Source organism: Filicampus tigris, chromosome 16 (assembly GCF_054856515.1).
Source record: "Filicampus tigris isolate MCC_2025a chromosome 16, RoL_Ftig_1.0, whole genome shotgun sequence".
NCBI lineage: Eukaryota > Metazoa > Chordata > Actinopteri > Syngnathiformes > Syngnathidae > Filicampus > Filicampus tigris.
This window is the reverse complement of record NC_141232.1, coordinates 9,859,618-9,996,949: the sequence shown is the minus strand read 5'-3', so window position 1 is coordinate 9,996,949 and position 137,332 is coordinate 9,859,618. Positions and strand designations below refer to the sequence as shown.

The window sequence follows — 137,332 nt, the reverse complement described above, 5'->3', positions numbered from 1 at the left end:
ATTTCTATGAGCGCGCTCGCCCCGCAGGGCGTCATGGTGCAGTTCCACAACACTGCAAACTACAACAACAAGAATAAACCAAAAAAAAAAATAGCTCGAGAGATAATGAGTGCGTGGATACACGGTGACTTGGTAGTGGGAGGGGAAACCACACTTGATTGTCCATTTACTTTTTGAGCAGCTTGTTAAAAGCTCATTTGACCGCCAGCAACAGCTCCAGTCTCCCACCACCTCTAGCCCTCTGTCTTCCCTTGGCTCTCCTTCTTACGTGATCAACAATAGTCTATTCTGCGATGGACACACACCCAAAGCCAAGGCCACGATGCAAGGGGAAAATGTTGGGTGGTGGCCAACCGGGAGGGACATTGGCTCTCCATTCTGGTCTGGGAACCGAAATCCTGCCTCCACAATGAGGGCAGGGGCGGTGATACGCTATCTGTTTGGCCATCCTACCAATGTCCACAAGATTGGGAAAACCCTGATATCTCATAAAAGCTCATCTTATAGATACATACAATTATAAATATAAATTAGCATGCAAAAATGCAAACTTTTTTTTTTTTTTCAAGAATATGTTCAATGCAAGCCCAGTAGTTGAAACAGGGCATTCTGATGAATATTGGGTTTGTGGAATAAGTGTTAATCCACTCGTTTTTAGCCATCTCTGGGTGGCGGCCATTTTGTCCTCTGTCGACTGAAAACGACATCACAACTGCTCACAACGACCAATCACGGCTCAGATTGAGAAAACAGGTCAGCCGTGATTGGTCGTTGTGAGCAGTTGTGATGTCATTTTCAGTCAACAGAAGACAAAATGGCCGCCCCCAGAAATGGCTAAAGACAAGTGCATTTTGCTGCTTAACTTATGTTCCACAAACGCAAAATTAATCAGAATGCTGTGTTTCAACTCGTGGGCCTGCTGAGAACATATTCTTGGAAAAAATATGTTTGAGTTGACTTCCGCTTTAAGATAAAATAAAGCATAGCACTTGGGCTACCACAATTCTCTCTACTGAGTCTGAAGTAAAGCTCAAAGCTAAAGCTGTTGTCCTTTTCTTCTGTTGTTCTTTTAGGAATTTTGGTAAGCTAATTTAGTTTTCTTTGCTTTGCTTCTGATTGTTGTGAGCTGTTGCGTTTGTAAATGCTTTGCTTGTGTGAAGCGAATCGAAGCCTAACCTCCCCCAGATCGTGCCGTACCATTCGAATCGGATGGACTTTTCATTGGAGTGTGATGTTGATTCGTCGCTAATCACTCTTTTGTTTTTTGCTAGATTTTTCTGGGGGACGATATCAGGAGTGACTAATCGACGTGGACTCAACTTTCATCACACTATCCATCCATCCATTTTCTGTCCCGCACATCCTCACTAGAGCTGTGGTCGAGCCTATCCTATATCCTATGGGCAAACTAGCAAAAAAAAAAAAAAAAAAAAAAAGATTTTCCAGGGTTGGAGCAGAAAGTCTGGAAGTGCAGCGATTAAGTTCTACGCTTACTTACATCACTCCAACTGTATAGGGAGCCCGCAAGCAAAAAAAAGAGCCCGTTTACTTCTTACGGCAGCTTTAAAATGCCTGGTTATTGGAGCACCAAAAGGCCCCACTTTCTCATGCATCCTAACACACACGCATTTACATGACTACAATACAGGCTCTTATCACCAAAGTCTAAAAGGTCGACCTATAGCCGTTAGTCACTATCGTGACAATCTGTTGGCCGTGAGTGCCACAGAGGGAGCCCCACACTTGCACACACACACGTGTGCGCCTCTAAAAAGGCCAGACTCGCTTCACTGTCTGATAACATAACATACTGTAATATCTGCCGGGCCCTATCTGCAGCAGTCAGCCTAATTATATGATTATCCCTTGTCTGATTGCGCCTTAGCGGCCTAGACGAGGGCGGGCCTTTGTGTGGCTGGATGGAATGCGGTGCGCTTGGCATTTTTCAGCAAAAGGGCATCTTTATCGAAAGCCGCCGCCACGAGGACTGTAGGGTGAGATCACGGCTGCTGGTGCCCACTCTTCTTCTTTTCTCTCCTCTACGCTTCGTCCATCGTCACCCTAGGACTTGCTTAATATGTCAGCTGCTTCTATAGGCCTCTCTATCTAATGCTTTCACTTCTGGACAATTCAATCTCTATTCTGCAAGCCGGCCCCTCCTCCCCCACAACTCAACCTCCTAATCGTGCTCCCAAACTCTGACACCCCCCCCCCCCCATCCTCTCTAAGCCTTCGAAATTTGGCAGAGGCAGCTTTCTTGCAGATAAAATGGTCTTTCCAGGTGGAATGTGCAGGATTTGGCTCTGTGATGATAAGACACGACAGGTTGCAGTGTAAGGGTGAAGCGGATTGGTTAAGGGGGCCTGCAACGGTATTGGATAGCGGACTTGGAAGCGAGTCCTCCATCGCTTGATAGGACCGTTGCTTTTGTTTCTGGTCAAGGGAGTTGCGCCCGAGCAGGTGTTAGGAGAGATTAGAGTACAAGCACAGAAGCCAAGTCCACTACTTGCTCCTTGCTGAATCCAAGTCAAAAGCAACAAGGCGGGCGTCACATAAAACATGTTCCCCGCCATTACAATAAAGGACCCAGACCTTTTGCTGACATTTACATCAAGGGCCTCCAAGACTTCGCACATCGCTACTGGCGATTTTATGAGTTTTCTTTACTTTATTGAGGCCTTTTATTCTCCGTAATGAAAACAGCGGGGTTGGGGGTGTTCTGGCACCAGCGGACTCCCTCTGAATTCCTGTGTATGAGTTGCTGTATAATTTCAGAACATTTTGTCATTTTAACAGCCCCTAGGCAAGATAGAAAACTCTTTAACTCTTCTTCTTTTTTTCTTTACTATCGTCACCATTTGAGGTGAACTCCCGGTTGCTAAAATTGGGTTTTGAATGATATGTCAGCTACTGTACAAAGTTGCATTTCAGAGTCTGTTTCTTATGCAAAGGTGCAAAATAAAACAAATGCACTGGAATCAGATGCAGTGAACAAGCTAGTCTTAAGTGTAAGTAGAACATCAGCAGCCAGACTGCTGCAGAATACTGGCAACTGATGGCTCTTGAGAAATTCCCATAGAATTCCAGGCTGTGCCCGCACGTCAAAGCCCCCCTCTAGTCCTCACGCAGCACGGAGTATGTGAAAGAATGCTGTCAGGAAGGAGTGGTACACTGGGGGCCAAGTATTCTCTTTATAAACTGGGCCTCCGCATAAGCCCCGAGTGAATTTAAAAATGCAACAATAAAATAAGTATAAATACAAAATTAATACATCATTTGGTTACAGTGTCAAAATAAACAGAGAGTTTGATTAAATAATTACTGTGGGAGCTCGTTCCTCCCCACCCTCCCCCCACTTAAACAGGCCTAACAAATGTTACAAAATATGGTCTTCACTCAAAGTACTTTCACATTTTCTCAACACAGAACCCCTGCTGGTCAGCACTGAAATTGCCCGCACAGCATTGTTCTAGCTACTATTATTGTATTATTTTAGGAAAACCTCTGGGAAAATCAATTACCAGTTTGAGCTGTATTTCTATTATGTAGATTATGTACGTAGTTGTTCTCATTACGTTAGTCGGAAACATTTTTCCTCTGCTGTTCCCCTTCATCTATTGTCCAGCCAGCTGACAGATGGAGGGGAGGAAGACCAAGGGTAGACATTTCCTGGTATTCTTTGACTATGCACTAATCATGACATTATTTCATACTCCACAGAAAATGCATCATAAGGATAGAATTAAAGGGCTTGGTTTGGGGTATCAAATAGGTCGAATTATTAGTTTGTTAACTAATTGTACTATTACAGATGTTGTACTACACTGTATACATAATGAAATTAAAGTGCTACTTTATAGGGGAGAAACTTGCCAAGAGACTAATGGTTAAATGGTGCCACCATGTGTTCATTTGTGTTACTGCACCATGCAGTTCCTTCTGTGTGTTCATTCGGGTTTACCGAGGCACCAATCAAAATTAATAATAGCTCAGCATCTTGTAAATACATGCTCTAATAAATGAAAGAACCGTGGCTCTGTTTCTTAAAATATCACATACAACAACAAAGCATAATATTCATTCTTTTACTTTAATGGCATTTTAACTTTAAGAAGTCATGAAAATAATCCCTGATTTATCATGTTAAAACATCCACCCACTATCCGAACCGCTTATCCTCACGAGGGAACTATTGAAGACAAATGATTCATGGTCATCTGAGCTTAAGATCAGAGTCATGATCTTACTTAAAGTTATGTTGTCTTCACCATGACGTCACTTCGGAAATGTGTTGACATGTTAGAGCTCAAGGTCAATCTTGACGTCCATTTTGGAGTTGTACGGCTCCAGTAGAGGGCGCACCTCTTCTGACAGGAATCTGGCAACCTGGAGGAAGACAACGGTAAATAAAAACAAGTCATTGCAGAGACTTGACAACACCAGGAGGATGCTCTATCACATAATGAAAGTTTTAGTTTACCTGCTGGGGAGCACGACCAATAAAGGTCTTGGGGTCTAGTATGGCATCCAGTTGCCCCAAAATGGGAGCAAAGTAAGGGTCAGCCTGCACTCTAGACAGCAGGTCATTATCGCCGCCCTCCTGTTTGACCACAGCTGCTGCCTCCTGAGACAGCACGCGGATCTTCTCATGGCAGTCCTGAGAGGACAGTAAACATAATTCTTATTGACAACTGATGGATGGGGAACCATGTTTCCATACACGCTATGGGAATTATCACTGATGAGCATGATAGCATAGTGCCGGCGTACCTGTCTGTTGCCTCCGGCCTTCACCATGGCCATAATGATGTTCTCAGTTGCCATGAAGGGCAGCTCATGGCGGATGTGTCTTTCAATGACTTTGGGATAGACCACCAGGCCCTCTGTGATGTTCTGCAGAGTGCTGAGGATGATGTCAGCAGTGAGGAAGGACTCCGGCAGGGAGATCCTCCTATATGACAAAGAGTAAGTGAACGATCATTACAATCATCCAAAACCGACTGCTGCATAAATTAGTCAGGGGTCAAATGCTTTGTTACTGTATTTAAGTCGTTTTTCAGGTAGCTGTACTGTACATGAGTATTCATTTTTCCTGTTTAATCCCAATATTTTAAAGCGGTAAAATATGTCAAATGCATGTAATTTATTTTAAAAATTAAAAATAATTCTCAATGTTATATTGTATCATTTAGAATTAAACTATAACTAAAATATAATTTATTAAAATAAAAATGTTACATTTAACATTTTTATTTTCATAAATTTAGTAATGATTTATTTTACTACAATGTATCTGTTATTATTATAATTTTTTTTTATTATTATTGACAATTACTCAGTTAACACGAGAAATGAATACAAATACATAGAAAAAATTTAAGAAAATGTTAATGCCACATATATTACAAGACTCTGAGTAGTGTAGATGCTAAATGGGCCAGATTAAAGAATGGAGCACGTAATATGTTGCCCGCAGTCCATACTTTGCTCATCCTTGATCTAAATAGAATCTCAATCTCATGTGAGGCTGACCTGTTGGCACTATCATCCAGCGTGCGCTCCAGCCACTGCACTGAGGCCGTCTGCAACGGGTCAGCCATCAGCGCCACCAAATGCCGGGCCAGGCTACAGCAACGCTCAGCACGCATTGGGTTCCTCTTGTACGGCATAGCACTCGAACCTGCGTGGGGGAGAGAAGTGGCAATGTCGTCATGCTGTAGGTGCTAGTTTTGCAACCTCTGTTTCAGGCTATGAAACAAATCTCTTTGACTTTCTGGGCCAAATACACACATTTGATTGTTTGTTGTTAACATACGAGTGAGTGACTGTACCAATCTGTTCTTTCTCAAAAGGTTCCTCAATCTCTTTCAGGTTGGCTAGTAGGCGGATGTCCGTGCAAATCTGTGGAAAAATACACCACATCTGACATTGGCAAACACATTTACTGTGGGGAAGAAAAAACAAAAAAAGACACGATATCAGGAAACACCACTAGAGGGAGGCATTTCTCTAAGGGTGTACTACATTACCTTATGAACGGTTGCTCCTAAACTGGCAAGGCTGGATAGAGAGTCTATGTCCACTTTACGGCTATATGTCTGCCCAGTCACCAGGTAGGCTCTATGTAGAGCAGGAAGCAGGTGATTAACAGCCTCAACATCTCAACTCCACAAATGCTTGCCTCTCTGTGTTGCTATATTACTATTGTCATTAATCTTGTTATTAATGTGGTTGTAGTTTGGGGTGGAAGCACACATTCAGGTGTGCAGCTATAATATTATATTTTGCCATTCTCATACGGCTAAATTCCAAAATATTGAAATGGCTCTTAGTACCATAGATTAGGAGTGAATGGTGCACTTCACTCCCTTGCCTCTAGAGGGCACACAATTTAGTTTTTGGTGGGTGGGTGTGTGATGCAAGATTTTTTTTTCTTTTTACCTTTGTAAGGCACAACAATATGGCATTTATTTTTCCAAAATACTGACATTGAATAATAACATTCAGGCATACGAAGGAGGTATGTATCTATGAATGTTTGCAATTTGGTGACGATCAAAATTATAAATGTCGACAGCCAGTCAATTGTCCAAATGTACATAATGAAGTACATACACACAACTTACCTTTTAAATGCAGCCATCTCTGTCACCAACCTGTCCAGCTCTTCCACCTAATAGAAAATAAATCATCCAACATTCTACACATGACCACAATGTGTTCAATATGCTTGTGTAGGTAATTTCAATGCAAATGTTTTACCTTGTCGTGGTCTCCCTGAAAGAGCTGCAGGAAACTGGCCTGAGTGCCAGTGGTCCCCTTGACCCCGCGGAAACGTAGGTCATCGCGGGCTCGCTGCAAATTCCGCATGTCCATGGCCAAGTCCTGCAGCCACAGGCATGCTCGCTTTCCGACCGTGGTCAACTGGGCCGGCCTGCAGGTGGGAAAGGCTGCGGTGAGGTGGGGAAGAAGACTGTGTATGCAGTGAAGAAAAACAAAGAACAGACTTACTGGTAATGCGTGAAGCCGAGCGTGGGGAGGTCGGAGTACTTCTCGGCAAAGTTTGACAGTCGGTCAATGACTCTTGCCAACTGTCAAAATAAGAAAAACAATCCCACACATGAATTCAATGTGACAATATGAAAGAATAAAAAAACGTTTGCGGTGTTCTGCTTCAAAACATCTGAGAGCCACAATTTCTAAATGACAAATTGTGCTGATTTAATTGGATGGATGGGTGCACATTTGTGGCAATACAGCTGAGCCTCACCTTGGGTAAGAGGATGTCGAATCCATCACGCAGCATAATCAGATCCTGAGGAGGAAGAGCAAAACATGTTGAGGAGCATGTGGTGGAACGCATGCTGGGGGTCACTTTTATGAACACATGGCGCTCTCTGAAATCATATTACTAAGAAAGTTATTAAGATATTTTCTTTGCTCACATTCACAACCATGGACAATTTAGAGTCGGGGTGTCAAGCTGAGGGAACGTGGGGAAAAGGCTCACAAATGTGGGGCAGTCATGCGAAGTATGATACACCACAGTGCCCGTTCTAGAGCACAGCATCAACAAATTATCATTTTTAAATATATGCGTGCAATTTTTGAGGGATTTGAGCTTGGTGGTCATTACGGTGTTGTCTCCCACGTAGCAGGATGTTGCTCCCAGGTGGATGATAGGCGCGGCGGTGGGGCAGCAGTGAGCGAAGGTGTGCACGTGAGCCATCACATCGTGCCTGAGTTTACGCTCCTCCTCCGCTGCCATGCTGAAGTCGATGTCCGCTGCGTGGCTCTCCATCTCCACAATCTGCTCGTCCGTGATGGGCAGACCCAAAGCCTGAGAAGGAGAGCAACGGAGGCGAGAGAAACGAAGATGATATTTAATAGAATGGCATTTTTAAGTCATTCATAAATTTGTAATAATCTCATCAATCATGATATTAGAACAGGGACATTACCATCAATGAGGTCATATGTCATCGCTACTTCTAATGCATGGGAGTCTTTGAGGATTTAGTCAAACTGCGTTTATGTATATTTTATACCCTGCCATTTGTTATATTTTTAAATGGTTGTTTTTCAAGGGCTTGTTCAATATAGGGGCAAGCCCGGATTTAAGAGTTGCATGCCTTCAGAAACAACTATGGTAATGCTCTGCTTTCACACATTCTATGCTCTGTTTTTTTTCCTCAATAAGAATCAGCAGGTTGGAGTTACGCATGCGAACTGCCATGTTCATTTTTTATTGTGAAGGGTGCTCTGAGCCTTGGCTGTTCTGTTCTGACTTTATGGTCTGCCATTTAGCTGCTTTTCATGTATAATTTGTTCTGGGGATAAAGATTTCTTTATGGGGGGTGCTGGAGTACTTTATATCAATAATTGCTCATTTAATTTCCAGATCTCTGATCAAGGAAATGTCTTTGAATGTCAACCCCTATTTTATGTGCGTGCTGAATGGCAGCAAGCAATGTGGTTCCAATTACCAGTTGTTTCAGCATTTGTTAACAACTGTTTAAAATGTGGAAAAGACTATCTCTGCTATTGATCTGATTATCTGTTGTGTCTTTCCACATTGTAGAGAGGCATGTGACGTCTTTGTGACATGACGTAATATCCTGATTAGATTGGCAGCATTTTTGTTAAATTACAGCAGCCATGTGATGGATAGAACTATAAAATAGATTAACCGGGGAAATGGACACCACCCCTAAAACCATTTGCTACTTCAAGCCCTGGCTTGTTAAAGGTCAGTATGTTTCTGGGTTCTCATGGAGCACACAAATTACATTAATCACAAATAGGTCAACAAAGTTTAGCTCTGTTGAAGCGCCATTCATTTGAGCAATAGCAAGCTGCTGTCTCCTGTTACCAACACATTCTCTGCACACCATTTTTACACACGGACCACAGAGCAGACAGCCCAAGCTGTGTTAACTCAAAAAGAAAGTCTGAACGTGCAAGTATGGACTGTAATTAGCTCTGATAAGTGTCTATACAGTAACAGGTCATGTGAGGGGATGCATGTGAGCCTGGGCCTGCCACTTGTTAACATCAGGTCTTCAATATGATCAATGTAGTCACGCTGTTTTAGGCTTATAATTGCATTACAGTACTTTTATTGCAGCCAACATGCATTCAAGAATGAAGAAACTTGTTCAAAACATCTCTGTGGTACTCACTAACTTCATAACTATTAAATGTATGACTAAAACGATTTTTTGAAAGAAAGAAAACAAATATCAGCAACTTCAGTGATTGTTGACCCCGAAATGTGAGGCTCGCGTAGGCAATAATTTCAATCGAAAATGTCAACTGAAATGGTCCACTTTAGAAAATATTTGCACAGCTAAGCTTTTGACAATATCACGTGAGAATGCTTTCCATTGGAGCATCAATTAAACGGTGCCAGTGTCCATATAGAGTAGTAGACTTTCCATATTGCTGAGCAAATTCTACAATTATTTTACAAATGTACTTTGCAAGAGTATCAACATGCTCATATGTAAAACTATATCTTTGTGAGATGCAATTAAAGAATAGCAGACAATATGTGAATTTACACTGGTACATTTGATTAAATCGATTGCATTTAACGTATGCTGTTGTATAAAAATTACATACTCTCTAAGTGAACCAATACAATGTTGTATATAAAACGAGAGTGCAGTAGTGTGTAGCTGTCAGCAGAAGCATATGGTGTGGGGCTCCTGGAAACTATTTTTAGAGCAAAGAACTTGATCTGCCTTCGTGAAGGACGATATATTAACACAAATATAGTAGATGCATTATACATAGTTACAGCAACGGTAGGTTGTCATTGTCCAGCGACAAAATGCCAAACCTTTTCAGCCTTAGCAAGGTAGATCCACAGCTTTCTCCAGGTTGTGAACTTCTTCCTATCACTGAAGTTGTACGCCATTTCCTTGCTGGCATATCTTGACACCAGCGGGGAACGATACTTCATGAATTCGTCAGCTCCGGCCATGATTCTCAACTGGAGTTATGCTCCCTCAAGATGTTTAACAGACTCCTTTTCACGAGCACAAATGCTAAGTAAGTAGACTAGCCGTAGCCTCTTTCTCAATTTGCATGCGGTGTTACGACACTGTGAGCCGCTGTACGGCGCGTGTTTTGTGACAATTGTAGCGACATACGGCAGAGGGGTGTGGTTGACTTAAATAAACTTACGTACTCACAATATTAATAAACAAAAGATGATAATGTGCAAATATCCTGTTTTTTCTTTATGTATGTTTAGATTCTCAGTCATCAATGTGATCTGCAAAGCTAGAATCGAAGCAGATGGACTCTTCTTGTTTGTTGAGTTTGTAGTTGTTTTATTTTCTCTTTTGCCGAAAAGATAAAAAAATGACTTATGCTGTTAGGCTAACGATAGGATAAATGATGGAAGAATTAAGTACGTGAACGCTATCTTGTGTCACAGGGTCAGCCCACGTACGTTTTAAACTGTAAATCGATTATTTAGGCATTTCACTGGGGTTTTAACTTCTCTTCATTGTAAATAGCTTAGAATCCTGATTCATCCATCAGAAATAATGCACGCTAAGGCATACTGCTTTCAATGTCGATAATTGTGTGCGCGTGTGTGTTATGTAACATGGCTCTTGTGCATGCATTTTACATGACCGTTAGAATTTATTCATGCGGTGTACGTCATCTGCGTCTGCGAGCGTCATGTAAACAGTTCCGTTTGTGCTTGATGCTGCAGCTGCAGGATACATTCAGCTGTAAATAAGGTGTTCTCGCTACTTGCAATTCTTGCACCACCCCCCCCCCCCCCCACTCCCTTCCCCTCTCCCTCTCTGTCTATCCGTCTTTCTATCTGTCCTCCTAACCGCAGTCTGCATCCGTTGCCCACAGATGCTGCTGCTGATGCTGCTGAGCAACAGCGTTCTCTTTTGCTTTAAATGTGATGAGACATTCTGTAATTGCTGCTACAAAGATGGACTACACGGGTACTCAGTCGTTGCTCAGTCTACTCAAATAGATAAATGAGACAAAGTGTTTGCTGACACAGCAGAGAAGTGGGATAAGAAATAGAAGAAATGACGGAAAAGATAGGGGCGAAGGGTTAAAAGATTGCCCAAAAAAAAGTGTGTGGAGGGGGTAGTTTGAATGGCAGAGGAGAGGCAGGGGTAGGCAGAGGAGGAAGACCACAGAGGGCTACGCTGCAGTAGAATGAGGGTCAGAGAGGAAGAGCACTTGAGCTGCCAGCTTTCTGCACCCTGCTTAGGATCCAACGCCACACAGTCCTCTCTCTGAAGAGGCTACGAGAGGAATCCACGGTGGAGGCAAGAAGGAGACGGAGGAGGGCGGCTGAGGAGGAGGAAGCCAGAGGTTCTACACACAAGATGGCTGCTGTGTCCTCTGCCTCTGACACTGGTAAGTGTATTTTCATCCTTTGTCGCACTCCTCCAGCTTAGATCCTCTCATTAGGTCAATTGAATTTAGGTTGGAAATTCTTGACGCTGTCATCATCACTCCTGAGAAACTGTTGCTTTAGTTTAGTCTTCATGTGTTCAGCAGCGCACAAGGAGCACGTCAGCAGCACTTAGGAGTCGGATGGCTCACTAAGCCTCGCTCTCCTCCCCGTATCACCCCCTTTATATCACCCCTGCAAAGCCATTTGCCTTTGGAATGTGTATAATTTTCAGGGTTGACATTTTATCACAACGTGTATCTTTCTTTTGTAACTTTTTATTTGGAAAATCATGTTTGTGCATATGACATGCTTCAATGGAAGGTGTCCAAGGTTCCTCCTCTCTGACCCATATTTCGTTTTGGATGTTAGGGGACAAAAAGGTGGCATGCTGAGAGGGGCGATAGGGAGGGAATGGCAAGAACTAAATTAGCCAATAAAGAAGAAGAGTTCCGAAGCGGCAAAGGAGCTCAGATAATGGAGACACATGGAGCGGAAAAGTGTTTTTGCCAAACTACTTGGGAGCAATACTTATGAAAGGAACATAACAAGAATAGAATTCCTTCAACTTTTAACACCAGCATGTGTCACCTACAAATATTTGTCTCGCCATCATGACCAGCATTAAAATACAGTAGTAGTGGGCCTAAATAATCATCAGAAATGAGGCTGAGGTTTTCTTCCTCGAAGTATATTCAATATTATCGTAAACGACTGTAACATTATGCATATTACACTTAAATATTCTTTCTATTGAAATCTATATAATATGAGCAGTCAATAAAAATTTTACCAAAATAAATGTTAAAAATCAAACAGTTCTTAATGATTTTCTATGTATTGAATTAAAAGTTAAATACAACTGAACTGTTCAAGGCGTGCTTCTTTTGCATACACCTACCTAGTGGGAGTATTCAATGCTTTGAGAATCTCTGCTCAAGGGCCCAATTTCTGTGCTCAACTACTTCTTACTGATGTCCCATAGTTTCAGCAGGGGACGCCAGGGGTCGTCACCCCCCTGAACGCCGGCTGCTGATCCTTGGGGGTCCAAAATCTGGTAAGACCTCCTCAGCCAACACCATCCTGGGAGAAGAGGTTTTTGACGCTGGTGCGGAGACTACTCACAGCAACGTGGGTCAGACGGAGATCTTCGGCCGTCGAGTCACGGTGGTTGATACGCCCCCATGGGTCATCCCCAGCGACGCAGAGGACGACACCGAAGCAGACGATAATGGAAACACTGCTGCAGAGTCGGAAAGCCTGCCGAGACCCCCGCCTAGCCTGGATAGTGAGGGGCCCTGCATGGGGGCCATCCTGTGCCCTCCTGGACCTCACGCGATCCTGCTGGTGGTGTCTGTCACGCAGCCTTTCACCGACACTGAGAGGAGAGCCGCGGAGGAGCAGCTGGGGGCTCTCGGGGGTGGTACGTGGAGATACTCCATGGTGCTCTTCACTGGAGTGGACAAGTTACAGAAGGGCGTCTTCATTGAGGAGCACATCGCAAATACAGGAGAGGCCCTGCAGTGGCTTGTGGAAAGATGTGGAAGCAGGTACACTGTGTGCTTTTTTTTTTTTTGCCATTCACCAGTGTGTCCCAGTCTTTACTTGGCTGGGCCAGACCCTGTAGGTCTACACGAATATACTGGAGCACTTTACACTAGGCTATCGATGGTTTCAACTTTGTTGTAACGGTTTACAAATTCAGCATAACTGTGACCCAATGCATTAAAGCGGAAGTCGACCCCCCCCAAAAAAAAATCTTTGCAATAATATGTTCTATGCACCTTCACTAGTCCAAGCATGGCATTCTGATTAATACTGTGTTAGAAGAATATGACTTAAGCAGCAAAATTCACCAATTTTTAGCTATCTCAGGGCCCGGCCATTTTGTCACTTTATGTCAACTGAAATTGACAACACAGTTGCTCGGGGCTCAGGTAACGACCAGCACAGCTCACCTGTTTTCTGAAGCTGAGGCATTCTTTTTTTTCTTGCCACAATCAGCTGAGTAATGAATAGGCTTTCATACCTTGCGAATAAAAGGTTCTGAAAACAATGAAAGTGTTGCACTTGAGTCACGGTAGATTTCCATGGGAGCTGAAAAAAAGATACAAATCCTGAGAAGGCAGGAAATCATTTACTTTTCAGATATCCAAGTTAAATTCATCCAAACTGGGAGCGAAACAGTAAATACAATTTCAAGCAAATGTGCCTTTTGCTCGAGCTCCATCATCCTTGTTCTTCCTGCAGGTACCATGCTTTTGATAACAGCTGGAAAGACACAGAGGACAATACACAGGTACCTGAGCTGATGGAAAAGGTGGAGGAAATGATTACTGACAATCAAGGTTTGTTGACATCTCGTGCAACATTTTTTTTTTTTTTTTTTGCTGCCTTCTGCGACATACTGCATGCGATTGCTGAATGTCTGCTGTGTGCTTTTGTGCAGGCTGGTATTTTGAGGTGAACGAGCTGATTTTGCTGGAGGAGGAGCAGGCGAGGAGAGCTTTGGAGGAGGAGAGGATGAGGATGGAGGAGCATGCTAGACAGAGAGAGCAGATGATTGGAGGTCCCCCCAGAGGTATGAGGGAACTGTTTGCATGTGTTTAATGTGTGTAAGGGAGAAATATGAGTGCACGTGGATTCCAATTCTGCCACTGGAGAGAACAAGTGTTAGTAGGGGGAAACGTAATGAGCAAATTCTACGCCATGGTGTAGGTGTGGACCCATGTTGCTTATTGTTTTTTTATTGTTTCCCCTCCTTTTTGTCTTGCTTTTGTTGATGTGTTGGCAGAGCTGAGGTTGCTGTTGTTAGGCTGGAAGGGTGTTGGAAAGAGCTCCGTGGGGAACGCCATCCTGGGCCGTCGGTTCTTTGAGTCCGGCCAGGAGACGGACCTCTGTCTCCGGAGGCAAGCTCTTGTGTCCGGTCGGCGGGTGACCATAGTCGACACCCCGGGCTGGGACTGGTTCTCCGTGCGGCGTACGCCGAAGCGCATCCGCCAGGAGTCCCAGCGTGGCGCCGCCCTCCTGCGACCTGGACCTCACACGCTGCTGCTGGTTCTCCCCGTCGTCTCCTCCCTCACCGCCAGGAAGAGGAGAACCCTCCTGGCCCACATTGAGACTCTTTTTGGCGACACCGCCTGCCTCCACACTATGGTACTGTTCAGCTGTGGGGACTGGCTGGGCCGAACACCCATTGAGGAGCACATACTCAGAGGGGGCCGGGAGCTCCAAAGACTGCTTGAGTACTGTGGAAACTATTACCATGTCTTGGACAGTAAGACCCCTGGCAAGGACAGGAGCGTCTCAAACCTCCTGGATAAGATCGAGGAGATGATCAGGGAGAACGGGGACAAGGCCTTCCTCCCTGTGCAGACCGAATGGTGTAAGTCTTTTTATTTTAACTTCGCGTCGACACTTACTTGACAATCCATAGGTACGCCTGCGTCATCTAATCACATGCAATACAAGAACTGCATCAAGAACGTTTTTTACAGGGATGATAATATTCAGTTTTGATTAACGTCGTGAGAGGTATTGATCCGATTGCAGTGCTGTAGAACTGCATTGCATCATAATGGAGTCTAATTTTCCACTCCATGATTCAATATGGTGGTGTCATCCACCATGAGTATCTACTGCCCCACATCGCACCCCTTGACCAAAAATATAGAATGAGCATCCAAGTTACTTTGGGCGCTCAATGCAGCAGACACCAAAATGAAAACATTTACGAGGAGCGTGGAGAAGACTGGCTCCTGATGTCGCTTATTGGGCCACTCCCCTTAAAGGCACACAACACACGTGTCGCTTTTGGTTCAATTACTCTTTTATCAAATCAATTTATGTCTTTATATTTTATTATGTTTATCATGTTTTTATATTCAATGCCTTTTTTTGGTGTGGCTGCTACGGATTAATGGCATTTAAATTCATTTCATTGCGGGAATTTGATTTGATATACAGTACTCAAGAATCGATGGAGTTATGATCAATACGAAGTCAAGGGACTACTGTACCTCTCCCAATCCTGTGCACGAGTGAGTCAAAAGCATTCCAAATGTTTCAGTGTGATGTCGTTGTACACCACTACAAATTACAACTACGACTAATAACCTATGAATAACGGATTGTCATTTGTAAAGACGAGACAGTTTGATGCAGCTCTTGTTTTAGTTCGCTGTCCATGAAAAGCTTATGACACTATGGTGCATTAGACTGTGTGCTGCTGTTGCCTTGTCATCAACATCGCCTAATTGAATTGTGTTGCATTTGACAGTGAGCGAGGAGAGCTCTTACTCATCCGACAACACCGAGCCCGAGGACGACTGTCGAGGGTGCCAGCTGCAGTGATTAAAGTGAAAGCTAAGCGCTCCCGCGTGCGTTCACTGTTCTCGTGAGTGTCCAAAAGGACCGAAGCTAACCTCATATGTACCTTTAGCTTCATCTAGATCGCCATTCTAGATGTTCTAGGAAATCAGAGGGGTTGACAGTGAGTTAGCTCTTTGAGAAAATCACTGACGGATGTTGGATGACGATCACTTTTGAGCACTCTTGCGGAGGAAATGTTCCATGAATATATTTCCAGGATGAGGTGCCGCAGCAAAGTCCTTTCTGTAACCCTACAGTATGTTCCATCCACACACCGTTAAGATTTAAAGTTGAAGAGTTGAGTTGAGTGAGTCTAATCCATTTCAATCACGAAGGGATTTAGTCCAAGATGACATTATCTGGAGAAGGCAGCTTGTTGTCTTTCATGTCTGCTAAAAGACTAACTGGAGGAATGTTTCCTTCTGTTACTGCACCTTTCGTTTTGAAAAGAGCGTCAACCCTCCTGTTCTTTGATTCCACCGAATCAAAGACTTGGTAGGGAAACGCTTCTACAAGAAACGAACCCATTGAACACCGAATCCAAACGCAGTTAGTGTGCCAGATGATGATAGATGAGAAATCTGCCGGGAGCGGGTGCACCCGCCAATGTTTGCTCACTCACTCCAGTACGCCTTTGCACATGAAAACGGATCGTTTTATGAGAACTGAGTGCTAATAAAATTGTAAAAATGCTTCCTTCATTAATATTTGATTTGTTTCTGCTCGGCGAGTCAGGGTTGAAGCGGTCTCTTTCTCCCTCTGGTAAAATCTGGCGCGTTCTCAGAAAAAGCTGGGTAATGCTGATTGAAATGCTGCAGGCATGGGTCACATCAAATCAAAAAGCGCCGGTTTGCAGCAACTACAGGGGAGTCTGTGCGCTTTGGTCTTAGTTATTTACTTTGATTATTTTGTGCTAGTAGATCATGATAGTCCATTAATCCAATTGAGTCATAAATATAGTCTTGTCTGTAGTGATTTCCATGGTCAAGAGGGACACAAACACTCCGGGAGCGGTTGTATAGGAAGCAACGCGCGGAGGTGCCCAGGCCGGCTGGCTCTGCTTCGTCGTTTGCGTGCGCTAATGTGTCCAGTGTGTTTGTTGACAAGCTCAACTCCGCTCTCCGTGCCTCAGCATCAAAGCGTGATAGTGGGAGGACAGCCTTGCTCCAGGGCCGTTTCCTATAGAATATGTCAAGCTTTCGCATGCTACAGAAACCACGTAACCTCATGAATCACTGGAGCTCAAAATAGGGCTACCAAGTAACTTTTTCTACGTCTAGAATAAATCTGCTATCTAAACATACAAACTATATAGCCATCTGAGGCATGTTAGAACACTGCATGCAGATAAATGAGTTCCTTGAGATTTTATGGCAATTCTCATTTCCTTCCTTCCACCTTTGAAGCCTGCTTGATAATACCCGCGAGGATATCTGGTCTGACTTCACGCCCCCGTACTTTTTACAGCTGCAAGCAGGAATAAGAAACACAAGAACATTTGCTTTAGTGACAATGTGCTTCATCTAATTATATGTAGCCTACCGCAGCACTGACAAAGCATGACTTAACAGTTTGATATGTGGATGTTTCAGTCGTTTGTTTGAATCAGGAGCGTTCCCCTGTGGCTTTATTGTATATGCAGTGTAATATTTACAGTGTAAAGTATGTTCTAATGTCGCTTTTAAGTGAAGCATTTTGCACTATGTCATTTTTGCCACTCCACTGTAGCTCAAAGTGATGTTACTACTCGCTGTGTCGTTACCCGTAATGGTGATGATCACATCATCAGCACTTTGTTCATTGTCATACAATAAAAGATACTGATATATTGTAGCGTATGCCTGGCTTTCATTTTACTGTGTGCTCTTGTTTTTAATGCAGATGAATAGGAATGCTATCAAACATTTGTGTAATGTCTCAAATAAAATTACCAAACAGAACAATGTACAGTACTCCATGTGACACACATTCATACATTTTCGTGTACACTATACTGTATACCAATTTATGTTTGGATAATAGAAGTGATTTTAGGATTTTCCCTGTACAAATGAACAAGTACATTATTATGATTGTGTTATTGAATAATACTGTAGCCTGTATCAGTCTGCGAATTACAGAAGTTCACATATAACGTGACGACCAAACCTAATGATATGATTGATTGAAGCCAAACTATCCATAAAGAAATTTAAAATCTTTATGGTTGGTGTCTACGGACATGAGGTAAACATATGTATTTGTTTATTTAAACAAATAAGATATATGTAACCACGAAAGAATTTTTGGTGACTCTGTGGTGACATCTTGAGTTTAAAAAAAGACACTGTAGATATTTAAAGTAAGCACGGGTGTTGTCATGGTCACCTGCGACGTTCACTGCAGGAAGGAGGAAGTGCTTTGCATGTTTTCATTTTGCCTATTGCAGAAATTCTTTGCACATATTCCGGATTAGGGGGATTCACTAAATTGTCCTGTAAACAATTGAGCATTTCACTTTAAGCACATGAATCAATCATGTCTATTATTCCCCCTAATTTTATAAAACTAACTTAATCTATCTAAAGTTATGTGATCTTGTCACATTACTATTTATAGCATTTTTAGCCTTTGCTACTGATCCTGGTCAATGTAACATTTTCCAATTATATATTTCAAGCATTTTGAAACAGCTTTAATTTGGGTGTGATGTGTTTCATGACTTCCTTCCTATTCATTCCTTCCCACTGGTTTGCAATAGAAAAACTCTTCCTTTGAAGGATGACCTTCATCCAACATCCCATGTTTAGAATGTAAAGCTAGTTGGTTTCTAGTTTAAGGATGAGAGCCATTCATTCGGTTCGGCACCACCTTAGTTTGGCATTACTCCAAATGTAGATCAGCTTTGCGGAGGTCAGCACCAGAATCAGCTTTTTCTTTCCTTGCTCAGGGCGAAAACCATGCTGTCTGCCTAGACCACAACAAGCATTTTTTTTTTTAAACCTGCACATGCTCAAGTGATTTAGAATTAAAGGCACATTACATTTACATTTGGTGAAAAGCATTTTGATAGTATGAGGCCAGGACTTGAGTTGGCTGTTGCAGCACACTCCAAGGAACATGCACTATTTTATGTTTTTCTACAGCAGACATCTGGTCACTCACTGTGCTTACCAAAATGTTGGCCAAATCCATTAACTTCCAAGGGTACCTTTTCAACCCAACCATTTTTCTTATTATGCACCATTTCATAATGACATGCCCCAAAAAAAAGAATCACAAAGTCACCAATTTTTGTCTTTATTTCATTTCATAATACAGATGGTTTTAGTACTGTAATACATTTAAAACCGCTTAAAAAGGCCCAACTAAAATGACAAAGGCCCAGAGGTGAGAAACATGCGAGACATGGAACATTTTGTTTAAAACAATACCAGAAGCAAATTGAATACTATTTGAAAGGAGATACTCAGCATATGCTATACTTAGAATCCAGGATATAATGTGTGCATATCATACAATTTAGAGGTTAGTTCTGCAACAGACAAAAACAGTGAGCACATCTGCTCAAACGCCTTCTTACACATCGTATCAGTGCTCAATGTCCACTTTTCAACCTTGCCAGGCGGACTTCCTCCATGAGCTCTTTGAGGTACTCAATCTCTCTCGCCATAGATTCAGCCTTCTCTTTCAGCTCTACATTCTTCCTTTCCAGCATCGAGTGCTCGGTCGACAGGGCATCGTTCTCTGCCCTTTTTTTCTGCCGGTAGCGAGTGGCTGCCGTCTTATTCTGCTCCATCTTCTTTAATTTTCTGTTCTTTGGCGCCTTCAAAGTTTCTCTTGCATCTGAACCTGGGAATGACTTTACTTTGACTGTGGGCAACGGAGGCATATATTTTGGTTTGGGGTCAGGGTATGGTCGGGCTCTGGAGGACCTTGTTGGAGGCGAGGCTGGGGGAGAGGAATGATTAACGTTGGACTGAGTGGATACAGCGGAGGGCGCACTCCCATTATCTTTAGGAGCCAGCACAAGGACAATTCGAGTTGGTGAGAGCACAAACCTTTGGACCTGAGGTACCACGGTCGCTACCACGGGCTTCACCTCATCCATGGGAACATCCACTTCACTACCTAGGTCCAGGGTGTACGCAGGGGAGGAGGGGGAGTCAACATATGGGGAGGGAGAACTTTGGGAGTCGGCAGATGTTGGTTCCGATTTGATTTCTAACTCCTCTTGGGGTTCTGGGATGGATGGGTCAGGGGAGGGAACACTGCATGCATCATTGTGGGATGCTGGTTCTGCTGAGGAGATAACTGGATCAGAACTAACTGAGGGCAAGTGAGAAATATCTGGTGAAGGAGGAGCAAGACTTGACAGAGTGGGGATTGGGAGTGAGTCGAGCTCAAGGGAGGCCAGGAAGTCATCTGGATCACTGGGAGACTCTTCAGTAGGAGTGCAGGCGCCTATCAGAGAGTCCAGGTCAAAGTCACTCAGATCCACCCTTTCAGCCATCCAATCCAGGTCACCAAACACATCTGAGGGTAAAATGGGCACCATTAGAAATGATGTTAGTCACTGTGAGTTAAATTACAAATTATAATGCGGTTACCTTTGCTGTCAGTTGAGACCATCTCAGTATCTCTCAACTGCCCGGATTGGGCCAACCAGGGGAACGGAGGAAGATCAGATGAAATCCCAGTTTTCCCCTGGAGGACAGCTGGCGGTGAACGAGGGGGAGTATAAAAGGGAGGAGGGGAGGAAGAAGACGACAGAAATGAAGAGTTGAACGGTGACACTGGTGATGCGACTCCATCTACTGAGGTTCGTCCTCCTTTGTGATGGTCCTCTTGGTCAGGGTGAAATGCAACTGAGCCCACGGCGTCAGCCATGGGAGAGGAAGGCTCCCATAGAAGGGCCTCCATGTCTTCCGGGCCAAACAGTGAGCTTGTCATCATCATGGTCATAGTGGCTGTTGTTGGTCACAAAAGGGGTACGTGACAACGATCTGGGGGTGCCAAATTCTTTGTTGCTGTCGTGTGCAGCAGTGCTGAGGTTTTCCACGTGGGACCTAGAAAAAGAGGAATACATTTGGTTACTATTACCTTGACAGACAAGTTTTGGTTATAACTCATTGCATGCGTACCAATTAAGGCTATAATGCCAGTCAAGAGTGTTAAAGTTATTTTTGTGCAAAGTGTGGTGAAAAGCAAAAAAAAACAGGAGAAGTAGGAATTAAGAAAAGCCTTCAGCTTTATTAATATTTATTCATGTATACACAACTGTGTGACTTCACAGAATAAAATGTTGAGCTGGACATTTGCAGTTAGAGCATCTTGTGTATAAATTGTGACAACACTGCCCCCATCACTGCAGCGAAAACGCTGCAAGTCACGTGTTTACAATTCTCGTGACTGTGACATCATTCGTCTCTTAAAAGGTCAAAGAGTTCCCCTCCCCCAGCCACACGAAGCCGCCATTTTAACACGAGGTAGTGAGCTTCTTCGACAACCACATAGGCACATCAAAGAAAATAAAAATAAGGTATATTATGTCCAAATGTTTTCACAACTTAACTATGGTTAATGATGGGGGGCGAATTATAGGTGTATCGAGACGGGGGAAAAAAAGAGAATTTAAAAAAACAACAAATCAAAACATTGCTCCCCAATGCCACGAGTTACGTCAGACACGGTTAGTCCTTCGTTATAACATTCATTTTGTCTGCGATTAGGAACATTTCAGAAGGACGTGTACTTGAAATGTACTAGGGTGTGTTCTACCACGACGCTGCGGATAATGGCGGCCACGCGAGGCCCAACACACGTTAACGAGGAAGTACCGATTTTTAAATGAATACTTACGACATTTTCGCTGAATTAGAAGTAATTCAGTGCACTGGTTGGATGCACTGTTTTGTTGGCTGCTGCTGGGTCGCTGCACAATTTCACACTGCCATTTCGGCAAAAATTGACCGATGTCCAGGAATGATGAACTGCTTCTTGTTGCTGTGTGGAAGGTAAAATGGCGCTCGGTGTACGGCTGCAATTTTAAAGCACTTCCACAGTGTCCTTCCGCATAACGCGTGTTAGCGATCACTCCGCCAAGGACTATATTCCGCTCTGTCAACGTATTTCCGGTTCCTTAACGTAATATAAATAAAGCTAACCACCACTTTTCTTTGTCTGATGAATACATTTATTCATAACTTATCTGTGAGCGACAAAGGAATACTGGAAAATGCAGTAGCCAGTGCAGTTTTAAAAAAAAGAAGCACAAATACGCTGTTAATATTAACTGTACAAATGCCAGAATACTACACATTGATTTTTCCATTTTAGATTTCGAGCCAAGAAATTGGCTTAAAAATTATTATTAAAAATCAAAAAGGGTAAATATTGCTTTTAACATTAACTGCACAAATGATAAAATTACAACATTTGATTGTATTTTTTTCTGGATAGTATTCAGACAGTTGAGCGCCTGTAGATTTGGAGCCATACTAAAAATTTCCACAATTAAAAACAAACAAACAAACAAACAAATAAATGAATAAATAAATAAACCAATAAATGTTTGTGTTTTAAATGCTATCCGATAAATTTGTTTTGCATTATTATTGAAATAATTAAAAATGACAACAATCTAGAATTTATTGTATTTTTCAATGACACATTTCCACAGCTTACACAAAAACAAATCAAATGAGGGAAATTTTACAAATGGGGGCATCCTAAAGTGATTGTAGTGTTTTTGTTTGTTTGTTGTTCTTATGCTACATCGATTTCCACACAAAATTCAGATAGTCAAGCTCCTCCTGAAGATTTCGAGCCAGCAGTTGAACTCTCCCTGAGAGTCTGCTCTTCATGGACTTCTTTAGCCTTTTCTGTCCATCCTTTTCCTTAAAATACTGATCCATTTCTGCAGCAAAGACATGTAGCAGCCTGTCAGAAGACATTCTACTTGTGTACACAGAGTTTCTACCATTGTTGATGTTATTTATTAAAGACTGCAATTTATGAGCAACTGTCAATGCGTCAGGCAGAGCTCCAACCTGCTGTAACCTCACAAGATTGTGCCTTTGCACCTCTTTTACCTCACAGAGGATAAAATTCAGACACTGTTCTATATCAGCAACATCCAACATGTAATTACAGACAAGTTTCTCAATCATGTTTATGTCTCCAATCTTCTTGTTGGGCTTAGAAGCACGGGCACCCATTCCTCCTGCTACTCCCACCATACCAACACCAACAGCTGTAATGGCCAGCGAGGCACCCATGGTTACGGGTGCCAAAGCGATCCCAACCACTGCGGCCACTCCTCCCACTGCACCTGTGGTGCCTCCAGCAATGCCCATAGTTTTGACCATCTTCTTCTCTTTGTCCAGAAGCATCGATATGGAATTTAAGTCTAAAATGTAGCTTTGCAGACGGTGACTGCGCCGTGTCATGAGCACGTGGAAGAGACAAAGGGCCTGCTTCGTATTCAAAGCTCTCTGATTGAAGACCCTGTAAAGTGAAAAAAAAACAAATGTTATGAAACTTGGACGCACAACAGTGAAGTGTCATTAACAAGCTTGCCAAATTTGAATGAATAAAAAAATCCCCAAGTACATGAAATCAGGTATCAAAATTGTGAAAAAGTGAGAGCTATCAGGCAATCAAGAGTCCTATAATATTTAATGTATCATTTCATTATTATTAGTAGTATTATTGTTATTACTATTATTATTATTATTAAAATTAGTTAATTAAAATGTATTTGATGTTTTATTTGTATTCAGGTAGTAAAAAATTAACTATTAGTGAAATAAACTACTTAGATTGATAAAAAAATATTATTATATACATATTATCTTAACGTCCCTGATAGTGTAGTGGTACACACGCCTGAGTTGTGTGCGGGCAGCGTGGGATCGATTCCCGCTCAGTGACAGTGTCTATGTGTGCCCTGCGACTGGCTGGTGACCCGTTCGGGGTGTAGTCTGCCTTCGCCCATTGACGGCTGGGATAGGCTCCAGCAACTCCCCGCGACCCTATATAGGATAAGCGGTTTGGAAGATGACATATTATCTTATAAATATTATATAATATAGAAATATTATAATCATTATTTTATGATTTATAAATTGGAAATTTTCACTTGCTTTTACTTTACTTTTTATTTTACCTCATCTAAAAATGACTAAGTCGATCTGTCTCTTTTTAAAATCAAATATGGCCATTGAGCACAAAAAGTTTCCTCACCCCTGATAAGTATATTTTTCCAGGGTTGATCAAATAAATTCCTCTGTGGTTACCTTATTTCCTCCTCTTTACTGAGTTCATGCAAAGATGGCGTCATGTGTGTAGTCTCTGTCAAAAATCCAGCACAATCTAAGATCAGATCCACTATCGTTTGACACATTTCTTTTGTCGTACATAAAAAACAAAGATACAAGTGTGTTTAAGTGATTCTCATATGGATACTGGAACCATTTCTTGATTTATCAGGAATACAGTAACCCCCAAATTATTCATCGTCTGGTGTGTGGATGTGTTTTAGCTGAAAATGTCACACAAAAGTTTGGGCCCTGCTGTATGTATTCCTAGGAATTAGAATATATACATGAGCCTACTTGAAACTGTTCGCAGCCATTCAACCAGCTCCTGGATCTCCTGTGAAAGAAAAAAAAATCGCTAACTGTACATTTTCTCTTATAGCTGCTGTTTTACAGGGTGTCATTGAGTGTGGAAGATTTCTGTGTTTTCTTATTTTAAAATCAATGGGGCACCAACTCATCTACACGCACTGTCTTTCTCACTGTGACATCGTTTCCTGGCAAAATTTCCAGGTATAGAGCCTCTTCTATTTCCATATACATGGGCTCATCTGGCGACATTTGAGTTGGGAGGGGTATGATCTGTTGATGACAAAAGAAAATGATGTGTGCTATATTAAAATCAGGGAATAACATGTCTTACGATTATAGTATTATAGCACTGATAACTCTGTCGTAAATTGTACTACTTTGTAAATAACAATATTTTAATAACAATTTGATAAGGGTTAGTTCCGTGCTGTGGTAGTTGTTTTAGAAATCATTTGGTGGAATAAGCTGTATTAAAAGTATATTGCTATCTATGCCTTGGGAGTCTACAGTGTAATATGCAATAAATAATTATTCATCATGTTATTAAAGTGCATACCTGCAGGACACATTTTAAATATGTGCATCAATAAAACAAACTTAATAGACCAACTACTATCAACTTATGAGGTATGTCAGAAAAGTAACAAAAGATATCATTTAGTATTCTCCTTCAGTGTATGCCAGACGATCAACCAACATTTTACAAAGAGATCCTGTGATGTTTGCTTCTTTCGGTGCAAGGGAAGAAGTGAGTGTTGTGGCGTGACAAGTCGAAAAGAACGATGACGTGCTGAGGCGACCGCCCCACTCCCAACTTTTAAAAGAAAATAATTCCTATGGCATTCAGGGCTACACATGGTACTGTATGTTTAACTGGCATTAGGATTATAATAGAGTCTTTGGAAAAAAAATCTCCCCAGACTCCAGAAATTGGAGAATCAATCCTTGGCCTCGTCACAGGACTAGAAACAATTTGTTTTGCTATTTTCCCCACACATCTTCCTCAGTATTATTGCGCATTCCTCAATGACGTTCAAGTCTGGCCTTCCTGAGGATGAGAGGATCACATTAGACCCATCCTCCTTAACTACAAGCAGCATCTCATTATCTGTCTTGAATAGAGAAAGCTGGCTGGGAAATGACGTTGACCTTGATCTTCAGGTTGAACGGTTTCAGGTGGCTGAAATTCGACAATACAGCAATCTGGCGATAGGGCATTTGTTCTGTCGGTGTAAACGGAACAAAAGCTGTGACGCATGTGGGGGGCGTTTTCACTCACCTTATCTTGTTTGGGTAGGGATGACTGGCACTTCTCAGCTGTGTGCTGAGCTGAGCTTTGCCTGGTATTGACGTTGGGTAGAGAGGGTCGAGGTGGAGGTGGCCGAGGAGGTGGTTCTCTATCATAGATACCTGCAGACTGGAGCAAATAATAAAGCTTTTTGAGATAATGTGATGATGACAAATGAAGGAAAAATGTATTTGATACCTTTGTAGGAGCCTTTGTAATGGAAGCTTCATTTACTACCATTTTGGGATTAATGGCATCCACATAAATGCCCGTTGGTGGCTCTGGAGGTGGACGAACAGGACGAAACCTCTTGTAGTCGGCATAGTTGTTCTTTGGGGAAGTCGAAGATGAACAAAATCAACTAGACAATGATACATACTGAACAATTGCACAACAGCATCAAGAGCTCAGAAATCAATATTTCTTATTATTTATTGCTGGTTTTTGGAGAAGGTACAAGCCACATTTAGAACTCTGACAGAGCATCCTGGCAACAAGCAACTCATAGAATAAACTGAAGCTAATGTCCAATTCACAAATAACAGTAACAAAAAATACTTTAATAAAAAAAAAAACAATACTACTACTGTGATTTCTTGTGTTTGTTTCATTTTACGACTGTTACAGTATTAGTTCATTACCACTGGTACTGCAGCATGTGGAATGACTGCGGACATCATCTTTGTTGATTAGTGCGTGGACAGGGTGTGTTACAGCACGCGGACTCTATCTTGCGCTGCAAAGGTTAACAAATGACAAAACATAACATATTAAAATGAAATGACCCTTGTTACTTTTCATTGCTATCAATGTATGTGTCATTACCATTACAATGTATTTTTATTTGGACTTTTAACATATTGTTCCTATCTGTATGAAGTACTGTCCTACACTGTAATGTGGCCTATTATACAATCTGTGATCTGATCTGACTCTGTAAGTACATTTGAATGCAGGGACTTGTACCTGTCATCATTTGTCGCCAACTGTTGCATGACAGAATCATTTTGAAGGAATTCAATAGAATTACGAAACAAGGAATTTCTTTTTTTTTTTACAGATATGTAGCCTCCAGATGTCACACCCAGGTACTGTACTTCCCCTTTTGTCACTGAATGAAAACGTTTATTTTTCATTTAGCTGACATTTGTATTCAGCAAATGATTACACTTTTAAAGATTCTAAGGTGGGCCAACTTAGAATTTGATTTCGATTCTTTAGATTTACGCCTGATTACTTTTTTGAGAATCTTGCTGTTTTGCAAGCGTTTTCTAGCACCAGGAACGGTGCTTACTGCAAGTGTTCTGTCATGGGAAAATGGCAGCAGCAGTCTCTCCTCAATCTTATCAATCACAACAAAACATGATGGTTTCATGCTATTTTTACAATGCTGCAAAACCAGTATTGGTCATATCATAGAGTCTCATTCTGTAGTTACACATTCTCATGAGTTTGAGTGGCAGCACTAAGAAACAGGATTATGGTACTATATACATACATACATATGTTGTGAAAGCGCTGGATAAATAAAGAGGATTATGGTAATACATACATACATACATATGTTGTGGAAGCGCTGGATAAATAAGGATGAGTACGGTTGACAGTGTTGTTTAAAGCATGGAAAAGCTTTCTTTTACAAGAATTGTTTTTTCCCACAGCATTTTGCAATTTTTCTTTGTTATTCTGTTTACATGTAATAAGGCTTTCATTCACACAACAAAAGACAAAAAACAGCAATTTAAATAGATGTATTCTTAATTGAATCCATGCCCTCGAAAACATTTGCTCTGCAATAAAATTGCAAGTTTATGCTTACCGTTCCCTTTTTCAGTCCATGATGTAGTCACATTTTGTCCTTGATTATGGATTCAGCATCAATAGTCATCAAATTCACTCTGTGCTCTGTTTGCCTTTCCAATACTGTCTGGAGTCATTAAGTCTGCATACTTCATATCTCAGCGTCACAGGTGGGCGGATACAGACAAAAAAAATCTTGAACTCATCCAAACACACACGCACATGTGCTTGCCCACGCACACACAGACACACACACATACAGACCCCTTGATTTAGTGACCCTGATACATATATATATATATATATATATATATATATATAGATATATATATATATATATATATATCTATATATATATATATAGATAGATAGATAGATAGATAGATAGATAGATAGATAGATAGATATAATATCTATATATGTGTGTATATATGTGTATGTGGGTGTGGTTGTGTGTGTGTGTATATATAACATCATTTTAAAGTGCTTGATAAATAAAACTGAGTTGAGTTAAATTGAGTTGAGTTGAGTTGAGTTGAGTTGCGTTTTTTTTAATCTTGAACTGAACTTGGTGGCCAGGAAGCATTAGCATGTGTGTTTTATCATATTGTTAGTGTTTTATAACAGCCACAGCAATAGTTAATAGTTGGTTTGTGCAAACGTGAAGCCCCAATCCATGCCATAGCTGCCAAGTTGGAGTTAAAAAGAAAAAAGGTTGTCCTCCTCACTTTTCCACCTTTCCATGTGTGAAGTGTGGAGTTCTCATAGTTCTCAGTTTTGGCAAATGTTTACAGCAATTACAGTATTATATATAATTCTCTAAATTGGCAAATTCACTTTATTTGTAAATGCTCCTCCATTGGCAGAAAGTACATGATTGACCTGTACCTATTTTTCGTATCATTATCGTCCAACAAGGGCCGTGCATACATTTAATGTGACTCATGGGTCCCGTCTTTAATACCTAAACAACAAAGCAATTGACAGCAATCAACAACCTAGGCCCATGCATACATACCACATTTCTATTTTGTATGCCTGCATAAATTTAATATTTAACCTTGAGTCAACTGTCGTTTCCGAATGCAGTTTCATGCGTGCCTTATCACTCCTAAATCACGGTACCACTCGTGACCAGTCTTTGTATCAGTGTAATACTGAATGATTGACATCTGCCTCGACCAATAGAAACAACTTTTATATTAATTTCCTCCAATGTGAGCCTCTTGTCGAAGATAACCTAGTAAACTCGGACTATGCAGAAGCCTCTTCTTTCAACACATTCGTCAGTTGGTTCGTTCTAAAGAATTTAAACTTGCGGAAAACACAAAAAATATACTTTTCTTCCGGGACAGAAATGACACGCCTGGAGATTTTCTACTTTGTCGGGGCGTTGCTTGTGACAGACTGCATCGCAATTATAAGGTAATTAAATACAATAGCATGATGAGGTAGACGTTTTGCTCTGCGGATATTACAAGAATATAATAATAATTAGAGAGTGAACGCTTCTGCAGTGTTATCATCATTAAGTGTTCCACAATGAAGCGAGTTATTTTTATTTTTTGTTTCGTTTTACCAAATGAACCCGGAAGAACGAAGCCGTACAGTCCGTCCACAGTTGTTTGTTGTTGTTTTCAGAGTTCCCCTTTATAAGACCAGAAGCCTTCGCCGTATCATTGGCGATAATGGGATGTCTCTGGATCAAATTCGGGCTTTGACGAAGTCGAGCGGATCTCCGGACAGCGCTCCCTCCCCAGAATTACCCGTGGAGAGGCTGACTAACTTCATGGATGTGAGTACCACTAGCCTACTCCACATAGTGTCATGTCAATGTCATCAACTTGCACGTTTGCAAGTAGAAAAATGTCGCCACACCTGTTTCACTTGAAGCCTGACATAATGCGACAATGCCCCACCCTATTTGTATCTAGAAATAAAACGTCCAAAAACTGTATTATATAGTTTAACTATTGGGATAATGTGAGGACAGTATTGCTTGACTAATGTTAAAAGCAAATGTGAAAAATGTTGGGTGCAACAAAAGACCTACCAGCAAATATGATTCTGGTTGCTTTTAGGCTGGCAAAAGCGGGTCACAACTCATTCTTGGAGCTGTCAACTTCCAACAATTTTCTTACATGGGGCATTGGGTGGGGAATATCTTGCTTCTCTGAACTTGTTCCCGTTAATGTTCCGTGGTTCACGTTCCTCCGTGTTACTGCCTTTGGCATTTTTTTCCTCCGCTACATGACCCCGAGATCTCAGTAGCAGTTGATTTGTATCTGTTTTATGGAGTAAAAGTAAGGCTGTCAGAAAAATAAATACTCAAGAACATGAAAAAGCTACTCAGTTACAGTAACGATTACAAGGACCTTTCTATCTTAAAGGTCACACATGCCAAATTTCTAACATCTGTTGTTAAAAGTTGCATGTACTCAAGATTAACTTTCTTCTGATGTCACGTTGTGTCTTGAGGCCCAATACTTTGGGACAGTCAGTATCGGCTCCCCACCTCAGGACTTCACGGTGCTGTTCGATACTGGATCCTCCAACCTCTGGGTGCCCTCCATTCACTGCTCATTCTTCAATGTCGCCTGCTGTGAGTATCTTAGGCTGGATTTACACTGCAGGTCCGACCACCCGATTCCAATTTAATGCCTGAGATCAGATTTGTCACGGTACACATTCACTGAAAGGCCAATGCACATAAATAATATAAAGTGTCAACACCAGGCAGTGACAACATATAATTAAAAAATATACCTTAATGAAACGCATATTTAAACATTACATATGTTTGTTTTTATAGGCCTTTTTTATTATCTTGTTTTTTTTCCTCTTTACCATACGTGACTCATATTCAAATTGTGTTATTTGAACAATGTTCTGTTATTACAATCTAACTTGTTAGTGTGCAGCATTAAGCAACAATGACGTTTAACTAATGCCAACAACATTTTTCAAGAGACAGATGTCAACAAAAACTTTCAAGAGGCAGAAGACATTTTTGAGATTTTCTCACCCAACACTTCAATCTCAAGTGACAAAATTTAGACATGTGCACTCTGCAGGTATTGTTTGTCTTTATGTTGCCTGTGATTGGCAATGTACCCCGTCCGCCTCTCGCCCAAAGCCAGCGGAGAGAGGCTCCATCCCACCTGTGACCCTCGCGACAATCTGTATTACACAATTGGGATGGATGCAAAGCAAAGGCAGTGATTCAGTTGATTACATTTCAAATGATAAGCAGCTACACACATTTTTGCCTGCGGCTTTAATTTCCATGAAAATGTTTTCCTTGAACCTTTTGACCCACCGCCTCTCACCAGGGCTTCATCATCGCTACAACTCAAAGAAGTCGAGTACGTACGTTCAGAATGGTACTGGCTTTTCCATCAGATATGGCAGAGGCAGCTTGTCCGGTTTTATCAGTGGAGACACAGTCACTGTGAGTTCTTAACCATTATGCACTGTAACTCCATCCCTTGACTACATTCCACAATTGTGTCGGCCACGCGATCAGACAAAGGTCTTTTCTTTGCGTTTTCTCCGCTTTACAGATAGCAGGTTTGTCAGTGCCTGGACAACAGTTTGGTGAAGCAGTGAAGCAGCCTGGCATCACATTTTCCGTGGCCCGCTTTGACGGGGTCCTGGGAATGGCCTACCCGTCCATATCAGTTGCCAACGTCACCCCGGTGTTTGATACTGCCATAGCGGCCAAGCTGCTGCCACAAAACGTCTTCTCCTTTTACATAAGCAGGTTGTAACGATGGCGATCAAGATAAATGACGTGTTGATACGGTTGTGTAACTCTGGCTTTTGCTTGACAGAGACCCGGCAGCAGCAGTGGGAGGAGAGCTGATGCTGGGCGGGTCTGATCCGCAGCACTACACTGGGGACCTGCACTATGTCGACGTCACGCGCAAGGCCTACTGGCAGATTGAGATGAATGAGTGAGAACAAACCTCGTGTGGAGTCATTATTACAGGGACGGTTTTGTATTTTCTGTTTCGTCTGTTTGCTCAGAGTTGATGTGGGCAACCAGCTGACTCTTTGCAAAGCGGGATGCCAGGCTATTGTTGACACAGGGACATCCCTGATGGTTGGCCCCGTGGAGGAAATCAGAGCGCTGCACAAAGCCATCGGCGCGCTGCCCCTGCTGATGGGAGAGGTGCAGTTCTCCGAAGTCGCATTTTATCCTCAATGTTATTCTTTTGACACATTATGTCCCCTTCTTTCTTCTTCCTTAGTACTTAATTGACTGTAAGAAGATTGACACCCTCCCTCTGATCTCCTTTAACATTGGAGGGAAGATGTTTAACCTGACTGGAGAGGATTATGTTATGAAGGTATGATTTTGTGTCCAGTTGCTGCTCAGCTAAATAGTCAATTAGCTTTGTCCCGTGACCCCTCCAATACTGTTCATTTTGACGCAGGAGTCTCAGATGGGGACTTCCATCTGTCTGTCAGGCTTCATGGCCACGGACATTCCGCCCCCTGCTGGGCCACTTTGGATCCTGGGAGATGTTTTCATCAGGAAGTACTATACTGTGTTTGACAGAAATGCTGATCGGGTGGGGTTTGCACCAGCCAAGTAGTACACTCAAGGATTAAAAAAAAAAGATACATAATTATATTGATTGCACTTGACTTTCAAGTTCACACCATGTTTTGTTACTGTAGCACTGTTTCGATTAGTGCCTGTCTATGTGCACTGAAATTTCCAGTATGTGTTACTTCTGGTTCTTATGTTGAGGCTAACGTGTAACTGAATTAGTGGGAAACAAGCCAATAAAGTATTCTTTAACTGACCAAAGAACAACTGTATGTTTGAAATAGGAATGTAAATCTTAAGATTCTATTAAAGCACAGAGAGAGTTGCAAAATTATGTTGATAGGGTTCTTGGAGGGTAAGTTCCCTTTGTGATTTTTTTTTATATCAGTTTAAAGTGAGTCTACATTTCCTTAAAAGAAAGACATCAAGACAATAAAACATATTTTTTAAATGCATTTGTCGCATTTATTTATGTCCAAAGTGATGCACTGCTCAGATCCAGAGCTGTCCTAAAAATAAAATAAAGCCGGGGATTAAAGCACAGCATGCAAGATAGCAGCACATGGCGAGCGTGAACCCCACAAGGAAGAGGTAGAAATCTACTTTGGGTTTTGACTTTAATGAACAAAACATGGCACAGTCACTCTCCCTCGTTTTTTTTTTTTTTTAAAGCATAAACTAGGTTTACAAAGGAAGACTTAATAACATGCACAGAAAGACCTATTAAGATTGTCAGTAAATCCAACGCAAAGCACTTAATGATACATACAGGTACTTGAGTCATTGCCAGTAATTCTTTGGGTTACAAATGAAATGTACAATACAAAAATATGTATCTACTTATTCCATAATTGAATATATTTTGAACTGAATGCTATGTAACTGAACGCCTCCATAAAAGTGCTCTACACATCATCGGTCCTTCATCCTAAGGCAAAAATCAGTGTCATGCACTTGGGACAAGTTTTATAGACAAATACTTGTACCACCCCCACTTAGTTGTCTGGTTGTTGCTGTGACTCAGACCCTGTGACCAGGGATAAACTTAAGTTAATTAGGGTTTAACTTTGAACGTGTGCACCACAGAAGAGCAAGTGAGGCGTGCTCAAGACACACCAACCATTTGCACTTGTGCTGATTGGAGCAAGTGTCCAATTCTGCAGGACAACAGCCGAAGAGCTGACTTTTAGCCCAAAGAAAAAGACGTACAGTACAACAAACTTAAAAGACGGCATGTGTGTGGCTTCCGAAGAACACCATGCTTGAGATTTGATTAGCAAAATTAAAACAGATGACACCAACACTTCTTTGAGTGAGTCCTCACATGAAGAAACTCAGTCCCGAAGTTACGCATTATCCAAGGTAGATTGTAAAAAGATATGCACCAATCAGCGGCTGTGGAAGTGGAGAAGAAAGGTCCTCTTCATGAGTGTCAAACAAAGAGCAGCTCTGTACACACACAGGCGGTCACAAGGGAATATTTTCTGCTCATGACCAAGTCGTTGAGTGACGTCAAACGATGTGCTGCTGCGTTTTATCCCGATTTAATGAGAACGCAGCCAATCAGTGGTTGAGCTCTTGTCATTTTCAGATGCATATTGCCTTCGTCTGACACACTCGCTGGTGGGCAGCACATGACTGTTTCCACACGAATTCAGCAAAATGTTACGCATTCGTCTTCAAACAGGCCACCGTACTAATAAAGTATTCTTTGCGAACCAATTCGTCCACATTTAAAGCCGACGGAATCAAAACTAGCTTTTCTCTGAGGAACCTTGAGTCTTTTGGCAAATCAATTTATCAGCATTTTATTTGCTTTTGTGTACAGACATTAAACATTACATTCTATGTTTTTGACAATGTCATAGATCCGTAATCTCCATAGTCATGGTTATCATAAAATGCATGAGACTTGTCATTTAACCTAAAACTGTCCAATCAGTTTAAAAGCGCTATGATCTGATGCAGAGTAATATATTCTGTATTATGAAATGAAAGTTTCACCTTTTCAAGACGATGCATGAAACATACACCAAATTACAATGGCAACAGTACGAGACTCCGTCGCATTTTGGCCTTTACATGGGCATCTGAAATTAAAAGTATATTTGGATTAATGCACAAGAGTCGATCGATCTCGAGACCAAGTGAATTTCATTGGGCGATTTTCTCGGATGTCGGTATCGGGTGTCGTATTTCTTCTGAAAAAGGATGTCTGCAGGTCAACATTGCCTGACTTACTGAGCTACTTACTGAGTGGCTACCGCATACGTTTTGATCTTTTAGGAGGGATGCGGGAGCTGCGTCTCTCCGGTCACCAGAAGTGATTCGGGTTCCGATAGCGCAGAGTAGAGCGTGTAGCCCATCTCATCCACTTCCTGCTCAGTCAGTTCACAGAATAAGTTCACTTTTGAGTTGAGGGCGCAGGGCAGTCGCCCCGCCTCCAGGTAACCCACTAGCGCCTTTAGCAGCTGTAGGAAGTTGTCGGCCAGTGTCTCGTGGGTCCAGTTGGCTTGCTTTTCACTGAGCAGCAAGATGGCGTTGCTGAGCTGGCTGGCATTGAGCCGGTTGAGGGCAGGATTCAGCTTGCACACAGCCTTCGCCACTTTGAGGCAGGCGCATCGGTAGCCTCCGTCTTCTTGATCCAAGGCCCTGAGCCGTGCCGTTTCAGCCACTCGGAAGCTCTGCCGCCACAGGTTCTCGTGGCGCTCCGCGGCAAGCCGATGCGGTTTGGCGATAAGAGAAGTCCCGTCCTCCATCACAAGTAACGGCAAAAAGTCCACAGAAAGCTTTCGGTCCGTCTCGTACTGCACCTCCAAGGTCAGTGTTTCTGAGGGCACCACAGGACGAATCACATAGTCCAGGACGCTGCCTATGGCAGGCCAGTTGATAGTACCCACCAGCTTGTCAAACACCTCAAGGACTGATTTAGGGGAGAGGTAACCTCCCACCATGCAACGGTCCCAGTAGCTGCTGTTCCGCGGGAAATATTCTAAATTCTCTCTGCGGACCAGCCAGAAACCTGGAACGTTCATGATCGTGTCCTCTCCTGGTATGGACGACCACAAGTTCTTCTCCAGAATTAGAGGCACCATCAGCTGGGCGTGGTCTGCCGTCACCACCTTGGCGATGGATGAGTTGCGTTTGAATCACAGAGTGGCTCGGGCTCGTGAAAAAGGAAAAAAAGAAAAGAGGCGTTTCACCTCACCTGCAAGTCATCATAGAGGCTGCCGCTCAGGTACATCTCTCGGAGCGGCATGTCGGGAAGTTTGGCGTGGAGGAACACTCGGAGCTCGGCACAGATGTCCAACGCCGCCCTCCGGGCCACAGCCTGCTCCTCGGCGGGAATGTCCACGTTGTTCTGGTAGAAATCCCACAGACGCTCTTGCAGGGAGAGGCGCATCCGCGCACGGAGAAGGTCGGACTGAGTCGGGCCGCTCCCTTTCACTGCAGCTTGACCCACAGCCCTCCGCAGATAGTCTGGGGAGCAACAGAGAGGGCAGGTGGATTATAAAATCAAAAGAAGTGTGTGTGTGTGTGTGTGTGTGCTTTCATTTGAATAGCTGTATTCTACAATGTAACATATCTGAAACAAAAATGATCTCATCAGACAAATTCTAATCTATCTCCTATGTGGCTGACTGCAGCATAAACACCCACTGTGAACAAATGGCAAGAATCCTCCAAAATGGATGTCTGTTGCCAAATACAGAAATAGAAGCAACAAAATGGTTGGAAAAAAAGGCAATGGTTTGGAGCAATTTCATACAAAGTCAACAAGCTCGTCGTACACACCTGATTCAAAGGAATTTGAGGCGGTGGGCAGGGACTGAAGTGACCTGCTAATGGTGGCCTTCATGTCGTGGTTCAGAACCCGCGGTGATGAACCCACCCAGGCTGGCTCTTCCCAGCTTTGTTTGCCTTTCTGCTCCATTTTTGTGGGGCTGGTTGGAGCACTGATGGCACGGTCGTACATCTGAGCGACAAAGACAACACTTTGGAGAAATGTGCCAGTGGGGAAAATAAAGAAATATAATGACATCTTGCATACTCTTTTGACAGCAAGCGTTGCGATGCCAAGCATAGCTGCGCCGCCGACCCCCAAAACGAGTTTAGCGTTGGAAAGCATGAAGTCGATGGCTGTGCCGATGCCATTGTCATCCTTCTTCCCTTTACGGTCTCCATTCACGCCGGCCATCCTGCAACTGAAATAAGGAATACATATTTTCTAACAACTTAACTTGATGTTGTATAAGTGGGTACACACAAATGAACCTTCTAACAAAGCTACATTTCAGATTAAAAAAGATCTATCGAAGCATATTCCCAATTTATATGTCTTGATCATCAGGTGCTTCTACCCAATCGGTTGAGGCAACTAGTCACCCCGCACTCAGTCTTGGTCCTGCCTAATCATTCTAAGACTATGGCTGTAAACTGTCTGTACAGCAATAAAACTGAGTTTAATTTTATAGGTACATAGAATATTAGAAAACCCACCTGGGAGAGATACTTCCAGATGACCACTTCCCCCCCCCAAAATTCCCCTACATAAGCCCACCCAATCGGCTACTGAGGAAGAACTGGCCCCTCTTCAGAGCCTCCTCCTTGTCTTCGGGTGCCGTCAGGGTTTGGCAGCGCCGAAACTCACGAGCCACAGCGCGGCGATAGTAGTTGCGGTCAGTATACTGAAGGTGACGCCCTGCACGGAGCAGCGCCCGGTACAGCTCCAGCACAGCACTGCTAGACCAGCCGCCCATGAGGGACCACACTTAAAGAGGGGGGACACCCTGGCACCTTGGCAAATGGGGAAAAAAATGATCAAGTTTTAAAATGACAGTGATACATCATTTTCATCCACGAAATTCTCACTTAATGTACGAGGGAAAGCGCAAAGGTATTACAAGAATGTAAATAGCTGATACCAACAAGTGCACTATTAATTACAGTCACAATACTGTGCAAAAGTGTAAGGCCTCCAATAGCAGTTCATTATTACAATATGATAAATATGACAGCTGTAATCCTGTGGGAAAAGGCTTGGGTCAGGGTCACCATTTGTTTTGACCCTTTTTCACAACATCCATTCATATATTTTCTGTACCGGTTGTCAACCATTGATGATCTGGATATATGGGTGCATTCTGATTTTTTTTTAACCATGCGAGTCAATATGGTGCCAATGAAATGGTCAAACCTGCAAAATCATATTGGCACTCCCTGTCTTTTCTAAAACAGCAAATGTAACAGTGGCCTTAGACTTTTGCACAGTACTGTAGATGTTAGTAATAATTGTATTGACCAGGGACCCAATTTTACTTAGAATATTTACAGTTCTACAGCTCAGCACTTTTGCACAATATATCCAAAGCAATACTTTTCAATATGCGACCACATCGAAAGACCGAATAACCAAGAACATTGGTACACCATTAGGTATTAACAAGGTGTCTGACACGAGTTGCAAATCTCAATGCAGGTTTCCTGTACCAAGAGGCTGAAGCTAACGTTAGCAAGCACGCACACCTTGCATCAACGTGACTGCCTATCAGAGTACCAATATCTGTCTTGAAACGACAGCAACAGCGGCCATGTAAATGAAAGCTGCAGAGGTTAATTTGGCAAGAGAAAATGGCTGACAGGAATGAAAGTCACTTTTCTGACTTGCCTGTTAGCATATCACACCCACTGACGTTAGCCTAGCGCTGACCTACACGTAAAATACGCACGAGACACCGCGAATTACAGACTAACAAATGTAACACACATGAAACAAACACGATGCGCTTACGTTTTAAAATTAGACCGAGGACTTTCAAAAATAAATCAAGAGACCGGAGAGGGTCACGACACTAAAGTCACAACCGGAAACAAATACGTGACTGACATTCTACTTCCGGGTGAGTTATTTCGTCAGATAAAGTGGTTCACATACCTGCGGCCGTCCTGACAAAGTATTTTATTGTAGTATACTGAAGTTATTTCTTTTCAAACCCCCACTATTAATTTCAATCATAGGCAAAAAAAACACACACAAAAAAAAAAAACATGTTCTATCACAATAACGTATTTTTTTATGTAATCAAAAATTTAGAAATCGCTAATTATATTACATGGGTCGCGGCTCACCTTACAAGAGGCTGACATGTTTTGCCGCCATCTTACTGCTGCGGACACCTGAAGGAGACAAACTTTTACGAACAAATTTAACTAGAGCAATGACTACAGCATGTGTAACATATGCAATGCACTTACTTCATCACTTGCGGGCTTATTAGAAGTCGTTTGTGATGACATTTTGCTTGCACCATTGCTGAAGAAATTTGTGGTAGGCTTGCAAAGTCTGGTCTCTCTGAGGCACCGTAGTGCTTCAAAATGCACACGCTTCAAAGTTAGATTGTTGTATTCTATTAGTCACCACTAGATGGCAGGTGTATTTTACACACAGTACCTTTAAAAACAGTAGAATAGTAGGCCTAAGTGTAGAATAGTAGGCCTAAGTGTTCATCAAAGACAGAAGATTTATTCATGGCTTTGAGTTGCTGTGATGTATTAATCTACATCATAGCCATTCTCTAGTTCAACTAAGTGACACCCAGCATTCACACTCAATCTTTTGGGGAATTTTTTGTAGTTTATTTCACATATGTCATTGATGTGGTTGTGAGGAGGAGTCTGAGAATAGTTCATGATGTAAAACAATAGTATGTGTTGGAGGAGGGTGGACAGCATCATGAATAAGTGGTTAGCACATCTGCCTCACAGTCGAGAAGCTCTGGGTTTGAATCTTTGACCTTCCCGTGTGGAGTTTTAATGGTTGTGCCTGTGATTGACTCGTGACCCAAATTGAGCGGGAATAAGCTCCAGCACAAGCGCAACTGTGAGGATCAGCATTTTAGAAAATGGTTGGGTATGTGTGTAGCTGTGTGTGGTGCATGCATACCAAACATACCATAACATGATACAATTCACAAACATAAAAGACAAGGAAGATAGATTTATTGATTTCCTTTATAAACGCAACAGTGAAAATATTTGTCTTTTAAGTTGCATGTACAAATATTTCAAAGATGATGCTACTATGATCGGCGGCTCCTGAGAAAAGTTTTTTTGGGGTCCCCCCGACCTGCTTGTGAGTAATCAATGGAGGATTTTTTTTTTTTAGGTGGGGAAGATGAGTTGCAGGGGTATACAGCTACCATTAAAACTTTGCTTAAATGAAAAAAAGAAAAGAAAAACAATTGAACAAGACAAACCTTCCATGTATATTATTTGTTACAACGCATTCGGTGATTTAATACTTTTGTCAACTTTGCAAAATTTTTACTACTAGAAGAGGCAAATTTCACTTGCACGGTTCTTGAAAATTCATGCACAAGATGAGAATAATAAACTGATGAAAATACAGGAGCCAAAATAAAGGATTAAGAGGCTCTTGTGGCCATAGAAAAGCCATAGAAACAGAAAGTAACATTTGAAAATAAATATCACCCAAATCGAAATGTCAATATTTTGTCTTATCGAGGCTTGCTATGGTTTACCGTTGATGCTGTCTGCGTATTTGTCTTTAATCAGGTACGCATGGCCAAAGTAGCCTACTGATGATCATGGCATATACTTATTTCCTTTGAGTCTTGGAATAATCTGTACATCTCTTACATCATCATGCTGAAGCAGCCAACACAAGTAGCGCTCTGTCCCCATGCCCCACCCACTGGTAAGAAGTGGCTTCACCTCGCGCATGTCAATGTACCACTTATAGGACTGCTGTGGAACTGCATGTTGTCTGAGGGCCTCCCGCACCAAGGAAGGGGTGGAATGACGTTCACCAAGACCCAAAGTCTCTCCCAAGCCCAGCAAAAGGTCCGCAGCCTTGGCTTTGGCCCGGCCGCTGCCCTCCACATAGGCTTGGTAGAAGGGAACTGATAGATGGTCCATTTCAGTCAGCCAAACAATGCCACCATATTTTTCTATTAACAGCCGCTCTCCTTTGCGTGTGAGCTTTCTGCCAAACTGTGGTTGACCTTCTTGTACCCACTCCAAGCAGTCAGCAGAAGGCATCATTGGAATGGCCTGGTCGAGAGAGACTCGCGGTAGTCGGGTTTTCCCGTCCAATTTACTCAGCATGGACGTGATATGTGCGAGGGTCCCAGCAGTGTTGAGGATTATGTCTGAGTGTCTCTTCAGCATGGACTTGGTGAGATGAGACAAATATCCCTCTGCTATTGAAATGGCACGGTCCATGTCACCCAGCAGTTCACACTCCACATGGTAGAATTGGTTCAAGTGTGTGGCGTCAGGATCTTCTCCTCGAAAGCTGGGAGATATGTAGTAGGTGCCCCGCAGGTTATCCTGGAAACGGAGGAAATACTCGAGCACAAATTGCATAGAGTCTGCTAGGTGGATGTCTTGGCCTAAGAGGTGAACAGAAACCGGCTCTGAATCAGACCCCAGACCCATTGGGGAGGAGATGGTGTCCGTAGTGAGAGGTGTCAGGGCATAGGAGTACTGACAGGAATTGTTGAAATATTCCACTGTGCTGTGGAAAAGTGTGTTCTGTATCTGGAACAGGTTACGATACCACTGGCTGGTGATAGCGACTATGGAGTGGGACTGAGGGTCTTCCCATGATCGTGGAGGCCGGCACTGAGTGATTTTGGAGGAGAGCGTTTTGAGGTCATCTGGGTCAGCAGCCGGACCGTCAAGCGAGCAGACATATCCAGGGTATTTTAGGAAGAACTCTTCTTGCGGTCTGGCAATTTTAAGGCCTTCTGGGGAAGGTAGCGTTGGGATGAGCTTGGTATGAGCATAATCAATCTGAAAACCCTCAAAGATCAGCGCAACAAATTGAGCTCCCATTGTCGCTTCCAGCAGTTGGGCGACTTTATAAGTTGCCAAGATCAGAGCTTTGTAGTCAGTTTCCTCTAGTTTGAAGATGTCACTGGGCAGTGGTTTGCGTGGCACCACAACAGTTATTCCGGGAGTGTTTGGGTAGGGTGTCAGAAAGGCGACATGTTGATCATCTTCCCATACTCTCCACTGTTGCTCCTCTCCCCGTACAATCCGACTGAACAGGTTATTATCAGAGCAATCTCCCAAAAATTCAAAGCTAGCAGGTGCATTTGTTGTTGGTAATCCATTCCTAATCTGGGTTTGAACCTTGTTCAGTGCTTCATCATCCCAACGTGGGCCTTCTATCGAGGTACAGTATCCAGGGTTGTAGGAGTGTACTTCCTTTTGGGTGGCAAGATGGGGCTGCCACTTTGTCTCTAAGCCGTGAAGTGGTAGCAGTCTGATTTGTGCTGGTTGATTGGGGTTGGGATGGGAAACCAAGGCACAACGTTGCACTCCAAGTTTGCCACATAGAATTTTTGATACAGATTTCGCTTCTTGTAGCAGAGACACGAAATCGGGTTCAGCCAAATGGAAGATGCTCTGGGCCCCACTAAGAGTTTTTCTGGTCAAAATAGTTGACCCAGGGGTCCACGGGTTGGGATTCAGGTATGCAACCAGCTCATCTGTTTCCCAGATCACATTAGAGGCATTCTTTAGGGGTCGAAGCACCTCGACTCTTGATATTCCACCTATCATTGAGGCCACAAACATGACACCGGCGTTTGTTTCAATAACAGAATCCCCTTTAGAGTCGACCGCAATGACTCCTGCACATGCGTCTTTCAGGTTTTCTGTCATCACCTCTCTACAAGCCTGTCTGAGACTATAGCCTTTGTGGTGGTAGAGGCTGGCGATTTTTTGTGCAACGGTGTGTCTTAAAAACACATCTCCATCTCCAGAGCAGCTAATAGCTAACGTGTTATCGGCATATATTCCTGCCCCAACGACTGCTGTGTCACCAACTCGCCCTTTCAGCTTCCCCACTAACCCCCCTGTTGATGATGCAGCGGCCAAGCCATGCTGACAATCCAAGGCCACAGCTCCAACTGTTTGAGGATGATTGTTTTTTGAAGGATTTACACCAGTGAGCTTCGCAACTAACTGTCTATGACGGAGATCAGTGTTGAAATAGTCCGGCTTGACAGGTTTTGCCTCCTCTTCCGACATCTGCAGAAGTTCCTCAGCGCCATTTCCCACGATAAGGGAATGTAAGCTTTTTTCCATGACGCATCGAGCTGCTTTTATTGGGTTCTTTACGCGTTGTACACAGGCAACAGCTCCAGACCTCATTCGATTGCCGTCGACTATGGTGGCCTCCAACTCATGTTTGCCTTCTCTGTTGAATACTGAGCCTTTGCCGGCGTTGAAGAGAAAGCAATCTTCCAGAGCTTCGACTGACCTTTGAACTGCATCCAGACTCTGCCCACCACGTTGAAGCACTTGCGATCCAAGGTTTAAAGCTGTTTGCAGAGCAAACTCAATGATATTCATCACTTGCATGTCCAGCATCATTCCCTCTCCAGCACCGCCGTGGATTATCAGACTGTAGTCCGATCTCACATCTGTGGTCGAATCAACTGTTGTTTGATTGCTGCCACTACTCGTTGGAAAGTGATTCATCCCACCGTTCATATCCATTGTTGGATTTTGATTGAGTAGACACTCCAGAGCTCCCATTTGACATGCAATTGCATATTTGAGCGCTAGAAGCATCACTAACCTCAAGTTTACCTTCAGGTTTTCCTGAAGCTTTTCCAGTACCAAAGCAAAGCTACCTTTCCCATTAAGCACAATTCGAACCTTGTCCTTTTTTCCAAGGTAGGTTACAGCAAGCTGATCTTGGGCATAGACGTTTCCCACTCCACACTCTAATTCCTCCATCAGGTCGGAACCGGTGAGGTACACAGATGGACACCCAAAGGGGGCCAGAAAAGTTTTCAAAGGATTACCATTTGGTAAAGCTTGGCGGAGGATAGATATATGGGGACCTACGCCATATCCACTTTTGGTGTTTTTTATGAGAGTCTTGTGTTCCAAATATGCAACATGGAACACATTTAAAAGGTCATTTGTGTCGCCTCGGCGAACGCTTGATGCCAGGACATCTACTAACTTACGAGACTTTGTGCTGACTGAGTAGGTGGGATCACAACGGCCATGCTTGTAGTGTCGCATATGGGTAGGCGTAACAACCATGTGAGTGGCGGCAGATCCCCCCAGAGTCTGCATCAGGGAAAGTTGTAAAGAGAAGTTGATCCAAGCATCATAGAGGCCCCTTATGCCTCTTAGAGTTGAAAACACATCAGGGTAAGAAGACACATCAAAGGTGAGAACGGGATTTGGGGATTTTGAATCAGGGCATGTCTTGGTGCTATGCGTGCCGTGTAAAGTAAATGTTAAGGATGTTGGGTATGAAGGATTCATGTCATCCACTGTGGCGGACCCGTTCACTTTACCCGCATCAGTGTGGATTAGGCTTAAATCAACTGTCTCTGACAATTTGTAGACATGCTCAGTTACAAGGCTAGCCACCATCCCATCCACTGCAGAGTGCTCAAACACCAGCCCGGCTGTGCAATCCTTGAACACCACTAGATTCACCATCTGTCGAAAAGAGACATCATGTCAGTTTACTTTGTTTGTACGCCAATAACTAGCAGCCCAGCCAGTATGACCTCATTGACCTATAATGGCGTCTGCTATCAAATGTTACCTATACTTTGAGATCAGGGGATGCAGAATTTTTCATATTCATTCTTGCCTTCAACCAGTGCAATTAGTGATACCATGATTGAAAAATCTGTCTGCAAGACTGCAGTGGAAGATGAAAGAAAAAGTGGAGAAAACGGCCATGTCCTACCTTGTCATAGTATCTTAGAGAGGGAGCATCTCCTTCTCCTCCCAGCCTCACTGCGTTGAGGATATGCGCCAATTCAGAAGGTGCACTGCAGTCCTCCAGATTTAATGTCAGCACAGCGCTCTCCATTAGCTTCAGCGATGCTGCAGCAGCTCCTCCTTTCTCCATGATCGCTTCCCTGATGGCGGCCCAGGACTTCCGCTCCAAAGCAGAGAGTCTACAAATGGCCAAGGGGTCGTTCTGATTTCCATTGTTGGGCTGCTCCACCACCTTAGCCAGTTGGTTGTAAATATCAGTGAAGGATCGAGCAGATAACGGCCCACTAGCGCTGGAACGCTGCATTATGTCAACCGGAAATACTCCTCCAACACAGGTGATAATGGCATGAAGGCTTTCCGGGTAGACCTAGGGAGAGAAAAATATAGGATGATTTAGGGATGCAAAATTTTCCATTTCTGACATATTCTGATTTTCCCGTACCTTAATTTCGTCTTGACTCTTGCCAGGAATTCGGGTGGCAGCAAAAATCTCCGATTGCTGGGTTTGTTCCAAGGGCAAGCCACCGTCCATCGTGTTTGGCTCGCTATACAGCTTTGCTGCTGCCCAAAGCAGAGCAGCTGCTCTCGTTAGCTGGTTGCATCCCTTCATTTTGGATGGTAAAAGAACAAGCGGAAGCGCTGTGGCGGTTGACAGGGGGTCCGCACAGGATAACAGACTTTTCTTGAATTTCTCCGTCACCCAATTCTCTTGGCCTGCAATACTGGAGGCAAATTTTTGCTGGGCCTCTTCGAGGAGTGGCCTCTGCTTCTCGAGGGTGCTTTTGAAGTCAGCATAACCATCAGGATTTAAAATGAGCTGTAGGACACGGGAAACTTCCTGCAAGGTCACATCCATCTCTGGAACTGGGTAATTGAGAAGAGCCATCCTGTTGAAATTTAGAACGTTGGGGAGAGAAGTGTACCTCTTTATTTGTGACACTAAGTATGAAATACATTGACAAAATTATTATTATTTTAATGAATAATGTGAGCGTGAGAAGTTTTTTGACCCATAGATTAGGCAATTATTTCCCAGCATTTATTGAACCCAGGCTCCCATTTTACATTAGAAAGATTTCAAAGCACACCACCAAATTTAGTCACAAAAAGTATGATTACTGAAAAAAAATAATGCTTTCATGGAAACATACTTTTGTGTGGGTAAAGATTCAATTTAATTCATCAGCAATGATGTGTGTGGATTTCTGGAAAAGTATTTTCCATTGGAGAGAGCTGATGCACGATATTAATTATGTTAGCAGTCCGGTTTCTATTTACTGGGATTCTATTTTTTTTCCCCTTTTGGGTTCTTACTCAAAAACAACCCAACAACAACAATTTATTTCAAATTTGCATAAAAATAAAAGTACAGCACAATACAGTAACTTGTGGGGAAAAAACTGCAAAATTAAGACCATCAAAAAGTAAAGAGAAAAAAAAGAGAGCAAAACAGAATTATAAATAATCAATACAAAATAGGTAATAACTTACCTGCTGACACATGTTCAAAAAAGGAGTAGGAGGAAGTATAAACGTATCTATTCCTACCCATGTATATTTATTTTATTAGTAGTATCTCCCAGTCTTTAGCAATATTCCAATTTATCTATAGATAAAATAAAACACTATACACAATATTTCAATTTAACTTAAATGTCGTGTAAAAATACCACATTAAAACTACCATTATACTGTATATGTATCCAAAATATTTATCAATTTATCACTTACCCATCAATATAATAGTTCCCATGTTCATTTTACTAAATAATACACCTTAAACTCTTATCTTCCGCATAACAGTGAACTATTAATATTCATATACATAGTATTTGTACTTAGTAATATAAATCTTATCTATAACATCAAAATTACAGTAATATGTGCAATCATGTTACAGCTAATTCTGTATCCTGTGCTTAACCCAATTCCCCCTTTCCCTATACTTTCCAAAATATGTTTAAATATTTATTTATGAAATGATTGATGCTTGAACATTGTTTAAGTTCTCTTTTTAGACTGTTCCATTTTTCACCCCACAAACAGAGACACAAAACTTTCCATTGTTGTTCTTGAGTATTTTGTCTTTAAATTTAATGTAAACCCCTGAAATGATCCCTCTTGTTCAAAAAAGCATATTCTGTACATTACCTGCAAGTAAATTATGTCTATCTTTATAAATTAATTGTGCAATTTTAAATTCGACAAGATCAGCAGATTTTAAGACATAAGATTGGACAAAACAACGGGTTTGTATCCAACATTATGGATTATTCTCACTGGACCTTTTTGCAATATGTACAATGGTTGTTCTGCAGTTTTGTAAGTATTTCCAGATAAATTATTATCAATTAATTATTAATTCTGAGATAATTATTTCCCATATTTGCTGTATTTTCTCACCAGAAACTAAAATGTTAGTTTTGCAACATTATTAATTGTACACTACTGTTTATAGGAAAATAATTGAAAAAATATATATAATTTAAATTTATTATAAAAATATATAATTATAATATATATATATATATTATTCTTTATCTTAGGGACTTTCAAATTGCATCCTAGAAAATATATTAGTCATGAAAACATTTTAAAAGGCAATCACACTGTCTGAGGACTAACGGCTAAGCTTCTGTATGAAAAAAAAAAAACACCATTACATTTATTTAAATTAGGTATTCTCTTCACATTGCAATTATAGCACAAATAAAAAGACAGGTACAGAACAATTAACCCAACATGAAGATCTGCTTACCTCAATGTTGAAATTTCTCTTAGGTCAGGTCAGTCGGAAAGAAAGACAGTCAATGGGAGAAAACTTGGGTTGTCTCTAATGGAAATGCTGTGACACTTATTAAGCAATTTAAATTCTTGTGCCCGCCACCCCCAGCTCTCATGGCTCTCATTTTTTTTACTTTTCTTCATTTCTTATTGCCTTCTTTTTTCCCACTTTATGAGTTTCAGTGACGATACATCGATAATTCACATTAATTACGCACAAAAAACAAGAGCATTTAAAACCAATGAGGGTATGTTGTTCAGTACTTAGCGTCTTTGGGGAACATTACATGACAATCAGATAAGCTTGGAATTGTAAACTACTGCATGATATCGTACATTAAGATTTTCAATTGGAATTGATCAGAATCACTGTCAAACAACAACATGGCTTTTTTTTTTTTTTTTTAGTTCATTTAAAGTTTTTTTTTTTTTTTTAGTGTGGATGAATACATTCTTGTAAATATAATAATTTTGCTCATTTCATATATTTGGTAACTGACAAGCATATGATTAGTATGTCTGCCTCACAGACAAGAGTTTAAGAGTTTGAATCTTGGCCCAGGACTGTGTGACGTTTACATGCATTTTCTTCAGATACTAAGGTTTCCTACCACTTTCCAATAACATAACTTGTGAGCCTGTGAGGTAAACTGAAGGCTCTAATTTGCCCATATAGGCAAGGCAGCTTTGTAGAACATTTCTTACACAAGGCAACTCAATGTGCTTCATACAAGCAAAGACACAACACCTAAAAGCATTTACAAGCAGAACAGTTAATGACGTTACAACCAAAGAAAACAAGAAAACAAAAGTATCTTAACAAAATTACTAAAATAACTTACAATGACAACATATAAACACATTAACAGAAAACTTTTAAAACATTTAACACGTTTTAAAAGTAAAGTATTTATTTTTAGAAACTGTGTTACTAAAATTACTTAAAAAAAAAAAAAAAAAAGAAATTACCCCAAAAAATTTTTAGAGTGAGTTTGAATGGTTGTTTGCTTTAAAAAAAAAGTTTACACATCCATGTTCAAATTCCAGGTTATTTTTATATAAAAAGGATGAGACCATGATAAATTATTTCAAAACTTTTTCCACCATTAATGTGAACTCTAACCTGTGCAAGTCAACTGAAAAAAGGGGAAGTATATATATTGTACGCAACTAAGCTACAGCAATGTGGTTGCACAAATGGTTGTACAATCACTAAAACAGACTTTAAGCGGTTGAAAAATATTTCCAGACTGATGTTCTGATCTTCTTGTTGTGGTCAAAACCCAAGCTGCAGTGTTCTAAATGAGCTGCAGCTATTTGATGCTCTTTTGAGGGAGTCCAGTAAGAGGACGGTTATAATAATAACATCTACTGGAGATAAAAACATTCATGAATAAATTTCTCCTGGTCTGCTTGGAGTATGCAACCCTTCAGTCCGGATATGTTTTTCAGCTGGTAAAAGGCTGTTTTAGTGAGTGATTTGATATGATTTCTGAAAATCGGGGCTGAGTCTATCAGTACTCTAACATTTCGTAGTTTTTAAAAACAGTGACTCCAGTTATTTTCTAACAGCAATCCTCTTTTCCTTATTGCCGAAAACAAGTACCTCCGCTTTGTTTTGGTTAAGCTAAAGGGAATTTTGGTTCATCCACTTGTTAATTTTCTTTAGACGCTGACACAGTACGTTAAATGAACTGCTGTCATTTGGGGGCAATGATAAATATAGCTGTGTGTCATCTGCATAGCCATTAGTTAGAGCCAACATTGGCATACCGAAGCATGTGGCCCAAAGGTAACTTATACAGAATGAACAAAAGGGGTGCAAGGACTGACCCTTGAGGTACCCCACATTTGTTTGTTTGTTTACTGAACATATAAACAAGTGACGGAAATACTGTAGTAGAAAGTAAAAAGATTTAAAAGAATAAAAAATATATATACTGTAAACGATTATCATAGAGCAGAATTTACATGTTCAATAGGGTGTAGGAAGAAGTAAAACATTTATCTAGTCCTACCCCTTGTTCTTTGAATATTTTCACTTGTTTCATATTAATACAATATCTTATTTATATAGTATATCCCAAAGAAAGAAAACAATAACTTGACATATAAACCTACATATTTACAGAATTGCACTTACACACGAGCATACATATGCCAACAGTATGCAGTACATGAAAACACACACTCTAGTACATTTATAGATCATTATACCCTCATACTCACACATACAATTTTCATTGCACTCAAAATAATACATTCCAAAAGTTTCAATATTTCTCCAACTATACATGTCATGGCCATTCAATTAGATTGAAAACTTCTAATTGTCATAACGTAACGCCGTTCCTCCAAGTAAAACCTGATCCATTTTAGGACTGTCCCATTTAATCCCATTTTAGGACTGTCCCATTTAAATGTTGTCAGTGTATGTGTTTTTAGTCGTTCTAATACGCGACTTTTGTTCTCTTTGCCTTTGTGTTGCGCTTTTGGTTGTGTGAAGCACATTGAGTTGCTTTGTGCATGAAATGTGCTATATAAATAAAGTTGCAAAAATAGAGTGTTTTTCTATAAAATTTTACATATCTCTGTTCAAATTCCAGGTTATTTTTATATAAAAAGGATGAGACCATGATAAATTATTTCAAAACTTTTTCCACCATTAATGTGAACTCTAACCTGTGCAAGTCAACTGAAAAAAGGGGAAGTATATATATTGTACGCAACTAAGCTACAGCAATGTGGTTGCACAAATGGTTGTACAATCACTAAAACAGACTTTAAGCGGTTGAAAAATATTTCCAGACTGATGTTCTGATCTTCTTGTTGTGGTCAGAACCCAAGCTGCAGTGTTCTGAATGAGCTGCAGCTATTTGATGCTCTTTTGAGGGAGTCCAGTAAGAGGACGGTTATAATAACGTCTACTGGAGATAAAAACATTCATGAATACATTTCTCCTGGTCTGCTTGGAGTATGCAACCCTTCAGTCCGGATATGTTTTTCAGCTGGTAAAAGGCTGTTTTAGTGAGTGATTTGATATGATTTCTGAAAATCGGGGCTGAGTCTATCAGTACTCTAACATTTCGTAGTTTTTAAAAACAGTGACTCCAGTAATTTTCTAACAGCAATCCTCTTTTCCTTATTGCCGAAAACAAGTACCTCCGCTTTGTTTTGGTTAAGCTAAAGGGAATTTTGGTTCATCCACTTGTTAATTTTCTTTAGACGCTGACACAGTACGTTAAATGAACTGCTGTCATTTGGGGGCAATGATAAATATAGCTGTGTGTCATCTGCATAGCCATTAGTTAGAGCCAACATTGGCATACCGAAGCATGTGGCCCAAAGGTAACTTATACAGAATGAACAAAAGGGGTCCAAGGACTGACCCTTGAGGTACCCCACATTTGTTTGTTTGTTTACTGAACATATAAACAAGTGACGGAAATACTGTAGTAGAAAGTAAAAAGATTTAAAAGAATAAAAAATATATATACTGTAAACGATTATCATAGAGCAGAATTTACATGTTCAATAGGGTGTAGGAAGAAGTAAAACATTTATCTAGTCCTACCCCTTGTTCTTTGAATATTTTCACTTGTTTCATATTAATACAATATCTTATTTATATAGTATATCCCAAAGAAAGAAAACAATAACTCGACATATAAACCTACATATTTATAGAATTGCACTTACACACGAGCATACATATGCCAACCGTATACAGTACATGAAAACACACACTCTAGTACATTTATAGATCATTATACCCTCATACTCACACATACAATTTTCATTGTACTCAAAATAATACATTCCAAAAGTTTCAATATTTCTGCAACTATACATGTCATGGCCATTCAATTAGATTGAAAACTTCTAATTGTCATAACGTAACGCCGTTCCTCCAAGTAAAACCTGATCCATTTTAGGACTGTCCCATTTAATCCCATTTTAGGACTGTCCCATTTAAATGTTGTCAGTGTATGTGTTTTTAGTCGTTCTAATACGCGACTTTTGTTCTCTTTGCCTTTGTGTTGCGCTTTTGGTTGTGTGAAGCACATTGAGTTGCTTTGTGCATGAAAGGTGCTATATAAATAAAGTTGCAAAAATAGAGTGTTTTTCTATAAAATTTTACATATCTCTGTTCAAATTCCAGGTTATTTTTCAGACAAAAAAAAAAGATGAGACCATGATAAATCATTTCAAAACGTTTTCCACCATTAGTGTGAAGTATAACCAGTACAAATCAACTGAAAACGGGGAAGTGGAAATACTCTATGTGCAACTGAGTTACAGCAATATGGTTGCACATATGGTTGTAGAATCACTAAAACATCCGTTTACCATCTGAACAATTTCTCCAGACTGAAGGGCTGCAAGCAGCAGGTCTTCTGACTGACCTCTGACTTCAAAAGAGCATCAATCAGCTGCAGCTCGGTTTCTGACCAGAACAAAGAGATGAGCACATATTACTCTAATTCTAAAGACTTTACACTGGCTCCAAGTCAGCTATAAGAATGCATTTGGTTTGGCTCCTGAATACATGAGAAATGCCAATTAATTATAAGTAATGACAAACTTTAGACTTGGGTCAAGTGGCGGCACGGTGGTCGACTGGTATGTCGCATGTTTTCCCCGTGCCTGCGTGGGTTTTCTCCGGATACTCCGGTTTCCTCCCATGTTCCAAAAACATGCATGGTTGGTTGATTGATCACTCTAAATTGCCCATAGGTGTGATTGTGAGTATGGATGTTTGTTTGTCTCTGTGTGCCCTGCGATTGGCTGGCAATCAATTCAGGCTACTGCCCAAGACTGCTGGGTTAGGCTCCAGCACGCCCGCGACCCTTGTGAGGATAAGCGGTATAGATAATGGATGGGTGGACTTGGGTCAATTAGTGCAGCCCATGGACGTGAAGTCAGCCCGAAGTATAAATGCTTCCCTATTAACTATGATTGTTATTTAGCCTTATTTTAAAATAATTTCAGTTTAAAAGAATAAAAAAATTAAGTTAGGAAGTTGCTGGAAGATATCTTGCTGAAGATATCATCTATCAATGATGATAATGAAACTTGGTTTACAAAGTGTAAATGGCAATTGATTTTACTGCCTACTCCTCTCCGCCGCCCTCTACTGTTGGCCGTGTGAAATTACCACATTTCCACACCATCATGGCGGCACGGGCTCGCGCTGTGGTCTCAGCCCAGTGGCTAGCGGACGCAATCCGAAACGGCCTCGTAGGCTCCAAGATTCGGGTTCTAGATTCGTCATGGTACCTCCCGTTAACCAAACGGGACCCGAAAGCGGAGTTCGCGGAGAAGCACATCCCAGGCTCTTCTTACTTCGACATAGACGAGTGCAGTGACCAAAGTTCACCGTACGACCACATGTTGCCCACGAGCAGCCACTTTTCACGCTACGTGGGCGAGCTGGGCATCGGCAACGACACGCATGTGGTGGTGTACGACACGAACGGCTTCGGCTCGTACAGCGCCCCCCGCGTCTGGTGGATGTTCCGACTATTCGGTCACAACTCGGTGTCGGTGCTGGACGGGGGCATGAAGAACTGGTTGGCCGAAGGGCGTCCGGTGACGTCGGAACATGTGAAGCCGGAGCGCAAAGACTTCAAGGTGGCCACGAACCCTGCGTGGGTGAAGACTTATGAGGACGTGCTGGAGAACATCAGCACCAAGAAGATACAGGTGGTGGACGCAAGGTCTGCGGGCAGGTACAGGGGGATCGAACCGGAGCCTAGAGAGGGTGAGCAGGCTTTCGCAACGCCCCAGTTTATGACGTATGAACGTGTACGTAAGTCGGATCGCGGCGTAGTCTATCACTTGAGTACTCAAACGTTTTGAGTCCAGATATACTGGAGATATTTCTCGGCCCCCCTTATTATTATCATTAGTCAAATTAGATACCACAAGCACTTCAAAATCCCACAGGAATATCATTTTTAACATAAGTATTAATTAAGTATTAATTAAGTTTAATAGAAACCAGCTTCGCAAAAACACTCTAATACACTCATAATACACTCTAATCATTAATGTATACCTTATAAACATATATATAAATTCCATCTTAATGGGCACATGAAAGGATTTACATGGATGGAATACAAAAGTGAAAAACGCTCTGTCAGCCATGCAGAAATTGAGTTAGCAAATAAACATAAATTTCGGTTGCAACACACTAAAAATGCACTCTACGTATTAAACTAAATCTTACACACATACATACAAGAATTGCATCAAAACGGGAATGGATGGCTACAGTTCTCTTAGAAAAACATTTTAATCCCCGATGGTAAAACAGTCACAAGAGGGCGCCTTGGTACCTATTATTAGTACTGGCCCATCTCTAGTCAGTAAAACCTTTTCAGTATGACATCACCCATAACTAAAGAAATCTATGGTTTTAGCACTTGAACCTTTCATGTTTCATGAAACAGTGACATGTAAAAATGTGGCCTGCACTGAATGAATTTATCTAGATTGTGTGTACCTGGCCTAGCCAAGTTACCACTGCATACTGCATAGTGGGACCGCAGTGAGGTGAACTTAAATATAGGAGGTGAATGCTGTATAATCTTTGCTCCACATTTTTCATTTAACAGGTACCCTACCAGGCCACTTCGCCGGTGCGATCAACATGCCGTTCACGTCCTTCCTGGAAGCCTCTGGAAAGTATCTGGCCAATGAGGACCTGTCCAGACTGTTCAAGGAAGCCGGGGTGAAATTGGACCAGCCGCTGTGGGCCACCTGCGGTTCTGGCGTGACGGCGTGCCTGGTCGTTCTGGCAGCCCACCTCCTCGGTCACCCAGGGGTGTGCGTTTACGACGGCTCCTGGGCTGAGTGGTTTAAAAGAGCATCTCCTGAAAACGTCATCTCTGAGGGAGAGGGAAAGAAGATGTGAGGCAGCCGTCTTGGTAACAGAGGAGGAAATAGGTTTGTCACAAGTGAATTAAACGATTGCTAAAACATTTGCACATTTTCAAGTAGTTAACATGAGTGCTTTGGAGCAGTATAGGAGTTAATGTATGCAACGGTTAACAGGTTACTCAAGCAGAATAGCAGTTGAACATTACAACAGTACTGACATATGTAACAAAGCACAGTACCACTCTATGCAAATGATTTCTTTCAGACATTACAAGAAATCCTAACAGTGTATAAAGCAATGTGCTCATGTTTTTTTTTTTCAAGTGACATTTTTATGCTGGTTGTGTTTGTGGTTTAAAAACAAATCACACTTTTTGATTGTCTTTTGAAAATCATGCATGAAATGCATTTTTCTTTCATTTTTTCACATGATTCCATTCAAACTTTGCCATGCTCATGGGTCATCTCATTCACCAGAAAAGTAAATATTCATCTTTTCGGGCGGGGAGACGGACAGTGTGCAGGACCCTGAATTGAAGACAGATTAGATCACAATGTTATTAAAGACAATTTGAAATGCCATGTGTTCTTGTTTCTGCTGTGTTGATCAAAAACTGTTGAGTGTCAACAAAACAGCTGTGCAAATTTGTGAGGAGAAAATAACTATTTGAACATATCCAAAGTTCTTATTCACATATTGCAAAACAACTGTAATGCTGATGTTGGGTTTTTATGTCTCCCAGACAAATGGTTATTCTGCTTTAAATTACTTTGATCTTTTTGTAAACGTGGCCACGTTTCTGCTTCTCCAGCATCCTCGAACATCTGGTGCATTTTTTTTCGAATTCAGTCATCTGTAAGCCATTTATTTTTAAGGGAAACACAAGATGAACTTGTACTTATTATCTGGAAGTGTTTTCATTGTGTATGTGCTCAATGAATGTATAAGCCTTATATGCTGGCTAATTTTCCGCATGAAATTGTGATGATTAAACTTCGTTCAGAAAGTGTAACGAGTGTTTTGTTTTTACTGACCAACTCCTCGCCGACGCCCACTAGTGCTCACGGTGTGAACCATTGACACCAATTTAGCACTTTTGTTGCTAGATTTATCAACTTTTTAGACAACCCTCTTCCATAAATAAAAATGCGATGATGTACATTCGCGATTTCTATCAATCTCTTGAAATTCTTGCAGTGCAATGTGCAATACATTTTTAACCGAATATCACAGGCAGGTTTTTGTATTTTGCTACATTTAAGCGCAGTGTTAATGTTCAACCTGCACATAATGTTACTTGGCTTAGAATAATGAATTTACTTGTTTTTAATTTAATTTCAATTGTTCATTGGCAAATTCCCCCATTGCGGGACAAGTCTATTTTGATTAATAAAACCACTTAAAAAAATAAACTAAAAACGATTTTATTGTGGGCGGCACGGTGGTCGACTGGTTAGCACGTCCGCCTCACAGTTCAGAGGTCGTGGGTTCGATCCCGGCTCCGGCCTCCCTGTGTGGAGTTTGCATGTTCTCCCCGTGCCTGCGTGGGTTTCCTCCGGGTACTCCGGTTTCCTCCCACATTCCAAAAACATGCATGGTAAGTTGATTGGACTGTCTAAATTGCCCCTAGGTGTGATTGTGAGTGCGAATGTCTGTCTCTGTGTGCCCTGCGATTGGCTGGCAACCAATTCAGGGTGTCCCCCGCCTACTGCCCAAAGACAGCTGGGATAGGCTCCAGCACGCCCCGCGACCCTTGTGAGGAGAAGCGGTATGGATAATGAATGAATGAACGATTTTATTGTTGGTCATTATTATATTGGATACTTGGAGGGCTAACTATTTTTTTGTGCTTTCTGGCAAATGTTTGAGAACCATGAGCATATTTTATTGCGGAATGACGTAATGGCAACGCGGTTGAGCAACTTTTAGCAACAAATGGACCCGCCTTGCAAAACACCCACTGGACCCGAAATCAGTTGACTAAGTCATATATCCACATAACCTACACCGGAATGGCGGCACAGGCTGTGGTCTCAGCCCAGTGGCTTTCGAACGCAATCCGAAACGGCCTCGTGGGCTCCAAAATTCGGGTCCTGGACTCGTCATGGTACCTGCCGGTAACCAAACGGGACCCGAAAGCGGAGTTCGCGGAAAGGCACATCCCGGGCTCTTTGTTCTTCGACATCATCGAATGCAGTGACCAGAGCTCACCTTACTGCCACACGCTCCCCACGAGCGCCCACTTTTCACGCTACGTGGGCGAGCTGGGCATCGGCAACGACACGCATGTGGTGGTGTACGACGCGCACGAGTTCGGCTTGTACACCGCTCCCCGAGTCTGGTGGTTGTTCCGACAGTTCGGCCACAGATCGGTGTCGGTGCTGGACGGAGGCATGAAGAACTGGTTGGCCGAAGGGCGTCCTGTCACGTCGGAACATGTGAAGCCGGAGCGCAAAGACTTCAAGGTGACCACAAATTCTGCGTGGGTGAAGACTTATGAGGACGTGCTGGAGAACATCAGCACCAAGAAGATCCAAGTGGTGGACACTAGGCCTGCGGGCAGGTACAGGGGGATCGAACCGGAGCCAATAGAGGGTAAGTGGGCTTTCGCAACGTAGACTACAACTATTTCAAATAGTTTGTTTAGCAGACTAAGCACTAAGCTACCATTTTACCAATCATTAAAACGTAAGGAAAGTTGGTAAAGTATTGTTGTTGCACAGTGGAGGGAAGTAACAAAGTACAAATACTTAATACTGTACTCAAGTATACTTTTCAAGTAACCGCACTTTTACTTGAGTACTACATTTGAATATATGTATGTACATTATTAGATATAATCTTTTTTTAAATCATGAATTCATTGCCTCTGTAAAGTACTGTGAATTTACCCTGTGAATAAATAGTGCAATACAAATACAAATTGCCTGATTAATTAATTATTTTGTTCTTTTGGAACAGGCACGCTACCTGGTCACTTCCCCGGTGCAGTCAACTTGCCATTTACTTCCTTCCTGGAGTCCTCTGGAAAGTTTCTGGCCAACGAGGACCTGTCCAGACGATTCAGGGAAGCCGAGCTCAGATTGGACAAGCCATTGTGGGCCACCTGCTCCTGTGGCGTGACAGCGTGCTTTGCTGTTCTGGTTGCTCAGTTGCTCGGACACCCGGGCGTGTGCGTTTATGACGGCTCCTGGTCTGAGTGGTTTAAAAGAGCATCTCCTGAAAACATCATCTCAGAGGGAGAGGGAAGGAAAATATGAGGCAGCCGACTAGGTCAGATGAGGCTGGAGTCAGTGTGAATCAAAAAGAGATACAGTATGTGTGTTACAGTGTTACGAGTGAATTAAGAATTTGTACATTGACATTGCATTAGTGCTTTGTAGCAGTTTATGGTATAATCAATGCACAATTAAGTTGTTACTCAAATAGCGTTAATATGTGAACATTGTAACAGTTTGCAGAAACATGCAATGGGCCATAGTACCGGTACGCGCATATCATGTATTTCAGACTACAGTACAATTAAGTACAATAAATGTTTACGGTGTTAATCAATCTTTGATGTTTTGAAGCACATTGAGTTACCCTGTGTATAAAATGTGCCATATAAAGTTGCCTTGCCTTTCTTTGTATAAATCATGCAGGAAATGTATTCTGGTTTTAGTTTTCTTGTCGGATTCCATTTAAACTGTCATGCTCATTTGTCGTTGTCATTGTTCATTAACCAGTTCAGAAAAGTAAACATTGAGTTTGTGACGAGAGAGAGGGATGCATATCCAACGGATGGTGACCTCTTGATTGATTGTTTGAAAAACGTGAACCAGGGAGAATAAACGTGAATCAACAAAACTTTTTGTGTGCAGTAAAGCTTTTTTTTTTTTCAATTTTATATAATTGCCAAAATAAATAACAACCTTCGCACTTAAGTACATTTCAATCTGTGCTTTAGTTTTTAACTTAAAGAAGTTGAATCAGTACTTTTACTGTTACCAGTCTGTTTTTTAGTCAAGTTCCAGCATTTTTCCTCAAGTAGAGACTGTGAGTAGTTTTTCCACCTCTGACTTTAAATTATTGCAGTTTTATGAGCCCATACCTGACTCAAATAATAGACTTTGCTTTGCAAGTCACAGGTCGAGCCAAGTTGTCCACACGGGGGTTAACAAAAGAATCTCACCCTGGCCCCAGAGTGTTTACAAAAATACAATTTTATTGAACATCTGTGTCGTCTCTAACGCAGACACGAGCTGTCTTATCACACTTTCGCAGATCCACGCAATCTACATTTTGTCCACACATGACCTCAGTCAGAGAGCATTTACAGGGATGATGCAACACTTTTGAAGAAGCAAGATATTCCCCACCCATGGCCTTAATTAAGAGAATTGCTTTATGTTGTCACTGCCAGAATCAACCAATTGCAAATGTATAAAAGAGAGTGAACTCAAACTTTTATGTGCAAATTAGAGTTTTCTTTTGTTCCTTTTGGGCCAAGTTATCACAAGTTATCACAGCAATGCATGTGCTCCCTACAGAAAATGAGGATATCCCATCTGTCCGCATCTATCCTCACTACATTTGACATAAGCATCATGGAGAGCATTCTGACCAAGAATGTGAGGAAAGTGGTGAGGACAGCAGAGAAGATCACAGGGGCTTCTTTTTCCTCCATTTAGAGCAGGGGTCACCAACTCCGGTCCTCGAGGGACCTCAATCTCTCCCTGCTGTAACACACCTGATTCAAATGATCAGCTCATCAGCAAGCTCTTGAGAAGCCTGATAACGATCCTGATCATTTTAACAGGTGTGTTACAGCAGGGAGAGATTGAAAACCTGCAGGACAGGTGTCCTCGAGGACCGGAGTTGGTGACCCCTGATTTAGAGCTTTGCACAAAAAACATTAGCAATGACCTCCCACACCCAGACCATGGACTAGTTTACTTGCTGGCCTGTAAAAAAAAAAGTTCTGCGGCATTCAGTGTAGGACCACCAGGTTCTGTAACAGATGCATTACTGCTGTATATTGCACATTATACTGCTCAGGACTGTAGGTCTCAAATGATTGGTTAGATATTTTCAATTCCTGTTGTGTATATAGGCCTACCTATGTGCTTTTAAAAATATAGATTTTGTGTATTCTAAATATTATGCTGAGCCAAATGCAAAAACCTTTCATTTTGTATGCACTTCTGTATAGCATGTGAGCACTTTTGCCACCTCCACTCCACACATTACTGTATGTGAGATAAATATTGAAACCCGGAACTGAACAATGTCTAACGCTACACACTATATTCTGGTCGACAGTGTAGAAGACATAAATAAAATAAAACATAAATAAGTACGTCTACATCACTGATAAACTTTGTGCAAAACAAAGGAGAAATTCTATGTATGTATGTACGAATTTGGATGAATATGGATGAATCATGAAGGTATGTAAGAGTTATTCCGAAGACAAATCCTTCAACAGTTATGTTCTGTGCCACAACAAAGATGGCTGTCGGACTTCACATACGTCCCTGGGCTGTCCATAAAACTGCCTGAAGGTCCTCCCGAAATAAACAAATTGGGGTCCTTTTTAGCTGTATGCTAGTCGCCGAGACGGGCTTACGAAATATGTGTTTTTCGCGCATTTGAAGAAGACGGTGATAAAATAACACCGACATCCTCGTTTTAGATTGCTAGAGGAATGTTGAAAAAAGTGCCGTTGTATTGGTTTGGTCATTTACGTCCCTAGTGGCCCATTATTTGTGTTTTCCAACGACGAAGGGTGTGTTTTCTTCGATCGCGCTAGTGCCGCTAAAACGCAACACAGTTTACTTAATTTTGATATTCATCCGAAAAATAGCTGGTGGGTTTCGTTTGAAGGTAGACTTCATTTTACATTTAAACTGGTAAGGATACATTTTTTGGGTCTATTTAGTCGAGTGATTATAGCATGGGATATAGCGGTTAAATTAACCATGCCTAATCTTTTAAATAACGTGTTAGACGATTCGCGGCTACGTGTGTTATTGTCATTTTTGTAAACACCTCCCTAGGCTGTATTTGGTGTACTTTTCCATTATATTAATTAAGTTGTTTTAAATGTTCCCATAGGGAGGGGTTAATGAGCATCAATGTCAGGCATTGCGCTTAGCAGATTGTCCCAGGAGCGCAAAGCCTGGAGAAAAGACCACCCGTTTGTAAGTAATGCCTTAATTATTCCTAAAATCACTGCTACTTTTCTCTCAGAACTCACTCAAATGGTTTTGCTTCTCGCAGGGTTTTGTTGCTGTCCCGACAAAGAATCCAGATGGAACCATGAATCTGATGAATTGGGAATGTGCCATTCCTGGAAAGAAAGGCGTAAGTTTTCAAGCACTGTATGAAATTTAAATTTCGCCACAACGTAGATCTATTCTGTGTGCAAAATACAAATTTGGAGCTAACCAGTAGGTGTGGCTATGGGGCTAAAACTACACGATGGAGTTTAAACTAGGGATGAGATACAGTGGATATAAAAAGTCCACACACTTGTCCAAATGCCTTATTTTTTTTCTTGCGAGGACCAAAAACATAGAAATAAAAAGAGTCCAAGATAATTTCAACACCTGTACAACTCAACTGGGGAAAACACATCTCTGAAAGATTAAGTTAAAATAAACAATACCACAGAAGCATTGTTATACACTGGAGTTTTACCAATTTCGGTTATTGAAATAAATCTCTGTGTTTTGGACTGAATTAGTTATGAATTCCTTGATTGTTAGACCTTGTGGGAGGGAGGACTGTATAAGCTCCGGATGCTCTTCAAGGATGACTATCCCTCCTCGCCACCCAAATGTGAGTCCCACTGACACCACACGTGTTGTAAACTTAAGATGCCTCATGACAAACTCCACAGCACAATGTTGCAAATATCTCAAGTATATCTGTCAAGCTTACATCTGTAAAAGTTTGATGAAATTTATGAACTTTAAGATTTCCTTTATCTCTTTTTCCACCACCCTTCAGGCAAATTTGAGCCACCAATATTCCATCCAAATGTCTACCCATCTGGCACTGTTTGTTTGTCCATCCTGGAGGAGGACAAAGATTGGAGGCCCGCCATCACCATCAAACAGGTATTCAGTTTTAGTACATGCTTCAGTTCATGTTTTGCATGCCATTGTATGTGTTGTGTACACTGTTTTAATTGAATAACTAGCAAAATAAATGTTTTTTGAAAGCAAGTTAGTTCTTGCATTGCTCTCTTCAGATTACACAAGGCTGTGGTAATGGTGTAAATGTATCAAAAGTTCTGAACTGTCCCTTTAATGGCACTCTGTGTTTTCAGATCTTGTTGGGAATCCAGGAGCTGCTGAATGAGCCCAACATTCAAGACCCAGCACAAGCAGAGGCTTACACAATTTACTGGTATACATCCACGGAGTGGTGAACTAATGGCTTTTATTTTGGAGTTTCAGTGTAATTCAATTCAAATTCAGACTTTTTCAGCCCCATGCTTATGTGTTGCCACAGAAGATGAATATACAGTTATGCCCACAATTATTCATACTCTGGCCAAATTTTGAGTTGTGTCAAAGGTCTGCAACAAGACATTATTAATAATAAGTGAAAAATATATTGTATGCCATCATATTGTTTTTTACATTTTGAAAACCATATGTATCCCTGATAATTTTAAGAAATCTAATCATTCTAACGGTAATGGTTGTTGGTAACTTCTAATATAATCAAGATCATAGCAAAACATTTAGAACATTGTATTTGGCTGTTTTGAGAATAATTGGTAGTTGTGAACATTTTTTGCAATGTTAAAAACTATGAGATGGTAAATATTTTTTTTCTCCCAAGACAACATCTTGAGTATTTTGCTGGTTTATTGTATAATTTCTAGAAAAAGACCTATTCCCCCCCCCCCAAAAAAAAAATCATATTTTAAGGCCTAACTGTGTCGTATAAATGAATGAGATGGGAAAGGGTGCCAGTCAGAATAAATCTTATGTCACTCATATAACATAGCAACAAATGCTGAATGCCCTAAAATAACCTACCTAATAATTATTAGGGATTAAAATGCAATATTGTGTTTTTCCATTTCAGTCAGAACCGAATGGATTACGAGAAGCGGGTCAGGGCCCAGGCCAAGAAGTTCGCACCGACATAAATCTGGCAGGACAGTCTGACTTGATAGAACCCGAAGGACCACTCCAACAAGGATCAACTTTTCTGTACTATTACGCCAATTTTATAGGTGGCATGTCAAAGATAACTCCAGCACTTGAATATTGGTTGTAAACTAAACAGTTGTTCGTAAGAAGGAAGCAGGCCTCCGTCCAACCACAATGAGGAGGGAAGCAATAGAAAAACCAGGTCAATTCTTTGCTTTATTCTACCAGTGTCAATTTCTCCGCAAATTATCTCGACGCACGTTTGGGAACAAGCAAAAAGGCCCATGAGTTTTTGCCAAGGGATAAGTGAGCGTGTGTATATACTATAAATAAAGAAAATTGTGAAAGTTATGTTTTATATTGTTTTAGCCAGTTGACATTTGTGCGTGGTATTATAATAAAGAACACAATAAATTGTGTATTGTGAAATAAAGTTGAATAAAAGAACAAAAGTTACCTGTGGTGTTTTTCTCAGTGTGTGAGAAGTAAATAAGCATAATTAATAAATATTGGCCGGGGATTGGACTTGAGCCCTTTTCTATTTATTGCTGTACAGCAGGGGTGTCCAAACTCGGTCCTCAAGGGCCGTTGTCCCGCCTGTTTTCCATCTATCCCAGCTGCAATGCACCTGTTTCAATTATGATCGTTACCAAGCTTCTTCAGAGCTTGCTGATGACCTGATCATTTAAATCAGGTGTGCTGCAGCAAGGAGAGCTGGAAAACGGGCAGGAAAGCAGCCCTTGAGGACCGGAGCTGGACACCCCTGCTGTACAGGATGTGATTAGTGAAGAGTACAGGTATGTGTGCCCATTGGTGGCTGATAGTGAGGAAGAGTGCCAACACAAGTGGTTGTCCTGACAACACGCTATGGAGTCAAAGGGCCTGAAGGTCAACAAATCCAAGACGAAAGTTATGGTCAGTAGTAGAAATGCAAACGCAACTGACAACAAGGGTAATAACTGCAATCTAAAACAAGTGAATGTGTTTAAACTACCTGGGAGTAACAATAAATGAGGAAGGAGTCCCGTCAGATATCTGTGGAGCCCCAGTTAAGCACCTCCACTATTTTATTTGATATTCTAAAGTATATAATTTTCTCAGCCACCCTATGTATCCGTCATGCACCCCAATAGCCCCAGAAAAGAAAAAAAAAATCATGGAGCCATGTCTGTTTTAGAGGCAACATGCTTCTGCATATGTGTGTACAGTATTTATATCTATGAATGCATATACTGTATATGTATCAATATATTACTATGCATTTTTATCTTTGAATAATTACATAACATTTGTGTATCTTAAGTGTATTCGGCATAAGGATCAGTAAGAAAATTATTTTTTTGAAATTATGTTGTTTTCTGTCCAAAGGTGAAACCTGATGTAATGTTCTCACTTCTCAGGTGTCAAGTGTGTGACATTCATAGGAAATATAACACCTTTTTCTTCGCTTCGCCTCTCGTGTGGTTCAGCATGACCACAATGGACTGCGGACTGAAGAAAGGGTAAATAGAAGTAAAATATTTTGTGTGGGTTATGGTACCTGAATGGATATTTTTTACATTGTGTTGATTGTGTATTATAGTGAATGAAGTCACGAGGCACCCACTTGGTTGGGGTCATGAAAATAAACAAAACAGCCCGAGCCTTGTGAGCCGACATCATTATAATAATAAGCATGTGAAAATACGGAACATAAAGGCTTTATTATGTCTTTAAATCTCACTTTTAAGTAGGATTGTTCTCAACATTGTTGTCTCCTTTCATGTCTCTGGCAATAAAATGCTGCGCTGCTTCGACTCGTCGCCAGTGGAGTGGACGGAGAGAAACATTTTGAACCTCAAACCCAGAAACTCGAGTTGTTGACAGAAATTGGAAAAGGGGAGGGAGGACTTCAAAATGAAGTCTCCTTTCCAGTGTGGTGGACAAAATGCATTGAAGTCTTGTTTTTGCAAGGCGTGAAGTGTGAAAGTTTGCTGTGTGGCAATATGTCAACAAGAGGATGGTTATTTTGAAATGAGGTTATTTGTTGTTAGTATAGCATCTGTAAATGGGAAATCTCCCCAAAACACTCTAAATTAAAAATCAAAAACAACAAACTCGTTTCTTTGAATTTACAAGCCATATGAACCACAAGCCTGTGCAAACTAAAGTGTAATGCCGTAACTATTTAAGTTTCTTGTAGTTTTTGGTGTGATGTGTATGGGCGGCCGTGTGGAGGTTTTAGCGTAACCACTGAAACTTGTTCATTGTTACAACCCGCTACTCCTCTTGTCAAGACAGAAAATGTGACGCCGATTCAGCTTCTATGAAGAGTGTTGAGTTTGATCTCTAGCGCACTGTCACCATGAGGCAAAATGAGTACAAATGACAATGGATTTCCCCTGATTTGCCTCTTCATCTGGTTCAAACAGTGACACCTCCTTTGAGATTCACCATTAGCACCAGACTTGGCTAAAAATTCACGACATGAAATAAAACCACCACATATTCCATGTTTTATTTTGACTTCATGGTCACTGTGAGTGCCAGTCAGAGAATTCGGGTATGTGTCCGCGGGGCTGTACTTTGCCCAGGTCTGTCATAGACTAGAAGTACCGTGCCCTCTCTTGTAATTGTCTGAGCACCACTTGTGGTCTCGTGTTTGCTCACATTAGTGCTTAAGACGCCTCGGTCGACTTCGAAAGTTTCGTATGGCCTCATGCGGCGCTCTTCCACCTCCACCTCCTCTAACCCTCGCCTGCTCTCCGCTTACCTCACTCGGCTCGCTGACACCCGAGTGACTGCAGCAAGCAGGGCGGCGGGGGTGTCAGGGGCGCAGCAGACCTCTGGCCTACTGCGGTTGTAAGCAATGAGCTGCAATAGTTTGTATGCATAGGTACATTGCGGTTTTTAAGGCTGCAGGTTGTCACACAACAACCTTTTGTTGAACTTCACGACGGACACAAAACATTCCCGTGAAAATGTCCTCGCCGTTATGCCGCTGACGATTCTATATACTGTATTTTTTTCTTTTATGACGATTGTTAGACTGTAGAAATATGGTTGGTTGCACACTGTTACAGAGGAATCTCATGATCAGTGTTTATTGTTGTGGTCGTTGTTTTACAGGCCTGCGCAACTGCACGGCATCATGCTGAGAGCAGTTTCTCGTGTTGCGAAAGAAGATAGCCTAAATATTAGAGGCTATACTTTTCTAACGTCAAACGTGCTGAGAAACTGATTTGATATTAGGAATAATACCTGTTGGTGCAAACCTCAATTTCAATGAAGTTGGGACCTTGTGTAAAATGTACATAAAACAGAATGCAATGATTCACAAATCCTTTTCAACCTATATTTAATTGAATACATGATATTTCATGTTCAAACAGATGAACATTGTTTTTATTTTTTTGTAAACATTCTCCCATGTTGAATTTGATACCTGCAATATGTTCCAAAAAAGCTAGGGCAGGGGAAACAAAAGACTGGGAAAAGTTGAGGAATGCTGACAAAACACCAGTTTGGTTGATTGGAAGCAGGTGAGTGTCACAATTGGGTATGAAAGAAGCAAGGATGAGGAGAGGCTCATGACTTTTTTTTTTTTTTTTTTTCAAACAACTACATGAGCAAATTGTGCAACAACAAGTTAATCACTTTGAACATTAAGTATCTGGTCTTTGTAGTGTATTCAATTGAATATAGGTTGGAAGAGATTTTAAAATCTATTCTGTCTTTATTTATGCTTTACACAATGCCTCAACTTCATTGAAATAGTTGTCGGATGAACAATCAAAAAATAAATTAAAAAAAACCTGAAGCAGAAGAATCGAGAATTACTGGATGCACCAGTAGCTAATGTCAATCAAAATCATCATCACTAATTACCAGACAGACAAACAGCTCTCAGGTGGCTGGATTGCACAACTGATAATATTGAGGCATTTCTTTGTCCTGTTCTTCAATTAATCCCATTTACCAAATAAAAATAAAACATATTATAGTAACATATAATGATAGTTGATCATTATTTGAGGATTTTCAGATGAAATCTCAATTCTAATGAACTAGTACTGGAAGCTGTGTAAAGACTTCAGAACTGGAGCTTTATTTTATATAAGATAAGAAGAAAATACTTGTCATCCAGCTCCAAACATTGAAACAGTGTCTCTTGACTGCAATCATCTGGTGTGAAACGCCTACGTTTTTGTATTTTGAACACCACTATGGAAAATAACGAACAGAAGAGGTCGAAGCAATGATCCCTGGGGGATCCCATTAGTCCTTCATGTTCATAAATTCCAATTGCGACTCGTGACCCCTCGAGCATAACAAGCACTGTTGACTCTCCTGAGATGTTTGATGACCTTTTGAGCAAGAAGACATTCTCCAACTGTCTTTTCCTGCACGTCTGCCACCAAAGTGTTGAAGTGGCGGCCTCGGTGCGCCTGCAGTGGTTGCAGAGTCTTTGATGCTTCTTAAATAGCCGTGTGCTTCTAAATATGGTCCGTATTCACTTTCTTGGCTTTTGGATCTCTTCACTTGAGTTTCATTGATTCGAACCACTTCAGAGGACACCGTGAACGTCTCTCTTGACATTGCGATTGAAACAGGATGTGGTGTTCACTGTCTTTCCAGTATAGCTCACATCTTAACGATCGTAGTAAGTTGCGTTTGGGGGTGAGGGGTTCGTAAGGTGGTGGTGAGCGGAGGGAGGTGCTGCGCGTGACATTTGTGCTCACCTTCCCATCCCACCCATGCCCATCACTCTTTCATTACCACTCAGTGAGTCACAGGGCTTCCTGTAAAGGCCCAGACAGAAGCTGCGGTTGATGATTGGAAAATGTCAGCGGCCAGCCGAAAAGAGTTCAAGCAATAATGAGGCCGAAGAATGAGTGACAGTAAGAGAGAGAGAAGAAAATGAGAGCACGCGGAAGGGAAGAAGGACAGTGAGAGAAGACGCTGAAGACGAGAGTCCAGCAGAAGGGACGAGAATGTGACTCCTACCGGGGATGTATTGCTAAATTGTCTTTGCTAAGCCAAGAAAATCAGGTACAGTATCCGCCTTTTATTTATAGGATGTTACGTTTTATTTTTCATCTTATATCCCCCTGGATTCTTCACGACCAGATTTCTTTCTTTTCAACTGGATTGATATCATCGTATTTATGATTTATCAAATGAGGAAAATTACAAATGGGAGAAGCAATATATTCTCCATCCATGGCCTTATTTAAGAGAATTATTTGAAGTTGTCGGCTCCAAGAATGATTCGTAGCGAAGGCGTCGTGTCTTGTACTATCCTAAAGACCATCAGGTAATGAGTACTGTTTCAGTTGTTATCATTCGCTCACTTTTTTTTTTTTTTTCATCATTTCACATTAGCAAAGATACAGGAACAGTTGTGATCGCATAAAACATTTTTTTCCTCTTAGTATAAGCATCAAGTAAATTAATAAAAGACTTAAACTATTTTGTGATCACATCATTTTTGCCAAGGTATCAAAAAACAAAAAAAATCAGTTTTACTTTTGGACCAAAGTACATTTCAGAATTTGTACCGGGACTTTTTTTTTTTTTTTTGCTTAAGTTTAAAGAGTGTGTGTTTTTTTTAGCCATCTTTAGAAATTACTGTTCACACGTACTTTTGTTTTCTCTGCATGCGATCATTTATTTCATACACTTATGACGAAAAAAACTATAACGCAGCAACCGAATCTGGAAAAGTCTCTGTTCTAAAACTGCTACTGCAGTTAAATAAGACAGGTCTTATTTATTTCAAGATCATGCTTTTTATTCTTTTTCATTCCAAGTAGGACAACACTTCAATTAAACAAGTTTAGAGCAACACAATTATAATATGGTAGCTTAGGTTTCAATTTAACTTGTAATAAAGGGAATCGTGTCACCAGAGTTTACATTTTGTGAAATTATGCGACCAGTTTGGACAAGAGTTTGTACAGTTATTAGCTATACAAGTATTAGCTTGATATAGCTTCGGACCTTGTCTGTGGTCCACAGAGTTATTATGATCTAGGGAGCAAATAATGCTATCAATTTCCAGTGCTTTGATCAAAAGTCACTATTTTCCCCCTCCCACTTCTCAAACTTTCCATGTTGTGATACTAATCTAAAACTAATCTCTATCCACCCATATGTTCATAGAATGACTATGCTGAAGATGGGGGCAGTACACCCCTGTTTTGTCACGGCAATTCTGTTTTCTCTTCATTCTCTGGACTGTGAGGCAAATGTGCAAGGTGCGACTCATTTTGTTTGTTTATTCTGTGAACTTTCATGATGATTGGATACAAGTTACAGTAATAACATACACTGTTGAATGACACCGGTTGACAGGGTATAAAACCTTGTATGTATTTCTCTGTTGTAGGTATGACATTAGTAATAATTGTTAATAATAATAATTTGTCACTTCAAATTGTATTTGATTTTACATTACTGAATGTACTTTGGCTCTGTAAGGTTGAAATGCATTACATGACATTTTTACTTTTGGGCATTTTATAAATGAGTTTAATGTGGTAATCAAGATTGAAGATGTTCATTTGCATGAGCACAGCAAAGACACATTTGGAAAAAAAAAAAACAAGTACAAATGAGCACAGAGCTAAATGGATTAAATGTTCATTTGAGTTTGATTAAAAGTGGATTATGCTCCAAGCGCCCCATCCTTCATTTCCTTGCAAGACAAAAATCTTCTAATCATTTTTGGAATTTCAGGGCTCACCTGCGTGAATGACTTCATCAACAATGTCACGTGTACACTCAACAGTCCCTCAGTGGAAGATTGCATGATCTATGGCTACAAGAAAATACGAATCAGGAAGGATGGAGTGACATGTGCAATTCTAATCAGGTAAAAACAGATCGCTACAATATTTATGTAATACATAATAATGGCGATTTGTATTCTTTATCGATTTAGTCAGAGCTGCAAGGTCAAACAACACCGCAACACACTTCTAGGGTGCAGTTTTGTCTTTGAAAATACAGTAAGTGTTTATAGGAATATATTGTAAAGAAAGAAAGCCATAATAATCATCTACAGAGAACACTTGTCATTGCACGGGCTTCGTAATTTTGATCCTCAATTGGTTATTCCAGAGTTTCACCCCTTTTGAGGTGATGCCCAACATCAGCATGAAATGTAACGGAGAGCTGGTGGAATACCTCAAAGACTATAAACCCCAAAATCACAGTGAGTAGATTTTATTTTGTCATCTTTACATGTATCATCTATTATTGGCACGGAAAGTCAAACGTTGTGTGTGCGTGTGTGTGTGCAGTCAAAATGCACCCCCCGGGCCTCCCTAATGTCACCCTCACTGACAATGACACCGTGATAGATTGGGATCCAGGTAGCCCCCGCTCTGTGTTCCTCGACGCGTTTGACTACGAAGTTCAGATCCGAAAAAGTGACCCAATGACGAAGGCAAGTGTGCACACATTGTATTTACGTTTTGACATTCTCATTAGGGGCTGACCAATGGCCCTCAGTGGTGTAGTTCCGTGGTCCCACCAGCATGACCAACATTACAAGACAATAGTATAGTAGGCCTGAGTGTTCATCAACAAGAGGTTTTCTTCCTGATAATCTAATATTTTTGTAAGCCACTTTAACATTCTTTATGTGGCTCACCATTAGGTTCACACGTCTCACACCAACAAACCACAATTAAAAATCGATGCTGGGCAGCTGAAAGGCAAGCACCAAGTTCGTGTAAAAGTCAAGCCAGCGGATAGTGAAGGTAGCCAGTGGAGTGAGTGGAGTCCAACTGCATTCTTGCTGGGGCCAGAATCAGAAAATCAAGGTAAGGAAAAGAGGAGCCTAACAGCAGCTTGCTGATATTTTAACAGCAGCTTGCTGATATTTTAACAGCAACGTCGTCATTAGTTCTTCTGTGCAAATTTGTATACACCGGTTATCATTTATTGTAGCAATATGCCTTCGTCTTCTCTAAGGGATGATGTACAGCATTTGATTGGTGGAGCTGAGTGAACCTTAAATTTGTAGTTTAGAAAAGACTGCACTTGTAGTTACCGGTACGATAATTATTTGACTTGTACAGTACATGCATTGTAATTCTCTAACGTTTTATTTCAGAATGGAGTCAGTTTCAAGCCTTTATAATATTGGTTTTGATCATCTTGGTGGTCATGATAATCATGATTCTGGTGTTTTACAAAGCTAGCATCAGTATGAGGTGAGTAAAATTTGGAGTAAGATTTGTGTGTGCTCACTCACATGTTTATAGTTTTAAATGACTTTATTTTGCATTTTAATTCTGAAAACTTCGATACGTGTGATGGTGGCGGTGAAGTTGTACACCACGGCAAACAACCACAATGATAAACATTGTTCGATGAATATCTTTCTGAAGGTCGAAATTGATTTTTTTTAATGCAGCTCTTGTATTTAATCCCTTCAGATTGTGCGGGTGTGCCTAATAAAGTGGCCTGCCTAATAGCTCTTGTACTATTTCAGATTCCCCAAAATGAAGCCAGTTCCAAATCCTTCAAAATACTTCCAACCTCTCCACGGCGGAAATCTAAAGGTAAATAATGTATATTATGATGTGTATACAAGTAGAACACACACAAAATATACTTTTCAAATGTGTTCCTTTTTATGAATCTGGTTCTTTTTATGCAGATATGGCTGAATCCTAGTTGCGCTGACTCTTTGCACTTTGTCCAGCCGGTCGATCACATCTCCCCAGTGGAGGTATGTGAAAGCCGGGAAGCGCATCTTTCCGCTTCCAAGCCGCCCGGCTCGAACTGTGCCCCGCCACCTCCAAGCAACATCGGACTGTCGGCGGGCTCGGATGAGAACAGGCTTGTGGACAATTCGTCCTCCTCTTCATCGTGTTTCTCTAACTTGGGCTACTTTGTATCCGGCACCTCCGACAGCTCCGTTCAAACTGAGCCCAATCCTGTCTTGGCATATAAAGACAATTTCCACATTGTGCACAAGGCACATAATCCTAACCTTCACCTCTCTCTCCACCTTTGCCCTGCTTTGTCCACGTCACCAAGTTGTGAGAGCTTGAAGAGAGGGGCACAAAGCCCCGACTCAGGCTTCTGTATTGGAAAGGAAGATGTAGAGCTCGAGGAAGATAAACAGGGCGTGAATGGGGAAGAGGAAAAGGTTTCGGGTCCCCGTAGCTCCTCACACCTAAGCCTCCCGCTCCATCTTCCAGTGCAGATAAGTAGCCCCTTGAAACCTCCTGATCTCTCTCAGATATCCTCCGATAGCGCTCAAATGCACGCACCTATGCTAGCAGCTAATGTTAGCGCTGCAGGCTGGCCCGTTGCTTGTACAATGTACAGGCCTTCCTCTATGCCAGTGGAGTCGAGCAAAACGGGTTATTTCGTCCTACAAGAGAAAGAAACTACTTTCAGCAATGCATCCATCTGAGATGGATACATTTTTCTGTGTTGCTGCTGAAAATCATGATTAACTAGAGCAGACACCTCCACAAAAGTGGGGAGAAATAAAGAGGCCTTTATTATGAAGTCTCCAAAGCAGTCTTCGCTTAACACCACTTAGCAATTTAATAAAAAAAATAAAAAATATCAAATGGATTTATAATCGGCGTTAATTATATGTGGATTTTTGCTCTTAAGATGGCAAAAGACAATTTATTTGCCAGAGATCATTTTTGAAGATGAGAACATCAAACAATTCTCTAAAAGAATTTTTTTTTTGGTCTTATCCCTGACACTTCAATCAGTTGATCGGTCAAGATCTCAAGCACAATTGGCTCAACCTCTCTCTACTTAAGACTTTTTGATGTTGCGTCGTCATTCAAAGAAGTTGAAAAAAGTAGCCAGGCTATTTTGATTTAGGAGTAGAAAGTAGAGATTCAATTGTCAGGAAAATAAATATGCAAGTACAGCCACCTGAAATCCTAATTAAGATCAGCAACAAAGGACTTGTATTTTATTACTTTCCACCACTGCGTACTGCATAACATGTGGCGCACGGGAACCGTAACATTCTTCATAGGTGGTTTGTGTTTGTTTGTCTCTACATATACAAAGTAATTTGAATCCAGAGAGAACAATATTACACATTATGGTAGATAGACTGATCCATTATATATGAAATTATGAAAGGACAAAATAATAGTTCTAGCCATGTTTTTATGGACATGCCAACACTGAATGAGTTCTTGCTTTGCATATATACCAAATAAACAGTAAACAAAATACCTCTGCGCTATCAGCTGGAAAATGCAGTTATTTTTTTGTTGTTGTTAGCGGCTGCTAAACGATTTTTTCCTTTAAAGCTCTAATATTCTACTGAGAGGCATGTGAATGTAAAAAATGAAACAGTTATACCCAACATATAGTAATACTACGGCAATATCTTAGATCATATGGCTCATTTCAAGGGACTTCAGGATGCTTAATAATAACATCAACAATATAATAATATAAATCAATAAATACAAAAATAATAATGAAAGAAAAATGTAAGCGATGAAAACAGTTGATTTGTTTGCTGCTCACAAGCTTCATTTACCCACACAGAATGCTGTGTACATTGAATGGACACAAATTTGTGGAAAACTGAAGTTGATTCGATCATGTACATCGCAATTTGTGAATTCCAATCATTTCAAACTATGCAACATATGAGCTGCGCTTTGAGACATGATGTATAAAGTCAATCATTTATCACATGTTAACCGGCATTTAAGGGCTCTGCTGTGAAAATAAAAGATACTGCAGATGGGTGACAGTTGATGTTCTTACTCACTTGTAGAGCCTAATAAATGATGTCATGCATTGACATTGATGACACCAGCAACAATAATTATCTTTATTCTTTTTTTTTTTTTTTTTATGGTCTTCATTTGTGGTTTGTTTGTGTGTGAGAATCATTGAGATGATTCATTGTAACGTGCAGTAAATTTCCAGTGATCTCGGTGTGCTGCGACCAAACAATACAAAAAAAAAAAGATAAAATGGGTCACCTTGTGACTTCCTGTGTCGTTGTGGAAAGCGAGCCTGAGAGATGGGCTGAAGAAGACGTGCGTACGCGTGAGCATCTAATTTGAGCGTTTACATGTCCTGTCAGGTGGTACCGGCGGTATAAGAGCGTGTGTATTTGTGCGTGGTTTGACATTTTGCTGCTACCACACTTAGCGCCATCGGGTCACCTCACACCGAACATATGACTGTAATCAATGTCAGTGAGAAAACCACAGCGAGACTGATTGCACACATGAACATTACAATGTGTTGTATAATATCATGGCCTTGTCAAGTTGTGGTGTTCATCATGTGTCCTAATTGATGTGACTTCTGTAGCGTCTTTGCCAAGTGTGACGTTAACTCAACTCGATTTTATTCACACGGCACGCTACAATCCCAGCTGAAGTGCCGCACATAAATACAAATCGAACATAAAACAGAACACAACAAGAATATAACAATTTAAAACAATAAATCAATACAAACAAATAGTACCCGCCTATAGGCCGGTCCGCCTCTGATTTTAAACGGGATTCCGTCACAGATTCCGAGCGCAAACTTCAATAGCACCCCCTCCCCAGCTGGCCGATATTTGAACAGAAAGAGTGACTCACTGCACCTTGGAAGCCTGTTCACAACCTGGTCCCTCACTCAAATCTGTCCCCCAAGCATTAACAACTCACTATTGCTCCTCGCCGAAGCCTCGCAGCGAAAAATAGAATAAAGACGGACTACAGGCGAAAAACGGATTAAATACATGAGCTTCCGACTATGCTTAGTCCCTCCATTTAAAATGTTTTCCCGTCATTTGTCAGCAAAACCGGCGTCCGTCATTAACGGATAGACGGACCGGTCCGTCACATAGACGGAATGCCCAGCTCTGATTGTACTCATTCTCATTGTGTTATATGGGCTCCGCGCCTACATTTTCTGCCATTTTTCAATGTTGAAAAAGTTTTTTCAGATGTTACAATACAAGGTTTTTCAACCGGCCACAATCCCACTGCTCACAAAACACAAAATAAAAACTTACAAACAGACTATTGTGTATAATTAATTAAAAAGGAAAATCAGGTGTATTTGTTACTTGTTGAGTACTGCAAGCCTTTGCTTGCGTTTTCTCTGCTTCCAGTAGACTTTTGACTCCAACTATGTTTTGCATACTATACTGTAATGAGGAGGGGGCAGGCCTTAGTTTTCCTCCCAAAATAAACAGATTGAGGCTGGTGTAGTAGGCTGCAGGGATAAGCAAGAAGAAAAAGTCTCTCTCCCACATACATATACACAGAAGAAGGGTGGGCTTAACAATTTCCCTTCTTTGGCGGACTGAAGTAGCTGCAAAGACTTGACCAAGGTGAGATCCGTTCCATCATAACTCGCAGTTGTAGATTATTTACCATAAAATGCCAGTTTCTTGGGGTAAAATGAATTTTCCCTGACTTTACCAGACTACAAATTCCTCAAGGACAGAACTACATACTATGCAACGTTTCCATTCTAGTGTATGGCATGTGGCCATCTTAAGAGTATTCAGTAACAGATACCAGAAACCACGTTTAGTCATAAAAATAAACAGTTTGGAACGAAGCCACATGAGAAGGCATTTCCATATCTCCTCAGGGGTGTGAACACACAATACGCAAGACGCACTAGGTCTCACACACACACACACACGTTCGGTTGTACAGTAATGCTTTTGTCCAGCTCCTTCATAATCGGTCCCAATGTGAAAAGGACCATCTCGAAACAAAGAAGTTGTGGCGCAGGAATGTTGCATGCACAAAGGATTCATGCTAAATACTCTTGTCTAACTATACAAAATACCTACTTTTTTTTCTTTTTTTTTTAATCCATCTATGTTCCCTTTCTACATCTAAATTTGTATTTCTTGCATGGTACATGATTTGAAATCCGTGCATTCTGTTTCCTTGCAGTTGCATTTCTTTTCAACGGGCCCATATAATGCAATACACGGTGTCCTACTTAAAGTTGGCTCATCACTCAGAAGAAGGCTTTTCCTTTGAAACACAACTCTGCTTGGCCGCCTGCTCTGGATTAAAAAAAACACTTTGCGTAGTCAACCAGCCGAAGGGCAATGAATTACTGCCTGCTAGCAGAGTGAATTTTTGATTTATCGTCCTACGGCGGGATTTATTCACCGGCTATTAATTTGTTTTGAATTTCTCAAATATTTGTCAAAGAACAAGTTTCAAAGTGCATGTTGCTGAACCATGTAACCCCGGTTTGCACAGCTGCAAGGACATCTTTCTGCCTTGTGCACTTTTTTCACAAAGCAGTAAAAATTCCACAGTGATTACATGGACAGCTGACCGACAAATATGCTGCTAGGGTTTCTCATGTTAGCTCTGCACCATGTCGGAATCTTGTTGTTGGGGGATTCCCGTTCAGATAGACTTATGCCCAAGACTCTTTTCCACTGGTGGGAACGTCGCAGTCTCAGGGAGTTCCAGCTCACCTGTGACCCAAGTGAGGATAGGCGGTTAAGCTGTACAAAAAAATAAAATCAGCGATCAGGTACACTCTACTGTAATTGAAGACCTTGGTCCATAATGGTAAAAAAATACAGACTAAAACAGCCATTCATTTTCTATAGCGCTCATCCTCATTAGGGTCACAGATGAGCTGGAGCCTACCAAAGCTCACTTTGGGTGAAAGGTGAGGTACACCCTGGACAGGTCAGCCTCTGGACAATTCAGAGGCTTCATCTGCCTGTGTCAACTGCTCCTTGTAGGTGCAGGCACAATGTTGGGTGTCCTCGTCAGCCTGTCCTTTATTCACCTGGTGACACAGGCAGCCCCTCCCAACAGCTCCCCTGTCCCTTGCAAGCGCTGCTGTGATGACCTGCAACCAGCAGAGGACAGCGCAGCCCCGCCCACAACAGGAGTGTACAACCAGGTGCCCGAGGTCCGTGCCTATATCAACATGACCATCCTTAAAGGTACTACAATCGTCCATTCCTTGCTTCACCACATAGTTTACATAAACTGTATGTTATCGCCCTATTTCCCATAGAAAGTCAAGCTTGCTCTGATGGCATCCTTGTAATGGTCACAACCACCAGGGGCATATTTGTACAATATCTGAGGATTGCTTTTATATTTGGGCTGAACAATTGATCAAATTCAAATCGAAATGGCAATGTAGTAGAACGCAATTTTTTAATTGCAAAGGCTGAAATTTTGAAATTTGGGAAAAATGTTCAATTTGCTTTGTCCCAAGCTTTATTGAGCCAAGGCACATATTTAAGTTAAATTATCACAAAAAAAAAGTGGATACATGTCAATTATATACTTTCTGCTATTCAACAGTCTGTCACTATAAGTTGCTGGTTTAGACAAAGATGCATTATTTGTTATCAATAAATAAATTTCTGACCTATAATATGCACTGATGTATTGACTGGGACTGATTGACTCTTTTTTTTTTTAAGTTTTCAGTATTTATATATATTTCAGTACAGTGGTGCATTGAGGTATACGTTTGATTTATTCCGTGACCATGCTTGAAAATGTCAATCCGTTACTAAAAGAAAACCACTCCAAAATTGTAGATAAATTGGTATATATATTATCTTATGTCATTCAGGTGACAAAGGAGACCGTGGTGATAGAGGGACACCAGGTAAAATTGGACAAGAAGGCCCTCCGGGATCCATTGGGCCCATGGGCTCGAAAGGCTCCAAGGGCCAGGCCGGTCTCCCTGGAGACCCCTGCAAAGTCCAGTATGCTGCTTTTTCCATCGGCCGTCGCAAGTCCCTGCACAGCCTGGAGGCCTACCAGCCGCTGATATTTGACACTGTTTTCGTGAACCTCGACAACCACTTCAACATGTTCAGTGGGAAATTCATCTGCCACACGCCCGGGATCTATTTCTTCAACATCAACATTCACACATGGAACTTCAAGGAGACCTACCTGCACATCATGCGCAATGAAGCCGAGCAGGCGATAGTCTATGCTCAGCCCAGCGACCGCTCCATTATGCAGAGCCAGAGCCTGATGCTGGATTTGGGCCTCAACGATGAGGTGTGGGTCCGCCTGTATAAGCGGGAAAGGGAGAATGCCATTTACAGCGATGATGTGGATATTTATATCACCTTCAACGGATACCTCCTCAAAGCAAGCTCAGAGTAAAACTGAAAAAAAATAATGAAATGAAATAAAGTTTTTTTTTTTTCTTTAATTTAGAGGGAATGGCATTTGCAAACAACATTGTATCCAGAAAACATAAAATAATAAATATTCTTTAACTTTATCCTTTGGGCTCTAAGATGGAAATTTGTTTCCACCTCGCTCCCATACTTCCCCCAAAAAATAGTTTAGCGGTGTAAGTGTAATGAAACTTCCCTAGGATAGCGATTTTTGCGTGAGTTTGTGATTTCCTACTTAAAGATGTTGTTTGATTGATTCAGTTTAAATCCTATTGTGGTGGTGTTCAGACCAGAAATGATGACAATTGTGTCAATTTGACCATTTTTACAGACCTATGTATCATGCATTGTTGTGATGTTTTAGCAGAGCAACATTATAGCTTAGCATTCAAATTCAGTTTTTCAGGGATTTTAAATTTCTACTAGTTATTTATACATAACCAACAAGCACCACCTTAACTTTGCTAAATTCACTTCTTGTATTTATTTTGGGGTGCGGGGGGTTCATGCATCAGCATTGACTGGAGATCATTGTCAACTATAGGCCTGTTTGTAGTTGAACATATACACATTATAATATATACAGTATACACTTATATATATATGGATATATATATATACATATACGTATATATACACATACACACAAACACAGATATATATATATATATATATATATATATATATATACATACATAAATACATACATGTGCATACATACACACACAAGCAGTGTATACATGCGTTTTCCCACACATGAACTGGGTTCATGTAGTTAGTCACTAGAGTCGCTAGAGGGCACTGACCTCATTTATTCTTGAAAGCAGGGTGACCTATCCATGTCATGCAATTTCAATGATGACATGTACAGTAGTTGACAATTTACCAACGCAAACTTACCCACACCACAGATTCAAGTACAGGTCAGCATTCACCTCAAGGAACGAAGGCAGTTACAAAACTAAAATTCATCTCCTTGATTGGATTAAGAAGAGGGTTGTAAATGAAAGGCACCATGACATCTTGTGCGCAACCGACAAGCTACAGTCCTAATTTTATTTTTCTTTTCATGTGATTTTCAATAAAAATTCATTTGGGATAACATGACATTGTGCACTGTAAAAGACAGGAAAACTGATACAACATCCCATAAAAATAGCTTACACTGTATTAAAAAAAAAAAAAAAGGTGGCGTTTGAGACTTGTCCGACGACTCCTAAGTGGAATACAGTGTGTTCATGACACCATCAACAGTACAAAACACACACAGTAATCCTGCATTAAGATAATTGGCTGCACATAACGATCCACTTTGAATGAGCGTACAGAATCGTCACACGACGTCAAAAAGACAGTTCGACATCTCAGATGAAGGGTTCCGCTCACTCACATCTGATTCATGAAAAAAAGACAAGGCCCAGAATATCAAACTAACATGTGGCATTGCACAGCTGTGTATGCAGTTCTAAGTAAACATTCCCTCTATAAAAATATTTTTTTGCTGTGTAAACATTTGCAACCAAAGGCACTATCCTGTATCCCACTCATATGATCAGGATGATTCATAATCATGCGCTAGCCTTTATCACTACAAAATCTGAAGTGTTACAACTGTTGGTTTGGTTGCAGCCTCCATCCAGGGTTTACTGACACCACCACCATGTTCACTGTTAACACACAAACGTGACAAATACAGGGCTGCGGTGATAAGTGCGAACAGAAAATGTTCCCTTTGGAAAATATATACAGGTATTTACCTGTTCCTGCATCCAGTTGAATTTTAAACAATATTTAAAGTCTAGTTTAAGCCTCAAAAAACAAGCCAAGGCAAATCCTACTAGCCAGGTAGGATTTCACTGGAGTTGCTGCATTTTTAATATGATGCTACAACATAGTTTATCTCATGCTTTGAAAGTGGCCAAACCAAGCAAGATGCTAAATGCCAGAAATCATTACATCACATCACGTTGTGTTTAAATGACATCTCCAAGCTGAAGGCCGATACAACGGATCGTGATATTGCCCAACTTAGTGTGAGCTCAAGACTACTTGGTTGTTCCATCACTAGTTAATACCATTCATGCTTTCAACGAAAAAGAGGATTTCAAGAAACATTGCACAATATGAAATAAATAAGTGTAAAACTACCACTGTAGTGCAGCAGCAATGGGAATGTGTCTGATTGGCCAACTGGCCGCCTCCTGCTACAAAGCCGGCATGTGTAAGTCACATGGTAAGTGTGAGCGGCCAATCAAACGGGACATCTGAGATGTGAGTGTAAAACACTCAAACGTGGGAGCTCACTGGAGGGGCAGAATGACACAGACACCTTCTGTTGATCCGACTGCCTCGCACTCATTTGTGTGCTTTGTGTGATTTTAAAATCTTCAATGAATTGTCCATTCACTTTTTTTCCCAGCTAATTTGTGTGCTTCCATAGCAGCAGGTGCCAAATAATATTCTTAGGAGTAAAACTGAAAAATTGTTCATTAAAGACCCTGTAAAGTGAATTTAGAGATGTGTTTCTGAGTACATTATACACGTTTGAAAATGTCTTTTTTAAAACATGTGCAAAGACTATGAACTATTTGGCATGTAAATGTGGAGCTATAGAGTTTTTTTTGTATTTTTACATGATGCCTGTGCCTCGAAAATGCATCTTCTCTTTGGATAGTATGCTGGCGTGGTCGCTTTAGAGTGCCTTTTTGTTGACCATATATCCATGCACACCACACAGACAAAAGCAGAGGAGCGTGGATTTTATTCATTTTTCCTAAAAGCCCGACTTGAAAATTAGCGTGTGGACAGGGGCTTGAGGCTGGCGTTACCGCTCCATAACGCCTCACTGTCACAATGTGGAAAAGCCATATGAGAAGTCCTGGCGGCATGTATTCCAGCCACAAGAGGATTTAGGCAGTTAAACTGTATTTTCCAGGTTGTAGCAGTGCTACTTGATTGACAGTTGACAGTTGAGCGGGGCGTGGTTAAAACAAATTGAGTGGACACACCCACAGCGTATGATGTACAAAACGATTTTTTTTTTCTTTTTTTTTTTTAAATCATTCAAATTTTGCAGTGTTGTTAACAAAACGCTTCCCTGTGGTGTGTCAATTTTAGAAGACAAATTTATTTTCACTTTACAGGGACTTTCAATCAAAACCATCTATCTTGCCAAGTGTGTCAGATGAGTCACTCATTGAGGATGGAGTCGGGTCTGTCGTAACCAAAAAGCCTGAAGTCAGGTTCATACAGCTTGTAAAGCTCCCGCCGCACCTCCCGGGGAACCATGCTGAACCAGTCTGATTCCGAATCACTGGCTGTAAGATTCCTGTGCGAGGTAGGAAACTCCACCACATTGTCCACGCGCAGCAGGCGTAGCAAATGCTCAGCGTCTTCCTCGGCCGTCTCCAAGTGGCCCACAAAGTCATACTGGATCTGGCACGGATGACAGAGGCGGTACACTTGCTGCCAGTGCTCGTTAAAGGGACTTTCCTTCTCCGTCTGAGGGTCCAGTAGATACTGGGTGAAGTGAGAGAAGGAGGGGTGGACTCCCACAGCGAACGCCTCATCCACAGAGTCGGGGGGCGTTGGCTGGTTGGCGTAGCGCCGCAGCATGACCTTGGCAAAGCGGCGGTAGAAGTCCTCGTTGCGCAGCTCAAATTTATCCCGGTAGGCGGATATGAGGCGCACAAATGGGTCCCGCACAAAAAGGAACTTTGTGTACTTCTTCAGTTTGACCTTCAAAACAGAAGAAACACATCACGTTTGTAACCAGACATTCAAAGCAGTTCATGACGACACTGAAAGTACAGCGTGTGTATAAATAATATGATACAGTGCGTCTGGAAAGCATTCACTGACCTCAACTTTTTCAACATTTGGCTATGAATTACCGTAATTTCTCGAGAATAACTCGCACTTGAATAAGGAAGCCAGAGTTCCCGCCGAAAAGTAACGCAAGAAAAGGGAACACATGCAAACTATGTCAAGATGAGCTATGAAGCCACGTAGAGCTGGAGAAAAGCATATTAACAAGTGTCATCTCTAAATGGAATTAATACAGGTTCACACTGTAAATGAAACACTTGAACTAGAGGCGAAACCAAAAGCACATTCAAAAAAGTGGCGGAAAAAAAAAATCTCTCAACAGACCTTCATGAGGTGCCTTGCAAACTTGCCATAGCGCTTCCAGAACTTGTTGAAGGTGAAATGCATGCTGCTGTTGTGAGCCAGCTCCCTAGGGATGGCCATAGGGTCTCTTTGGGGAACGCCGGCGTGGAGCAAGCTCTCACTGAGAACAATCATGATTCGCTTCCAGTTGGTACAAGCCACCTAAGCGGACGGGGGTGATAACAAAAGTTTAGCCTGAAGTTCAGGTAAACTTTTAAAGAAAAAAAGACAAGCAGCTATCTGTGAAAATAATGGCAATTGTGTGTGTTTGTCGCGAAGGCAAATAACAGTGGAACCTCCAAAGTCAAACACAATCCATTAAAGGGTTTTAAACTCCATATTATTCCAGAAAAAAATATCAATGTACCTTTGGGACGTAGCAGTAGATAATTCCATGCCTGTCATCAACTATCAGGTGATCCAGCTCCTTGTTGGGAATGTCGTCAAATGAGCGGTTTTTGCCAAGAAATGCCAGGCTGTCATTGGCACACAGATCCTTAAGTAACCTCTGCCGGTTCTCCTGTTGATTTCATTTGGAAGGCAAATGCATCAATAAATTAAAGGATGAGTCATTTTATTAGCCGACACCTCAGCATAGACCAAATATGAGACAAAGACATGAAAAATGATAGGAACAAGATGCCATAATTCCTATTAATGTGATGACGATAAAACACATCCTTTACCAGTTTTTAGAGTTTTCTTAATATCCCATGCCATGAAAATCAATTTTCCCCACTATTTTATGCATCACGTAGGTTAAAATGAGTCTTACATGTTTTAAGTTTGACATCTATGCGGTTTGCCTTTTGCACGTAAAAAGCAAAGGCCTACTAAAACGAGCAGATTTGATTTCAGCGTCGTCGTGATGTCGATTCTTCACTCAATCATGGTTGCTACACATTTACTCGACTCGGGGAAAAATGGCTGGATTTTTACAGGAAAAAAAGATGGACAATTTATACTATACTCGTACTGTATTATGGCTACAATGCGACAAAAATTACGCCTTCAAAAGTCAAGTCGCTAAAATTTCTACTATTACTATTTACTACTACTACTACAAACAATATTTACCTGTCTTTGTCGGAGCTCTGCTGCCACTGGAGTCAAATGAATCTTCCACTCCTGCCTTGGGACATATCGCTCTTCCGCCTTCTCTGATTGGTTGCTTGTTTCAGCTGGTACTGGGTCAGTGGGTTCTCCAGTTCCAGGTTCTAAGAACTGGTTGACAAAGGCATCGATGTCGGAAAGGAAGGACAGGGTTTGCGGGGTTTGAGGCTGCGGCTGCTGTTGAGCAGGTTTTGTGATTTTGGGTCCAGGTGAGACAGGGGTGTGCAAATACTGATGTGACGCTCCAACTTCCTTCCAGTAGAGGATGATCACAAGAATCATGAAGGCGGAGCCCAGGACGACAAAAATGTGAAACATCCGAGATGTCCCCATCACGACAAAGTGGTGTGCGAGATGTGCTTTGCCAGCTACAAGATCATCATTATCATCGACCTCGTTTTATTTTGAAGGGCCTCGTTACAGCAACACCATGGCAACAGATTGAAATAGTTACCTGGCTCTTTTTATGGGGTCACCAAGGCAACAGATCTTAGTTACAGAGCTCTTGCTACAGGGTCTCCATGGCAACAGTCAAGGTCCTCTCTCACCATGGCGGTAGATGGGCGGCAGCTATAACTGAACCCGCGCATATCATGTTGCCGTGCAGGGCGCATCCATGGATGAAATGCTCACCTCCGCTCCATGTGGCCAACTGCAAAGAGTCAACACAAACAAAAAAAAAAGGAATGTGAGGGGAACAAATGTGTGGAGCCGCCACTACATTTTAAATTCAATACACAAGCATGGCATTTAAAACTTACAATCAAAATGCTACCAAGTGATTATTCCCTGAGTTTTCAAAACACATTTGCAAAGAGAAAGCGGATACAATTCTTCATCTGGCATATTATTTTACAAGGCATACACTGAAATTTGACCTGCCTTCCCACACTCAGGCAGTTAAAGAAAAGAAAGAAAGAAAATCACATACTAGTGAAAGGAAGTGCTGCATACCACACACATTCCAGGATGATATGATTTCCCTGCAGCAACAATTGTTAAAATATAAGTTTTAAAACTAAGATAAGTCCAACTAAGAGAAATCCACTATTTATGTGTGCTTTGCACATTTACACGGACCTGTATTGTAGGTCTGTTGAGTTAAAATCATTTACCAGATTGTCCTTCTCTTAATGCACCATGTACAAGTCAGAGTGTCACTTTTACACCCTTTAAATGGGGAGCTCTCGTGCTACGGGCGTCACTTTATTTCCTGTCCCCTGAAGCTAAGAGGGCTGCTTTGACCTGGAAATTCATCATACCATCGCTTCTCGCCTCACACTCTATTATACGCGACACCACAGAAGCGGCAAATATGTATGCCTTTCTCATTAATACCTCAACTGGATTTCTAATCTTACGCTAAACCAAAAGATTCATGCGCAAAGCTGTTCCAAGGAGGATGTTGCTCTGTAGCCAGTAACCTAATCCCATTGGAAAGCACAGGAATACTGATTTTACAACTTGTTTTGGAAATAAATCCAGCACCAGTCTGTGCTTCACTATTTCCATTTCATACAAAGTACTTCATAGACTGAATGGACAAATACGGTATATTTGGACACCTGGCCATTACACATAGAGGAAATGGAAATGGAAGAAAATACAGAGTGGCTTCCACTCTCCCATGAAGGCTTTTGGAGTGGCTTTGTGTTTTGAAATGCTTTTAGTTGTTGCGTCTTGGCTTGTGTGAAGCACATTGAGTTGCCTTGTGTATAAAATGTAAAAAAAACTGCCTTGCTTTGCCATGAAAAAAAGGAATTCGAATTTAGTCCATAATCCTCCTTCTCATTTATGTTCAAACAATGACATGGTATGAATGAAATGCACATTCCAGTTTTCGTCTTTTTTTTGGGGCTCTCGATGCCGCAGGACTTAAATTTGTCATTTGAATCAGGTGTGCTTGGGGAGGGAAACGTGTAAAACAGGTTGAATAAGCCTTATCCAACCTGATTTACATGTTATGAGAAGGCTCTCAAAGACCGGACTTGATTTTGCAAAAATAGTGGTGGGAAATGTATGTTTTTAACGGTTTGAAGAGCTTCAGCAACCTAAATACGTACTTGACAAAGAGCTTCACAAATGGTCTTAAATTAAAGCTTCGAATACGCCCTTTAAAATAACACCAAATAAAATTATCAACCACAAATAATTGTCTTGACCATGACCCTAAACCAGGATGCACCAGCATTAAAAATGAGGTTTTCATGAGGTGATATGAAAACCACTAGAATTTGCCCACCCAAATGGTACCAGTATCCGCTCTGGTCCCTGGACTACAATGTCGCCTTTGACCGAAGGTTCGAGCCCGGGGAACAGGCTGTCCCTCACACGCGAGGCTCGTCTGGTGGAAAAGAAGTCTCGCGTGGAGCTGTTAGCCGAATGTTGGAAATTCTGGAGGTAATAATTCAAGGTAGCCGAGGAAAACTGTTTTCCTCACGCTATCGCTCTGTCTAGCTACATTTCATACCAAAGTATTGTACTCTCTAGCATTCACCAAATACATACAGGGTTTCTTCCACGCTTTGGCGACGGTAATATGAACGACATGCTGTGAGAAATAGAAGGTTTTTTTTTTTACCTCTTTTTGGGACGCTGCATGCCCCGCGTCAGCTGAGTGAGGCCGCCTGTGATGCCAGGCATGCCAGGCTGCCAGCAGGTCTTCGTCGATCCGATGCTTCCCTCCTCCCGAGATCAAGCGAGATTTATTCAAGTATCGCGATTGTTTGCCTCGAGATTTCTACCTTTCTAGGTTGATTCCATCATGAGTGGACTCGACCGAGTTGACCTAGCTAACAAACATAAAAAGGATCTGCGATGTTCACTTGGCGCAAAAGAAAAAGAGGAATAAGGAAAAGAAAAATCTGATGCATCGCGATGACTGCAGCGGAGAGCTGTTTGTTCCAACGCTATTTTCTCCTAAATGCTTTCTATGATTGAATTAAATATCAGGGTTAGAATGCTCTCTGCTGCTACGATTCATTGAGATTCATTCAGTGGTTACTTGTTGTAACTACCCGCAGGTAGCCACACTTGTTGCCCACTGCTGGAATAAGAACAAACCATTCTTTGATATATGCAGGAACATTGACTAACAATTATCTTTTTGTTTTCACAACTTTCAACAAATTTAAAATAATTTGCAAATTTGGACGTCATGTGGTTGATTTACATAGATCGAGTTATGACTTATGACTATATCTAGGTTGTAACTGATTTTTTTTTAATTAAACATCTGATGGAGTGTTACCCAGTTTTTCTAGTACTGTTAACAGGAAAATTAATTTAGGTCAAAAAATAAATGTCTGTTTTAGGCGTTTGTATCGCAGAAATCTAATTAATGAGGCCTACAGTGCATTAAATAATACATACCAAAAACCAAGTCTTGGACAGACACGCTCGCACACAAAATCGTGAAGCACTGAGACACTGTAAATTACAGTATTTAATCCATTGAGTTTAGAACCATGGGAAATGATGCTCCAATAAGTTATTGATTACTGTGGCTTCATACATAATAAATTCAAAGCAATATTAACCATCTGTATGGGCTGCAGGGAGAGGAACTGATAAAATATGCATTCGAACTGATTAAACCCAAATTCATCATCATTTCTGCTGCCCGTCCTTGGAGATGAGATTATCGACTCTAAATCCTCTTGTGGCCCATTTTTAACACATCGTTTTGGTCGTTATTCAGAAAGAGTCTGAGATGTACTTTTGATGCAAGTTGCAGTAAGAGAATCACTGACAAGAATTATATGCAAATAAGACTTCAGTACTCAAATAAACATAGCACACGCGTTGTGATGTTTGCGAAACTTTAAACATAATATTCTACAGTATGTTCATATTAAACTTTGAATCATTGTTTTGGTTTGTGCTACAAAAGCAGGTAACCTCAACGGGGTTACAACAGTTTTGTCATTGTGGAGTAGTGACGTCGGAAAACTAGTCTGTACAACCATTACTTTCCTATTAGCCATGGGTCTGACAGCCTTCTTGGGAATCTGTTGACTGTAGTCGAACTGGAAACACAGAATCACATTTTGATGTTGTACTTGTGACATTGGCCACTAGAGTGCAGTATAGTTCCATCAAATGGTTCCCTATAGTAAATTTAGTCTCGTGGTTGTTCCCATGTACTATTTATGTCTTCACGACAATGCAAGACTCAGCTTTACAAAAGATAATGTTTATTGTCTGAGTATTAAATACAGAGCATATAAATGTATAATTTTAACGCTGTTTTTGTTTTGTGGTTCAGCAATTTGTTTCTTTTCATGTACAGCCCATGGTGAGAAATGCTATAGGTGTCTACAGGAGATCCTGCTCCACCCACACAGTCTTCTTCTGCTCCTCAAATATTCGCTCTTTGACCACCCTGATAAGGTCATCCGTCCCTGGCCAGGTGTCCGGCTCCAGGGTTGCGTAGAGGCAAGGGATACCCTCCAGCTCCTTCTCTTTCACTCTACTTGATCTCAGAAACTCCTCCTCCGACTCCAGGCGCAGCGGCAACTTCCTGTGTGTGGACAGGAAACAGGAAGGAAACGACTCTGTTGTGGTGAGTGTTTTAAAGTTATATACCTACTTGGTCTGATGAGAACTTACAATAAAGGTGTGCGTATTCACTATAAGGCCCTTTTGCTTTTGCATGCACATACATGCATACACAAAACTTGACCTGAAATGAACTTATTAAGGAGACGGTATGAATTTTGGGATGATGTGTTCCATTGTATATTTACTGCCTTGGAAATTATTTTGTACCCTTTACCTGACTGATACTTTTGAACAATGAGACGCCTCTGATGATGTGGAAGCACTCTGCAGAACATGGCTTGTGCTGTAAAATAGGACTACAAAAATGTCTGGAAAAGCCTACTAGAACAGCTCAATTTTATTTAAGGGATAAATCAAAGACACTTTAAATGGTGTGTTTGAATGTTATTGGTTAATTCTGAACACAGCCACATCACCAGTCAGAAGACTGTGTGCACACTTGTGCAACCACATTTGATCAGTTATTTATTTATTTATTTATTTATTTTGTTGAGTTGCATAGGTTATATAAGAATGGTGAAAAATAATTTTGAAATTATTTATCCTGGTCTCATTTTTTATATCACAAAAACCTGGCATTTGAACAAGAGCGTGTAGACTTTTTATATCAATTGAAGGATAAGTTACATTGGCCAGCACTACTGATTTTGAAGTCCCTTGGGAAGATTAGATTGACATGGTAACGCAGTTGATGGGAAGACAACCACTTAAGTCTCTGGTGCCACTCTGTGCCATGACTGAAATGCAGTATATTGCCCAAAAAGTAACGTTTTCACTTTGTCACACTTTCAAAATGTTGCACCAACGTGTTTTGCGTACCTCCATGTGTGTTTTATATTATGTATGGTGTTTTCACTAAAAGAGCTACTTGTTTTGTGATTTTTGCTTACCGCAGTTTCTTGACATTTTTTTCACAGATCTTGACAAAGATGATGATTGGGTAAATGTCCACCTTCAGGAGGTTTTTGACACAACTCAGGTCAGCTTCCAGTAGGCAGTGTTTGCCCTGGTGACAGTGAGAAAGCAAAGAATACCCATACTTCAGGACAAATTATCGATCAAATCAGACAAGTTCCAGCACAAGTAAGAAAATCTGGTCATGACTGGCTGTGCGAGCAACCTTTGCAGCGATGGCCTCGATGCTGTCTCTGGTGATGAATTCAAAAGAGGCACATTTTTCTTTGTAGTAAACGAGGGACTCCGCACTCAGTTTCTGATTAAACTCCTCTTTGGGTAAAACATCTACAAAGAAGAAGAAGAGAATGCATGCAAAGGGAAATTCATGAGGATGGTTGAGCAAATGTTGGCTGTATAATCAAGACATCTGACACAAGCAGGAGGAACAGAAAGTTGTGATGTTTCTATCTTGAGACATCCGTGCAAAAATGTGACATCAGTCAACTGACTTCTCAATACCAACAGAGACTAGAGTGCTGACTGTCACTGTTTTGCAGTACTTAACGTGTAAACGTGCCAATTGGTTACGCATGTGAAAACATTCTTAACTCTCCTGCGCCTCAAAAGCATGCATATTCCCATCACAGACTAACCTGGTTTGCACACACCGAAGTCCACCGCACCCACCATATTAACTAATTTCTGCGAAAGTGTTTTGGCTAAAGCAGTTGGTGTGAAGAGGACCGGTCTTCTCCTCTCGGTCCATTGGGGGGTGACGTGGCTGTATGGGGTCAGGTTCAAACGCCTGCTCATTTCCCCCTCGGGATCAGCTGTGTCTGTGTGCACCAAAGACAGCACAAAGAATAAAAAAGAAGAACACGCTTTCCTTTAGAAATATCCTCAGAAATGTTCCACATGTATGAATAGGAGGTGACGACTGGCAGAAATCCCCTTGATTGATGATTAAAATCAATTCTTCATGTTTACTTATGATGTTAAAGGGGGAAACCACAACAAAATATCTGCTTTAAGAAGATATGTTCTTTATAATAAAATGCCTCGTCTCAGCGATAAAGTGAAAGAGAAACTCAAAACAGAAAGGCAGCTGAGCCTCTTCAAATTCAAATGCACAATCTATCCGTGACTAAATAAAGTAAGTGCTTGTGCTTCTTGTTGAAAAATATGTATGAATACATGTGACAACAGCTTCTTGACAGACAGTCAAGATGTATCCTAAATTCAATGACTCTTGACACAAAAATGCAGAAATATTCACTGATTAACTTTGCACTCACTCCATTCCCTTTCCACCAGTCTTTACCATACAGTACTATACATTATACTAAAATTTACAACTAGAGTACCTTTGGATTGCTTGATTCCCTAAAATTGACTCTACTCTCTGCTTTGCAGCAGCCAATTTAAAACGAGTTGGGCCACGATGAATTTGCACTTTATCAACAGGGCCTCCATGGCTTCCCCTTCCTTGTTGATAAAAGTATTCAGAGGATTATTTAAGTTATTATGTGTGACCACTTCCTTAACAGTAGTAAAGGAAGTTTGATGAAGGTACCGGGACTTCAAAAATCTGTGTAGGTGTACCGACAGCAATCATCATACACGTGGGAGTTTAATTGTGCTGCACCATTGAATGGCACCTTCAGATTTCATGTCGAAACAGGCTCTTTGTTTGAGGCTCCTACCACTTTCCCACGGGATTTTGTACAATGCTTACACATTCTCTAACTCTGACAGGACTCCCACAATGAATCATCAACCGAAACGACAACAGGCACCAACTTCCAAAGTCCTAAAATTACCTGGTCTAAAAGCTTGAGTTGAAACTTAAGTTCCCAAAGTCCGCTTTATTTACAAACCCGTGAATGTCACATGAAAGCTTTTAGAGCTAACATTCAACAATTAGCATATTTCTAAAAATGTCAGGAGTTTGGCTTCCTTGCATCACTTTGTACTGACCTTCTGCTTTGAGTGTGTCTAAGCCTTGTCTGGGGAGTGTTGTGCTACTGGAGGTTATGAGCCTCACGCGCTCGTTGCTATTCAGTCGCTTGTATTTGGTATCCGCCCTGCTGACGAGCTACAAATACACCAACAATGACACAGTCTTTCATAAATAAGCTTTTTGAAGACTAGGCCTCTGCATGTAGACCAGGGGTGTCCGGCTCCGGTCCTCAAGGGCCGCTTTCCTGCCTGTTTTCCAGCTCTCCTTGCTGCAACACACCTGATTTAAATGATCAGCTCATTAGCAATCTCTGAAGAAGCTTGATAATGATCATCAGGTGCGTTGCAGCAGGGACGGATGGAAAACAGGCAGGACACCGGCCCTCGAGGACCGAGTTTGGACATCCCTGATGTAGACGCTCCACTATACAACATCTGGATGCTGTCCAGTATTCATGCTTCATTTACCTGCAGGATCTGAGTGAGGAAGGTGCTGGCTCTCGACATGCGCGGGCTGGCTTTGGGGTCAGAAGAGAGGCTGCCTTCTTCTGGCTGCAAATTGTTCTACATATCGAATATATCAATTTATTTGAGTACAAACAGTTACGTACACAGCCTATGTTTATTCGTGTCATTATTGCACCTTGACTCCATGTTCTCTATAAAAATGAAATCAAGCATAAGAAGAATTCACACTTCTGAAAATAGATTTACCCTCATGTTGCGCTGCATCTCATTTTCTTCTTTACCCCCTCGACACATCAACTTCTGTATCTTTACTAGGAGGAGCTGCTGAGCCCTGCGTTAACAATCACACACACAAACACACAGGAATAATTTCATTGAAATGCTGCCAACAGACTGCGTCGTAAAATGAAAAATGTGTAAATATAAAAACTATGTAGAAAATGCTAGCGGCAGCTTCGCTTAGCATCTAAGGTGTGACCTTTGACTTCTCGATAGAGTTTCTCATACCGTGAGTTGCTAGGCAGAGTCCCACGTTCTAGCAGGTCACAGCCGCTGTAGGGGTCAACGCGGGCACACAGCCACTCACACTGGGCTTGGTGCTTGGTGTCCAGAACGTGCACCACCTCATCACATTGCACACTCAGAGAGCAGCTGTCTAACTGGCTGGAGATGTTGAGGTTCACCCTTATGTAGAAGGAGTCTCCGGAAACCCGCGTGCCTACTTCGAGGTCCCTCTGAAGACGACGGTAAGCTGGTGTGCACATACAGTAATCTGATTCAAATATGAAAACCATTCGATGCTATAAGGTCACACGCTTACAGTCAAAGTTGACTCGATAGTGCAGCCTGATCAGTCCAGAGCAGTGATGCAGCACCCAGTGAACTTCCTCCTGGGTGCTGGTTTCCAACGAAATCTTCTGGTTCTCGCCACGTATGCGCCCCTCAAGCTGATAAGACAGTCATATCACGAGACCAAAAAAAAAAAAAAACATTCTTACATGACGTGACAGTGGTGGACTGATACTAAATCTAACAAGCACCCTATTACTTTATTTCCAACAGTCTATTCTCTTCATTTAATAGTGCTTAGCTGCACTTAGATTTTTTTTACCCAACGTAACTTAAAGAGGAGGTCAACCCAAACACATTTTTTACAAGAATATTTTATATTCAGGCCCACTACTTGAAACACGGCATTCTGATTAATATAGTGTTTGAGAAATATGAGTTAAGCAGCAAAATCCACTCATTTTTAGCCATCTCAAGGGGCGGCCAATTTGTCACTTCTGTCAACTGAAAATGACATCCCAGATGCTCAGGGCTCAGGTAACGACCAATCATGGCTCAGCTTCAGAAAACAGGGGAGCTGTGATTGGTCGTTAGCCCCGAGCAACTGTTATGTCATTTTCAGTCGACAGAAAGTGATAAAATAGCCACCCCCGGAAATGGCTATAAACAGGTGAATTAACTCTTATTCCACAAACACAATATTTATCAGAATGCCTTGTTTCAACTAATGGGCCTGCATAGAACACATTCTTGAAAACTATAGTATCAATGGGACTGCTTCTTTTACCAATCACATTTCATGTTCAGACTTTGGTGGATTAAGCTCTGGTAGTCCCCACTACAGTCCCAAGTACCAAATTGATGGCCTGCCACTGTGATGTGAGTATACATTTTTATTGGATGTGTAAGCAAGGGGAATCAACGTTGACACACGTTGAGCAGTGGTTTTAATTAGAGCTCACCAACAAGAGGCGGTGGCCCTCACGCAACCCAATCTTCTCAGTAACAGAGCCCGGCTGGACGGATGAGATGAAAATCCCACTGTCATTGCCGCCAACAAGAGTGGTGTCCTTTAGCAGGTTTTCGCCTAATAATGTCAACTCCTGCACAGGCTTCAGGGCCGAGCTGATACTAGATAAGGAGGACAGAGACGGACGAAATGGCCTGCGAACACAAATAAACATGAACAGTGGAGGAAGTCTGTTAACTTGCAACAAAGTGCTCATGTGTGACATGAACCTTTCCAGAGAAAGCTTCCTGAAGATATTGTTGACTTGCTCCATGTCGTAAGTGTCCATGACCTCTGATTGGTGGGATGAGGAAGACGAGTGGACAGAAGGTGGGCCACGCCCCACTTCCTCCTCTAAAGATGGATTTGGGAGGAGATTTAGGTCAAAATCTTGGTAGCTTTGATAAGGGAAAATTTGATCAATTTTTATTACCAAATTCCATAGTGTCACTGTCAAAATCCGAGAGGCTGGAAGAAACAAATGGAGGTCTATAGTTTTGTAACACAGAAGTAAACACAACATATAGTTGAAGATGTAGGACATTATTTTGTCCATTACTCCCAAAAAATACATACAGGGCTTCTTTGAAAATCCAAATCTAACTGTTACACAACATTTCTTTAACCTTTGTGGCACCTAATTGGTTCACTGAGAGATGAAAGGGTGCTTCCTTTCGCAAAAAGGAAAAGACGGAACCTGCCTTTACAGAGATAAAAGTGATTGGCACAGTCACAAAGGTATTCATGTAGCAGTGCCAACATGTTTGAAATTGCGCTTGTAGTTTGCCAGAGTGTAGAATAACACCAAGAGCTTCTTAAAAATGTGGACTCTTATGTTGCTAGCAGATTATTATAAACAGCTCTCTGAATATTTTAATATGGTGCAGTGCAAGCAAAAATAATCAATATAGGCAAATCATATTTGTAGTTGAAATTTGGACGTCATCGGAGTTTTGCAGGTGGACCTGCTTACAGCGAATGTATACAGTAACGAGGCATGGCATACTGACTACCTGCGGGGCTGGAAGTCGTTTTCGTTCTCCCTTTCTCTGCGGTACAGAGATGCTTTCTCGGGCGGCTCAGGCTGCGTGGATTGGATGCTGTCGTTGCGGTAACGCATCTGGAGATAGTGACAAAACGGTATTTAATCAAACAATTTACGTGACGGATAATACGGCATAGCGTCGCTTTTGGGGTCATCCTGACCATATTGAGCCTGTTGGGCTGTTCTGACATGGAATGATGGTGCGCATAGGAGGACAAAGTGAGGGCGGGGTTCAAGCTGTGGGCATACGTGAGGGATGCAGGGGCCAGACTGGGTGAAGGAGGGAGGGAGCTACTGTTGGCTTGTATGTTTGGCATCTGAATTTCAAGATGATCTCCACCGTTGGCTGTCAACATAGAAAGTTTTTGACAAGGTCATGGTTTATCAGTCAATTAAATGGACATTATATACACTTATGTTAATTGAGTGTTACCAGAAGGGTGAGAAGGCTCTGTGTTAACTGGAAGGTCTCTGGTTAACCAGCTGGGAGACTTAGCTCTGTTCTAAAAGATCAAAGATAAATGCCTTAAAGTAATGAATAGATGTTTAATTGCAGCATTTTGATGACATCACGGGAAGAGCGTTTGTCCTAAACGAGCTAAAAGTCACGTTTAAAAGGTAATGATCATGACAGGCCGTTCTATGTGTAAGACTCTTTGTTGAACATGATCATGCTCACTCAGCCAATGAATTGTTTGAACAGGTGAAAATTATTATTTTATAAATGAAAAATAAAAGTCATTCGCAAACTCTTTCCTTTCCCTTTTAAGGAAAATGCAAGGCCGAATACACTGTAAAGTGTTGGATTATTAAAGATGCAATCACATTGAATGCCAGTCATATTATCTATCGTATGTGTGTTTGCAGTTCATTTTGACACAATATTCAAGTTTAACAATTTGAGCCATGGACGTTGCCTGACCACTGCTTTCAGATTGGGTCTGCGTCTGAGGCGGGACTCCTCAGGTAAAATCCTTTCCTCTGGTGACTCATCACTAGACCATTCTGACGGACCCTGGGCAGGTTTAGGATCTCGCTGAAAGAGGGTGTTTGGGGGTAAGTCCCTTGGTAAACTCTGAAGAAAAGAAGAAGAAAAAAAAAGGTGAACAGTGGTAAATTTGTGTTTCCTTCATAATTAAGACACATTTCTTCACTTCAATATGTCAAACCTGATCCAAGGCAATGTCCTTGGAGATCCGTTGCAAGCGAGACTCCAGCGTGACCAGCCGGGCTTCTTTGCGCACCATCTCGATCTGGAGCTCATCGCTCTTCTCCTCCAATTCTCTAATCTGTTTACGGTACTTGTCTTTGTCAATCAGACTCTGTGAGAACTGGTGCTGGGCATCGTCTCTGGCCCTGAAGGCCTGCGGCACAAAATATACATGCAACGTCACAGAACTGTGTGTGCTATGTGACTACACTTGCGCGCGACTGTGGACGTGTATTGAGTCACCTCGTCCCTCTCTTTTTCGACTTCCTTGAGCTGCAGGGTGATGGTGTCCATTCGGTTGCGGTACATCTGACAGTCTTTCTGCAAGGTGGAGCACTTTAGCTCCAGTTCCTCCTTCTCCTCTAGGTACTATACACACATACACAACCACACACACAAACAGTGAAAACCAGAATTTCCTCTCAATCCATGAGAATAAAAAGTAAAACCTAGACATGGACAACAAATCACATTGAATTTCACCCGAAAGCCGAGTATCGCTTTTAGTGAGTAGTGTATGTGTGTACAAGATTGTACTATGGACATGAGACTGGCTGGTTAAGTGTTTCCCATTCATCCCCATGATTACCTTGTCTCGCAGTTCCTCTGCCTGTCTGACATCCTCATGAAGGTTGTAGAGGCGGTTGACCAGGTCCTGTCTATCTTCAAGCGCTTCCTGTCTGTCATGCTCCAAAATGTCAAGAATGTCTTTGTCCGATGTAGACAGAGGACTCGGCTGGGCATTCAAAAACACAAAAAGTACACTTTAAACTGTTTTGGAAAGAAAACACTGGACTTTCGCCACCAAAATGAATGACTTGTTAGTAACTTTCTGGAATAATGATGAGTAGCATAGTGAAAGTGTCATTGTCATTTTTAACTCAATGTTATTCCTTTTGTGAACATATACTGTAAATAAGTATTTATTAGATTTTTTTTAAAGGGAAGTCAACCCCCAAAATGTCTTTACAATAATATATTCTATGTGTCTCCCCTAGTCTAAACATGGCATTCTGATTAATATTGCATTGTGGGATATGAGTTAAACAGCAAAATCCACCTGTTTTTACCCATCTCAGGGGCGGCCATTTTGTCACTTGCTGTCGACTAAAAATGACATCACAGTTGCTCGGGGCTCAGGTAACAAGCAATCACGGCTCGCCTGTTTTCTGAAGCTGAGCTATGATTTGTTGTTACCTGAGCCCTGAGCAACTGTGATGTCATTTTCAGTCGACAGCAAGTGACAAAATGGCCGCTCCCTGAGATGCACAAAAATGGGTAGATTTGACTAAATAACTCATATTCCACAAACAGAATATCAATCAGAATGCCATGTTTTGATTAGTGGGCCTGCATAGAACAATTATTGTAAAGAAAATTTTGGGGTTTCCAAATTTAAAGTTGCCTGATTGCAAGTTACAAGTTAGTTATATACAAGTTGGTCCACACCTGAATGATGGACTGCAGCTCGTGTAATTTGATTTTGAGCGTCTCATTCTCCCTCTCGAGCTCAAAGATCTGCTCCCTCTTGGGGCGATTCTCGATGTCGTTCTTCAGTTTGAGACTTTGCTTCCTCTCCATCGTACACTCTTCCTCCATCTTGTTTAGGGTGTGTTTAAACTGATCAATCTGTTTGAATATACATAACACAGAAAGAAAGAAATTGTTGAATATAAATTCCACTGGACACTACATTAGGTAGACTTGCACAATCCAGCCGGATGTAAATATTCAGTGATCTTATTGTGCCATATGAGAGGGACAAAACATTTGAAACAGCACTTATACAGTATAAATTTATGTCGGGCTCAGTGTTAGTACAGTTGGTTGGCAACTGCTTTTTCCAGGATGTTACTTTCAATACAAACCTTGTATTGAACCTCTTTAAGATGGTACCAAATGATGGGACTGAAGAGTGTAGATACAGGTGATGTCATATTTTATTGTAAGAAGTTCAGATTTATGAGATTTTCTTTTCCTGGTGCCATGGGTGAATTCTGCTGTATGTTTCACTGTACAATAGTGTCTCTTTGCATGAGCACTTAACGTTGACATGTAGAATGTTACCTCCAGCTGCAGATCCCTGCTCCTCATCACTGCTAAGTTCTTTTCCTCACTCAGAGCGGCGTATCTCATGGCAAGTTTGTAGTTTTCATCCTTGACTCTCAGAAGCTCATCGCTGTAGGTGTTTCGTTCTTCTTTCATTTTGTTGTACCCTGCAGACCCGCACACATGTAGTGAGCATTGACACAGGAGCCCTAAAATTATTCAACTCAACTCATCTTTAACTATACAGCACTTTCACAACAGCTGCATCTTAGACAGCTAATCCCCACCGCCCGAGACACTAAATTGATGTAATGAAACCAAGACAGGATGAGGAATACTGGAAAGAAGTCATCATATTTCTTACACAGCGCAATGAAGGAGGAACTTGTTTTCAGGATTGCACATTTTCAAATCCACCCTCACCGCAAACATTGTAACCTCAGCATCTTCTGAATAATAGCTTGACAGACAAAATACAGTAGTGTTTTCCATTGTTTAGATTCTTGCGCACTTTAAAGTGGAAATCAACGCAAACATTTTTTTTCAAGAATATGTTCTATGCAAGCCCATTAGTTGAAACAGGCCATTCTGATAAATAATACGTATGTAGAATAAGTGTTAATCCACTCGTTTTTAGCCATCTCTGGGGGCAGCCATTTTGTCTTCTGTCGACTGAAAATAACATCACAACTGCTCACGACGACCAATCACGGCTCAGATTCAGAAAACAGGTCAGCCATGATTGATCGTTGTGAGCAGTTGTGATGTCATTTTCAGTCGACAGAAGACAAAATGTCCGCCCCCGGAGATGGCTAAAAACGAGTGCATTTTGCTGCTTAATTTATATTCCACAAACACAAAATTAATTAGAATGCCGTGTTTCAACTAGTGGGACTTCTGGGAACATATTCTTGAAAAAAATATGTTTGGGCTGACTCCCGCTTTAAGCTGTTTACTAGACTGCCAAAGCAAACTAAATCCACTCCCTCACTGCAGTCGTAAAGTGGAGTTCGACAAGGTGATTGGATGACTGTCATAAACTTGAATTCGAGCACAAAAAAAAGGGCTTTGCACATCTCCAAAGAGTTTTTTTTACTCTGTTGCGAGGTCTGAAGTTCCTGATTTACGAGCCGTAGTTTCTTCTGCTCATCCTCCAGGGTGCAGTTCTTCCTGCTGAGCTCAACATGCTGCAGGGTCTTCACTTTAGACTGCTGCTGCAGCTTCACCACCTCGTTCATCAAAAACTGGGTCAGACCTTCATGACCCTCCTCGACTGCGGCAAAGAGGCAAGGAAGAACATGGATCAGCCTTAATTATGTTCAAGATCACTCTGTATCCCAAGGTCACTCTGTATCCCATTTTAAGATTATGCAACAAGTCATTGATCAAATTCAGAGAACACTTGAAGGGCAACAACGTAGTAAAACTGGGAATGTTTTTTGAAGTGAAAGTAAAGGTTATATTTGGTTTCATTCAAACCTTCAGCAAAGATGTGTGCCTCACCTACGATGGTGGAGAAGCGACGTGTGGGGTTCTTCCCGGTGACCTGTTTGTAAAGTTCTGGATAGTAAAATTCCAAGCTCTCCAGAAACACCACGTAGCCCCGCTCTCCCTTGGAGCGCAGGATGTCAAGAAGGCGACCTGATGGGGGATTATTATTCCGATGTCACTGGCCTTCAAAAGTCATTCCGTATATTGTTTTCATGAATCCTTCAAGAAAACACACACTTATCTGACTACATACTTGTCCGGTTTGCTTTGGAGACCAGCAGTAAAGAGTTGAGAATCTCATCTTCATCTTGCTCGTCTAACACTTTGCACTGGCGAAGGTAAGGAGTGAGCTTGGCCGGAGTGATGATGCGACAAATTTCATAGCGTTTGCACTCCACGTTCTCCCACCGTAACTCCACGTCGTCAAGTATCCCCGGTATGCCGTTTTCCATCTCATGCGCCCTGACAAGAAGAGAACCCCAAAGCACACCCGTCGCCAAGTCAGTTACAGTAAAACAAAACCGGGAAATGATTGCGGAAAGAATCAAAACACACCTCATAGTTTTTAAATGTTACAACCAATAAATGATAATTAAGTACATTGTTGCGTTTCTTTTCAGAATGAATATTTCCTTATGCATTCTTACTATAAAATTCTCCTACAAAATGGGACATTGATGTCACACACGGAAAATTTTTTTTCACAATCAATTAATTACAGGTTTCAACAGAAACATGAAAGTCTTGAACGTCTTGTTTTAATTCAAGAATTCAACCACAGGTGAGTTCAATCATATGAAAACGTTTAATCCCAACAGGTTCAGTAAATAATATAAAAATTTGGATCTCCAAAATATGACACATATCATCCAAATTCGCCATGAGAACCTGCAAAGAATGCGAACACATTTCTGTTGAGAGTGCTGATTTGAAATATGTAAGCTTTCTTATCTTTCACCCTCCATGACATGAGAAACATGAATAAGGACTAAACATAGGGAAAAATAATTATTACGTGCTTTAAGCTTGACGCAACACCAATCATCACCAGCCATCATCATTTTTAATTCTATGTAAAATATACACTGAGAATAAAATGTGAAATTGGACCTGTAATCTTTATACCAACATCTATAGTCAAGATGTACATATTTTCTGTGTCAGAGTGTTTTTTTCTTAACGTGGAAAGAGACTGCACCATTACGGTGTCTTTGTACGTAGACAATAGAAAAAGGGGTGTGACTAACTGAACAGCAACGCAAACAAGATTGGCAATAAACAGCAACATGACTTCCTTGGCAAAAGTAACAATGAGGACGGAACACAAATGTGATCACAAGAGTTGACCAACGCACATCTTTCCATTTTACAATTTCCGCTGTATATTCACGTTTACTAACGAACATTCTCATCTAAGCCATACACAAATATGCACCATGACAGTCCATCAGCATTTGCATGATGTAGCTGTAACTTTTAAACAAATAAAGTCTAGCTGATGTTGTCAAGCATGTAAACAGTCAGGTTTGCATACAACCACCATGTTTGTTCATGTGTAACATTTCAGAACATTGCTACTACGCCCCTATAGGTGGATAACATGTTATCAGTGTCAAGAATTCAGAATTACCTTTATTGGCCAAGTAGACACAGGGAATTTGTCTTCAATAGCTGGAGCCACTTTGGCGCTACAGTAAACAAGCCACTAACAAAATATACATTTTGATGTACACACACACACACACGCACACATACCCACACACAAGGTAAAGAGAGTCAATAAGCAATATAAACTGTCCTTTAGTGTGGTAATACTGATACAATTGTGTAAATGATGCAGAGAGTCATTACGCAATATAAAGTGTCCAGTAAGGCATTAAACTGATCAACGACACTTTTGCAAATGATGCAGCATGACAGATCACCAACACTGAATAGAGTAGCAATGGCAGTATAGAGATGTGCAAAATTGGCAAGGTCACAATGAAATTGTGAGTCAACTACTTTTAGAAATTGATGGCAATTGGGAAAGAGGCTACTGCAATTTCATGGTGCCATTCAAATTTTTAAAATGTCTTTTTCAAGAAAGTCATCGGGCTAAATCAATGATAAATTACATTTCAGCTGTAGCCTGAGGGGTGAAAAAAAATCACATACCACAACTTTTGAACTGAGTTTATGCTGCCAGAGTTTAATGCAGATCAAACCTCAAAAGCACAGCCCAACACACAGGTACACACACGCACACACATTCCCACCCATACACACACATGCAAACACCTCTGCAGAAACCACAGATATGCTTCCTCTTCTCTATTCTCTTATTTTAGAGTTTGTTGTTGAGAAAATTCTCCTTTGCTTCCTCCGTGGCAAAACAGATGTGAGTAGATGCCTCATTTCGGGGGAGTTCAGAGTAATTTACACGTTTCACTTTCATAGCATCTTTGTGAGGACGTTTGCATTGTGCCCTCTAAGCTTCCCTCAGCCTTTTCAGGCTTCAGACATGGTATAAGAAATAAACTAAGAAGGACAAGGTTGAGGGAAGGTCATGCTAAACTTTGTATTTCCCTTTTTCATCAGAGTACAAGTCACATCTTTTTGTGCCTGGCAGAATTTAGCTAGTCATATTACAAGCAGCATGACAATATACCTGAATGGCAGAATAGGTCACCTATCAACTCTCCCTCGACATTGTGAGCAGTTCTGGGTCAGGAATGCTTGTGTGTGTGTGTGTGTGTGTGTGTGTGTGTGAAGATATGTGTTGCTTTACAATATCTTTCTTTACAATATGTTCTATGCGGACCCACTAGTCTAAATTTGATATTTGGATTAATATTATGTTTGTGGAATACTAATTAAGCAGCAAAACACACCTATTTTTGGCACATGTGATTCATGTGTCATTTTCAGTCGACAGAGGTGGCAAAATGGCCGTCCCCTGAGATGGCTAAAAATGGGTGGATTTTGCTGCTTAAAGTGGTAGTCAACCCAAACATATTTTTTTCAAGAATATGTTCTATGAAAGCCCACTAGTTGAAACAAGGCATTCTGATGAATTTGTGGAATAAGAGTTAATCCACTTTTTAGCCATCTCACAGGGCAGGCATTTTTTCCACTTCTGCCTACTGAAAATGACATCACAACTACTCAAAGCTCAGGTAACGAGCCCAGCAGGCCCACTATAGTTGAAACACGGCATTCTGATTAATATTATGTTTGTGGAATAAGAGTTAAGCAGCAAAATCCAACCATTTTCAACAGTGATTGGTCGTTACCTGAGCCCTGAGTAGTTGTGATGTCATTTGCAGTCGACAGAAACGACAAAATGGCCGCCCCCTGAGATGGCTAAAAATGGGTGGATTTTGCTGCTTAACTCTTATTCCACAAATGCAATATCGATCAGAATGCCGTGTTTCAACTATAGTCGGCCTGCTGGGAACATATTTACAAACGGCATATTAATCAAAATGCCTTGTTTTAAATACAGGGCCTGCATAGAACATGTAAAAAATGTTAAGGATGACTTCCACTTTAACGAGGAGCATAACATTGACAGATAGAGCTCAGTATCTGAATTAAAACACTAATCTATCTAATGAATGGGCTATATTCCCAGGCTCACAACCTTTGAGAGATAACTAAACATAAAGGGTCACGGATCGGTGCCACAGCATCATTGCTGTACCACTCATGTCCTCTAGACGGCGGTAACGTGACTTTCAAACTTGTTATCAACTGTCAAAACAAATCAAGAAGAATACATTTCCGCCATCTGTCGACTCGGAGAATGCATGTGATAAAAACAACGCAACATACTTCCCTTATCATCTGTGATTTGATCTAGGTTGAAGTGGCTCAAAGAATGACACAAACCAACCAGACCTGTCAGTTGCTACAAATTGTTACTTGTTCCACCTGTACACTGCACAACTAATGACGCTCGACAATACTTGAAACCCAACCTGATTATAAAGTGAGTGGACGTCACGGAATGTGGAATTAGAACCGTGCATGTCCACGTTTTAGATACGGTAAGGCCTCCAGCCCCGAATGGTTCCCTCCTAAAGTTAATGTTGTGTAACAGTTCCGTAACAACAGAGGGAACAGTTGAGGGCATTCTTGATTAAACAGGGCATACACGTGACTAAACAATTTCATTTTTAAGTGTTGTTTTTAAAATTCCATCTCATTGTGTGAAGAAGGTTCAGCTTTGATTCTCGTGTATGTGTGTGTGATTTTTCTGGGACAAAATCTTGGTCCACGCAACACGATATGTGGTATGCAAAATGCCACAAACAGTCATATGCACCAAATGTTACTATTAATTCAGACTGAACAAATAAGTACTAATCTAATTTTTGATACCTGTGATCTTCTTGCCATTTTCACAAAGATGTAGCATTCTTAGATCCTGTGATACTCTGCCCCTCATCCCTGAAATTAACTGCATTAAAGTATGGACATTGACATGAATGTTGCCCAAGATAAAATCATTGTCATGTCGGTGAAAAATGGTTTTAATGCAACCAATGTCCATACTTTTTTTTAAATGCAAATCCAGGAGACTGTTTCTTTTTTTGCAGTATAGAATAAGTTCCTGCTTGTTTGTTTTAGGCAGAAAGAGATCAAGAACAGTCATGTCCAAAGCACAAGGAAGTTAAAAAAATAATTTTCTCAATAATGCATTTCATTCAATTCATAGCCTTTCCAGACTATATATATATATATATATATATATATATATATATATATATATATATATATATATATATATATATATATATATATATATATATATATATGTATATATATTATATATATATATATATATATATATATATGTACCATATATGATCATTTGAAGAGGTAAACCCTTGAAGATACTCATCCATTATTATAAATAACATATAATTAAGTGTAATCTGAGAACATTTGTTATTTCAGAAGTCTGTATCAAACTGTCTGGTTGAAATAATCAGTACCCAAAACGTGTCTGTAACTTTCAAAAAGGTTGGTGACCCTGAGTTTGATTGATTGATTGATTGATTGATTGATTGACATCAGTTTTAAACAGTTGGACAGTTCTTTTTTCTAGACATAGTTTTTATGTCATTTTTAACAGATGATCTCTACACTACTGCACCAAAGCATCCAGATTGAAACCAGGTCATGCATAGGCATATGGTGGCCTGGAATTTGACTGATGCACATGTAAATGGTTCAGGTGTGTGTAAGCCATCATAAAGACTTCATTGTCCAAACCTGAAGAAATGTGATATGCTAGCCCTGTGTGTGGAGTCAAAGAGAGCAGAAGAGAGCGCATGAGTGGGCATGTTTGTAAAGACTGCATCGTTTTGAAAAGGCACGGCAGTCTTTTCCTGCATGAAATAGCATGAAATGGGAAGAATCAGTGTAGCAGAAAAATATAATAAAGAAAATATAAAAGTTGCCCTTTAAGTGTGCAAAGTAGACGTTTTTTTATTTCCACTTGATTATACATTTTTGTGTATTTTTCCATCCATAATTTATTTTATCTTTGTAAAATGTCTTCTAAATCAACTCTGGCCACAAATGTACACCTGTGCAATCAAATGATACCTTACACAAAAGCTATATCAAAACAAAAATCTACCTTTACAAAGATAATAACAGCTAGGGTGTTGATTGACAGCGTGGCAATCAATCATTTAAGAATGTATTAATTACAGTAGACCTAGTTGTATTTTATAGTGGTGTCAAACTGCATCACACCGAGAGCTATAGAATGTGGTTGCCTTTTACTAGCTATATGGGAGTGACAGAACATTAGAAACACCTATGAGTATGATGCAGTGAAATTATTAATTGCAAAATATTGTGGGAAAAAAATCACCTCCGTGTCACTCAAACGTGAGCATTGTTATCTTTGTGCAGGCGTCCTTCTTTGTGTTTTGGACCTCATTAGTTTGTTCTCGTCAAGCTCTTGCAGTGCAGAAAATGTAGAAGCTCAATCATGTACTGTTTGCCCAACCCTTGAAGCAGGCGACAGTGTCCAATTTGACTCGAGCTGATTTGAATTACTGCTAAACCTTTTTAAATGAAACTTGTTGCTAAAGCCAGATAATGAGTTGATTGCAATTAATATTCTCCATATTCGAGCAACATGTGGACAAAAAAAATCCGGCCTCATACTTGTCTACACGTTCACTTAGTCTAAAATTGGGCTTACCTGAGATGTGGACGATAAGGAGTCAGCACAGTTACGTGAAAATCAAAGTGACGAGGCGTGACAACGGTCGCTGTTGTTGTTGTTGTCCTTCAAAAGGCTATGCTCTTTCCCCACTCGAAGATCCCAAAAAAAACTTTGTCTCTAGGTTCGTCCAAAACAGTACTGATCTGAGAGCGTGGAGAGAGAGAAAGAGAGAGAGAGAGAGAGAGAGAGAGAGAGAGAGAGAGAGAGAGAGAGAGAGAGAGAGAGCGACAGAGAGAAAGAGCGACAGAGAGAGAGAGAGAGCGACAGAGAGAGCAGAGAGAGAGAGACAGAGAGAGGTCGGGGGCGTGAGTTTGCGTTATGAAACCAAAATACCTGTACTGTATGACGTTTCTTTTAATAAATTTGTTTAGGTCGCTTTTTTCTTCAAACCTGCGCACATACTATTTATTTTTACTCCTTCGTTCCTGAGTTTTTTTTGTTTTACCTTTGTTGGAAAGATATTGAGTACAGTACTATGACAAAATAGTATTAGAAATTATTAGAATATTCCTAGTAGTAGTAGTAGTTCTAGTAGTAGTAGGAGGAGTAGTAGTAGTAATAGTAGTAGCAGTAGTAGTAGTAGTAGTAGTAGTAGTAGTAGTAGTAGTAGTAGGAATAGTAGTATATAAATTATATATAAATTTAATTGGGAGGTTGTTCCGAGACCTGTCCTTATTTTATTTATTTATTTATTTATTTATTTTTATAATGTGTATGGTTTTTGTTATTTTATTATTATTATATTATTTTAAAATTATATTATTTAAAAAAAAAACTAATGGCAAAGAAGCAGAAATACTGGGATTGAATGCAAACAGAAGAATTGCAAAAATGCTCAGAATTAACAACTCAAGTAATAACAGACAAAGGATTCGCAAATTCTGAGTATTTCACATATTTGGAAAATGTAAATCAAACAGGAGGAAGACATCCACATTTGGAAAAGTAGCATCGAGGACCCTAGACCACTACGGAATTTGCAGAATAAATTATTAAATAAATAAATAAATTAAAATAAAATAAAAAATCGGCATGTTCTGCAATCAATATACCTGTGAGATATGTCATAATCACTGAAACATCTTCCCAAAAAACAATTTTCATGAACAGTTGCCCAAGACAAAACTGAGATCATTTGTCAAAATTACGATTGGAGAGTTATAGAGAAAACAAGAGCCTGTGGAAACTTAAAACAAGGGTCAAAAGTTGGGATGGGACACACGCTTGGGAAACCAATTAAAAACACATTTAAGTGGGATTTACATCGAAAGAGAGGCCAAGTAGCTCATAGACAACTTGGAAATGGTAAACTTGGAGAAACCACACTGATGAGATTCCACACCAGGCACAAGATTAGAGACGAACATGCAAACTCCACACAGAGAGGCCGGAGCCGGGATCGAATCCACGACCTCTGAACTGTGAGGCGGACGTGCCTTATTATTATTATTATTATTGTTATTATTATTATTATTATTATTATTATTATTATTATTATTATTACTATTATTATTATAGTTACTATTATGATTATTATTATTATTATTATTATTATTATTTAATTTGTGTTAGGTTACATATACTTTACATGTGGTAAATACGTTTGTAACAACTATCACTGTTCCTTAGCCCTAAACCAGATCGCGGAACTGATAAATTAAAAGACACATGTTTCAGTCGGGACTTGATCAGACCTGCACTATTTATCTTCCGCTTCAGGCGGAAGTATTAGCAAGATAACTAGAAGGTCTATAGACAAGATGTACTCTCACGGTTCCGAAAGCTTAATTAAACAAGCAAGGTAAGACGCTGTAACATTTATTCCGCACACGTTCTTTCCATAGGTGCATGGCATGCTATTTTACCAGTGTTTAGGTTATAGAGAAGAAGCATACATCTTTATTCTGTGATATACAACATGAAAATCTGACTAAAATGCCTTAACGGGCTTTTTGATTTGGGTTTCTACTTTTCAGGGAGATCCAGGAGTCTGAGTTGCAGAAGTTTTACAGCAGATTAACGAAATTGCTCCAGGGGAATGAACATGGTCACGAGACTATTGATTCCTTGCAAAGATTGCGGCTCATCGTCTCTGCCACCAAGTTCACTAGGAGGTAAGTGCTACTATCCATAACCCCGTGTCTTCATTGTGTTTTAAAACTTCATTCTAAGTCCCTCTCCCAACACAGTGTTGGGAAGTAATGAAGTGGAAATACGTAGTAGCTTTACTTAAATAGATGTTTCTGATATCTACTATTTGTTTTTCTGGTGACGTTTGAAATCATATATATGCACTATTACTTTCTAATTCTTAGTTTGTCAAAATAGTTGTTATTCTTTCTGTTATCCTTGATTGAGATATTTAGTTCTTGTTAGGGGGAAAACAACAACAAAAGAAACAGGGACATGGAGGAACAAGAATCATCGAACATTAATAACGACTACAACAAATTACACCCCATCTTTAGCTTTACTTGGGAGAATTATTTGTTGCTGGGTGGAAGAATTATTCACTGTGAATGCATTGTGTCACATGCCAGCCACAAAACCTCAAGATTCTGGCGTTCAAAAATCTTTGTCAACACTGAAAAAACATACATGTAAGGTGTTTTTTTTTCTTTTGTGTGTGCGTGTATGTTTCCTAAACGCAAGGTTGCCCCCTGAGCTTCAGAAGAGGCTTCTACTGCTCCTCTCTTCCCCTGTGGAGCAATTTCAAGTGCTGAGTTCAGCTGTGCTCAGAGAGACACTCCCCCTCGCTACTCAGGTGGAGAACTATGGCCAGGACAGCAACAGTCAGCTGAACAGTCACACAGCTGCCCTGCTGCTCTCTCAGGTGTGCTCATGTCTTATTTGGCTGGACGTGTCACTGCACTACAAATGAGTACCATATTAGGCAGTGGTGGGATCACCCGACTTAATCCACTGCTCAATAACTCAGGGGTAGGGGTGGAGGAGCTCAGAGGTACGCTGGGGCGAGGCCATTTAAAGATTTGAAGACAAATACAATTACTTTCTTTGCTCATCCTTATGCAGGCAAAATTCCTTAACTTCCTCTCATAAAAAAAATCAACTTTAGTCTCGTAATATTACTAATAGTACTATTTTTCTTCTTTTTAGTTTGACTTTTATATTTATTCATACTACTGGCAGATGTTCTTCAAAGCTGCGTTTTTACTGACATTATGTTTGACTTTACCACTATGTGCAGACACAACATGCATGTTTTCAGATTTACTCAACCATTGGCCACATTCTGTTCCAAACAGGCTGAATCCCAAGATGATCTGTCAGCTCTCTGCACTCAGCTCCTCCGCACTCTGGAGAACCGACCCTCAGAAGGGCCGACTCACTTGCTCGCACACACGCTGCCAATTGTCAACGCCATCCTCACACACAGCCCCGAGAGCCTCACTGAAGGTAACAATCACGACATTCATTTTTTTTGCTTTAGCTTGGTAGTGTTAAAAACTTTTGCGCACCTTAATTCCGTTTTCCAAGTCATGTGAGTCCTGCTTTCCCTACGTGTGAATCACTTCAGATAACATGGCCCTTCTTAGTAAAAAGCTCGTTGATTGGCTGCGCTATGCGAGCACCACGCAAGGAGGCGGGGCTTCCTCAGGAGGTTTCTTCACCGGGTCCAGGTCACGTCAGGTATGCACTTAACGGCTATCAATAAAGTTTTGTACTTTGTCAAATATCTTTCATCATCTGTGTTCCGTTAGCCGCTGCCTATTGCGGAGCTGGACGGGACGGTGTCAGGAGATTTCTTCACTGTGCTGTGCGTCGGTCAAGGTTTCACTGAAGACCAGTGGATGAACGTTTACTCCTTTTCAATGCTACGACATTGGCTCCTCACATTCCACTCCGTGCCCGGTGGCATGATAGCAGACACTGGTATGAAGTTGACTTTCATTCAAAGCAGTTTGCTTGAAGTCAGGGGTGTCCAAAGTACGGCCTGTGTCATTTGCCTGCATTGTACTAATTTGGTAAAATCTAGTCTTGTGGAGTTCACCCAAAAATGTTGAAAAATCTTTTTTTTTAATAAGCTTATCTATGAAAACAGTTTAGAAATGCCTTGCACATATTTACCTAAACTGATAGATTGGTTTTAAAATGCTTCTATATGTGGCTCTTGGAAGAAAAATTTGGACTCCCCTGCTTTAGGCAATAGACATAAAACTGAAGAATGAGCTATGGCTCACAAAAACATCATTTAATATATCAGTCATTTATGCTTTAATTAGCCAGTAACGATGCCCCTCAATCCATGTTTCTTCCTCAGTGTCCCAATTACCAGTTATTAGTAATGTCAGGAATTAAAACCTCAAATAATTTCATCTTGCCCCTTTCAGATGACCTGTTGTGTGCTTTTATCATCTTCAGCAAACAGGTTACAACTAAGTCTCTCCCTCTCTCACTCATTTTCTAATGGTAAGAAATGAATTGGACCACAACCCCACCCTGCGCATGTGCGTCTAAAAAGCTAAATGAATTATATTCTTACAAGTTATTCCACTTTCGGCCCTATGTCTGATAATCAATACTACGCTTGATCTAAAGCATGATCTCACCAGAACTCACATTTAACATCTCCACTGTCCTCACTGTCTCAGGTTTTCTTTTGATAAAATAACGACAATAATGAAAGTCTCTTCACTAATCCCACCAATGGTTTGTGTTCCTCTTTATTTGTATCTACTTAAGACCCTTAAAAAATGTTATATTGTCCAAATCCACACATCTGTACTGATGTGCATCATATAGAATATTAAGGCTGTATGCCCATCTCGTTCCCATTTCTTCTGAGCAACACATAACTTATAGCTTTATAATTTGAATTACCCTAAAATCAGCATGGGCAGACAACTCCAATAATTTCATTTAATATACTACTTGCAAACTCCTCTTGTGATTGCGCTTTCTAATTCCATTGAACTTGCTCACATAAACAACAGCGCAATACCCTGTGGTCATTTGTAATCGCCTCAACTTCTGATCTGTGACCCGCTGTGTTATAGATGATAGGTCAGAGATAGACGGCTCTGTGGTTTCCATGGTTTCCGTCACATCGTCTTCTAGCCGCCTACTGCCTCCGAAGGAGCGCCTGAGGGAGAAGGCCTTCCAGTACTGCCAGCGCCTCATTGAACAGAGTGATCGCAGTATGTGTGTGCAACTGTCAGTGCTTGTCATTTTAAAATGGAAATTGGTTGTTGTGTACAGGGTTCACCCGCTTCACCTTCCGCAGCCACACTAGTCCCCGCTATGTCTTGGAAATCTGTGGTTTACATTGATAGTTTTTAAAGCTCTTTACATTAATGTAAGCACAGCATACAGCAACAATTAATACTGTATGCTGTAGTTTTGTGTTGCTGTTACTATATACTGTGTATAAGCGTGGACAGCTGTCACGTTTAATTTTCAATCTTTGTTTCAGAGGCCCAGAAGAAGACCGATACAGATCTGCAGAAAGCTGTGAGCCCATCTTTGTTTGTCTTTTTCACTCACACTGCAGGGCTACATGGGAGATGCTTAGTTGGGAAAAGTAAGGCACCAAAAACGGCAACAAATTAAAACAAACTTAATTTTGTACTGTACTCATTTTACCACTTTGTGAAGAAAAGAGAGCCCAAAAATAAATAATCAAGTCTAGGGTTATGATATTTGTTTTGCAGAGGATCAATAGATATTTGAATTTATACAGCAAGTGCAGGAGATGCCAATATTAATTTCTAAAACTGAAGCAGGGCAATCCACACTGCAGCTTCAGTAAACAGCAAAGTCATGTATTGCTATGCTAGCATTGTTGGTCACTACCAGTAATCTGTCTGCTATGTTGTAAAATAATTTTCATGAGTGTATTGTATTTGTTTCCTCCCTTAGTGTCTGGTGGAAGCGGTGTGTATCCTGGACTGCGTGTGCATAGAGGATGCATCCTTTGTCTACCGAGTGTTCCCATCCATCAAGGCACTCTTTGGTCGTCTCGTCTCAGACTTGACATTCGCCAGAGTCCTACTTCCTGTGGCACAGTTCTATCTTAATCACGGCACGTATAAACAACATTCTGGTCATATGGACACAAACTGCACTTCTAAACGGCCTAACCATTGCAATTAATAATCATTAACACACCTTTAAAGAAGAAGTCAACCCAAGGATATTTTTTTTTCAAGAATGTTCTTCACCTGTTTTCTGAAGCTGAGCCATGATTGGCCGTTATCTGAGCCCTCAGTATATGTGTGACAAAATGGCCGCCCCCAGAGATGGCTAAAACGGGTGGATTGACTTATTCCACAAATACAATATTTATCAGAGTGCCGTGTTTCAACTAGTGGGCCTGCATAGAACATATTCTTGAAAAAAATATGTTTGAGTTGACTTCCTTCTAAGTGTCCTTTTTGCAATATATTCTAATCTGATAGTTAACCCAATATGTTATATTTTTATATATATAAAAAAAAAAGTTTTTTTTCCTTTTTTTTCTTTTCCTCGTTTCTAATTCACGTAAAACTATCGGAACACGTCATGGCCTGAGGGGTGAATGACGAGGACGCTGCATAGACATATATATCTATCTACACACATAGACACATACTGTCGAGGTCCCTCTTAGCCAATGGGATGCCAGGAAGATGCTAAGTATTAGCCAATGGCAGAGCAGCTATGAGTATGTTGCGTTCAGGAAACTCCGGAGCTGCGGTGCTGTGTTGATTAGCTGATGAGAGTCTTCCATGCAACAACAAAAATAGGATGTGGCTTGTCATAAAGGAAACTTGCCTTCAGTCACATGCCAAAAAGAAAAAAAAAAAAACAAATGCTGGAATATTGTTGTCATTTGTTTACTTTTCATGCTTCTTTGTCTGGTTGGTTGTTTACAGTGTGTCACACTGCCACCACACGGTAGAAACCCAAGCCAAATCAGGGTTACTGTACCAAAGTGAACAGGACTGTACCACTTGGTGGATTATTTGTCAATTTCTTGACTGGGTTAACCCACACCTTGAGCACAATAGGCTGTAGTTTTAACAAGACAAAAGATTATCTTGTATTATTTAAAACCAAATACACTACTCACAAAACGTTTGTGATATTTAGCTTTCGTTAGAAATTTCCGAATGAACATAAAATGCACTATTATAACCTTTAGAGGTTAGACGACTCCTGACAATTGACATAGAAATGGATGTCCTTGAAAATACACTATGTATATTGTTCCATTCATGGATCACCTGTTGTGCAGTTGAACATGCATTCAAAATTTTAGAGGTCAAATGAAGTTTACCTTTAAAGGCCATAGTTGTGTTTAGGTTCATCTTGACATTTCTCCCAACAGCTGAATTTGTCCAACATTTTGTGAGTCCTGCATAGGTTCTGAGGTACCTAAACACAAACATGAATAAATGTCTTTTCTTGCTGTTTTTAGGCGAACTGGCTGCTGTAGAGTGCGACTGCGTATGGAACCTGGTGTTTGGTCGGTTCCCTGCTGAGCTCTTTAACGACCCTTTCCTGGCACACGAGCTCCTGCGCTTCTTGCGACTAAACCTTGAGAATGTGCAACTCCGAGTTCCCCAGTACACACGTTACTTCCCAAATCTTCTCAAGGTTAAAAACTGTGGCAAAAGGCCGTTGTACCAACTCATAAATACATACTTGCTTGCCAGCATTTCCTGTGTCTCTCCAGTTCTTAGCGTGGGACAGCCCTGCAGTGATTGATGACTTTGTTGATCTGCTGCCCTCTATGGTGACATCAGGTACTGCACTGGAGCTGCTGCATTCTTTGTTGGACCTTCCCTGTCTTTCTGCTACTCTGCTATTGCAACTCAGGTGAACATTTGCCAGATCTGAAAAAAAAAAAGACTTATTGACGTGTCATGGCAAGTTTCCTTTTTCCAACTTTGCGTACGCACACATATGTCGCAGATCAATGTGTCTGTCCATTTCTGATTCGGGAGGGCGCAGCCTGGCGTCAATGGATGCATTCCGAAATCCTTCTTTCCGAGGTCTATTCCTCTTCCTACTAAGAGGTGAAGCAGGCACAGGTAAGCACACAATGTTTTCGCCCAAAATATTGTCCAACAGTCTATTCGCTGACACTGCAACATTTCGTGCGTGTTTTCCACAGGTGATACAATTGACCGACTGAGCACGCTCCATGAGCTGTTATCCGAGGCTGTAGATTGGCCAAGAGTCATTCAGTGTGCCCAGACCGTCCCGATTTTGCTGCACATTTTCTTCAACACAGTCATCACAGTGAGGAAAATGAATGTTCTATAGCAGTGTTTCCCTTTAGTGAGCTAAGGCACATTTTATTTGGTGGTGTGATGTGAGATTTTTCTCAAACAAAAATGTCCCAAAAAGTAGATGGTTATAGCTCTTCTCAATTTACTCACGTTTAGTGTGAAATCTAAAGCTGATATAGTCCAGAATTGAAAGATGACTCAGGATATCAACAGTTGAGTTGCTCTGTACCTTCCGCCATCTAATGGAAGAGCATTTGATTAATTAATTGTCACCGTACAAATAGATAATTTGCGGACCAGTTAAGTCAAATAGGATAATTTCCTGCGGTCACCTCATCTCTTCCGTGACTAATGTGCTTGGGCACAGGGGTTGGAAATCACTGCCAATGGGTCTACAACTTTGTGAATGTTTAAGGAGTAGTTACATTACTTTTCTCCCGAGGTGGGTAATCCAGGTCCAGAAAGTAAAAACAGGTGCTTCTAATCAACTGAGCTCGTTTACCTTCCGGTTGAGTGGAAGCACCTGTGGCTAAAGCCAAACTGTGGCGGGGTTTTTACTTTCTGGACCTGGATTACCCACCTCTGCTTTTCTCTCTCATAGATTCTATCTTCCCCAATGATATTAAATGTCATGTCACTTGACCAGGTAAAAATTATATGATCACAAATGGCTCTTTGTTTTAGGTTGCCGACAGGACACTTTTAGGTCAAGTGCTTTTGGTGCTGCTGGAGCGAAGCAGCCTCCTCCTCAACATCCCTAAATACATAACAGAGATACACAGGTACACCTCAACACAAACAAAGAGCGCAAAACGCTAATCGGCTGTCTCCGATTTGCATGTTTCACCATGGGCACATTGTCTCTGCAGAGTGTTCAGCCGTCAGCTGATGAAACTGTGCAAACTCCACCCCTCTTTGGTCATTGACCAATCCCACGAGCTGCTGGAGTTCGCTGGAGCCACGTCCAATGTTTACAACAAACAAGAAATTTACACACATGTGGTAAGATGGTTGTGCAGTTTCTACTCCACCAATGCATTGTCATTGCTTATTTGCATTAGGTGCTAACCGAAGGCAGTATTGTTGATTCACATACATTAGCCTTCAGTCAATGTTCATACAATGTAAGGGAACTAATACTCTCTTGCCGTGCATACAGTACATTATCATTGACCAACCGTCTTAGGACTATTGCCATAGTTCATTCATATTTTACTTGCTTGATTTTAACTTGAGTGCGATGCCGAGGGTCGGTCGGGTATGGCTAACTGGCGCTTGCATGTTAAAGACTTGGACTCCAAGTCTCCATCCGGAGGTGTTTGATCGGGTTATCATGCATATCATTTTATTGTAAGAGTTGTACCGAGTCGACTGGTCATTTATTTGAACGAAGTTATGAACTAGAAAACAGATGTTTGACACATTCCAACACGTTTCAGAAAGTCTTCCCAGAAAAGCGGAAGCCATTTTGGCTGCCAAGGGGAGACCAATTCCGATATTTCTTCTGTTTTCGCGTTCTCCTAGCTGTTCCAATACTTTTGTCAATGCAAAGTATTTTGTTTTCAATACAAAATAAAAATCTTTATTTATAAAAAATGTTTGTCTTCAGGTTTTGGTGCTCGGAGAGTACCTTTCTGTGTCATATGACTCTCGATGCTCCGTGAGGCTCATCACTTCCTGTTTTGAGACTTTGGAGGCAGTGCTGTTTGAAATCACATCATCTGCCCCACCCCCTGGAGCTGGCTGCCCCGCCCCTCGAGTCATCACCACTCTAATGAGCGCCCTCGCTAAGATGGCGTCACGATCTCATGACCTAATACCCAGGTGGCGTCAGGGAATGCTGGACGATTTGAATCAGTCGTACTTTGTACCTGAATGTATAATGTTTGTGTCCATCGTAGGGTGTCGCTGTTCCTTTCCAAGCTGAGAAACGTATCCAGGGGAGGGTCCGTTTCGTGGTGCGATGATGAGGAGGACCTTGTTTCCATCGTAACTCTCGGGGAGGAGCTGTGCGCCCTTCTGAAGACGCCCGGTGTGGCTCAGAGTGTCCTGAACCCGCCAGCCCACGTCACCGCACCCCAGTGGCACCAAGACACCAACGTGGCCATGCCGCTCCAACTGCGAGCGCTCACCAGACTCACGCAGGCGCACACGTCACATGCACAACACACACCTACTTCGGCGTCACCCTACACAAGCATGTAAACAAACATCAGCGTCCATCCATTTTCTATGCCACTCCGCCTGTTCAAGGTCATGTTTGAGCTGGGGCCTGTCCCAATTTTGGGTGACAGGTCGCCAGTCCAACTCAGGAAACATATTGCCAACCATTCACAACTTTGGATACGTTAAAGTCTCTAATTAATCTAAAATGGATGTTTTGGAATGTTGGGAGGAAAGGCATGCAAGCATGGGCATTACATGCAAACTACACAGAAATTACCCAGCCAAGATTTGAACCCAGAATCTTTGACTGATGTGCTAAACAAATGCTCCACCGATCTCAGCACACAAACTGTAATTAGTGCCAAATTGGTTGATTTTTGCACTTTTTGTAAATACATCAAATCATGGAGAACTGTGATGATGAAGAACCAAACATAAAAGACACTCAACAATCAGTGTAATATATTTTCTCTTTATTCTTGATTGTGACATATCATAAATAAAAAAATTACAAAATAGATTGTCTGATTTGTATAAAAAAAAAAAAAACGACATTTCCCAAGTCTCCGGAGCCTTCTGGCCAGTTACAGCTGAAGTGTTCGTATAACGTTTTGAAGAGTACTGGAAATACAGACATTGACTAGTGGAAAGTGCTTACAGCTTTGACAAAAGCATAAATATATCGAGAACACTCTTTATCAAGTCATATTAATTAAATATCAATATTTTGTGACTTGCATTTTTTTAAACATCACTACTTCAAATGAACATTGTAATGCTTTTAAAGAATTTGAAATCTGCACTGAGTGGCTGAATTCTAACCACGATGTGAATTTATGTTATTCAGCTATTCAAAATGAACAAAAATTTGAAAGAGTTGAATTTTGGCACATTACTTGACCAAATATTGGTCATCTGGACATCGTTGCAAAGAGATGCTCTACCTATGAGGTAATGTTACAAAATTACTTCATCACTAACTATGATTGGTCCTTCCAAAATGATTATAGAAAAAGAACTGATTCATGTTAAACTTGCTGTGCTTTAAAATCATCGAGGACAAATTGAGCGGAGTTGTGTTTTTCATCTCTGACCTATCAAATAGCATGGAAGCTATTTATTTAAGACCACTTTATGTTCACCACTGAGCTTTCTTTCTCAGCCAGGAACATGGAAATGATTCTCTCAGCGTGTGAACGGCTCACTATCACCTGGAAGTCTCCAACAGGGGCCGAGGCAAGTAGAGGTACCTCCAGATGGCGTAGTAGTGAATGCCTGCTCCGGCTGCCACAAAAAGATGCCAAATAGCGTGGGCGAACGGGACAAAGCCGTCACTCTTGAAGAAGACCACGCCTACTATGTAGAAGAACCCTCCCATGGCAAGTTCACACACACCCTCATGGTCCACCTGCAACATTATGCGCGTGACAGAAGGCCTTGGTTGTCAATCAAGACAACAATGTCAATCAAAATAGAGGGTTATTTATTTATTTTTTTAAATGATTCAGCTATTTTGGGGGTCATTAGATCTTGTGTAGAATAATACAAAGACAGTAGCATACAAACAGTAAAGAAATGTTTTACAGAATTTACAGGGTTCTACATTAAGCCATTTTGGGTGATGGCCTGACGGCCATGTTGTGGTGGCCCTGCCAGAACCAGCACTGGCCCTGTGTAGTCATGTTATAATATAAGTTTCAATGATTATTCCATATTTAGAATCATTATACGTATTATTTAAACCTTTAAGAAAATACGACTTCTCTGTAGTTACTTTTTTTTTGCATGTTATTCAAATGTCAGCAGCATGTTACATTTAGCTGTATAAAATCTACTGAAATTTTTGCATTTGACATTTTATGAGCTTTACATGTTGTTCAAGCCATTCCTTATAGAAGAATTTAACCTGACACACATAAGAAATGTGCCCAGTGTGGTGAAAAAAAACAATGATGATTGATGAATTTAAGTGGATACATCTCAATATATTGAATACAAAATAAATAGAATAAATAAATAAATACAGTTGATTTCATCCTATTTAGTTATGAAATTTGTACTGGCCCAGTCTGGCCAGCATCAGTGTGCTTCAGGGGGCTTGACACTACTGTTAACATAGAACCCTGTATTTAGTGTCATTCTTAAATTCGGAATATTTTATTGGGTCCCACCAGATTGTGCACCAAATCTTTGGAAATCACTGACCCAGACGGTATATCATAATCCCTAAGAGGTAATATGCCAACCGAACCGCTATACACGCACAATCTTTTCACATACGAGAGCTTTATCCAAAAGAAAAAAAAAAAAAACAAAATAAATAAATGAATCCTTTACAAAGATAAAATGCTCAGCTTTGATAAACACTATCAGAAAGCTATTCATAGTATATTAGTATTGTGTAATTTGCTGCACCATATTTAGAGCGTCATTCTAATGTTTTGGGTCCATAAGACAGACAATATGAAATAAAATATAATGCTTCAAGCTACTCACCAACAGAATGACCACAGCGGGGACGGCTCCCATGGCCACATACCCCAGCAACTCCACCAGCTTGTATCTGCCAATAGAAACAGTCAAAGGACAATTAACACCTGAGAGTAGGCATTTGGTTCCAGCCAGGGACTCAAAGTGAAATGTTACTTACCTCTCATGGAAGAAGAAGACATAGATGGACCCGAAACAAGCCATGACCCAGATCAGCCAGCGCATGTGGCACGCCCACGGGCCCAGCTCCCTCAGCATCAACCTGTCCACACACGACACACAAACGTCACAGCGCCTCCGCCGTGACCTCAGTCACCCGCCACATTGCATCATTGTGTTATTTGTCTCATCAACAGACCTACCAGGGAGAGTAGGAGGCCGCTATGAAAAAGTAGATGGCCATTCGGTCACACATGTGGAAAAGTTGCTCCACCTTCCTGTGAAAGAAAATGAAAAGAAAAGGTCAAAATAGATATTTTCAAAAGGAAAAAAGCATAAAGTGCAGTTTGTCTATCATACAAATTTAAATGAGTCTTAAAAATGCTGCGAGATCCAAATACATGACATCAGAGCGTCTAACTGGGCCCTCGCCAAACTCATGTAGCAAAAAAAAAAAAAAAAAAGTCCGACATTTCATAAAATGAGAAAAATATCTCCACAGGCATCAAGAATGAGTTGCACATTTTGTTCTTTGAGTTTAAATCCCTTGAGAAGTGGCGACGCTGTTACGTAAGGTTAAAGCAAGCGGAAAAGTAAGAACAGTAAACATTGTAAGTTTGATGCACAATGGTCCCGAGATGACTCCTTGTTCCACAGAATTCACCCAAATAATCCACTCAATCCTTCATAATCACTGAAAGAAAAGAATGGATTTAATAAATGCAGTCAAACACTGGATTAGTGCACGGTCAAGTCTCCTCTATTGAGTAATTTCATCCTTTTAATGTTCAGTGGCAGTGTTCCAAGATACTGTAGAATACATTGCATTCCACTTCCAGGTTATTTTTATTCAAAACAAATGTTCTTACTAATAATGTCACATGATTTGATTCGTTCTAGGCTCAAACTGTCACATAACCGCATCATAAAAATCTTAATTACCAGGCTGTCTGTAACATTTTAACCTGTCAGTCTACTTAGTATTGGAAGTAAATATATTCCCAAAAAGGGAGTGGTTATAATTTTCCTTAATTTTATTTATGAATTTTAATTGTATATTTGATTGCTTTAGTTTACATTAGTGGTGTAGTTTTAAGGACTATTCTTCCGCTTTGTGCTCCACAGATCCGCCATTGCATCAACAAAAAAATGTAGTCCGATTTTATATTGTGGTCTCATCCCTCTTAATTCATTCGAGCTAATTGACGGCATCTCTCAGCATTGCCGCATATTTTTAACAAACTACCATTCATAATGTTTCTCCTATCGTGTTTTCTGAATGTGATGCACAATATTTTTATAACCAGGTCACATCTGTTGTGTCTCTCAACACCTCAGGCTATGTCATAATTAATGTACGTTAATATAATGAACAAACGGAGTGTGTGACTGCGAGCACAAACATTCACATCTGGCATATGATGCCGCATGTGAATCCACACACACACACACACACCTGAGGTGGCTGATTTTCCAGGCAGCAGCGTGGAAGAGCGTTGAGGTGACAAAGAGGCCAGTGAGTCCGCTGCCATAAAGCCAGGCAGCGACACGATGCCATTGGTCCGCTGACAGGAAGTACAGCAAGGAACCACCCAGCAGGCTCGGTAGGATCCAGAACTGCAAAGGCAAGGCAAGGCAACTTTATTTCTATAGCACATTTCATACAGAAGGCAACTCAACGTGCAATGTAAATACACTAGTGGCATTTTTACAAGAAATATTAGGGTGAGGCACTTGAGTGAAGCTGATGCAGCATTTATTTGATAACTTTGATATCCATCTTAAAGTAAAAGTCAACCCAAACATTTTATTTACAATAAAATGTGTTCTATGCGCTTATACCAGTCTTAATATGGCATTCTGATTCATATTGCATTTGGGGAATATGAGTTAAGCAGCAAAATCCACCCGTTTTTAGGTATCTCAGGGGGCGGCCATTTTGTCATCTGCTCTCATCTGAAAATGGCAGCAGAGTTGCTCAAGGCTCAGGTAACAGACAATCGCAGCTCACCTGTTTTCTGAAGCTGAGTCATGATTGGTCGTTACCTGAGCCCTGAGCAACTGTAATGTCATTTTCTGTTGACAGTATGTGACAAAATGGCCGCCCCGTGAGATGGACAAAAATGAGTGGAGTTTGCTACTTTTTTCCTCATATTCCACAAACACAATATTAATCAGAATGCCGTGTTTAGAGTAGTGGGGCTACATCGAACATATTATTGTAAAGAACATTTTGGGGTTAACTTCCTCCATGTACTAGTATGCTGTTTGTCTGCACTTGGAGAATGACTAAGGAGCACTAGTTGGTACAGTCAGGCTGAATGAGTTTGAAAAACAATCTAATGTATTTGTGTATTTTTCTTTTCCCCTCAATATTGCAATTTAATATGCGATTATTCATTCAAACAATTTTTTAAAAACAAACACAAGGAAAGAAAATGACGTCAGCGTCACCCACCGGGCTGTTTTACTGGTAAACTACTGTCTGATGGCACCGAGCCCATCGACGGAATGCAGGCAGAAATTCAAAATTGCGTTGTAAGTACTACAAGGGAACAAGCAAAGCATTTTCAGACAGTGTGAGGTCTTTAACTTGAGTGATCACCTGAGCGATTTTTGTCTTACTATATAAAGTATTGCTACGCAACGTAAAACAAACGTGTGTAACTAAAAAGCCCGCAGCCATGCAAACAGACATACACACATAAAAATTTGAAACCAAATTTTATTGTTGTCATTGGGTTTGTTTTTCTTTCTCTGTGTTCGTTGTGAGAACATTTCTACGTCGGCCTCTCTGTCTTCTTTAAACGCTTTCCTGACATTGTTAACATTCCTCTCCTTGCGCAGCTGCAGCCTCTGCTGAGTGATTCCGTGCTTTTCTCAAGGTGAACATGCATGTTCTTGCTTGTGATACACAGCTCGCCTTTCCACTTGTTGTGTTAGGCTTAACCATCACTATGACTGCACTTTCTCCCTTGCTCTCTTCCATCTTTCCATTCACTCGTTTCTCCCTCCGAGGCCGAAAGCGTTTGGGGATTACAGCAGATTAGGGAACGCTACAGGCTGAATCGCGGATTACAGCCCACTGTACCGAGCAGCGAGCCCCAAATCCTCACTGTTCTGCCTCAATCCTCTGCATCTTTTTCAGGGCTTTCACTCAACTGACATCACTCAGCGCAAATGTAGTTGTGCCGGATGGACATGAGGGGGATAAAACACAATGACTTGCAACTATATCCTGCATATTCGCAGAATTCGCGTGTGCCATGGTGTGACTCACCCCGTGTGTGGCACAGTTAGCAGCATGTTCATAATCAGTCGGCTGGTATCTCTTATTGGACGGCACCCTGCAATTCATGAACCTGACGACAGAAAGGGAACACGTTTGTTAGTCCTTAGCGGAGAGTTGATGGGATCATTAGTGATCTTATTACTTCGGTATTTTATAACCTGTGTGTGCGTGCGGACGTGGGAGTGTTGGGCTCATTCTTGCTGGATTTAAATGCTGCTAATCCAAATCACGTTGCTGGAATTTTTAACGCGCCCCATCGTTACTTGCGAGACTGTGTTGCCATGTTTTTCGTATCCAAACATGACTCGGATAACTTCTGAGATAATGTCAATATCAAAATGATCCATGGGTTCAATGCAATACATTATTATCCACTAGGAATGTAACCGATTCATTCGAGCCCTGATTCAATTCAATTTTCAGTTCTCGATTTTCGATTCGATTCGATTGTCTAACAATTGCTGCTGTTCTTGCCTCGGTGCGCTAGTGTGTTGCTGCATCCATCCACAAATGCAATAAGCAATCATGTTTGGTGCAAACGGTGGTATGCATCTGGAATAGAAAAAAAATTGAAGACATCAGTTTTTAGCACTTTTTTAGCACAATTAGTGTATTCTAATGACCAAGGTATGTTATGTATTTTGTTAGGTGTTGCTGTATAGGGCTTGTGAGTGCTGAGATGTCCGAGTTTGATTTGTCTCGATTTGAATCGATTATTCGATTAATCAGTTTGAATCTATTTCAATCGATTTTCAATTAATCGGTACAGCCCTATTATCCGTTCTATGATTTTTAGTGTTTATGCCAATAATTCAGTAACAACATAGTTTCACACAACCATTGCAATATTTGAAAATATTCCAAATAATATCCTAGGTTTAAGATATTTCAGTGAAGCATTTCAATATGTCACTGAGTGCCTTGAGAAGTGTGTAAAATTCAAAATTCCATTATTAATAGATCTCCTGATTTTCTGTGATGTCATACATCCATAGTGAAAATATACTGTGAAAAACGGCATTATTTAACAATGCGTGTATGTGCGCAAATTAATCCGATATGAATCCCAGGAAGAAGAAAGACATCTGGAGATGTTACAAAACCGCACTTTATGCAGCAAGATGAACACACACACACACACACACGCACGCACACGCACGGCAAGCTTTACCCAGGGCCACAGGTGCATCTGTGTGGGTCAGCTGTGTTATTTAATTACACATTGAGAGCACTTCCATGCGCACAAACATGCCGGCAATCATGCATCTTGCCCCCAGCACACCTACAGTACATCTGTTTGTTGCAACCATTTATTCTACAGAATGTGGACGCCGCTAAATTTTAGATTGAAACACAAAATACCTCTTGTGTAACACCTCTACACCGCACATGTAGGAAAGCAAGCTGAGGATGTTTTCCGAAAACTTTCCGGCACTTCCTGCCAATGTGTCATTGCAACACAAACTCGCTTGGAACCTTTCTTGAAAGGAAGGTCACACATGAGCGGGTGTTACTTTGATGAAAGCAAATCTTAACCTGTGTCATAGGAACGGGCTGGCTAAAGCAAACTGGTTTCCCAGGGCGCTATTGTGAGGCTATCAATGGACCTGAACGTTGCACTGCAATGTCCTCTAATTGCTTCTGACGGAATTGTGCGAGTGAGTGTGTTTGTGTAGTTGGACTGAAGGGAAGGGAAGACTGATCAGAGGAGACATTGTTGTTATCATCAGCGCAACTATTCTCTGGCTTAGGCACACTCTGTCCCTTCGCGTGTGCGCGCACAAACTCTGCATGCCTATAGATGTGTGTGTGTGTGTGTGTGTGTGTGCTGCTCACAAAAAGTAAGTGTTTGGCTAAAATAGCCCATTTCAGCACATTCCATACATTAATAGGATCGGTTACATTTAAGATGTGTGTGCGTGTTTGTAAGCGTGTGTGCGTGTGTGTGTGTGTTTTCAGAGCGATTCCTTTTTCCAGTAATGCTCAAGTTCATTTCCACTGGGACTCAAACTCTGATTCTCACGAATACAGTATCACCATCTCCCATGCATGCGCACACGCCCACAAGATCATGCGTGTGTCTGTTTTATATTTGTACTAAACTGTTCCTGTCCTGTTCTATCCTATTTTCTACATGTTGCATCCATTCTTCTCAGGTTGTAGCAGTGCCTTCCCAGGCTTAATTCCTACAGTGACTATAAAAAGTCTACACACCCCTGTTCAAATGTCATATTTCTGTGACATGAAGAAAAAAAAAAGTAAAATCATTTCAAAACCTTTTCCACCATTAATGTAACCTTATAACCTGTACAATTGAAATCTTTTCAAAAGGGGGAAGGAAAAAATAAACTGAGATGTTGTGGTTGCGGAAGTGTGCACACTCTTTTAACACAGACATGATGCTGCCACTATCATGCATTACTGTAGGTATGGTGTTCTTTTGATGATGAGTTGTGCCAAACCTACTTTTTGGAATTATGGCTAAAAAGTTCAACCTGTGTATCACTGGGTACGTAATAACGCTAAGGCTTCCGCTCAGACATAAAAAGAAGGTGGAAGTTCTTTTTACGTGTACTAAACAGCAACAACTTGCCATAAAATACTTGTGGCTCCTTCAATGTTGCCATCAACCTCTAATTAGCAGCCATCTTGAACACTTTTTTACCTCATCTTTGCATCTAGCACTTGGTAATATCACTATTGTGCCATATTTTCACCACTTGATGAAAACTGTCTTCAAGATGTTGCATGGTAAATTTAATGCATTGATATTTTTTTTGTAGACTTCTCCTATCATAAATTATCTCAATTGTATTTTTACTTCCCTTCTGGATTTTTTTTTCAATTGCGTTTTATGGCTCATAGGTTCAAGTAATGGTGGGAAAAGTTTTGAATTCATTAATCTTGCCCTCATTTTTTTTTTTTTTAATACCACAAAACCTGGCATGAAATGACATGGAGGAACGTGAATGTGACCCTAAATGACGGACAGAGCTACACAACTAGGTGTTGCTGAAGTTTGTGGAGCCCAAGTTAAGTCCCGCATTTTATTTGATACTCTAAAATACATAAATATTTTCTCAGGCTCCCCAATGTGTCGATCAAGAACCACTTTAGCCCTGGGAGAGAAAAAAATCATGGAGCGATATCAGATTAACAATGGATTAACAACAGATTGAGGGACACAAGATATTCCCAATCCATTACTTAATTTAAGAGAATCATTTAATGTTGTCCGCTCTGAGAAAGATTCAGAGTGGATGTGTTGTGTCTCAGTCTAATCTGAAAAAAACACATACAAGGTGTGTTTTTGTTCATTCATTAGCATGAATTCTGCTATAATAACTCATTATTATCATTAGCCAATTCAGCATTTAGCATTAGCATTTTTGTTAGACAGTTCACAACATTAGCAAAGCTATTTGAACATGTTTTGAAAGCATAAGAGTTAGATAGTTCTTAAAAAACAACATGCGTCTTATAATGTGATCCACCACACACACTTTTTCTCAGTACGACCCCTATAAGCCAAAATAAAAGGGAAAATATTTTGTTTTATCAAAACAGGTAAGTAATTAATTGGCAGTAAGAATTCATATATACTTTTTACTTTTGCAATTATTTCTGTTAGTTGCGACTATAATCAGTAATTGTGTCAGGGTTCCTATATTTACTTTTTTTATTTTTTATTTTTTACAAAAGTAACTGTACTTCTATTCCAGTACAGACTTTAGCCACCTCTGCCCAACAGGACAGGTTAAAAAGATGTGATACTGGGTATTAAACTGAAATGGAATGACACATATTTTGAACAACTTCGAGCAAAGAAAACACACCGCAAAAAAAAAAAAAAAAGTTAGGTAACTAAATGGGATGCTGTCATTCTCACGCACACTCGCGAAAGCATCGCGATCCCCGTGGCTCGGACCGCGTGCGCGTCAGTGCGCTTGGGTGCACTGCAACTGTTCCGTTCCAATTCTTTAAAAAAACAAACTCCTACCTTCCAAATATCGTCCCTTTCAGGTCCATCTTGTGCGCGTGTGCATGCGAGTCTCCGTCTACGGATTTCCCATTCCGGATGTCCCACCGCCGTGCGCTGAAACATCAACACATAAGTCCAGCCGGCCCAACAACAACCTGTAGGTTCGGTCCGACCAATACTACTACATAACAACGACAGAGACGGCGGCTCCACCACCTTCAACGCAACTTTTCACCAGCGTGAGAATGGGCTCGGGCTACATTCCTTTTGCCAAGGTCTTAGTGGTCTTTTGGGTCTGCGCTCGGAGTTCTGTACAGAATCTCAGATGTGCTTGCAGGATGTTCCGCCGGACTGGGCATGTAATCCCTCCTCCCCTATCCTGGCCGATGATAACACAGCAGCCAACCACCACTCCTTCCCGGACAATTTATCTCCTCCCTCAAGTCTGTACTGTATTTTAGCTGTAAATATTTGTAGAGGAAACACTGGCCACTGGACTGCAAATACAGTGCTGAGGAACCCCCTACAGTCGAACACAAACCCTTCCCTGAGATGCAAACTGTCACCATCATAATTATGCTGTATTATTTGTACATTATGTGTTAAGAAGTAGTCGGTTGTCGGTTTTTGTTGTTGGTGTTTTTTATTCAATTGTTTTCATTTACAATTACGTCACTCTTTAGTATAAGGAATTCTCTGCTGGACTAGTTTTTAGTCTGATAGTATTTAGTAACACTATTAAAATTCTAGTATTTGTTCCTTGAAATTGCATTAATTTATTGCAACAGTATATTCTCTTCATTTTGTGGTGTTTCTCTAAACTGCTACAGCTTCCAATAAATGTATGTGAATGTTCAATTATTTTTTTTCAGATTTCAATTGTACCTATATACAATTTCGAGGTGTGCAACTGATATTTCATTAACTGTATTTGCAGGAAGATCCTAATCTATGCATTCCTTTTGGTTCTATGGTTATCCTCACACTTTCCTTGTTCCACTTTGGATAATCCATTACATCCGAGATGTGACGAAATATCATGACATTAATGATTCAACAACCTTATTGTGTTTTCTAAGGTGAAGTTCAGCCAAAATGTCGTGCGTACACGCATGGGCACTCACAAAGATTTCTACTTACGCAAGTAGAAATACGCAAACTGCAATGGAAAATTAAATATTATCCAACACCTAACTGAAATCCCTTGTGTGACAGTGTTGGGTTGGTGTACGATGCAGAACAGACACATTATGCAAAGAGCTGTGCAAATGCTTCAAACAAATGGTTATACATTTACACTAACTGTGTTGACTGGTAAAATCCGCAACATATACCACAGTGGCAAAGCATTTATAAGGTATCGTAAATGTCTTAGTACATTGTGATTGACTGACACTCTTCTATAATGTATGTGTGAGTATTGATGTGTCATTGTTTTTTTTCTTCACACATGATATGAGCATATTTATTCATGCAGATGAAATGATGGCTTCCACAGCTTTGTTGTCTATTTCAGAAGATGTATTTACCTGGAAGAGAATGTAAACCAAAGTAAACCAACGTGTGTTGGATGTGAGCCAGCGCTTACAGACCTCTAGAGGAACCAAAACATTCAATTGGACCAGAGGACACAGCTGTCATAGCCTCACAAAGTCACAACAGTAAGCACACACTTCACGTTTCAATGCATCAAGTTATGGTTTGGATAATCAGAAGAGAATATAATACACATTATATACATTCTGTAAGGCCCAACAGTTAGAAGTATTCATGAATGAGGAAAACGGAATTTACTACATACTGTACAGTCATTTTATCATCATTATTATGATAATAAATAAATACAACTGTGATAATAATAAATAAATACAGCTAAATAAAACTATTTTTTTTTTTACTTTTAATCTAGTGATATTATTTTAATGTTACAGTACTCTTACTTGAGTAAAACTTTTGGCTACAATACCCACAATTCATAACGTTAGCCAAGCTATGGGAAAAGGTTGTTTCGATGGCAAAAAAACGGCCGAATTTTTTTCTCATTGTGCCAAGTTATCAAAACAGATAATTAGTAATATCATACATACATTACTACTACATATTTTTTATTTAAGTGAATGAGTTGATTCATTACCTCTACTTTTACCAGTCTTTCCCACCACAAATATCTGGACTTCAACTTAAACAAAGAGTATGAGTATTTTTGCTACCTCTGAATTACTATTATTATCATTATTATTATTATTATTATTATTATTATTATTATTATTATTATTATTATTATTATTATTATAAATGTAACCTTGATTCATTGTACTGTATATGAATGCATGTATGGCTGTACTACTACGTATCGACAGAGGACGACGCTGTAGCATGAAATCATGAAACATTTGCGTTTGTACATGTTAACAAACTTGGGCAGATATTTTTTTTTGTCGCATAAAAAACGCAAGAGGCAGGATAAACAGCATTCATAACCGTGTCAGAACAATTATTATTTTCAAGTCATGTTCAGAACAGTGCAAAAAAATTGTTTCGGTTACTTTAAGGCCTCTCCACGCTTCTGTCTGCGCGCATGCGCAGATGCGTGAAGCAGCAACCCCCAGTGAAAAACAACAACAATCCTGTTAGCATTGTTACGGCTGGCCAACGCAATGGTTCCCTAAAGCTCAACTGTACGTCTGCCCCTTAACACACTACCTTCACCAGGCCAGCACATTCCATTTCCCCCGGGCCTTTATACGTCGATGGTGCCGGGCTCATGAACTTGGCCAGCCTAAGCGGGGATGCGGGCGGAAGCCAGCTCCTCTTCGCCAACTTTAACCAGGATAACACGTAAGCCGGGGCCGAGCCGAATGGAGGGTAGGGCGGGGAAGAACACAGGCAGGCTCCGTGGAATGTTCGATGCTACCGTGGGCCATGCTATGGAGCTAGCGAGCGTTAGCTTCCATTTTGTGGGCTTTTTTGCTTTATGACGGCCTGACACTGCTAGACGAGACGCGGTCTGGCTTTCTTTTTTCAAAATACTAAAGCTAATGTACGAGTATCGTTTGTTATCCAATTCTAATACTGTATATCGTCTTATATTGTCGGTGGTTAGCCGCTAGATGCTAGGATAACATGCTCTCACACGCTAACTTTTTCTCCATCTATCAGAATAGATTTGTATTCATCATTGTCAATGTGGCTCATTGAATTCGCATAATATAACGTGAAGTCATTATAGTACTTTCTATTGCGAGCTGTTTGACGTAACATTTTGCCAAATTTTGTGGGGCTTTGAATAAACATGCTGAGTTTGGTACAGTTACGTCAGGCTAGGACGTTACGGCGTTATTAAAGATGTATTATCTTTCTAATGCAGCGTTGACTTGTTTGTGTTGTGTTGATTTCAAAGGTCCCTGGCTGTTGGCACCAAATCAGGATACAAATTTTTCTCTTTGTCCTCTGTGGAAAAATTGGAGCAGATATATGAATGTAGTGAGTATCCTGTATGTATCTGATTACATGTGAACAAATATAAATATACATTGTGTGTGTGTGTGTGTGTGTATATATATATATATATATATATATATATATATATATATATATATATATATATATATATATATATATATAGTACAGTTGAGTATTTTCCATTAATAGCATGACTTAAGTCCTATTATTTAATATCACTTCCTTATTTTTGTATCTAACTTCCTTCTCATGACACATCCTCCAAAGTCCTCCAATGAAATAGCATGGAACTCAGCCAACCGCAAAAGTGACAAAGCTGATGATATACTGTATGTGCGTTTGTGTCATACAGCTGACACAGAGGATGTGTGTATCGTGGAGCGCCTGTTCTCCAGCAGCCTGGTGGCCATCGTCAGCCTCAAAGCCCCCAGGAAGCTCAAAGTCTGTCACTTCAAGAAGGGAACAGAAATCTGCAACTACTCCTACTCCAACACAATACTGGCTGTTAAACTGAACAGACAGGTAAGAAGATAAATGCACTCTCCCCTTTCACTTGTTGCAGTGTCTTCCGTTGTGTTTAGAGCTAAATAACAGAAAAGATCAATTGATATTTAGTTTCTTTTTTTGTGGTTTCTTCTACAGAGGCTGATAGTGTGTCTGGAGGAGTCGCTTTACATTCACAATATTCGAGACATGAAAGTGCTGCATACAATCAGAGAGACCCCACCCAACCCTTCAGGTTTGTATAAAGCTCATAACAGTATGTCTGTTTACTCGCATCGACCACATTAGGTAACCTGCACAATCTGATTGCGATGCAATACTTGAGTTGTATTGTAGTTGGGTTAGATGCTTGTGGAGAGGTTGGTGATATATAAAAAGCTCATGATATTGGGGGGGGAGGAGCTCATTTTGAAAAAACATCACAATATTCTCTTTTTGTACATAATAGGCCAGTCATGCATCAAATTAAACTGCACTAATAAACTGACCACCAGAGGGTGCTGGAACTGCACAAATGGAAAACAACTTGGGCTTTTAAACAGTTTTGCTGCTATTAATATTGTGACATGAAGACAACGATATATTTTTTAAATTTTATTTTTGCGATATCACAATATTGCCGATATTGTGACATCTCTAGTAACTGAGCCTGCCTTTTTGTGCCATGTGTCATTTTACCAATGTAGGCCATATCCCTCTGAGTTACTTTTTTTTGGTATGAAAAGTGCTTTATAGATTAAATTTGATGTACTCCTGCGCCATAACTGGGCTCTGCGCTCCATTCGTAAGATTGAAATGTCATATGTCAGAACCATGTAAACTACTACAAACACTCAAAGCAAGTCATTCTTTACCAATAATCCTTTGTGTTGATGTGTAAACCTCAACCTTTTTGTCCTCACACTCTTACACACTCCACAATAATAAACACATAGTTGAATTAGTACTTTTGACAGTGTCATTTAACATGAGTGTTTTTGATACAGCTCTTTGATTGGATCGCTTTCTTTGAATGACTTTATTCTTGTTTGTGTGCTTTCCAACAGGGTTGTGTGCCCTGTCCATTAGCAATGACAACTGTTACTTGGCATATCCTGGGAGTGCCATGATAGGAGAAGTTCAAGTGTTTGACACTGTCAACCTGGTAGGTGAACATTAAAAACAACGCCACATCTGCCACTCAGACTGTCTCTTTAGTAAAGACTTCACTTTTCATTGACAGTTTTGGCATTGGAGATGTTCATTACAGACATGTTGTTGTCCATCATATTGTCATTGCTTGTTCGACTACACATTTTCAACCAGCGAAATATGCGGTTTTAGCTCAATAGGGTAACTGAATACGCTTCACAGAATTCTAAGTGCAATATTTAAAAGCATTTACAAGCAAAAGAGTTACACATGAAAAAGTAAAGAAATCAAAAGTAGTTTACTAAAAAATACTAAAAGAACACAGTGCAAGAACAAGATTTTGGAAAAATGTATTTTAAAAAATGCTTTAAAAGACTTAAATCATCACTTTTAACCTGGATTTAAAAGTATTTCCACTTGGTTCTGACTTCACTTCCGTTGGCAGCTTATTGCACCCCTTACAAGTTCGTATGTGTGCGTGTGTTCCAGCGAGCCGCAAACATGATTCCAGCCCACGACAGCCCATTAGCGGCTCTTGCATTTGATGCCAGTGGAACCAAGCTGGCCACAGCTTCAGAGAAGGTAGGACTGTAACAAGGCCCTTGCCTGGTTTTTCTCTCGCTCGCTCTCTCTGCGCGCTTGAGTAAATATAGTCGCCTTGCAATGCCTTCAACTGTTGTCTTCCTTTGCGTGTCTTTGATGTTTCACTTCCTCGTCCCAGGGCACAGTCATCCGTGTCTTCTCCATCCCAGAAGGACAAAAACTCTTTGAGTTTCGACGAGGAGTCAAGAGGTGATTGGTGTGGTGTGAAGCTTTTGCTGTAGCGAGCTCATCCAAGTGTGTCTTATCCGCGTGTGTGTATGTGGTCCTGTTCGTAGGTGTGTGAGCATCTGCTCTTTGGCCTTCAGCATGGAAGGCTTGTACCTGTCAGCCTCCAGCAACACAGAGACGGTTCACATCTTCAAACTTGAAACACAGAAGGAGAAGTACGTGTACGTATTTCCAGATAGAATGCTGGTCTTATGTTGTGCTAGCTTAGTAAATCACTTAGCTGACTTCTGTGCAGGCAGCTTGGGTTCAGCTCCCACGTTGTGACAGTGTTGTCTCTCTAACAGTGCTCTCTGATTGACTGCAACCAGTCCAAGGTGTAGTTCGCCTTTTGCTCAAAGTCAGCTGAGCCAGACTGATCAGGATAAAGCATTTTTTTTTTATACTTGCCTATATTGATAATATGAACCATCTGGTTTACAGATGATATGATAAAAAAAAAAAAACGGCACCATAAGTGTACATGTACTTGCACGGGTCAATGACTCTTTGTAATTTCCACTAACAACCAAGGCTAAAATTAACTCCTTGAGAGGAGAGAAAAAAAAACACCCAAAAAAAGCATAGATATGTTAAGTGTGGACTGTGAGTATGCGAAGAATTACCATATAGAAAACGGAAAAATGGCTGGTTCTCCTCTGAACATCACGTTGTTTGTCACATGGTGTGCGTGTGTGTAGGCCAGCAGAGGAGCCCACTACATGGGGTGGATACCTGGGCAAGGTTCTGATGGCGTCAACCACCTACCTGCCCTCTCAGGTCACCGAAATGTTTACACAGGGGCGAGCCTTCGCCACCGTGCGGTTGCCTTTCTGTGGCCATAAGAACATCTGCGCTTTAGCAATGTAAGTTTCTCTTTGTGCGTTGTTTGTTGCACTCAGTTAGCAAGAAATAGAAAAAAAAAATCTGAAGAAAAATATGGAATGTGGTTTGTTTTGGAATTATTTGGAATTATCCATGCCTTTCTGTCCATACAAAGTATAAGCGCCAGTGGGAACTAGGTAGAGGCACGTCAGCATGACAAATAGCGTGAAGTTAATGAATTCACCATAACATATGCAGTCTTATTTTTGTCTTTTTGGTTTTCTCATAGGATTCAGAAGATTCCCAGGTTGCTGGTTGCAGCGGCTGATGGCTACTTGTATCTCTACAACTTGGATCCGCAAGAAGGAGGGGAATGCACTCTCATGAAGCAGCACAGGTAACGCACATACAGCGCAAGTGCTCTGTTTTCTTGCACACCAATAACTCCACTTTTACTAAATAAAACCATATTGGGATTGGGATGTTTACATGTTTTACTTCAAGATTATTCCATTCATTATTATGCTTGTGTTATTGTCAACGACAGCTACATTGGCCACAGCTTCAGGTACTCGTGCACAGTAGAAAGATATATAAGAGCCAAGAGCAGTGTAAGAATACCACATTTACAAAGGTCACTCAGTTACATTGCTCAGTTTTGTACCATTAAACAATATGTTTATTATTTTGGTTGTAGTTCTCAGTGGTGAAGAACTTGACTGTCTCTATAACGTTACATGGTTACTGTCCTTGTGGTGTGTATAGACATTTTTGTAGGCCAACTAAACATTATGTAATGTTAACAATATAAATTATTTTATTATCATTTAATTTTGTGTTGTCATTGCTTTGTTTTGACACAAGGTATTTAGACGCAATTTGGACCTGCGCAAATTGTTTCTATGTGCTGTGTCACTGTAAACACAGACATATGTCAATTGAAATTTCCACGAAAACAGAAAAAGAGAATAATAGCAATAGGGATTAAAATCAGACTTGGTCACTTGCACCCGCAGTGTCAAACAGAACCTGTGCTCTTGACCTCAGGTTAGACGGCAGTGCAGAGCCGCCTAATGAGATCTTGGAGCAAGGGTCACATGATCGCCCACTTGTGGCGCAGACCTACAGTGCTTCTGTCACTAAAGGTATGTCACAGTATACTCACGCTCAACGGTGAGTTACATTTAGAATATTCCTTGAAAGCCTTCTTTGAAAATGTGCATGCAGAATCCCAAATAAGGAAGGAGCATTGCTAAGCATGGTACACACGTACTGACACTCGAGGTTAATTTTACCATTTTCACGCGCTTGCGATCAAATTGAGCAAAGACTTGACCCTCAGATGTTTCTGAAATATTATTAAGAGTGATTATCCTGTGCTGTAGGGTGTTTTGGTGATTTATTTTTTCCCCCTCTCTGATCTGTTTGGAAAATGTGTTGTCTAGTCGGAGATCGATCTGTCACGGACTCTGTGATTGTGATGCGAAAAGTAACAATAGCCAATTGGGAAGTGAACTGAAGTTCGCGCTGCTGTCGGACACAAATAGAGGAAAACTAGTTGTGTTGACTCTCTGTGGCAGAATCCCACTGAATGGTCAAGACGGTGTGTGGGGTTCAGCAACTAATTTTACCAGTTGCATACAGTCTGCAGCGGCTCACTAATGATGTTACGGCTAATTAAAATGTCAGGTTATGTCACAGAATCTTTCACAACGAAAATTACATTTACAGGGGTCAAGTGCGCTCAGACCACCGCCAAGCAGAATATAGAGAAGTTGTGGATTTAGAAGAATACTAAACTATATTTTAAATTTCAGACGGCGTCAGACAGAAACCTCGTATGTCCATTGTTTTATTTTTTATCCGTCCCCATGTCAAGTGTTATTTTTTCACAATAATAATTGAAAGAGTTCAGAAAAAGTTTGAGAACAAATCTAGTCACTCTCTCTCAACTGTCTGAGAAGTGTTGTAAAACTCTGCCTCGAATCAAAAGACAAAGAATAGAAGTGTGTCTTCAAACGGGTTTTAAAAGTGGACAGAGAGGGGGCTTGCCTAACATCCAATGGAAGGTCATTCCAAAGAGAAAGACCAGCAACAGAGAAGGCTCCATCCCCTCTGAAGGCTCACTTAGTCCTTGGGACCTGCAATCTAAGCTAACAGTTAGCTTTGTGAGTGACCACAGGAGGGCAATATAATCATAATAATAATCCTACAAAATCTTTTTGTAGTATAAAATGTGTTGCTTGGTTCAATAAAGGTTTGGAAACTGCACTATACGAACAGTAAGCACACATGGGAGTTTTTTCCTCGTCATGAGTGGGATTTCACATTTCAAAATTCGTATGTGTGTACCTGGCTTTGCGCTAACTTAGTATTTTATGTGCTCCATTACATGACCTTTGAACTCATCCTCACCTTTGAACGCCCTAGGTTACTGTGACGAGCAAGGTGCTGTGGGAGGGGCGGGGCTAGAGGAAGACCTCAACAGCTTGCGGCTGGAGGATGACAACGAGCAGCCGCCGCTCATCCTGGAAACTGACTGACCAAACGGAGGGCCGCACCCACCAATCAGAGGGCTCCTCTGGCGCTGCTATCTACAAGTGACACGAGGGGGGGGGGCAGGATCAGCGAGGGAAGGTGTTTTTTTTCTGGTTGTTTTTTTTTTTTTCTCCTCTCAAACACACGAGTGCTACGGAGCCTGTCTATTGTTATCTGTTGTTGTTTCTCTTCACATACACCTCCACATTTTATCATCCTCCCTCCTCCTTGTGCTCCTTTTCCCCTCAGTTTAGTCTGCGCGGACCAAACTGACTGCTTTGCATGTACATGTGCCAACCGCTCAAAGGAAACCCCAATGTGAATGAGAGTTTGTGAGCGTGCGTGTTGGACTTTTGATCAAACTAGAAATGTAGCTGTGATCTACTAAAGACGCGCAAATTCTCGCGCTGTGTAAAAAAAAAAAAAAAAAAAGATTGTGTAAGTGCCTCTTTGCCCTTCATGTTTTCTGTTTTGAGATCTCTGCATTGGCTTAATAAAAATCTATTTTCATTTGTCCGATCTTAACCGAGGGTGTGCACTGTACTCTCTTTTCTGACGCTTTGCTCTTTCACATCCATACACAAACGCACACGCACGCGCCGCTGGGCAAGGAGTGCACATTGTGTTGTCAGCTCGCGTGTGTCTAGATGCTTTTTATTGGCACAGGTTTGTGTTTGCGCATGTGGCGTAATTAGCTTACATTTATCCTTAATCACTTCTACCTCTTAGAGGCTCGTCGGACCCGCCCATCCTTGCTTTCCTCCAACCAGTGGTCAGATTCCGACTTTTGATATGGCAATTTTTAAAAAGCTACACAGGCATTTCTACTCAATGCTGTGTGATCCTGCATGATGTTGCCGTGGTATTGTGTCCATACACTGAAGACATTTTATGGGTGGCGACCATCTTGTATGCAGAGCTCAGAAACACAACAATCTGTCTGTACATTTCTTATCATGGCAGGTTGACACTGTAAAATGTTCTGCTTGTGGCCATAGACTCGATGTGGACAATTCATGTCTTCATTTAATTGGTCTGCTGGTCTAGGACGTTAGTTCCAGTTGTCCTTTTGGTGACTGAAGCCACTCAGAAAAGATGAACCAGGAGAATGGGAGTGTCGTGCTTTTGCTATTGATTTTTGTATAAAATGTGAAACAGTCATTTGAAACCACAATAAAGATAAACTTGATATGCGATGTTGTACAATGACATCTTACTTACATACGCATGATGACTATTACACACACATAAACATACACACACCCAGCTCTGTGTGTGTGTGTATAGAAATACATATATATATATATATATATATATATATATATATATATATATATATATATATATATATACATATATATCAGCTTATTTTGTCCAGCTTCATCCCAAATGCAAGTTGTATGTGGGCTGCACATGTGAATCTCAAAATAAAATTTGAAGCTGAACATGAGGCCAAAACCAAAAAACCTTGAAGGTATCGAGCACCAGGACAAACTGTTCTGGTAATACAGCTTTGTTTATTAATGGACAATTGAGTCCGTGTGGTGTGAAGGAGCCATGCAGACGCCCCACAGACACTTTACAACCCACAAAATGTGACTTTGAATGGTGTTCCCCACTGTGTCTGAAGAAGGTACCACAATGCCAGGCAAAACACACACACACACACACACAAACGGAGTACTGCACTTGCCTTGGAGCCAGGAGCTTTGCTCCCTGATGCTCCAATGCTGACAAAGTACTAAATGTGTCTTACCAGCACCAGATTCTCCACTGGAGAGGACATATCAGAGATGGGTAAAAGCAGTGAGAAATGATGATGGTGCTTTGACGTGATGACTTGACATGTCAGAAGGTTCTTACTTGATCATCATAGACTTGTTCTCCTACTCTGGGACGAGCTTGCAAAATGGAGGGCAGAAGTGGCAATTTAAAGTGGTGATGAGTGTCAATGAGCCCATCAGACGTTTGTTTGTGTTCTCTGTCGGCAGCGTGGACAACAAAAACAGCTGTCTCCCCCGATGCCACATAATGACCTCGAAGAATTTCGCTGCTCCCTTAACAAATCATTACATGACACGCTGATTACACATAAACAGCAACTATCTGTCTCCATAGAACATGCGGCCATGTAATGACATTCTGGCATCTCGTGGGGGGCCATAATAGTTCCTCTGTTTTTTACTTTGACAGAAAAGCAATTTACTTGCAAAATCATGTGTATGAATACTTATCACAATCCTTTGTGTATCTGTCTGACTGGACTGCTGCCAGCTTTTCCCTTTGTACAGTCAGGAGGTTTGTAGTGTAGTGGGTCACATAGCTGATGGATTCCCTGTCAACAGCCAATTCACAATTGATGTCTAGTGTGTACTGTACCCCATTTCTTGCTCCAAGTCAGGACAAGCAATATATATATTTACAGTGGATGTAAGAAGTCTACACACCCCTTTTCTTTTCAAATGGTAGGTTAGTGATTAAAAAATATCTAAATCATGCTAAAATGGATGTCAGGACATGCAGTGCCTTCGATTTACGTCAAATACATTTCAAATGTTGTAGTAGGCTTTTCCTGACATTTTGTTTGCTTCCCAGCGGAAGCCTGAAGGTTTTGTGCTAATATTCACTGCTATTTCTATTTCTCTGTTCAAAAGTCCCTCTACTGACTTGATCGTTTGTTGGTTCTTTGAATAACATATACATACACACAAACACGTTTTCATAATCACGTACAGACAACTGTACATGATGTGTGTATGTTTTCCAAGCAATCTCGGGCATCACTACAGCCACCTGTGGAGTGCTGGCATAGAAAAATACAGACAGATGCAGAGCTAGAACAGAATTTATGTTAAGTGGGATGAAGAGTCCGTGAAAATTGTGTCAAAAGAAGATAAATGGAACAATATGTTTCTGCTTGAAACTCAGTTCAACAGTCGAGAGAGCAGCTGCGCATTTGTTTTTTGAATGTGAGCATTACTTGTATCCGGTCCTATGTGGATTTACTGAATCCTGTGCCCTGAAAACAGTCTAATCAGAGGCTCCATTGTTCCTCTCGCTAATACTGCTGCAGCCAAATCCCAGTGGCCAAGTCCAGGCACATCAAGCACTTTACTTCCAGATAAACATTTGAGGCACATGATATGATAGACCATCAATGTCATGGGTTCATTGAACTTCATTGTAGCCTAAGGCTATGTGAAATCTTGAACATGACGACAATCATATGAATAACTGGACATCCTATTTTCAGTGAAATAGGCCTTATCCTGTTGGTGATGAATTAAAAAGCAGAGGGGAGAACAATGAAGTATGCTGTGTTACATGGCAATAAGAATAAAAGGACCTTGTTGAACATTCTTCCTAAATGCCTTTTTACAATAGATGACAAAACTGGCACGTTTGTGAAATTATCCCTCAGTTTGATACAGGCTTATAAATGAAACCTCATTCCTATATTATTTGTTATAAATCAACATATAAGGCTTGTCACTGTGGGCATGTTAAGTACAAACTAATACTGTACTTAGGGAAGATAAACGTTCTACCCTTGATGGTGAGTAATTGTTATTGATTTCTTTTTACACAGATTAGAGCAACATCATAGAATTTACTGCCTTTCCTGGTCGTATAGAACGGAGATGCCCAACCACAAACCCAATTTCACTTAATTCGTCCAAAATTATTATTTATTTACAAGGATAGCGTTACACTGGGGCTAGGGGGGTATAGCTCCCTCAGAAATATGTGTTGCCCTAGTTAAATCCCTCCAGCATTTGACTTTACTAAAATATATTGATAAATGATTTTGTCCCAGGCAAAAGATTTCACACCCAGAAAGTAAAGTTGTACCTAAATTGAAACAAAATCATATTATATTGTTATATATTATTGAAGTA

The 137,332-nt window shown here is 40.9% G+C and overlaps 18 protein-coding genes and 1 long non-coding RNA gene across 28 annotated transcripts in view; 9 read left to right on the top strand and 10 right to left on the bottom strand.

Moving 5' to 3' along the window:
• The window catches only part of adsl (adenylosuccinate lyase), an 11,724-nt gene extending 1,581 nt beyond the window's left edge, over positions 1–10,143 (bottom strand). The window contains exons 1-12 of one of the 2 annotated variants that reach the window (XR_015090167.1): positions 9,845–10,143; positions 7,637–7,840; positions 7,271–7,315; positions 7,012–7,091; positions 6,763–6,934; positions 6,627–6,673; positions 6,030–6,120; positions 5,832–5,901; positions 5,533–5,680; positions 4,771–4,951; positions 4,481–4,657; positions 4,248–4,386 (exon numbers count right to left, since the gene is read on the bottom strand). Coding sequence is in view for 1 of the 2 variants with exons in the window: in XM_086056133.1 (XP_085912259.1) it covers positions 4,300–4,386; positions 4,481–4,657; positions 4,771–4,951; positions 5,533–5,680; positions 5,832–5,901; positions 6,030–6,120; positions 6,627–6,673; positions 6,763–6,934; positions 7,012–7,091; positions 7,271–7,315; positions 7,637–7,840; positions 9,845–9,988 (1,446 nt within the window). In the remaining variant the exon portion in view is untranslated. Of the gene's footprint in view, positions 1–4,071; positions 4,387–4,480; positions 4,658–4,770; positions 4,952–5,532; positions 5,681–5,831; positions 5,902–6,029; positions 6,121–6,626; positions 6,674–6,762; positions 6,935–7,011; positions 7,092–7,270; positions 7,316–7,636; positions 7,841–9,844 lie in introns of those variants that run through there. The other variant, XM_086056133.1, reaches the window with a different exon arrangement.
• A 384-nt stretch (positions 10,144–10,527) lies between these two features.
• Positions 10,528–17,647, top strand: LOC147134636 (GTPase IMAP family member 8). 2 transcript variants are annotated; one of them, XM_086056131.1, is made up of 7 exons: positions 10,528–10,760; positions 10,885–11,406; positions 12,429–12,993; positions 13,694–13,791; positions 13,893–14,024; positions 14,238–14,828; positions 15,723–17,647. In XM_086056131.1, the coding sequence occupies exons 2-7, from the start codon at positions 11,376–11,378 to the stop codon at positions 15,794–15,796; spliced, it is 1,491 nt and encodes a 496-aa protein (XP_085912257.1). In that variant the 5' UTR covers positions 10,528–10,760; positions 10,885–11,375; the 3' UTR covers positions 15,797–17,647. The 2 variants fall into 2 exon arrangements, with proteins under 2 accessions (XP_085912257.1, XP_085912256.1); XM_086056130.1 differs by lacking the exon at positions 10,528–10,760 and having other exon boundaries at positions 10,796–11,406.
• A 1,430-nt stretch (positions 17,648–19,077) lies between these two features.
• On the bottom strand, positions 19,078–21,843 carry atf4b (activating transcription factor 4b). The gene is made up of 3 exons (XM_086056524.1): positions 21,656–21,843; positions 20,404–20,862; positions 19,078–20,329 (listed from the first exon to the last, which is right to left on the bottom strand). Exons 2-3 carry the CDS (start codon positions 20,756–20,758, stop codon positions 19,392–19,394), a joined length of 1,293 nt encoding a protein of 430 aa, XP_085912650.1. The 5' UTR covers positions 20,759–20,862; positions 21,656–21,843; the 3' UTR covers positions 19,078–19,391.
• Positions 21,844–22,430: 587 nt separating this feature from the next.
• LOC147134634 (uncharacterized) lies at positions 22,431–27,774 on the bottom strand. Of its 2 annotated transcripts, XM_086056525.1 has the most exons (8): positions 27,534–27,774; positions 26,356–26,450; positions 25,913–26,044; positions 25,706–25,843; positions 24,586–24,696; positions 24,412–24,451; positions 24,094–24,148; positions 22,431–23,302 (listed from the first exon to the last, which is right to left on the bottom strand). In XM_086056525.1, exons 2-8 carry the CDS (start codon positions 26,392–26,394, stop codon positions 22,567–22,569), a joined length of 1,251 nt encoding a protein of 416 aa, XP_085912651.1. In that variant the 5' UTR covers positions 26,395–26,450; positions 27,534–27,774; the 3' UTR covers positions 22,431–22,566. The 2 variants fall into 2 exon arrangements, with proteins under 2 accessions (XP_085912651.1, XP_085912652.1); XM_086056526.1 differs by lacking the exon at positions 24,586–24,696.
• A 963-nt stretch (positions 27,775–28,737) lies between these two features.
• napsa (napsin A aspartic peptidase) lies at positions 28,738–32,527 on the top strand. Its single transcript, XM_086056527.1, has 9 exons — positions 28,738–28,939; positions 29,156–29,309; positions 29,993–30,116; positions 30,847–30,965; positions 31,078–31,277; positions 31,348–31,470; positions 31,544–31,688; positions 31,768–31,866; positions 31,954–32,527. Exons 1-9 carry the CDS (start codon positions 28,872–28,874, stop codon positions 32,113–32,115), a joined length of 1,194 nt encoding a protein of 397 aa, XP_085912653.1. The 5' UTR covers positions 28,738–28,871; the 3' UTR covers positions 32,116–32,527.
• A 1,337-nt stretch (positions 32,528–33,864) lies between these two features.
• On the bottom strand, positions 33,865–36,270 carry mief1 (mitochondrial elongation factor 1). The gene is made up of 4 exons (XM_086056523.1): positions 36,124–36,270; positions 35,868–36,048; positions 35,281–35,552; positions 33,865–35,194 (listed from the first exon to the last, which is right to left on the bottom strand). Exons 1-4 carry the CDS (start codon positions 36,268–36,270, stop codon positions 34,355–34,357), a joined length of 1,440 nt encoding a protein of 479 aa, XP_085912649.1. The 3' UTR covers positions 33,865–34,354.
• Positions 36,271–36,619: 349 nt separating this feature from the next.
• LOC147134631 (mitochondrial ribosome and complex I assembly factor AltMIEF1-like) lies at positions 36,620–37,977 on the bottom strand. Of its 2 annotated transcripts, none has more exons than XM_086056528.1 (2): positions 37,864–37,977; positions 36,620–36,869 (listed from the first exon to the last, which is right to left on the bottom strand). In XM_086056528.1, exon 2 carries the CDS (start codon positions 36,830–36,832, stop codon positions 36,620–36,622), a length of 213 nt encoding a protein of 70 aa, XP_085912654.1. In that variant the 5' UTR covers positions 36,833–36,869; positions 37,864–37,977. The 2 variants fall into 2 exon arrangements, with proteins under 2 accessions (XP_085912654.1, XP_085912655.1); XM_086056529.1 differs by having other exon boundaries at positions 37,741–37,945.
• A 1,077-nt stretch (positions 37,978–39,054) lies between these two features.
• On the bottom strand, positions 39,055–46,831 carry LOC147134630 (uncharacterized). The gene is made up of 4 exons (XM_086056521.1): positions 46,621–46,831; positions 44,305–44,749; positions 43,828–44,229; positions 39,055–43,571 (listed from the first exon to the last, which is right to left on the bottom strand). The coding sequence occupies exons 2-4, from the start codon at positions 44,746–44,748 to the stop codon at positions 39,678–39,680; spliced, it is 4,740 nt and encodes a 1,579-aa protein (XP_085912647.1). The 5' UTR covers position 44,749; positions 46,621–46,831; the 3' UTR covers positions 39,055–39,677.
• Positions 46,832–51,790: 4,959 nt separating this feature from the next.
• Positions 51,791–54,547, top strand: LOC147134629 (3-mercaptopyruvate sulfurtransferase-like). The gene is made up of 2 exons (XM_086054680.1): positions 51,791–52,410; positions 53,270–54,547. Exons 1-2 carry the CDS (start codon positions 51,822–51,824, stop codon positions 53,566–53,568), a joined length of 888 nt encoding a protein of 295 aa, XP_085910806.1. The 5' UTR covers positions 51,791–51,821; the 3' UTR covers positions 53,569–54,547.
• On the bottom strand, positions 52,623–59,958 carry LOC147134627 (uncharacterized). Of its 2 annotated transcripts, XR_015089981.1 has the most exons (4): positions 59,777–59,958; positions 56,506–56,767; positions 55,747–56,088; positions 52,623–53,542 (listed from the first exon to the last, which is right to left on the bottom strand). It is a non-coding gene; the product is annotated as an uncharacterized LOC147134627 (long non-coding RNA). The 2 variants fall into 2 exon arrangements; XR_015089982.1 differs by lacking the exon at positions 55,747–56,088.
• Positions 55,427–57,378, top strand: LOC147134628 (3-mercaptopyruvate sulfurtransferase-like). The gene is made up of 2 exons (XM_086054681.1): positions 55,427–56,130; positions 56,497–57,378. The coding sequence occupies exons 1-2, from the start codon at positions 55,548–55,550 to the stop codon at positions 56,793–56,795; spliced, it is 882 nt and encodes a 293-aa protein (XP_085910807.1). The 5' UTR covers positions 55,427–55,547; the 3' UTR covers positions 56,796–57,378.
• LOC147134626 (SUMO-conjugating enzyme UBC9-like) lies at positions 59,087–62,147 on the top strand. Its single transcript, XM_086054684.1, has 7 exons — positions 59,087–59,429; positions 59,635–59,720; positions 59,800–59,883; positions 60,288–60,360; positions 60,532–60,641; positions 60,854–60,933; positions 61,624–62,147. The coding sequence occupies exons 2-7, from the start codon at positions 59,655–59,657 to the stop codon at positions 61,685–61,687; spliced, it is 477 nt and encodes a 158-aa protein (XP_085910810.1). The 5' UTR covers positions 59,087–59,429; positions 59,635–59,654; the 3' UTR covers positions 61,688–62,147.
• Positions 62,148–66,393: 4,246 nt separating this feature from the next.
• il2rb (interleukin 2 receptor, beta) lies at positions 66,394–72,441 on the top strand. 2 transcript variants are annotated; one of them, XM_086054678.1, is made up of 10 exons: positions 66,394–66,722; positions 67,836–67,930; positions 68,464–68,547; positions 68,617–68,683; positions 68,796–68,889; positions 68,978–69,123; positions 69,337–69,502; positions 69,796–69,895; positions 70,177–70,246; positions 70,345–72,441. In XM_086054678.1, the coding sequence occupies exons 3-10, from the start codon at positions 68,483–68,485 to the stop codon at positions 71,107–71,109; spliced, it is 1,473 nt and encodes a 490-aa protein (XP_085910804.1). In that variant the 5' UTR covers positions 66,394–66,722; positions 67,836–67,930; positions 68,464–68,482; the 3' UTR covers positions 71,110–72,441. The 2 variants fall into 2 exon arrangements, with proteins under 2 accessions (XP_085910804.1, XP_085910803.1); XM_086054677.1 differs by having other exon boundaries at positions 66,396–66,722; positions 68,412–68,547.
• A 1,445-nt stretch (positions 72,442–73,886) lies between these two features.
• c1qtnf6a (C1q and TNF related 6a) lies at positions 73,887–76,949 on the top strand. Its single transcript, XM_086054683.1, has 3 exons — positions 73,887–74,028; positions 75,427–75,633; positions 76,281–76,949. The coding sequence occupies exons 2-3, from the start codon at positions 75,438–75,440 to the stop codon at positions 76,826–76,828; spliced, it is 744 nt and encodes a 247-aa protein (XP_085910809.1). The 5' UTR covers positions 73,887–74,028; positions 75,427–75,437; the 3' UTR covers positions 76,829–76,949.
• Positions 76,950–77,868: 919 nt separating this feature from the next.
• LOC147134623 (carbohydrate sulfotransferase 12-like) lies at positions 77,869–84,872 on the bottom strand. The gene is made up of 5 exons (XM_086054679.1): positions 84,710–84,872; positions 82,093–82,780; positions 81,383–81,535; positions 80,998–81,177; positions 77,869–80,583 (listed from the first exon to the last, which is right to left on the bottom strand). Exons 2-5 carry the CDS (start codon positions 82,459–82,461, stop codon positions 80,035–80,037), a joined length of 1,251 nt encoding a protein of 416 aa, XP_085910805.1. The 5' UTR covers positions 82,462–82,780; positions 84,710–84,872; the 3' UTR covers positions 77,869–80,034.
• A 1,435-nt stretch (positions 84,873–86,307) lies between these two features.
• Positions 86,308–112,542, bottom strand: card11 (caspase recruitment domain family, member 11). Its single transcript, XM_086055052.1, has 29 exons — positions 112,410–112,542; positions 112,228–112,316; positions 111,745–111,854; positions 111,120–111,678; positions 103,817–103,983; positions 97,862–98,070; positions 97,621–97,758; positions 97,214–97,390; positions 96,136–96,284; positions 95,518–95,697; positions 94,658–94,804; positions 94,312–94,437; positions 94,028–94,222; positions 93,781–93,933; positions 93,292–93,361; positions 93,020–93,204; positions 92,827–92,933; positions 92,247–92,281; positions 92,044–92,167; positions 91,767–91,968; positions 90,836–90,962; positions 90,523–90,766; positions 90,262–90,346; positions 90,016–90,111; positions 89,566–89,683; positions 88,242–88,424; positions 87,812–87,933; positions 87,582–87,697; positions 86,308–86,650 (listed from the first exon to the last, which is right to left on the bottom strand). The coding sequence occupies exons 6-29, from the start codon at positions 98,058–98,060 to the stop codon at positions 86,446–86,448; spliced, it is 3,483 nt and encodes a 1,160-aa protein (XP_085911178.1). The 5' UTR covers positions 98,061–98,070; positions 103,817–103,983; positions 111,120–111,678; positions 111,745–111,854; positions 112,228–112,316; positions 112,410–112,542; the 3' UTR covers positions 86,308–86,445.
• On the top strand, positions 105,536–114,762 carry ap5z1 (adaptor related protein complex 5 subunit zeta 1). 2 transcript variants are annotated; one of them, XM_086055053.1, is made up of 18 exons: positions 105,536–105,641; positions 105,817–105,954; positions 106,493–106,673; positions 107,107–107,257; positions 107,379–107,491; positions 107,563–107,734; positions 108,224–108,271; positions 108,859–108,999; positions 109,275–109,312; positions 109,721–109,883; positions 111,261–111,439; positions 111,519–111,661; positions 111,758–111,876; positions 111,960–112,087; positions 112,762–112,859; positions 112,947–113,079; positions 113,687–113,901; positions 113,979–114,762. In XM_086055053.1, exons 1-18 carry the CDS (start codon positions 105,601–105,603, stop codon positions 114,280–114,282), a joined length of 2,505 nt encoding a protein of 834 aa, XP_085911179.1. In that variant the 5' UTR covers positions 105,536–105,600; the 3' UTR covers positions 114,283–114,762. The 2 variants fall into 2 exon arrangements, with proteins under 2 accessions (XP_085911179.1, XP_085911180.1); XM_086055054.1 differs by lacking the exon at positions 108,224–108,271 and having other exon boundaries at positions 113,979–114,761.
• On the bottom strand, positions 114,700–124,569 carry mmd2a (monocyte to macrophage differentiation-associated 2a). 2 transcript variants are annotated; one of them, XM_086055055.1, is made up of 7 exons: positions 124,185–124,297; positions 120,173–120,254; positions 118,349–118,509; positions 117,096–117,170; positions 116,894–116,995; positions 116,740–116,806; positions 114,700–115,651 (listed from the first exon to the last, which is right to left on the bottom strand). In XM_086055055.1, exons 1-7 carry the CDS (start codon positions 124,211–124,213, stop codon positions 115,451–115,453), a joined length of 717 nt encoding a protein of 238 aa, XP_085911181.1. In that variant the 5' UTR covers positions 124,214–124,297; the 3' UTR covers positions 114,700–115,450. The 2 variants fall into 2 exon arrangements, with proteins under 2 accessions (XP_085911181.1, XP_085911182.1); XM_086055056.1 differs by lacking the exon at positions 120,173–120,254 and having other exon boundaries at positions 124,185–124,569.
• A 2,178-nt stretch (positions 124,570–126,747) lies between these two features.
• wipi2 (WD repeat domain, phosphoinositide interacting 2) lies at positions 126,748–133,958 on the top strand. 2 transcript variants are annotated; one of them, XM_086056469.1, is made up of 12 exons: positions 126,748–127,004; positions 127,567–127,649; positions 127,981–128,150; positions 128,271–128,367; positions 129,179–129,276; positions 129,753–129,845; positions 129,985–130,055; positions 130,142–130,249; positions 130,772–130,936; positions 131,185–131,292; positions 131,943–132,040; positions 133,326–133,958. In XM_086056469.1, exons 1-12 carry the CDS (start codon positions 126,931–126,933, stop codon positions 133,436–133,438), a joined length of 1,278 nt encoding a protein of 425 aa, XP_085912595.1. In that variant the 5' UTR covers positions 126,748–126,930; the 3' UTR covers positions 133,439–133,958. The 2 variants fall into 2 exon arrangements, with proteins under 2 accessions (XP_085912595.1, XP_085912594.1); XM_086056468.1 differs by having other exon boundaries at positions 130,142–130,255.
• The last annotated feature ends 3,374 nt before the right edge of the window (positions 133,959–137,332 follow it).

Bases quoted from the DNA above. Each gene is read 5' to 3' on its own strand.
- LOC147134636 (XM_086056131.1), top strand. From the start codon at position 11,376: ATGGCTGCTGTGTCCTCTGCCTCTGACACTG. The intron at 11,407-12,428 runs GTAAGTGTATTT...GATGTCCCATAG, and splicing joins GTCCTCTGCCTCTGACACTG to TTTCAGCAGGGGACGCCAGG. The intron at 12,994-13,693 runs GTACACTGTGTG...TTCTTCCTGCAG, and splicing joins GTGGAAAGATGTGGAAGCAG to GTACCATGCTTTTGATAACA.
- atf4b (XM_086056524.1), bottom strand. From the start codon at position 20,758: ATGACCATGATGATGACAAGCTCACTGTTTGGCCCGGAAGACATGGAG. The intron at 20,330-20,403 runs GTAACCGCATTA...TTTTACCCTCAG, and splicing joins GGTCTCAACTGACAGCAAAG to ATGTGTTTGGTGACCTGGAT.
- LOC147134634 (XM_086056525.1), bottom strand. From the start codon at position 26,394: ATGATGTCCGCAGTCATTCCACATGCTGCAGTACCAGTG. The intron at 24,697-25,705 runs GTGAGTGAAAAC...TGTCATCAACAG, and splicing joins CCCTACCCAAACAAGATAAG to ATCATACCCCTCCCAACTCA. The intron at 24,149-24,411 runs GTAGGCTCATGT...GATTTTTGACAG, and splicing joins ATGGCTGCGAACAGTTTCAA to AGACTACACACATGACGCCA.
- napsa (XM_086056527.1), top strand. From the start codon at position 28,872: ATGACACGCCTGGAGATTTTCTACTTTGTCGGGGCGTTGCTTGTGACA. The intron at 31,278-31,347 runs GTTGTAACGATG...TTTGCTTGACAG, and splicing joins TTCTCCTTTTACATAAGCAG to AGACCCGGCAGCAGCAGTGG. The intron at 31,689-31,767 runs GTGCAGTTCTCC...CTTCTTCCTTAG, and splicing joins TGCCCCTGCTGATGGGAGAG to TACTTAATTGACTGTAAGAA.
- mief1 (XM_086056523.1), bottom strand. From the start codon at position 36,270: ATGGCCGGCGTGAATGGAGACCGTAAAGGGAAGAAGGATGACAATGGC. The intron at 35,553-35,867 runs GTGTGTACGACG...GTTGCTCCCCAG, and splicing joins CTCAAATTCCTTTGAATCAG to ACTATCTGCGGAGGGCTGTG. The intron at 35,195-35,280 runs GTGAGGTGAAAC...TCCATCGCCAAG, and splicing joins GCCTCTATGATGACTTGCAG to GTGGTGACGGCAGACCACGC.
- LOC147134631 (XM_086056528.1), bottom strand. From the start codon at position 36,832: ATGGGCGGCTGGTCTAGCAGTGCTGTGCTGGAGCTGTACCGGGCGCTG.
- LOC147134630 (XM_086056521.1), bottom strand. From the start codon at position 44,748: ATGGCTCTTCTCAATTACCCAGTTCCAGAGATGGATGTGACCTTGCAG. The intron at 44,230-44,304 runs GTACGGGAAAAT...TTCTCTCCCTAG, and splicing joins AGAGTCAAGACGAAATTAAG to GTCTACCCGGAAAGCCTTCA. The intron at 43,572-43,827 runs GTAGGACATGGC...TCTTTTCGACAG, and splicing joins CTCTAAGATACTATGACAAG to ATGGTGAATCTAGTGGTGTT.
- LOC147134629 (XM_086054680.1), top strand. From the start codon at position 51,822: ATGGCGGCACGGGCTCGCGCTGTGGTCTCAGCCCAGTGGCTAGCGGAC. The intron at 52,411-53,269 runs GTGAGCAGGCTT...TTCATTTAACAG, and splicing joins CGAACCGGAGCCTAGAGAGG to GTACCCTACCAGGCCACTTC.
- LOC147134628 (XM_086054681.1), top strand. From the start codon at position 55,548: ATGGCGGCACAGGCTGTGGTCTCAGCCCAGTGGCTTTCGAACGCAATC. The intron at 56,131-56,496 runs GTAAGTGGGCTT...CTTTTGGAACAG, and splicing joins CGAACCGGAGCCAATAGAGG to GCACGCTACCTGGTCACTTC.
- LOC147134626 (XM_086054684.1), top strand. From the start codon at position 59,655: ATGTCAGGCATTGCGCTTAGCAGATTGTCCCAGGAGCGCAAAGCCTGG. The intron at 59,884-60,287 runs GTAAGTTTTCAA...CTTGATTGTTAG, and splicing joins CCATTCCTGGAAAGAAAGGC to ACCTTGTGGGAGGGAGGACT. The intron at 60,642-60,853 runs GTATTCAGTTTT...CTGTGTTTTCAG, and splicing joins CCGCCATCACCATCAAACAG to ATCTTGTTGGGAATCCAGGA.
- il2rb (XM_086054677.1), top strand. From the start codon at position 67,837: ATGACTATGCTGAAGATGGGGGCAGTACACCCCTGTTTTGTCACGGCA. The intron at 68,684-68,795 runs GTAAGTGTTTAT...TGGTTATTCCAG, and splicing joins GTTTTGTCTTTGAAAATACA to AGTTTCACCCCTTTTGAGGT. The intron at 69,896-70,176 runs GTGAGTAAAATT...GTACTATTTCAG, and splicing joins AAAGCTAGCATCAGTATGAG to ATTCCCCAAAATGAAGCCAG.
- c1qtnf6a (XM_086054683.1), top strand. From the start codon at position 75,438: ATGTTGGGTGTCCTCGTCAGCCTGTCCTTTATTCACCTGGTGACACAG. The intron at 75,634-76,280 runs GTACTACAATCG...TATGTCATTCAG, and splicing joins CAACATGACCATCCTTAAAG to GTGACAAAGGAGACCGTGGT.
- LOC147134623 (XM_086054679.1), bottom strand. From the start codon at position 82,461: ATGGGGACATCTCGGATGTTTCACATTTTTGTCGTCCTGGGCTCCGCC. The intron at 81,536-82,092 runs GTAAATATTGTT...TGAAATCAACAG, and splicing joins CAGAGCTCCGACAAAGACAG to GAGAACCGGCAGAGGTTACT. The intron at 80,584-80,997 runs GTCTGTTGAGAG...TCTGTTTTGAAG, and splicing joins TTGCAAGGCACCTCATGAAG to GTCAAACTGAAGAAGTACAC.
- card11 (XM_086055052.1), bottom strand. From the start codon at position 98,060: ATGGAAAACGGCATACCGGGGATACTTGACGACGTGGAGTTACGGTGG. The intron at 96,285-97,213 runs GTAAAAAAAACT...GCGGGTCTGCAG, and splicing joins ACTTCAGACCTCGCAACAGA to GGTACAACAAAATGAAAGAA. The intron at 87,934-88,241 runs GTTAGTCTGTGA...TCTTCTTTGTAG, and splicing joins CTTCGGTGTGTGCAAACCAG to ATGTTTTACCCAAAGAGGAG.
- ap5z1 (XM_086055053.1), top strand. From the start codon at position 105,601: ATGTACTCTCACGGTTCCGAAAGCTTAATTAAACAAGCAAG. The intron at 107,258-107,378 runs GTAACAATCACG...GAATCACTTCAG, and splicing joins CCCCGAGAGCCTCACTGAAG to ATAACATGGCCCTTCTTAGT. The intron at 109,313-109,720 runs GTGAGCCCATCT...TTCCTCCCTTAG, and splicing joins ATACAGATCTGCAGAAAGCT to TGTCTGGTGGAAGCGGTGTG.
- mmd2a (XM_086055055.1), bottom strand. From the start codon at position 124,213: ATGGACCTGAAAGGGACGATATTTGGAAG. The intron at 117,171-118,348 runs GTGTGTGTGTGT...TTTCTTTCACAG, and splicing joins TGGAAAATCAGCCACCTCAG to GAAGGTGGAGCAACTTTTCC. The intron at 116,807-116,893 runs GTAAGTAACATT...TTCTATTGGCAG, and splicing joins GTCTTCTTCTTCCATGAGAG to ATACAAGCTGGTGGAGTTGC.
- wipi2 (XM_086056468.1), top strand. From the start codon at position 126,931: ATGAACTTGGCCAGCCTAAGCGGGGATGCGGGCGGAAGCCAGCTCCTC. The intron at 130,256-130,771 runs GTACGTATTTCC...GCGTGTGTGTAG, and splicing joins ACACAGAAGGAGAAGTACGT to GCCAGCAGAGGAGCCCACTA. The intron at 132,041-133,325 runs GTATGTCACAGT...TGAACGCCCTAG, and splicing joins CAGTGCTTCTGTCACTAAAG to GTTACTGTGACGAGCAAGGT.